A 143,494-nucleotide genomic window follows, 5' to 3' on the forward strand; every position below is an offset into this window, starting at 1 on the left:
CTTTTCCATTCAATTCAAATTCAGAATTACTTTATATAAATTGTAAACAAACTCAATCTTTGCAGAGCTGGAGGTAGACAGCGGATGCCTAGCTCGTTAGCAGCTAGTCTAACAGGAACTACCTAAAGCCGGGCAGACACTGTGCAATTATTGGCTCGTTTTGAACCGATTTTCCAGTCGTGCAACTATTTTTTTGGATCGAGCCCGATTTCGACCCAATCGTTGGTTGTGCCTCGTGCAGTATACGTGGGGTAACGACGAGAGATTAACACCTCAGGACGACAGAGTAACGCCTCACGACGACAGAGTAACACCTCACGACGACAGAGTAACACCTCACGACGAGAGAGTAACACCTCACGACGAGAGAGTAACACCTCACGACGAGAGAGTAACACCTCACGACTAGAGAGTAACACCTCACGACGAGAGAGTAACACCTCACGACGAGAGAGTAACACCTCACGACGAGAGATTAACACCTCACGACGAGAGAGTAACACCTCACGACGAGAGAGTAACGCCTCACGACGAGAGTAACGCCTCACGACGAGAGATTAACACCTCACAACGAGAGAGTAACGCCTCACGACGAGAGAGTAACACCTCACGACGAGAGAGTAACACCTCACGACGACAGAGTAACACCTCACGACGAGAGAGTAACGCCTCACGACGAGAGTAACGCCTCACGACGAGAGATTAACACCTCACAACGAGAGAGTAACGCCTCACGACGAGAGTAACGCCTCACGACGAGAGAGTAACACCTCACGACGAGAGATTAACACCTCACGACGAGAGATTAACACCTCACGACGAGAGATTAACACCTCACGACGAGAGAGTAACACCTCACGACGACAGAGTAACACCTCACGACGAGAGAGTAACGCCTCACGACGAGAGATTAACACCTCACGACGACAGAGTAACGCCTCACGACGAGAGATTAACACCTCACGACGACAGAGTAACACCTCACGACGAGAGATTAACACCTCACGACGACAGAGTAACACCTCACGACGAGAGATTAACACCTCACGACGAGAGATTAACACCTCACGACGAGAGATTAACACCTCACGACGAGAGATTAACACCTCACGACGACAGAGTAACACCTCACGACGAGAGAGTAACGCCTCACGACGACAGAGTAACACCTCACGACGAGAGATTAACACCTCACGACGAGAGATTAACACCTCACGACGACAGAGTAACACCTCACGACGAGAGAGTAACGCCTCACGACGACAGAGTAACACCTCACGACGACAGAGTAACACCTCACGACGAGAGAGTAACGCCTCACGACGAGAGAGTAACGCCTCACGACGAGAGAATAACGCCTCACGACGAGAGATTAACGCCTCACGACGACAGATTAACGCCTCACGACGACAGAGTAACGCCTCACGACGACAGAGTAACGCCTCACGACGACAGAGTAACGCCTCACGACGACAGAGTAACACCTCACGACGACAGAGTAACACCTCACGACGACAGAGTAACACCTCACGACGAGAGATTAACACCTCACGAGCTCCCGATCACAAATCGTGTGCTCGCAAGAAAATCAAACGTGTTTGAAATCCTGGTCGCTCCTCGTGAAGGAATCACAGTTGAAGCAGCTACGACCCGATTTGCCTCATCCTTTCACAGAGAGCATGAGCAATCTCTGATGTCATGTCAAAAACTATTTGTAGTTTAAAGTGTTGCAAATTCACATTACAAATCATGTTTTAATAGCAGAAAAAAAGACCGTATTTCCCACGTCTGCCCAGCCAATTCCTCGTCCAATCACGACGTTGTCTAATCTTTTTTCATTTATCGCCACACAGAATGGCACAAATTGCTAAAGGCTGATTTATGGTTCCGCGTTACACCAACGCAGAGCCTACGGCGTTGATTTAACGCGGAACCATAATTCAAGTTTAAGGCAGCGTGTTTGTTTTTGCTGAGCATCTTTGTTGTCTCCCACCTCGGGGTTCCTCCTCTTCCACTTCTTTTTGACGTTGCAGTTCCAGTAACAGAAGTCCGACGGGAGGATTATGATCGTATAGTGTGAGCAGACGGAGCATCAGAGCATCGGGACGTACAGTGTGAGAACATAAATCGTGGACTGTGAACTTTTGAACTCAGCGATCTAGTCGTGCAGTTTGAGATGGAGCTGAATCAAATGATTTAAAATATGGCACAGTGTATGCCCAGCATTAGTTGTTACCCGTTAGGCTGGGAACCGGCTACCTAGCCCGTTAGCTGTTGCCCTGGTAGCCACTACCTGGTCTAACTTTTAAATTATTTAGCTTGTTAGCTACTACTACTGCTACTACTACTACTACTGCTTTTATCCGAAGCGATTTACATCTGAGACACACGCCGTGGAGCAATTAGGGATAGGGTCTTACTCAGGGGCCCAAGGTGGTTTATCTCGGTTGCCATCCTGGGGCTTGAACCTGGTCCTCCAGAGCCAAACACACCTCTGTAGCCACCAGGCTAGTAGCAGATACCCAGCTTGTAGCTGCTCAGCTATCTGGTCTAACTTATAAACTGGCAATAGCTTGTTATCTGTTAGCCTGGGAACTAGTGATGCACTGAATGTTCGGTAACCAAAATTGTTCGGCCGGAAATAGCAAAAAAACACTTTTGGTGTTCGGGGGAATAAGTGGAAAAAAACGAACAATTAATAACGGCGGACAGCGTGGAGTGAGGGTGAGCGGTGTTAAATGCAGCAAACATGTCAGCATGTCAGATCATTACTGGGATGTGGGGGAAAAGCAGAGGACACGAGAAATGATCCAGGCTGAGTTGGATTTGGGAAAGCCACTTGGTGATGGAGACGTCACGGAACGCACAGCGCAGGAGAAAAGGGCCCATACTACCGATGCGGTGTCTCACTGTCTGATATGACGAGATCCTCCAAGAAAATAACCCAGATTTTTACAATTATTATACAAGGCTTCAAATTGCGGAGATCAGCCCCACCGCAACCCGATTAACTGGATTTGAACAGGAGAAAATGAAAAAAGGATTATTAGAAAAAAATACAATAAGTACAGTAAGACAAATTGTGAGTGGCAGGTATTTCACTGCACATTTATTTGATTTATGCAATGGTGAAAAAATTGTCAAAATAAATGAAAAATTGCGAAGAACCATTGTTCGGTGGTATACGGTATTCGGTGTTATTTATTTATTTATTTTCGGTTTTGGCCACAAATTTTTCATTTCGGTGCATCGCTACTGGGAACAGCTTCTTAGTTCGTTGGCCTCTAGCCTTTTCAGCAGCTTCCTAGTCTAACGTGTACACCGTGTCAGTCCTGTGAGCTGCTGGACCTGCTGGAAGTAGCTGGAACTGCAGGGTCGTCCAGCTGAGCCTTCCTGGGCTACGGTGGCCCAGAGGGCTCAGAGGCATTTTTGTCATCAGTTATGAAATGGTCATATATATTTCAAACTGGATTGCAAATTAGTTAATACATAAATAAAAAGTGGTTTCAAATTGTTTTCTGATTGAATATTTAAAAAGTAATGTCCATTGAATCCGGGACACTTTTGGGCGTTCGCACGAGACAAGAAGGGGAAACAATCGTCATCGATCAGAACAACGGTCTGGCCAATCAAAGACGCTGAGGCTCTGACTGAAATTAAACAAGATTTTAGACACTGTGTGTCTTGTAAAATTAGATATTTCATGGGTGTTAAGCACGGGTGAACTAAAATGGGCTCAATAGCTCCACATGCTCCACGTTTCAGCCACGATACGCTTTCACCTACATGAATGAAATGTATGTGACGGATGGATTAGACTCATATCTGGGGAGTCGGGACCTGCGGTAAAAAGTAATAACTGCGTTGGATGTCATTGATTTTCTATACCCGCTTAGTCCCATACGGGGTCACGGGGGTCTGCTGGAGCCTGTCTGTCCCCGCTGATTACAGAGCAAAGGCAGGGGTTCACCCGGACATGTCCCAGTCCATCACAGGACACATGTACAAATAAACCACACAGACTCATAAATCAACACCTACGGGGAAGTTAGGATCATAAATCAACCTAACAGACATGTTTAGACTGTGGCTCAGGCAGGGCCGGCCCAAGCCTCCATGGGCCCTCAGCAAAATGTGATTTTGGGGCCTTCTATTACTGCCAATAATACTGATTATTGATCATTCACACACCCACTATAAACTTATTTAATGTTCTTCCCTGTCGTTACAAATACACTTGTAAAACTAGATGTAAAAACTTTTTGTTGTAGTTAGATTGTAATCCACAGGGATTAAGACCATGGAAGCTACAACAGATTAACAAACTTGCAGAAAAATCTTTCAATTAATATTTTGCAAAGTCAGCAACTACTGGCCACACAGAGAAGCAACAGGTCAAAGTCAGAGAGCTGCACAGTTGCAGCAGAGTTGTTTCATCATCCTATTGTCAGCCTGGCAGGTTTTTACCCATCTATGGTTTTTAATCTGAAATGGAGCAAATTCAGCTACAAGAGCGACCTGGGGTTGATTTACACTCAATATTTAAAGTGTTATAGTGATAAAGTAGTATAGTGTATAGTAAGTGTGATACTGAGTGTCATCTACAGTGTAGGCTTACTAAAAGAAACTAAATAATCAGATAATTTATAAACCATTTACTGTAAACACATTATCTACTTTATTTTTGGTTTTAAATAAACTGCAACAGCAATGAGCAACAACAATTTGAAGTGGAACCACAACAATTAAGTGCAACGACAAAGTACTACTAAAACTATAATTGTGTTTGTGTACAATAACATACATTTGATAATGTATGAATCATCACTCACACAAACTAAACTAATTTTAATTGGTCCTTGGGGGCCCCCTAGTGGTCACGGGGCCCTAAGCAGCCTCTTAGTCGGTTTATGCCATGGGCCGGCTCTGGCCCAGGACTCCACCCAGGAGCCTTCTTGCTGTGATAGAATATTATATTACATTTTTAGTCATGGTCCACCACATATAGCATATAAACATATTGATTATTGAACATTAAGCTTCACACGGAGATGTATGAAACAAGAGGTCGATCAGCAGAAGATGGTGACACACGGCTGCATCACTAGTTAGAAACTTCTCATCTTTCATCCAGCTCAAAGCTGAGCTGGATGAGGGGTTTCAATGAAAGCTTTGGTCACGTGTCCTGTCAAGTTCATTTTAGAGTTATTGGAGGTCCACAGGTTATTTTGGTGAAGTCTAACAGTACATAAGACTTACAAAAAAAGTTTATTGGACCCATGCTCCAACTCACACAGGAAGTGTGCTGTTTTAAATAGAATATCATATTTTTCCTGTATGTTGCTCATTTCCATGCCACGTACTTTAACCAACTACTTCTAGAAATTTGACCAGATTAACTCAGATTTTATTTTGTACAATCTAGAAAAAGGGCAGGCACTAAATTGAGAAGTTTAGAGTGTTTTAGCAGAGGGTGTGACCGTAGTGACGCGGCAAAGTTTGATGTCATTCCTAACGCTCGTCGAAAAAGAGAAATTGGCTGTAGCTGGGCTATCCGTTGTTTAGTCGGGCCACATTTAAAGGACACCTGATACGTATGCATAATGTCGTGAGTGTTTGGGCATTTTGGGACTGAAAAACTGAACTGAAAAAGGTGATTTATTTAGGAGAATAATAATAGTGATAAACATTACACCCTTGGTGCTCGGGGGATAATCAGCAAACAGCAGTGCTGTTTGGGCCCTGGCAGCCCCAGCAGGCACACCTTCCACACTCTTCCGTACTGACACATAAGTCTCAGTAAAGAAGTCCTACGCCAACGCCATGACAGCCGTGGCCTTTAATGTACATTTACCAATATTTCTGTGAGACCTCATTGGGTTATGAAGTACTTCCTGACAATACCTGCCATTCCTCGGATCCTTCTGAGGGGCAAAGCCCAACCAAACCTTGGCCTGCCTTCTTGCTTTCTCCACATGGTGGCACTGTGAGTATGAGACATTATGAGCACAAGGATCTGTTCAGGGCGGGGGTCTGACTACACACAGGAATCAGAGGTTTTTTTATTTATTCTTTATTTTATTTCATTCATTAAAAGAAAAACAAAACAGTTCAATATAATTACAACAAATCTCTTTCATTGAATGAAAAGGAACAGAAAGAAGACTAAGCTTATTTTATCTGTCCCTTTTTCCTAAGAAAGCGAATTTTAATTCATGTAATAATAAAAAAAACAAATTACGCAATTTAAAAAAAAAACACTTTCCAATAAACGTAAAAAAAAAAAACAAAAAAAAAACAAAGTTATAAAATAACCCAAAATAGCTGTCGTCCAACACATAGTCATATTCTTTTTTGATTCAAAGAAAAGAAATATGACAATGGTGCTAAAAAGAGAGAGAGAAAATAAAGAAAACCGACCTAACTTAACAATTATCATGATATTTCTTCATCAAACTGGCTTTTGTTATTCTTTTAAATGTAATGTTTGATTTGCATTCTTTGGCTTCTGTATCCAGATTGTTCCATAAACTGATACCTTTTACAGAAACACAACGTTCCATTAATTTTGTCCTGAATTTAGTTTTTTTTAAAGATCTCTGTTACTTTTAAGTTATACTTATTTTCTCGTTTTTCACATTTTTTCTGTATATTGATTGGCAGAATTCTGTGGTCCACTAATTCAAGAAATTTCAACAGTTTTAACTGAAGGAATAATGGATTTTAAGGATGACTATATTGTTTTCTACTAATTATTCTTATGGCTTTTTTTTGTAAAATGAAAATAGACTGAGTATATTTTTGCAAGCATTCCCCCATACTTCAATGCAATAGGTCAGATATGGCACACTCATAGTGTTATATAAAATATAAGATGCCTTGTTATCCAGTGAATCATTTAAGGAGAGTACGCTGGAGCAAACACAATTTTCATGGCGAAGCATCAAAACTCACTGCGCTGCCAGCACTGCCACTTTGATGCAGAGTCATCATTTTTGCTTCATCAATCATTAGCTCCTCACAGGGATTAGAGACATTTCAGATATGGTGAGGAAGTACTTAGATTGATAATGTCTCAGAAATAATCAGGAAGTGTCCACTGAGGGGCACGGCTGTCATGCACGTTGGCATAGGACCCAGCAATGCCTGCAGCTGTAATCTAGAAAATGCAATTTTATTTATTTTTTTAAACTTTGTTTATTAAGATTTTCAATTTTTCAGAAAGACAGGTACAAAAAGACAAGGACAAAAACAAGATTATTGTCATCATCTCTAGGTAGAGGCAGAACTTACATGAACTACAATATAAAACATGGTATGTACAATAAAGGAAGTGATGCCTCAGCAAAATGTAAAGTCAGAGCACAGAGTATGATAACAACAACAAAACCAACAAGAAAAAGAAAAGACAATACTAATGACAAGTAGGCACCGTCACACATGAGGCATGGAGATCAGAAGAAATGAAGCATGGTGGTTTTCTAAATTGGTAGGCAGGATTCAATGATTGTGGGACTGCAGACAATTGGATATTATCTTTAATGTGTTTCAGGAAAGGGTTCCACAATTTAGAAAAGGTTTTAGCAGAGCCTCTCATGGAATGCTTTATTTTCTCTGGTTTCAAAAAAAAAAGTAAATCCCTTATCCAGTGAGTAAAGGATGGTGGGTGTGGCTCCTCCCATTTGAATAAAATGAATCGCCTGGCGAGCAGAGTGGCGAAAGCGACGCAGTCAGCTTCTGCCTTTGAAAGTACAACTGTATCTGGGGGAACTCCCAAGATGGCTATAGGTGGGCTGATTGTTTATTAACAATCAGAAATTGTTCTAAAAATAAGAGACCAAAATTCGTCAAGTTCAACACATGACCAGAACATGTGTGCATGAGTGGCAGACTAGGAAAATGCAATTTTGAAAATGCAGCAGGAAAAGGAAAACGGAATTTCCTGAACACAATCAGAACCAGGTCTATGTGCTGAGTGTGGAGACGCATACAAGGAATTCAGTTGTTGTCTCTCTAGTAAACAAGATGTAATAAATATTCAATTAAAAGAAAAAAAATAAGAAAAAAATACTAAAAAATTCACAAATATACTTATATATACCATGATGGTGTACAATAATGCGATAATTGTGATGAAGTCAGCTGTTGATGGTCTCAGGGGCGCCAGTCTGAGCTCTGCATCAGATGTCGTTTCAGCAACAACAACTGAAACGAGGATGTTTGACAGACCTGATCAGGATTTGTGTGAGATAACACCACAGACGATGGTAATCTAAACCAAGCAACACAGGAGTGGTCTGAGCTGAGCGGAGGGGGCGTGTCCGGTTCTTTTTATACCATCTGTGGTCAGCACACCTGTGAAGCTGGGGTGTCACCACTCTGCACCAGTTTGGTTAGAAACCCCAGAATGCTCCAGAAACATCAGGTGTTCCACTTTCAATCACCAACATGTAGCTGACAAGGAGAGGGTATTGGTCCTAGTTCTGGTCTGACTTCAGGAACATTATCCCCACAAACATCAGATCTGGTGTGATCTGATGTACCTGGACATGAAGCCAGAGGAGACCAGGGAGCAGCTGGACTGCAGTCACGTCTTAGACCTGGACCACGGCTGAGTCCTGATACTAAACTCACACCAACACCAGGTTGGTGTCTGTGGATCTCTATGATCGTCTGTGTGGAGCCCTGAGAGGACCATCTTGTAAACTAAGCTTTACAATGAAACTAAGCAGAAATCAATTGAATTGATTTCATAATAATGTTTGTACTTTAAACAGATATTGAGTGTACCTGTCTCTGGCTGTCCTGCAGATGTTCTGGGTTTGTGAAAACAATCAGATTTGAGACATTTCTCACTTAAAATGGATGTGATTTAAACATGTGCGTGCATGAGTGTGTGTGAGTGCATGAGTGTGTGTGCGTGCATGAGTGTGTGTGAGTGCATGAGTGTGTGTGCGTGCATGAGTGTGTGTGCGTGCATGAGTGTGTGTGCGTGCATGAGTGTGTGAGTGCATGTGTATGAAGAGCAGAGACGGTGAAGGAGGACGATGCAGCTGACGTGGTTGTAAACAGGAAGCACTGATGCTGCGGTGGAGGTGAACCTGAAAGATCAGGGGTTGTTAAATATTAGGATGTTTGAATCATCTAGTATTGTAGATGAAGTGTTGATGTGCGCTGTACTTCAAAAGAAACTAACAATTGAATCATTCTGTGATAATTTCTAGACAAAAAGCAAAAACAAATAAAAATTAAAGCTGCAAGCAGCGATGAATTGCCCTCGCGCGGGCAATTTGCGCAAATTAAGGTCATGGACTCAAAACTAAGTCCGATGACACCACCCACGACTCTTTTTGTCAAACCATTCAAAAGTTATGGCCAAAAATAGGAACTATGAAATATCGACCAATCAGAAGAAGGGACGGGGCTAATTTGCACCACTGAAGGTCAAGTACTCAAAAACGAGTCAAATGACACCACCCACGACTCTCTATGTCAAACCATTCAAAAGTTATAACAGAAAATAGGGACAACCAATCAGAAAAATGGGCGCGGCCAATTCCGGCCAATGAAGCTCAAGGAATCAATACGGAGTCTGATGACACCACCCACGACTCTCTATGTCAAAACATTCAAATGTTATAGCAGGAAATAGGGACAACCAATCAGAATAAGCGGCGGGGCTAATTTGCACCAATTATGGTCAAGTACTCAATACCGAGTCCGATGACACCACCCACATGTCTTTATCACAACCCGTTCAAAAGTTATGGCAGAGAAAAGTATTCTAGGGGGCGCTGTTGAGCCGTTAGGCCACGCCCATTAATGCAAGCAATGAAATATCAAATTTATCCCCAAGCCTGGCTTGCATGCAAAATTTGGTGACTTTTGGAGAACTATCAAATATGGACCAATCAGATGAAGGGTGGGCACGCTTATTGGCGTCTGGCGTCGCCGCGGTAACGCTTTTGACTGAGAAAAGTAATGCGTGTTGTCGCAGGATGAAGACGCACATTTTGATGTATAACACATCTGGTTGCACGTTATGGCTCGGGCCGTATTAACTGCCGAAGGAATGGCATAAATTGCACCAAAATTACACGATTAGTTGAAAATGGTCGACTTCCTGTTGGGTTTCGGCCATGGCACCAAGAGACTTTTCTTTAAGTTGTGACATGATACAGGTGTGTACCGATTTTCGTGCATGTACGTCAAACCGTATCGTGGGGCTTGAGGCACAAAGTTTTCTAGTGGGCGCTGTTGAGCCATTAGGCCACGCCCATTAATGCAAACCATTAAATATCAAATTTATCACCAGGCCTGACTTGGTGCAAAATTTGGTGACTTTTGGGGCACGTTTAGGGGGAAAAAAGGCCCTCCTTTCGTCAGAAGAATAAAAAGAAAGAAAGAAAGAAAGAAAGAAAGAAAGAAAGAAAGAAAGAAAGAAAGAAAGAAAGAAAGAAAGAAAGAAAGAAAGAAAGAAAGAAAGAAAGAAAGAAAGAAAGAAAGAAAGAAAGAAAGAAAGAAAGAAAGAAAGAGAAAGAATTCCTACAGATACAATAGGGCCTTCGCACTGTAAGTGCTCGGGCCCTAATAAAATTGTGTTAGATGTGAGAGCATGCAAATTGTGAGTGTAGGCATGAATTTACTTCCCTAACACTCCAAGATACCCTGTACCCTTTCCAGGTGTGGAGCTGATTTCCACTTCCTGGGAAAGAAAATCTCTCTCTCTTTGTTTCTGATACTGGTAAAAGTTTACAGGAACTGATTCCAGTTTCAGAGAGGAGCTTCAACAAACTCAGAGTCGAGTATCAGACCATCGTCCCAAACTTTATGGGTCTGACTGATTTGACCTAAAGGGTGTCCAGATCTGGTCCCGGGGATGGAGCAGTGGCAAGTAGTTTGCGTGCTTTAACAACAGCTCAAGTCACAGATGTCTCAGTTTGTCAGACTTTGGTTTAACCTATATATATATATATATATATATATATATAATATATATATATATATATATATATATATATATATATATATATATATATATATATATATATATATATATATATATATATAATGTATGTATACAGTATAGCTGGTTTCTAACTTCAGGAAGTCCCAGATTGTCTCAGATCTGAAATCACCAAAACCACCTGCTGCTCCAACAGGAAACAGGAAGTAAGTCATCATGATCACTTCATAAATTGCAAGAACAGACGATCAGATCAGGAGATCAGGAGGAGAGCCAGAACCATCAGTTCCGGTGAGTTCATTCAACATTTTTACATCTTAGAAACACATCACACACCTAAATACTGACAGCATTTTAACACACATGAGAGGCAGGAACTAGGAAACTAGGACTCACATGTGCTCTTCACACCTTTGTACAGTCTGCATTTCTGAGTTTTCTATAGATTATACCACTCACCTCTTACACCTGTTCCTCTAAAGGTCCTACCGGACCATGTATGGCCATTTGAATCACGTACATCCAACATCTGTACAAGGGTCCATCTCAGATGGAAATTGGCTGAAAAAATGGTGTCCCTCTGGTTCTTTGTTGTTCCCATGAAAAGTAGTCTCAGTGCTTCAGATACATAGTTGATGAATGGACTCAAGATGGGTGTCTTATTTGGATTACAGTTGGAGCAACCACATAAGAGAACCCAAATGGGCCATTCACTTGGAACCATCATGGAACCATCATGGAACCATCATGGAACCATCATGGGACATTCATGGAACCAATCCAAAAAACCTGTAGTTAGTGTTAGTAAACCTGTAGTTAGTGTTAGTAAACCTCTAGTTAGTGTTAGTAAACCTGTAGTTAGTGTTAGTAAACCTCTAGTTAGTGTAACTCTAGTGTGTTAGGGCCAGTAGTAACAGCTGCAGCTACAGAATTCAATTCAATTCAATTCAATTCAATTCAATTGTATTTATATAGTGTCTATTACAACAGAAGTTGTCTCTAGGATCTTTCAAGAGACCCAGAACAGGACCCTGAGCAATTATTACATAAACATCGGCAGGTAAAAACTCCTAGTGGGAGAAAAACCTTAAACCAAACTGTGGCAAGAAAAACTCCCCTTTAGGAGGAAAGAAACCTGGACCAGGACCTGGATCATAAGGGGGGACCCTCCTGCTGGAGACCAGACTGACTAGACTAGAACAAGGCTATAATAGTTAGTCTCAAACAGAGCTTCATCCTAGATATGCTGCGATAGAGCTATGCTGCAGGGGGGACCAACATGATCCACTAACCCCTTCTTTTCACACTTCCTTCTCTCCTCTTCTTTTTGCTTTCTTCAGATCAATCCTCAGTTATTAATAATAAGTATCTCATCACCATCATTGTTGTCTCTTGTTGTTTCTTCCCCCCTTATGATCCAGGTCCTGGTCCAGGTTTCTTCCTCTTAAAGGGGAGTTTTCCTTGCCACAGTTTGGCTTAAGGTTTTTCTCCCACTAGGGGAGTTTTTACCTGCCATTGTTTATGTTATGTTTATGTAATAATTGCTCAGGGTTTATGTTCTGGTGTCTGGAAAGATCCTAGAGACAACTTCTGTTGTAATACAAGTGAATTGAATTGAAATTGAATTATTAGTTTTGTAATTTCTAAATTACTTCAGTGACCTTTGAAGGTCTTTCTCTCTTTGATGGAACCAACACACGTTTGATGACAAACATCACAGGTGATCTTTTCTGGTCCAGTGTCTCAGTGATGATGGGGTGATGAAGATCAGTTCATGTTATAATCAGTTATTGTGAAGACGTAAGGAACTGTCATTGCAGAAAATCTGATTTCTCATTTGTTGAACTTTAAGAATGTTTGTAACTCAGAAGCAACAATGTGTTAAAAAAAAAATAATTGTGTTTGTATGTTGGTTTATTTCCCAGCTCTCTGGATTGAAGCAGACATTCAGAATTCAGCTTATTTAATCATGATGAGCTCCAATCATGTTCAAATGCCACTCCAGGAGGGTCAGCAGCTACTGCAGCTGCTCTCAGGGATGTCCGAGGTGGAGCTGTGGAGGGTCCACTGGTGTCTCAGTCAGAACCTCATCCAGGAGGCTCCTCCAATCCCTCCCCACTGGCTGTGGGCCGCTGACGCCTGCAGCACGGCTAAGACCATGATGAGGTGCTACGAGGAGGAGGGGCTGCTGACGGTGCTGGCTAAAGTCCTGGCCCTGCTGGGCTCCAAGGATGCAGTCGGCCCTGTCTACCACTCCACCAGTCCACCCAGACCCAGAACAACTTCCAAACTGGAGCTGGACTTTGTAAGAAGTCACCGGAGGAGGCTGATCAGCATGGTCCAAAACCCCAACGCCATCCTGCAGGCTCTTGAGGACCATCAGATCCTGACTCCAGCAAACAGGGAGGCAGTCAGCATCTATGCACTCCTAAAGGACAAGAACCGGGCTCTGGTGGACCTAGTTCTGCACAAGGGGCCAGAGGCCCAGGAGGCTTTTTGCCAGGCTCTCGGCCAATCAGAGCAGTTCCTGCTCCAGGAACTGGCAGATGAACCAATTAGCAAGGTTGGTAGTCTCAGGTCTGAAAACTCAAGCTTCATGAATCCACTGGAGCAAAGTATAATGTAGCGACATTAGCATTAGCACAAGACGAGCTGTGATCAAGTTCTCCAACCCTCCATGGACGCTTTTTTAACCTAGGGTTAAAACATTTGTTAAAACAAGTGTCCTTGAGCATAGACATGTTTAGACCAAGGAAGCCCATCTCTATCTTTATAAGGGGTTCAGATTTGGCGCTTTTACACTAGTACCTACTCAGCCCGACTCGACTCGCCCTCATTTCTTTTCAACACCCAGATCAGAAGTAGGAGGTTGGAGAAGCTGCTGGGACGTATTTGATTGTTTGATCTAAAGGGAGAAGACAACAACACTAAAGATGTAGAACCTGGAGGAGATGATAGATGTGCTGCTGGGTCTGTGGCTTGTGTTTGATATCAAGTTAAAATGAGAGTGAGAGAAGCTTCCAGCTGCAACGCTTTTTTTAAAAATGTTTGTTTGTCTCTGCTGCTGAAAAGTCAGCTGGAGCCGTGAGCAGCTACGAAGAGACAGAGCTCCTGGTAGATCTGGTCATTCCTTATCTCCGTCTAGATCTTTTTAATTCTCTCCTCAGCACCAGGTTTATGAACATCTGACCCTCAGAGTTGGATCAGAAACAGACTTTTGCGGCCATTGCTGGTGGAATAAAATGAACAAGAATCCGTCAGAGTCTCTTTCTCTGATTTCCTCCTCCTGACTCAGACGTCTGACTCCAACCCCCCGACCAATCGGTGGCCTGTAGTGTGATGATGTCAGATACAGCCGACTCAGCAGCTTAGAACCTCAGCAGAATAGATACAGAAAAGTATCTAATTGGCACGTTAGACCCCTAATGGGAAAAAACCAAACCGAGTGGAGGAGAGCCGGGCTGAGTAGGTACTAGTGGAAAAGCGCCAATAGAAGCAATAATGCAGCAGGTATCTTAGAATTAGAACAGTGAATTTCTGACCAAATTATCTGACCAAAACTATCAGTGCTTAGACAACAATCCTGACCACTATCATCAGAGTTACATCATTACATAAAGGCCACGGTGTTATCAGCTGTTCTGTTTTTATTTCCTAGAATTCCCCAGACACGTCAGACTTCCTGTTGGAGTATCTGTCCTCGGACGAGCTCCAATGTGTCCAGTGGTTAGCCAAAGATCACATGACTGCAGAAAGCCCCTCCCTCATTGGTTTAAACGCACCGGGGCATGGGGACCAGCTCGGACCCCAGCAGGCCCAAAACGTTGCCAAGGACATTGTCCTGAAAATTGTCCCTTCACTATGTACGTCCATGCCACCTAGGCTAAGCTCAATGTTTCAGTCAATTTCAGCTTTATATTCAGCTGATAATATGATGTCATCCTGTTCCAGGTGCATTTCTGCAGGAAGAGGAAGGGATATCACAGAGTTATTGTGACTTCAAAGTGAATACGATGACATCACTGGTAAGAATGGGTCTGCAGGTACCGTATGTTCACAAGAACAATCAGCGGGTGGTGACCAAAGAGGAGAATCTTCAAATGGAGGCCTTTATTCAAGATTGCTGGACATTTCTGTCAACCGTCTTTGACGTTCTTGTTCTAAAATAAGGTCTTATCTAAGATAAATATATCTACAAGGACATGTGTTACCCAGAATGAGTATGTCTAGAATGATATGTCTGATCTAACATGAGTATTTCTATGTAGAATGACGTTTTACCCAGTACTGGAGTTGAGGGGAGATTAGGGGGATGGCATCCCCCCTGAAATAAAAACGGTCCAAATCCTCCCCCCTGTAAAACTGCCATCCCTCCTTTCCATCCCTTATGTCATTTCATCAATGAATGTGGTTTTACTGCTATTTCAACATTTAGAGTCATCACCAGAAAAATAACTTATTTGACAATTTTCACTTGTTTCAAGTAAATTTTCACTTAAACAAGTAGAAAAATCTGCCAGTGGGACAAGATTTATCTTCTTATTACAAGGAAAATAATCTTGTTCCACTGGCAGATTTTTCTACTTATTTCAAGTGAAAATCTACTAGAAACAGGTGAAAATTGTTGTTTTTTCCAGTGATGAGTCTTGTTTTAAGTGTAATGAGATTTTTTTTACTAAAATGAGACATTTTAACTAGAAATAAGACAAATATTCTTGTTAAGATTGTGAGTTTTTGCAGTGATCCATGTTGCTTATCCTGTGAAGGACAGAGTCATATTGATAAGTTCAGAAAAGTGTTTTTTATTGTTGTGTTTTGATGTATTTGATGTAAGCCCAGTGGATATTTAAAGCTTACAGAAGGCTGCATTTAACTGCTGCTATGTCATTCCTGCAGTATTTCTGCAGCTGTTTTGGTCACTGCTATTATTTGTAATATATTATATTATTGCAAGAATAAGTATATCTAGAATAGCATGTCTCATGTAGAACAAGTATGTCTCATTTTAGATCAGACGTATTTTAGAGCAGGAACCTCAGAAACAGACCTCAGTAAAAGGTTTACCGTAAGTTCACAAGGGAAAGTCCTGATACTCCAAACTCCTGAAGGACTTTCCACAGGGGACCAGTCAGAGATTACATGTGGACCCGGTAGGCTCTGGTTTCAGAAATGACCGCCACTCCAGAAGTCCATACTGTTTGAGAGGTGTGTCAACTATAGACACCCGCACACATTCACATCCTGGAGGAAGTTAGACCTCTCCCGTCATCAGTGGACCCAGGACTCCCTGGTCCACATCCAGAATACAATAACCCCACTGAGATATGAGTTACTGATATTTTACCTGTCTGCTTTGTTTAGGCTGAGAGCACACCTGAAGTCCAGAGCTACGACGGCATGTTCAGGTAACATCCAGCCCTGCATGCTTGTTCTCGTTGTTGGTTCTCTTTAAAGGTCCATATTCTGTGTTCATCTCCGATCACATCGATCAGCACAACTCCACAGTGTTTTCCTTCAACCGTGACTCTGAAACTCTCTGGGTCAGTTAGATCCTGCAGCCTCTATTTCCTGTGTGCTCCTCCCTGGTAACTCTAGTGCGGGGGTCAGCAACCCGCGGCTCTAGAGCCGCATGCTCTTTTTTTCTTCCTTTTTCTTTTCTTTTTAATCTCGAAATTTGGACTTTTTTCTCAACATTTCGACTTTTTTCTCGGGATTGTACTTCAACATTAATCTCGCCATTTTTACTTTTTTCTCGAAATCTGGACTTTTTTCTCGACATTTTTCTCAACATTTCGACTTTTTTCTCAACATTTTGACTTTTTTCTCTAAATTGTACTTCAACATTAATCTCGACATTTGGACTTTTTTCTCGAAATTTTGACTTTTTTCTCGAAATTTTGAATTTTTTCTCGACATTTCCACTTTTTTCTCAACATTTTGACTTTTTTCTCGAAATTGTACTTCAACATTAATCTCGACATTTTGACTTTTTTCTCGAAATTTGGTCTTTTTTCTCAACATTTCAACTTTTTTCTCGAAATTTGGACTTTTTTCTCAACATTTCGACTTTTTTCTCAACATTTCGACTTTTTTCTCAACATTTCGACTTTTTTCTCAACATTTTGACTTTTTTCTCTAAATTGTACTTCAACATTAATCTCGACATTTGGACTTTTTTCTCGGGATTGTACTTCAACATTAATCTCGCCATTTTTACTTTTTTCTCGAAATCTGGACTTTTTTCTCGACATTTTTCTCAACATTTCGACTTTTTTCTCAACATTTTGACTTTTTTCTCTAAATTGTACTTCAACATTAATCTCGACATTTGGACTTTTTTCTCGAAATTTTGACTTTTTTCTCGAAATTTTGAATTTTTTCTCGACATTTCCACTTTTTTCTCAACATTTTGACTTTTTTCTCGAAATTGTACTTCAACATTAATCTCGACATTTTGACTTTTTTCTTGAAATTTGGACTTTTTTCTCAACATTTCGACTTTTTTCTCGACATTTCGCCTTTCGCCATTTGCCTTCATTCTAAGGCTTATACAAGACTTTTCATTTTTTGCGGCTCCAAACATATTTGTTTTTTGTGTTTTCGGTCCAATATGGCTCTTTCAACATTGTGGGTTGCCGACCCCTGGTCTAGAGTCATTGATTAGCTTCCAAACAATCAGACACGATTATGTCGTCATGGTTTGGTTTGTTTTAACTGAATCTGGAGTAAGGAGGACTGGAGTTTAGAGGACCCATCAACCAATGGAATGAATGCCTTGATCAGGACCTGGATCTTAAGGGGGGACCCTCCTGCCGGAGACCAGCCGGGTAGAGCAGAAAAAGGGGGATCAGACAGGGAGAATGAAGAACAGAGAGAGGAGAGACACAGATAACCTGTCAAAGGAACAAAAGACAAGATATCTTGTGGTCATTATCTGTAGGCTGGAGAACTAGGAGTTTCATCTCTACAGGTGTAGACAGCAGACACTGAGGTGGACAGAGGGGGGGCAGCGGGTCAGGATGTCAGTAGGTATCTATATAGACCGACGGAGGTAAACAAAAGCATAATATTTAATGTTAACAGTCTTGTCTTTGCTGTTCCAGGTTGCAGTGCCAACAGTCCGGAGAGGTCCTCTGCAGTCTGACTGGTCTGATGTTGGAGGGTTGTGGTGACGTGGTCTACGAGGTGGTTCCCTGGGACGTGGACTACCTGTCCAGCAGAGGCCTGAGGCCCGCTGGACATCTGTTCAGGTTCATCCTGCTCTCAGGAAGCTTCCAGAGACTCCACCTGCCGCACTGCCAGCTCATCTCAGGTCAGTGGTGGTCGGCCGTGCTGAAAAGGAACCGGGTCAGAGGTTCACCTCCACCGCGGTGCCGGGGCTTCCTGTTTACAACCACGTCAGCTGCACCGTCCTCCTGCACCGTCTCTGCTCTTCACACTCATGCACTCACACACACTCATGCACTCACACACACTCATGCATGCACACACACTCATGCACTCACACACACTCATGCACACACATACACACTCATGCACTCACACACACTCATGCATGCACACACACTCATGCACGCACACACACTCATGCACGCACACACACTCATGCACTCACACACACTCATGCACGCACACACACTCATGCACGCACACACACTCATGCACGCACACACACTCATGCACTCACACACACTCATGCACTCACACACACTCATGCACTCACACACACTCATGCATGCACATGTTTAAATCACATCCATTTTAAGCGAGAAATGTCTCAAATCTGATTGTCTTCACAAACCCAGAACATCTGCAGAGACAGGTACAACATGATTATGAAATCAATTAAATCAATTCAATTGATTTCTGCTTAGTTTATTTGTAAAGCTTAGTTTACAAGAACGTCCTCTCAGGGCTCCACACAGACGATCATAGAGATCCACAGACACCAACCTGGGTGTTGGTGTGAGTTCAGTGTCAGGACTCAGCCCTGGTCCAGGTCTAAGACGTGACTGCAGTCCAGCTGCTCCCTGGTCTCCTCTGGCTTCATGTCCAGGTACATCAGATACACCAGATCTGATGTTTGTGGGGATAATGTTCCTGAACTCAGATCAGAACTAGGACAAAAACCTGCTCCTTGTCAGCTACATGTTGGTGATTGACTGAAAGTGGAACGCCTGATGTTTCTGGAGCATTCTGGGGTTTCTAACCAAACTGGTGCAGAGTGTTAACTTTTTTTTGGTTCATAACTCCTGCATCTTCCTGTAGTTTCTTGCGTTTACATCCAAAAAGACCTCAAAAGTGACAACACCTTTTTTTACTTTACATGTGTATGGTGGGTTAGCGCCAAGATTAGCAGATAACTCTGTTATAGTTGGTCATTTGTAATGGAACACTGATACTTAAGTTTCACTCAAGCATTTTCCCATCTGGGACTTCCTTGGTCACTAATCACTGGTTCACCTTCAGCCTTTTAGGGCCAGAGGGAGAGAGTGCTCCTACTCCCTCTGTCTCTCCCTCTTCCTCCTCAGTGAGTGAAATTTTTAGTTATTCCTCTGCCTCCTTTAGTGAGTGGTGAATGTGTAAAGGGCAGTGCAGTTTATTTACAGACTTGGAGGCGAAGTTCAGTAAGTTAAAGGGCCAGTACCTCTAATGGCGATTTTCCACTAGTACGTACTCAGCCCGACTCGACTCGCCTCTGTTTTGCAATTTCCCACCAGGGGTCTAACGTGCCGAGTAGATACTTTTCTGTATCTATTCTGCTGAGGTTCTAAGCTGCTGAGTCGGCTGTATCTGACATCATCACACTACAGGCCACTGATTGGTCGGGGGGTTGGAGTCAGACGTCTGAGTCAGGAGGAGGAAATCAGAGAAAGAGACTCTGACTGATTCTGGTTCATTTTATTCAACCAGCAACGGCAGCAAAAGTCTGTTTCATGATCCAACTCTGAGGGTCAGATGTTCATAAACCTGGTGCTGAGGAGAGAATTAAAAAGATCTAGACGGAGATAAGGAAAGACCAGATCTACCAGGAGATCTGTCTCTTCATAGCTGCTCACGGCTCCAGCTGACTTTTCAGCAGCGGAGAGACAAACATTAAAAAAAAAAAAGCGTCACCGCTTGAAGCTTCTCTCTCTCATTTTTCAACTTGGTATCAAACACAAGCCACAGATCCAGCAGCACATCTATCATCTCCTCCAGGTTCTACATCTTTAGTGTTGTCTTCTTCATTTAGATACACAATCAAATACGTCACTGCAGCTTCTCCAACCTCCTACTTCTGCTCCAGGTGCTGGATTGTTATGGAAAAAGAAACCAGGCCAAGTTGAGTCGAGCCGAGCTGAGATGAGTAGAGCCGAGTAGGTACTAGTGGAAAAGTGCCATAACAGGACCATAGTCTGGTAGATGCAGAAAAACCGACCGTGTTCATTGGAGACTATTTTGAGACATGTGAGGCCGTCTCTACAACCATAGTTACTCCAGGAGCCTGAGCAGCGACATCGAAGTACATTTTGGAGCTATTTGAAGTTATTGTACATGTTCCTGCGAATGACACCCGCCATAGTTTTCTCGGGTCACCTTCCCATTCTCACCTGTGATGATGTGTTTAATCGAATGTCATCGCTTCGTCACTGGTTGCTCGGTGGTTTTCAGGAAACAACATGGCTTTTATTGAAAATTGGATGATGTTTTGTGGAAAACCCGGTCTGATTAGAAAAAAATGGCATTCATCCCACCCGGGATGGTGCAGCTCTTATTTCTAGAATGTTATTATTAGACACTGTGGAGAGGTTTGATGTCCCAGATGATTGTAGAGATGTGGGTTCATGCAAATACAGCTGATTATCAAGGCTACCATTAAATGTTGTATCAACTATCTGTGGATGTCCAGGAGGTGACTGGACTTCAGCTGCTTTCTGATTGCTGATCAATAGTATGCGCTGGAGCCTTTCAACATGATTTTATCCTTCTCACAGGTCGACACTCTGTGGCTGTAGCTCACATCACAGGGGACAGTGTGACGCTCGTCCCACCTGTTCAGGTGACAGACAGTCATGTGACTGTCCACATCCCGGGTTTCTCCTGCTTCGGTCTGTTGACGTCCACGCAATCCGATGAACCAATCGAAGGCCTCGTTCTGCTTTTCTCCTGCCCCACCACTTCCTCCATCTTTGTGCTGCTGCTGCCCAGGAACGTCTGCCTCACACAGGTAAACAAGCAACGTCCCAGAGGTTAAATGGAGGTTCTGTATTTGTCCTGCCTTTGGGGTGTATTTAAAAAAAAATAGTACAATATCTAATTTCATTGTTTTGCAGATGAACTTCAGACCTATCTGCTAATAGAAGTAGATAGTCATGTTTACATTCAGGCCCGATAAACTGTCTCAGTAATGTGCAGCCATGGATGGAGACACATTTCTTGAGTCTCAACAAAGATAACGCAGAAATTATTGTATTCAGAAAGCCAAACCTCTGGATGGGCATGACAGTGTTTTTGGCTGGTTGGATTCTTATTGGGCCTCAGTTGTTGATATGTTTGATGGACATTTAATAATAATAATAATAATAATAATAATAATAATAATAATAATAATAATAATAATAATAATAATAATAATAATAATAATAATAATAATAATAATAATAATATGTTTTATTTATAACACGTTATATTTGAAACAAATCTCAAAGTGCTACAATAAAAACAAGTTAAAAAAAGCAGCAAAAATAAAATGGACTAAAATTGCAAGAAAAAAAGAAAGTCAGAACATGTTCACCCATGCACAGCAAAAATATTAAAAATACATAGTTCGTACTGAGGTTAGACAAAGCCTTGGTGAACAAAAAAGTCTTGAGTCCCCTTTTGAAGGCATCAGGTGCTCTCAGGTGGGCGGGAGGGGGGGGCATTCCACAGTTGAGGGGCAGCTGAGCAGAAAGCTCGGTCACCCGTGGTCTGAAGGTTAGTCTTTTTGCTTTTGAGCAGGTTTTGATTTCCAGAGTGGAGGGAGTGGGTGGCGGTTGGGGTGTGATGAGTTCTTTGAGATATGATGGGGCGTTGCTGTGAATGCACTGATGAGTTAGAAGGCAGAGCTTGTATTAAGTCCTGGAGGAGATGGGGAGCAGGTGTAAAGTGTGGCGTAGGGTGTAATGTGATCATATTTCCGCACTCTCATCAGGATTTAAATATAAAACAAAAAGAGATGATGGAGCATTTTCAGGCTTAAAAACAGTTTTCCTCTTCATATCAGAGCTGCTAACCCCCAAAGCATTTTTTAACTCTGGAAAACATGTTTTTTATACCTTTTAGTACTGACTGAGTGTATGTGTTGTGATTATTAGGGTCCGAGTACTGAGGTTGTGAGGACCCTATTGTATCTGTAGTGTTTTTTATTATTATTATTATTATTATTATTATTATTATTATTATTATTATTATTATTATTATTATTATTATTATTATTATTGTCTGTCTGTCTGTGTGTGTGTGTGTGTGTGTGTGTGTGTGTGTGTGTGTGTGTGTGTGTGTGTGTGTGTGTGTGTGTGTGTGTGTGTGTGTGTGTGTGTGTGTGTCTAAAAGTGCTAAACATTGTGCAAGCTGCACTCCTCAACTACAGAAAGCAGATAATATACACAAAAACACATCCTTGTTTCCCTGTTATAGGAACATTCAAATTGGTCAAAATAACCCACAAAATCTTCTGAAAAATAATTGGATTGAAACATGAAGATGCTTTCAGACTTTGATATGGGAAGATACGTATATTGATATTGATCAGATATGATCTGATTGTTACCTGTGTGTCTCCTGTCGTACAGGTGAGGAAGGAGTTGAGACGACGAACCAAAGTGGAGTACGTGGAGGTCATACCTGACTGTGAACTCATCCCAAACCAGACGTACAAACTGACGGGACAACCGGCCACCGTCATCCAACCAGCGGTCTGTTCATCTCTGCTCTTTTATTTTCCACTTGTAAATCTCACTCTTCCATCTTTTCATCACCACTCAGGAACAGGGGGGTGCCATGTGTCGGTTGGGTCATATAGGCCCGGTTTCACAGACAAGGCTTAAGCCTAGTCTCAGACTAAAATGCTGTTTGAGCTGGCTTAACTTTAAGTCACTTGCACAGACATATCTCAAAATAGTCATAGATTTAGTCTGTTCTGGATTAAACAAAGCCAATTGCAAGAGGGTGGATTAAAGCTACTCTAGGACTAAATTGAAGTTTATATTAATCCTGCAAAGAGGCAGGTTTAACTTCAGCTTAGTCCTGTTTGTGAAAGGGAGCACAGATGATTTGGGAGCATGGAGTATTTGGAATATCTAAATGAAGACCAATATTCGCTACAGAGACCAGCCAGACAAATACTTGTGGATAGGAGTAATCCATTGAATCAGTTTGATGAAATAACTTTCCGAGACCGCTTTCGTATGTACAAAGAAGATGTACTGGAGATAATTACTTTGCTTGAGCCTAGACTTTCCTCCATGTCTCAAAGAGGAAGGCCTGTACCCAGTTCTCTCAAAGTTCTGATCACTTTGAGATTCTTGGCATCTGGAACCTTTCATCGTGAAACTGGTGATTTGTGTGGTGTCAGTGAAGCAACAGTGTGTAAAATAGTTCACAATGTCTGCAGTGCCATTTGTGAACTGAGAAATCTGTACATTAAGTTCCCTGATGCTGCTGAGCAAGCCAACTATAAATTGTGATTCTACGAATATGGGAACTTCCCAGGAGTGATTGGCTGTATTGATGGATGTCATGTTGAAATCAAGTGTCCATCAACTCCTGATGCTGAGGAGTAAAGGAAACGTAAGAACTGGTTTTCCATCAATGTTCAGGCTGTATGCACTCCCAATTTAGAGTTTTCAAACATTGTTGCCCGTTGGAAGGGAGCAACACAAGACTCAAGGATTTTTCACAACTCTTCATTGTGTGCTCAGTTTGAGAGAGGGCAACATAGTGGAATACTACTTGGTGACAGTGCATATGCGCAGAGTTCCTATTTATTCACACCTTGGCCACATCCCACAACAACTGAGCAGCAAAGATATAACAGAGCTCATATTCGCACTAGAGGGATGGTCAAGCGTATGTTTGGAGTGTGGAAAAATCTATTCCGGGGTTTATGCAATACACTTCGTTTTGAGCCAAGAAGATGCTGCAAGGTGATCATTGCTACATCTGTTCTGCACAACTACCTGAAGATGCACAACTAACTAAAGCAGTATAATTGTCCTGACCCTCCAATGGAAGACCAGAATGATTCAGATGTGCCCATTCCAGTCCAACGAGGACTTGCACTCAGAGCTGCTTTCACATTGCAGTGCAATATTGCAGTGCAATATTGCAGTGCAATAGTGTGCTGAAAAATGAAATGAGAAACTCAACCAAGGCTGTCCTAAAATTTAGGTTGTGGTGACTACAATACTCACACTCTTGTCAAGTGTATTTCATTACATTACATAGCTATCTCATGCATCTTTCTTTGAACAACTCTCTCTTCTAATTTCATATCCAATTCGACCTGTAGAATTCTCATTTTCATGTCATGCTTTTCTTTCAGATATTTCATTTTCTGCTCATGAACTTCTAAGGCTAACTTTTCATGCATTGACATCCTTTTTGGTCTCTGCTGGAAGGTGGTCGCAGCATCTTTTCTCTGGGATGCCATGCCAGATGTGGAGGGTGCACAGTCACTGTGCACTGGCTTTTCCACCAGGGTTAGAACCATTTCCTCTGGGAAAAGAACACTGTTAGATACAAAAGTGTGGTTACATTTTCATTTGCATTGAATTCACTGCAAATGGCAGCCCAAGCATTGTTCTTCTTATGTTCAACCGCAGCACTATGCCCTTTACTTTCAATAACAGCATGATTTCCCAAAATGTGTTTAAGTAGAGTTTTTTTTCATACATAGTATAGTTCTTTGAGCGTGTTCTTTTAGCTTCAACCATGTTTGGTGTCAAAATTCCCTCCAGCAAAACTGTCCTCAATTCCGTTCCAGGTTTTTATGAACACCATTAGGCTAACAGACTGTGCTCCCACTTAGGCTAATGAGGCGTTCTCATTTAAGCTTACTCCAGGACTCCACAGTCTGGGACTAACTAAGACAAATATAAGCCACGCTCATGCAAGCCACTTAAATGACCTAGCCTTACTAGTCTGACTTAGGCCTACTCCTGGCTTGATATAAGCCTTGTCTGTGAAACCGGGCCATAGTACATATAGTATATGTGGGTGGGTGTTAAAGGTGCTTATTTCCAGGCATGTGAACGTCTGCCACCTGACAGTACACTCTCTGTACCTGCCTGTACGTCTGCGTTACGCTCACAGTAACGCTGGTTCATCTCACTAACTGTGCAGGGTTTATCTGGTCACGTCCATGTACATCCATGTGTCTCCTCTGGGTCATAAGTGATGAGAGACCGTCTTTGGCATAGATTTAGGTGTCCTGTTATTCACTTGTGGTCTCCACTGCCCCTTTACCACGGGGTGAATACCTCTTCTCCGTAAAGCATTTGAACAGCCTGTTTAACGTTGCTCTTTGCATGTCCTACTGGACCTTTTCTCACCTACTTCCACTAGGGATTATTGAATGAATATACAAGAATACGTTGTCTAAAAGCACTGGGCTCCTGTTTACACACAACATCATCACCCAGCTGACTCAGCGGATTGCAAACATGGACTGAATTCCGGAAAGTGTGCAGAAGCTGAAGAAAAGTGGTTCCAGAATGAAACCCTGGGAGACTGCATATGTCATGGTGATGAGCGCCGATATCATTTGAACCAGCTAAAGGCTGAGTTACGCTTCTGCGTCAAAACGACGCCATGCCTACGGTGTAGGGTACGCGCCGACACGTACCACACGCCGTCACTGACGCCGTCACTGACGCCGTCACTGACGCTGTCACTGACGCTGTCACTGACGCCGTCACTGACCTGCACCTCCCAAAAATTGTAACTACGCGTCGAGGCGACGCAGACCAAACGCAGACGGAGAGGGCTTTGATTGGTTTGTTTGGTAGCAACGCATTTCCGGTTTCCGGTTTGAAGCAGTCGTGAACTTTCAGCGCTCTTTTCTTCGTGTATGTGTGATTTTTTTTTTTTTTTTTTTGCACAATAGTTGTCCTTATCTCTTTGATTCACTGTGACCGGAAAAAGTTGGATAAACCATTCAGGAAAAGATCGTGAATTAGCGGTCACGGGGGGTACTGCACCCCGGAGAAATGGAGTGACGGAGAAGTCTGAAGGTTCACGATGGCGTCACGGTGACGGCGTGTGCACAGCATCGTTTTGACGCAGAACCATAATTCAGGCTTAAGACTCATTCATGTAGTGGCTGGTCTGGAGGATTTTGTGATTCCCCAGTATCAAACACAACTGGACCCAGAACCAGTAGCACCTAAACCACTAAAGCTCCTTGTTCTTCTGTTTCCAGACTTCAAAGTTCATCAACTTCGCAGACTACAACAACTTCCTGCCATCGTTCCAGATTCAGCTGCCGGCCGAGGTCACCATGGTGAAACTACAGCTCTGGAGACATGTGACTCCCCCCCGTCTGATCGGCTGGCTGTTCGGCCCTGTAGATAATGAGGTTTGGACCCAAGTCGTCCTTTTGAATGGTGAGTCGGAGACACAACTCAAAAACATGAAAGCATTTCATTTTGAGAACGGAGAAGGGCACGGGTCTGAAGTGTACTAGGCTGTTTGATGATGATTTCAGAGAAAGGGGGATGACGTGAGATGAGTTGAAGATGTTGGTGAAGACCTCAGAGAGCTCATTGCAGCATGTAATGAGTGCTTTCTCAGGTTCTCCATCAGGGCTGCAGCCTTACTGGGAATCACTGCTTTGGGAAGCCGGCTCACTTCAAGCTGTTGAACAGTCTGAGCAGGAAAAAGAATACTGGTGACGGCAGTAGAGGAGCTCTTGGTCTCCAAACAGGCAAAGTAGTTATAAACTCTTCTGCCAGCAGGGCTCCATTTGTTGTTACTGTCTTTACAGTTAGTGAGATGTTGTAACCAGTACTCGAGTTGTAAAAATAAAATCAGGGGGGATGGTGGATTTTATCATATGGGGACAGATAATTTGTGCTGATTACAAATAATATAATATATTACAAATAATAGCAGTGACCAAAACACCTGCAGAAATACTGCAGGAATGACATAGCAGCAGTTAAATGCAGCCTTCTGTAAGCTTTAAATATCCACTGGACTTACATCAAATACATCAAAACACAACAATAATAAACAGTTTTCTGAACTTATCAATATGACTCTGTCCTTCACAGGATAAGTAAAATGGATCACTGCAAAAACTCAGTCTTATTTCTAGTTAAAATGTCTTATTTTAGTAAAAAAATCTCATTACACTTAAAACAAGACTCATCACTGGAAAAAACAACAATTTTCACCTGTTTCAAGTAGATTTTCACTTGAAATAAGTAGAAAAATCTGCCAGTGGAACAAGATTTTTTTGCTTGTAATAAGAAGATAAATCTTGTCCCACTGGCAGATTTTTCTACTTACTTCAAGTGAAAATTTACTTGAAACAGGTGAAAATTGTCAAATAAGTTATTTTTCTGGTGATGACTCTAAATGTTGAAATAGCAGTAAAACCACATTCATTGATGAAATGACATAAGGGATGGAAAGGAGGGATGGCAGTTTTACAGGGGGGATGATTTGGACCGTTTTTATTTCAGGGGGGGATGATTTGGACCGTTTATATTTCAGGGGGGATGCCATCCCCCCTCAACTCCACTGGTTGTAACTGGGGATCGGTGGCCCGTGTGGGTCTTTCCATTACCTGGTGCTCAGTCTCACTCTGCAGCCCACTTCTGTTTTCTCTCAAACAGGAGATGCAGTTGCAGATATTCACCAGCAGCTTCACAGCTCTGGTGTGGATAGGTTGAAGCAGCAGGGAGCCACAGAGGATCATTTCAGGACTCTTCCCAGTAGCAGTCTGCTGGGAACCAGAGTATATCATGCTGCGATGCAGTAAAGCCTGGGTCTCACAGGGAGCAGAACAGCTGTTGAACAGCAGCGCCGCACCACCCACCATCAGTCGCCACTTTTCTAATGATTGTTTTTCCAAAGGCGGTAGAAGTATCCCTGAAGTGACCTTCAGCTCTGCTCTGCTTGAAATACACATCCGATTTGTTTTAGTGCTGCCCCGCTGCTAGACCACATCAATCTAATGTCAGCAGATGGGGCTGGAAAAAAGTTAGACCTGAAAATCGGGTAGATAATCTGATGAATATTTAAAATAAAGGAGTGGCTGTGACTCGTACATCAGTCTGACCTGTGGAGGCTGTAGGTTAGCAATTCAGAGGTTTTAGAAGACATTTGAAGCAGACACAAGGAGAGGTTCAGTTTAGGATTGAAAACCCCATTTTAGGCAGGAAGCAGTTGGGTTTGGGCTTTAACGGGTCTAATGTCCCTCTGAGCAAACGTGGGACCCAGCAGAGCTCTGCTAGTCCTGGTGTAGGCTCCACTATTCCAGTTTAACTTCCACTAGTCCTGGTGTAGGTTCTGTTATTCCTTAGTTAGACCTTTTGTAGGCTCCGCGCCGAGCCTACAAATACAATTATGACATTTCCTGCAGCTGAAGTAATCAGAATTAAAGCTGCAAGCAGCGATGAACGGGCCCTCGCGTGTGCAATTCTCACCAATAAAGGTCAACTACTCAAAACCAAGTCCGATGACACCACCCAGGACTCTTTATGTCAAACCATTCAAAGGTTATGGCAGAAAGTAGGAACTATCAAATATGGACCAATCACATGAAGGGGTGGGTGCGCTTTTTGGCGTCTAGCATCGCCACGGTAACGCTTTTGACAAAAAAATCACTGGGTTTGTATGTGTATATGTATGTATGTGTATGCATATGTATGCGTATATATATGTATATATATTAAATATAGTAATAATGCACATATATATACTTTTGGTTTCTACCGTCATGGTATCAATCATTAATATGTATGCAGACAAGGGGGGGGGAAAAAAAAATCTAATTTTTTGCCAGGCCTGGCTTGCGTGCAAAATTTGTCCATTATTTTCATTTTATGAAGTATTATCCTCTGCACAATCATCTCCAAAGGCTTCACAACAGAAGTCTGGTTTATTGCAATGGCAATGAACCAACGCTCTTATCTGGACTGTGATTGGCCAAAAGACTGGCGTGAGTGTGGTGCGTTCCACCAAGGATGTGTTATTGCAAACACGCTCTTAGGATTCACACAATTCACATGAATTCACATGAACTTTGATTCAAACCACTAATTTCACTGAAAAGCAGCTATTTTGAAGGTTATGCATATTTCTGCACCTTCAAACTGTGTCTTTACACAGTTTGAAGGTGTGTTTTCTTCCCCTCCTCTTTCCCAGTGTCATCCTTTCTCAGCTAATGTTAAAGGCGGCGCCTAAGCGCAGCGGCCTCTGCACCTGTTTGACCATGTCCTATGCTGTCATTTGTTGTGTCTCTATTTTGTTCTCTTGGACGGGCTGTAATGGAACAAATGTTGCTGTGTCGGGCCGCTGACTCAGTGACAGTAAAATGAATCTGAATCTGAATCTGATACAAAGTATTTATGGTCTGTCCGACCCAGGTTCTGTCTGTGCAGGGTCTACTTCAGAGTGTGAGACGAAGGATGTGACTTTGCAGCTTTTCCAGATCCTGAACCGTCTCACTTCAGACGAGCTGAAGGACTTCCAGCACTTCCTGACTGTTCAAACCAACCCCATCCCTGTGGGCCACTTGGAGTCCGCGAGCAGAACCAGAACCGTGACCCTGATGGTCCAGCAGTACCACGCCGAGGGGGCCCGGGTTCTCACTGAGGAAATCCTGAGGAAGATGAACCAGAATCAGCTGGCCGATGACCTGTCCAGGACCTGATCAGTCTGCTCATTTCAACTTTTTACTATAACTTTTACATATAAAATATATATACATATAGATATATATATACAAACCTTTATAACTTTTTACTTTTTGTTACAGACTGAAATTATATATACGAAGTAAATTGAAGTAATGTTTAATAAATCCACGTTTTTATTGTGTAAATAAAAATAAAAGAAGTTAAGACTCTTATCTCTGTATTTTATGACTTGTTTTTAATGAGGCCTGTTTAAGGTTCCTGCTCTAGAATGACGTGTCTGAGCTCAAATGAGTTTATCTAAAGGAGCTTGAGGCTCCTTTTAAGAAATGAGACTCTCTAGCGCCACCCTTCACCACGACGGCCGTCGGGGGTACTGCAGCCAACAGTGAAGCCGGCACGGGAGAATGAGGAGAACGTGCATGCAGCGTCATGTGACGTCACATCCGCAGCCCAGCGCGGGAAATTCCGGCCCGGAATTGCAGCACATTTTGCAGCACACAGCCTGTTCAAGGCAAAGGAGAGATACGCTAGAGGACTCATTCTTTTTGGTTTGGAACGCTTCATCTGACATTATTACTAGAAAACTTGAAGCATTTACGAATTATTTTCATAAATCCTGCCTCAATCCTGCCTCAAGCTCCTTTAAACAACCAGCAGGTGTATGTCAATAAATCTGGTATGAAAATAAGGCAGAAGAGCACAGGAAGCAGTTCTCTTTGTTCTGGTGCATCGTCCCCACTGGGTACTGAAAACCTGAATGCTCGAGTCTAGAGCTCTATCCTAGAACACTGCACCATTTGGGAACAAAGTGGTTGGTACTGTAATCGTACATCTAGAAGGCTGTAGATGATGGACGGAAAATGTCACCATTTGCTGGACTGAGATTAATTTTCCTGTTTTCTGTCTTTTTCAAGAGTTTTCAGATGGACTTTCTGTATTGAATAATACTTGTATTTCCAAAAGGAAATGATGTTGCAGTGTAAATTGTTACTCTAGTCATGGCTGCAGCTATAGGACAAGACTATAGCACAGCTTCATCATATTCATGCTGCTGTAGACCTACAGTACGCTGGAGGGGGCGCCAACATAACCTGCTGCATGGCACCCTCACCCTTTCTCTCTCCTCTTCTTCTCCCCTCTTCCTTCATTTTAATCCACATTAATCCACATTAACACAATAACACGTTATTAATTGGAAGCCTCTCAACCCCGAACTGTCCTTCCTCAGTCTGGTTCTTCCAGAGGTTTCTCCCCTCTTAAAGGGGAGTTTTTTAATTGCCATGGTTTCTTTAATAATTGCTCGGGTGCCATGTTCAATGTCTCTGGCCTGCAAAAACAGAGCTGCATATCTATGATGAAGCTCTGTTTCAGACGAGCTGCTCTAGTCTGGTCTATGATTACTGGCCCTAACACACTAGAGTTTATACTAACTAGAGTTTTACTAAACATTAACTAGAGACTTTACTAAACACTAAATAGAGGCTTTACTAAACAGAAAGGTTTTGTTTAGTTTTAAAGGTGGAGGTGGTGTCAGCCTCCTTAACCCAGATTGGAAGTTGGTTCCAAAGTAACGGTTCCTGATAGCAGAAGACCGTCCTCCAGATCTACATTTGCATATTCTTCCCAAAGGAATTGATTTACGTACCAAAATATTTCAGATATGTGCCAGTGTTCTGCCAATCCTTGCTACCTGCCGAGAAATGCTACTTTGTGGTTATGCACATGCGCACAGTCGATTTTCCAAGTTTGATTGCTACGACCATCATTTCTTGCACAATGTAAAATGGATAATATGGGATGTTGAGTATTTGATCCTTCAAAATACACTACCCATGACATGAATTATATTACACATTGTGAACATTATATGATAAAGAGGGGAAATAAAAACAATTCTATTGCTTTATTTGATATTCATTCAGTCATTGGCCTTTATTTAACCAGGCAGGTCATTAAGAACATTCTTATTTACAATGACGGCCACTTGGGGGGAAAGGAAGTGGGCTAGGGAGTAAAACAGAGTAGAATTGTAGCTCTACAGAGGTAGAAAACCATAAGGTAGCATTTTTTGGCAAAGCAGCAGAAATTGGCAGAACACTGGTAATCCTGCTTTCAGCTGGTGATGTCAAATCCAGCTCCTTTAATGAATCCAAGTTCAAGTTGGATCACTCACTACTTGGAGTCTGATTCCATGAGTCTTTACAAATCAGCGCTGTATAAATGATCTAATAGAAACCTGAAACACCACCGTCTCTCTGACTACAAAGAAACATGTCTGATCGTTTATCTGGAGCAGAGAACGAGGAATGGCTGTTTTACCAAACGTGTTTATACAAAAGGATCCATGGGGTTTCATTACATTACATTTGGTAGATGCTTTCATCCAAAGCAACTCATAACAGAGGAATACAACAAGCCAGTCTGCTCTCGTGAAGAGTGCAGTGCTTGTGTAAGGTGTAAACCTTTACAACTGAGTTCATACAGGCAGATCAGGCCCCAGGATCACCTTTTGGCAAGTGGCTGAGACTTGTGTTTTATTGAAACAGCCACAGGTAAACAGTAAAGATCAATGAACAGAGGCGTGATGTGTGCCATTCTGGGTTGATTAAAAGTGCAGATGTGTTGCTGCATGCTGGACCTTTTGTAGTGGTTTGATAGGATAGGTAGGGTAGAGGACATTGCATTGATGGAGGAGGGCGATAACTGTGGCCTGTACCAGGAGTTGAGTTTCATATTGAATCAAGTATGCTCTTATTTTTTAAATTTTGGTAGAGAGCAAAGTGGCATGACCGGGACACAGAGAAAATATGGTCAGAGAACTGGGAATCAAACATCTTGTAACCTTAGATGAAAAGAAATTCATTTTAACGTCCTCTGTATGTTGAAGACATACAGAGGCGAAATACTGTTCCTCCTCGTCCCTCTGTGCTATAACATAAGACACATAATATATACAACACATATAACATAAGATACAACATATACATCACATTAACAACATTAACATACACAAAATAAACAAACTACTTAAAATACAAAACTACTTTAGCAAAGTATGGCTGATAAATATTTAAATAAATTACCTATAAAAGGTAAACTGCAGATGAAAAACAGAATAAAAATATTTTTGAAACTCAAACTAATGATGCAAAAGTATGGCTATGGGAGTGTAAGTAATATTTATGTTGATATGGAGGCTGAACGAATGATGGGCAACCAGGACTTGAGTCTTAGACGGGTTAAGTTGAAGGTAGTGATCCTCCATTCATGCAGACAGGTCAGAGAGGCTGAGATTCGTACACAGGTTGTGGGGTCATCAGGTGGGAATGCCAGGTAGAGTTGTGTATCATCTGCATAGCAGTGAAATGAGAAGCCGTGTGAAGGAATAATCTGGCCCAGAGAAGTGGTGTATAGACCCTTTTTCTGTTTGTAAACAATGATGACGTAGAACGTATGTGCGCGCATTTTGGCCACGGAAGTATTGCGGAGATAAACAGCGTGTCAAGCTCTGCAAGGGGATTATCAACTAAAGATCACGAATCCTACCTTAACAAGTTGACTTTGACAAATGGTGTCCGACTTCCAGATCCGTGTTCTATTAATGAGTGGGTTGAAGACGTTAGCAAGTGGCCAAATGGGTTGTCGTCCCGGGGCGGTCCCTCCCCTTCACCGCGGAGCTGCAGAGCCTCCAACCCGGACTGAGAGGGTCATGAGCGGCCAGCGGATCCCCGAGCTCCCGGAGCGGCTCCCGGAGGTTCTGGAGCGGCCCCGGAGGGTCTGGAGCGGCTCCGGCCGGCCCTGGAGAGCCTGCGGCGGCGGGCGGAGCGGGTGTGCGGGATCCCCCCCAGGTCCGGGGACCCCGCCGGTTTCTCCGACCGCTTCCTCCTCAAGTTCCTGCGGGCCAGAGACGTCGATGTCCCGCTGTATCTGAAGGTACGAGCCGCCGCAGGAGCACCGGTTGCTCTGAAATGATCGTGATCCTGTCGGAATCCTATACAACTTTAGTCCGTCGGTGGAATAACGATTCGTACAACCGTATACACAACAACCAGACATGTTGATGCTGGGAACAGTTTGTTAAATGCTTGCTAACCAGTTGCTACCTCGTCTTTCAGTCAGAACTGCTGGAGAACAAAGCCACTTCTGTTGCCAACATGCGCGCAACATTATGTGACGTAGACTGAAAAAGGGTCTGTATGGCAAAGAGAAAGGCCCAAGTACAGAGGCTTGGGGGACTCCCATGGAGAGGGGATGTAGTGGAGATATTTTCCCCTGCCGTGGTCCTTAAAGGAACACCCGGTAGGAGAGGAACAGAACCAAGTATATATTGATCCTAAAATACTCCCAAATTTGTGAATATAGATAGAAGTATGTTGTGGTTAACTGTATTGAAAGCAGCACATAGGTCAAGAAAGATAAGCACCGAGGATTGAACTGGTGCTCTCGCTAATCTTCTGCCACAAGCCTAAGAGTAGCAATCTTAACATCACGACACACTGATGTTAATGAAAGACAATTCAAAATGAAATATGAGAATTTGACAATTGTGTCAGGAAACATGAAAAACAAAGGGACAGTTAAATAAATGGGAATTAATCAATTGATAAAATAAAGGAGAGTTTTCAGAATAAGTGTGAGATTGCTTTGGTAGAGCAAGGATCTGATCAGTTAGACCCGAGACCATGGACCTGGATGAGTCCATGGAACCAGATGAGTCTGTGGACCCAAAACGTATATGGACCCCGGTGAATCTACAGATCCAAGTGAGTCTGTGGGCCCGGACCATGGATCTATAATATTAACTGGATGGGACATCGAAAATGGCCGCCCATTCATTTCAATGCAATTTGCTCAGCCAGCGCATACACCGAAATGAGTTCCTGACTTCCGGGTTTACTTCCGCGTTAAGGGGCCCATAGAGCATGCGCAGTTGAGTCACCTCCCATGATGCTCTGGGGCCTCCCATCATGCCCCGGGGCAACATCAATGGCACCGACACGGCCGTGACGTCACGCCCAGAAAGAGACTTTTCTTTGACTTTTCTGGCCGTTATTAAACATTTTTGACAGATATAAAGTCCATGACTTAAAAATATAGAATACAAAGATTAGTAATAGCCGGTGATTACAGCTGGAGGTGTCCTGTGAACAGTTTTAGAGGCTTCTCTTTTACTATTGTGGTCTATGGGAAAAAAGCTTTCTGGGCCACATGGGATTTTTGGTTGCAGTACCGCGACTGGACACTGGGAAAAATCGGCGCGCCTTCTGAGTGCGAGATTGGGGGGCTGGCCCGGACAGGTTCTGGACCCTGAGCCTATGGACCTAACAAACTCATGGACCCAGGTGAGCCTGGGCACCTAATGACTCCACTGGCCCAGATGAGCCTGTGGATTTGGATAAGTTTGGAAAATTAAGCAAGTCTGTGGCTCCTGCTTCCAACATGTATGAGTCATTCCTGCAGTAACATCACTTTTATCAGTCATAGTTGTGAAACACCTTCTGTTGTGGTCTCAAGCATGATTTAGCTCGTTGAATTATGGAAAATGCAACCTTGTGGCAGATTTAGAGAAAGTGTATTTTCTGTACTAGTAACTAGCAGGCTTATGCCAATTAAACTAGAGAATAAGTTATTCTTTCATGCCAGCAGCAAACTGGTATTAGCAACGTCAACATAATTAGCATCAGCAATAAACCAACTCATCCATAAAAGATCTGAAGACCAGATGAAATGATGCTGAAATGACTCTGAAATGACTTTGATAGCACAGCTAACATGCTAACATGCTAACAGCTGGAACAGAAAGGTGTTTGTCGTTATTGTACAGAATTGATGGGAGGCTGTAAATCAATCAAAAACTTAGGGCTTGGTTCTATGTTTTACATCTGTTATGTTCCCTCTGTTTTGCATTTTCTCTTGTATTCCTTATGTGCAGCTGTTGATAAGCATTTTGTAGCTTTTAACCTGTGAGAAGTAAAATATAGATAAACTCAACTTTTGGAAATGGTGTTCAATGATCACATTCCCCTGATCAGGGGACAAAATCCCTGCAGTTCTTGCCTCCTTTCACTTCACGTAAACACAGTTTCAGTTAAAGGACCTTGTCTATAAATGTGTGACTAATACCAGAGATGTGACATGAACCTGGACGGTGTGTCAGATTTGCTGCTGCTGTAAAGGGGCATATTTCAGGAACGGCGGGCTAATCAGCCAACACAATCATCAGACATTTCACAAATCCACATTAATTCAAGAATGCTGAGAATCAGAATGAAGATAAAAATATATGTTTGCAATAGATAGTTGTCCTTAATCTGGCTTCTGTCTGAGCCAAATTGCGACTGCAACTATTTCAATAATGATTCTATTGATTAAAAATGGTTGAGTTAGTCATCTGCTGGCATGCTTGTTAGGAACAGAATGACCAGTTTGGGGTTAGTTAATAAACAATCTTTATTTCCCCTAAAAGTTATCAAGACTTGTGTAAAAAAAAGGGAAAGAATAAACCATAAGTCATATAAATCAAATTTAGAACGTTTTCATGAGGGAAGGCTCTTTATCTAGCTTTATTAATGGAACTGGAAGTTTTACAACATTCATTTGTAATTTGGAATGATGTGAAAAATAGTAATTTTTATTGATAGTATTATGGGGCTGGACCTCCAGTTTTTGTCCAAGCAGGTTCTGATGAGGTCATTGGTGGCTGAACTGGCTACATCCAATGAGAGAGCATCACCTTCTCTGATTGGCCAGCCGGACCTTGGACAGGACTTTGTGTTGCAGGGGGGCCGTCATAGTGGTCACATTCTTGGTGTTGGGAGGGAGGGGTGTTGCTGGTGAGACGGTGCGTAAAGGGGCGGGCGGGACAGTCATAGTTATAGATTTGTCCAGGCTGTTCTGGATCTCAGCTCTCCTGGCCAAAGCTCCCCTCAGTTTGTCCCTCATCTCTTCGATCTGTTCCTGCAGCTCCTGGAGTTCTCCGGGCCAGGGTGGGGCCGCGGCAGCAGGGGGGGGGGCAGGTACGGCAGGGTGCGTAGTTTCAGCAGCAGGGGAGCAGACGGAGGAGGACGACGAGGAAGGGAGGCGTGACAGAAGACCAGATAACAAGTTTGCAGGTCCTCCATTCTCGCAGAGGTTGTTGTCACGTTCCGTCCTCACATTAGCTGCCCCTCCGTCCCCAGCCTTAGCCCCATTCTCCTCAGCATCACACACCGTGATGCGAGCGAGCAGTCGGCGGGTGTTGAGGGTCTCCAGTTGGAAGTGCACTCGTTTGAAGTCTTTGCCATCTGCAGAGGTCTTATTGCCGTCATTGTTTCTCCTGTCTGAAGATCCAGAGCCCAGGGCCTCCAGGGGCCCCTGGGGGTCCAGAGGGACCTGGGTCTTCTCCAGGTTACAGCTGAATGAGAACAAGTGAACAAGAGGGCGGGTCAGTTTGAAACACAATACAAAAGGGGAAAGACATTATCGGTGCTTACAAAAACCACTTAACGCTGCACATGAATGTCTAGATTCTGTCAACAGTTTGGAGTTCAACGTCCTACAGTGAGACGGATGATTCACAATTGAACAACATCCAAGACAGTTGTGTGACAGGAACTAACTAACTAACAACAGAGTGGAAGCCCTAGCGCAGGGGTCGGCAACCCAAAATGTTGAAAGATCCATATTGGACCAAAAACACAAAAAACAAATATGTCTGGAGCCGCAAAAAATGAAAAGTCTTGTATCAGCCTTAGAATGAAGGCAACACATGCTGCATGTTTCTATATTAGTTAGAACTGAGGGAAGTTTTTTTTTTCATTATGGACTTTGAGAAAAAAGTCGAAATGTCGAGAAAAAAGTCAAATGTTGAGAAAAAAGTTGAAATGTGGAGAAAAAAGTCGAAATGTCAAGAAAAAAGTCAAAATTTCGAGAAAAAGTTGAAATGTTGAGAAAAGGAAAAAAAGAAGAAAAAAGGAAAAAAGAAGAAAAAAAAGAAAAAAAGGAAGAAAAAAAGGAAAAAAAAAAAGGAAAAAAAAGAGGAAATAAAAGGTCAAACATTTTTGAAAAAGCTCCAGGAGCCACTAGGGCGGCGCTAAAGAGCCGCATGCGGTTCTAGAGCTGCGGGTTGCCGACCCCTGCTCTAGCAGCTTTACCAGATGATCAGAAACCCAGGAGGTCTATTTCAGAGTCTACAGGCCTATGGTTCACAAAACTGCATCTGTACAAACCAGATTAAATCTGGACCAATGTCCTATGGACAGATGAGACCAAAGTAGAGTTGTTTTGTCTGAAAAGAACCATTGGGGGCCGCTCAGTGGTGCAGTGGGTTAAGCAAGTGGCTCACGTTTTGAACATCTGAAATTCTTTTTGTGTATGCAAGAATTTCACGCAAGGATTCAAGTTGAAATCCACGCACTCTTTGTACATGAGGCCCATGGTGCGCAAAACACTGACTCCAGTTATTTTCAGTTGAGTTAACTAGTCTATGGGTTCACTAACCTTTTCATCCAGAGCTGTGAATAGATAATAGATTATCAGATTGAGTAAAATGAATATATGGAGTGATCCTTGGTTCAGCCTCAGTCCCTGTAGTTAAAACACAGCCTGATGTGGCACTACTAACCTCTTCTGCTTCTTCACATCTTCACACGTCATGTTCAGAGCTCGGTGGATTTTCTGTTGAGCACACAGACCAGATTCAGTTCTCTGAGGAACGAGGACGACAATACCTGAAAACTCCCAAACTCACCTGTGAGGTGTGCAGCCAGTACTTCAGCTTTTGTCGGCGGCGGATGTGTGGCAAAACGAGTCGGTAAAAACCATGTTCACCTGCTAGAGTCAGAAGAGCTCCACCCACACCGAAGCACAACAATATGAAAAGTCCTGAGAAGTGGTGGACGCCCATCTGGAGAGTCTGACAGAGAATGAAAGATGAGCATCTCCGAGGTCAGAGGAAGCTGAATCTGGACCATTATCTGTGGTGGTCCTCTGGAAAACTGCACTCTCCAACACAATCCAGTCCCACTTTAGGTATAATGCACTTTAAAACAACCACATTGGACCAAAAACCATATCAGATAATAAAAGGCTCAATAAAAATGCATAAAATCAAATATTAAAGGAGCTTGAGGCAGGATTGAGGCAGGATTTATGAAAAAAATTCGTATACGTCTAGCGTATCTCTCTGTTGCCTTGAACAGGCTGTGTGCTGCAAAATGTGCTGGAATTCCGGGCCGGAATTTCCCGCGCTGTCCTGCGGATGTGACGTCACATGACGCTGCATGCACGTTCTCCCCGTTCTCCCGTGCCGGCTTCGCTGTTGGCTGCAGTACCCCCAACGGCCATCATGGTGAAGGGTGGCGCTAGAGAGCATACCTGCCAACATTGGGCTGTGAAAAAGAGGGAGATTTTCTGGGGTAGTGGTTGGAATGCTCCACTCACAACATCCCCGCCCTGATATAAACAAGACGACTTTTAATGAGCTTTAAATCCATAGCTACAATGAAATGTGCTAAAATGTACCTCCCAAAATGATTCTACAGCCTTCTTGGAGCCAAATAAGTTTAGTATTAATAACAATAAAATACAATATTTGTAGAATTTTCCAGGTTCCCTTTGTCACCCAAGGACCTGTTGTAATTGTAGGTGTCAGACTTTGCAGCTTCAATCACTTTCTTGGAGGGTACACACTTGTGACCAGGGCTGGTATGGTTAATCTTGCAAGAAAGTAGTGCTCAGAGTAGAATTATCCATACTCATTGTGTTTTCTGTGAGGATCTTTGTCACCATGCTGAATGAGCTCTCTGAGCTTCATTGCTGTGAGGGATGCAGAGCTTTGCCTTCATCAGTGATGCCAGATTTGTAAAGCTCTCCTCTTTCCCTAGAAGAACCCAGAACCTTCAACTCTATCTTCCTGTGGGAGATCCTTGCTTGCTATGACTTGATACTCCACCAACTCTTCCCTCAGCTTTTTTTCAAAGCATTTCTCAAACAAAACAAATTTTCAAATTTTCAAATAACAAAATAACATATTTTAACCACGACACGTGAAACACCATTGACTCATTTCACTTTAAAATCGGGAGATAAGCGGGAGAAATTACAAATCGGGAGCAGGGCGGGAGAAATGGTTGAAAATCGGGAGACTCCCGCTTAAATCGGGAGTGTTGGCAGGTATGCTAGAGAGTCTCATTTCTTAAAAGGAGCCTCATGCTCCTTTAAGGAATATAAAAAGATACAATAAAAATAAAACAAAACAAAGAGTCAACAATGTGTCAAAGATTAAGGAGAAGAGATGGTTTTTACAAAAAGACTTAACAGCCAGCAGCCTGTCTCAGTCGCAGCACTTTTCCTTTCTGTCAGGTAGAGGCGTGTATTTTAAAACTGCGGCAGCATCTGGGTTTCAACTTTCCCAGTTTGATGTAATGCATCAGTTTAAGAAAGGTACATGTTAAACAAACTTCCTACAGAAGGTGCTTGCTCTACTGTACTTGCAGTAGCCACAGAGTGAGAGGAATATTCGTGCAATATATTTTGGTTCTGTCTTGTATAGTGGGGCAAAAAAGTATTTAGTCAGACACCAGTTGTGAAAGTTCTCCCACTTAAAAAGATAAGAGAGGATGGGGGGTCACATGATGCACCGAGGAGGATAGACGCACTGCTTTTGGTCTCCTCGCTGGATTTAACAATATCTCTGGTTTTTCCCGATGCCCAAACTGTGGTTAAACTATAATTAAATCAACATAGACGTGGAACATGTCGTTGGAAAACTTTTTCACTATGCCCAAAAAAAGAGAAAATTGGACAAATTGACAACTGGGAGACATTCTGGGGAAAGCCCGGTCTGATTAGAAGGGACGGCATTCATCCCACCCGGGATGGTGCAGCTCTTATGTCTAGAAATCTGGCCAATGTTATTAGACACTCCCCCTGACAATGCAGGGTCCAGGCCAGGATGCAGAGCTGTAGTTTAACAGGGCTGGAGGCGAGGCTTAGTCAGTTAGAGGTGCCTAGCAAAATAGAAGTGGTTGCAGTTCCCCGCCCTCCAAAAGTTCACCAGGTGCAGCGTTATAGAGGCGTTAACCAAGATAACCTTGTAAAAATTAAAACCAATGTACATTTGGTACCAATTACAGACCTAAAAATTAGATGCGGACTACTAAATATACGATCATTAAGCTCTAAGTCTCTGTTAGTAAATGATATAATTACAGAGAGCAGGAGTGATATTTTCTGCTTAACAGAAACATGGTTACAGGAGGAAGAGTATGTTAGTTTGAATGAATCAACTCCGCCCGGCTACTTTAATCATCACATTCCTAGAAGCACGGGCCGAGGCGGAGGAGTCGCAGCAATTTATAACTCCGGTCTCGAAACAAAAATTGAACCTAAGTGCAACTATAATACATTTGAAAGCCTCATGCTTGGTCTGAAATTTCCGAGCCGGAAATCAGAGAAGCCAGTTGTGTTAGTGGTAGTGTACCGGCCCCCTGCTGGTGCGTATCTGGAGTTTTTGTCTGAATTTTCAGATTTCCTTTCTGGATTATTGATCAGCACAGATAAATTCATCATAGTGGGTGATTTTAACATTCATATGGATGTTGAAAGCGATAATCTTAAATTAGCCTTCGATTCTCTTCTAGAATCAATGGGTATCTCACAAAAAGTGGATAAACCGACGCACTGTTTTAATCATACTCTCGATCTCGTTCTCACCTACGGTGTTGAAACTGATGGTCTGTTGGTGTCACCTGTAAACTCCCTTTTATCCGACCATTACTTAATAACGTTTGAATTTAATTTTGTTGATGTTGAAGTGCAAAATAGGAGGTATTATTTTAGCAGATGTTTGTCTGATGAAGTTATTGTTAAATTTAGGGAGGCCATTGCTTATCTTACGACAGTGCGAAATAGTGATGTAGTCGAGGCCAGTGACCTGGGTTCTACCTCTGCAGATGTTGATTTCCTTGCTAGTAACACTGCTGATTTGTTGCATTCAGCTTTAGATGAAGTTGCTCCTTTGAAAAGGAGGGTTTCTAGCCACAGGAGCTTAACTCCCTGGTATAATTCAGATATCCGCATGTTGAAACAAAACGTGCGTAAAATGGAAAGGAAGTGGTACTCTTGTAGGTCTGTAGACTCTCATCGTGAATGGAAAGATATTCTAATAGTATATAAAAAAGCCATTCGCAAAGCCAGAACAGCTTATTATTCAACGTTGATAGAGGATAACAAAAGTAACCCACGTTTTCTGTTCAGCACTGTAGCCAGGCTGACAAAGAGTCACAACTCTGTTGAGCCGTGCATTCCTGCAGCTCTCAGTAGTGAGGACTTTATGGGCTTCTTCAACAGTAAAATCGCGAGAATTAGAGAAGAAATCAACCAGCCGGTTGTAGGTGTTTCTTCAGCTTTAGCCCCTCCCTAGGCTCTGACTTGTCTCTAGACTGTTTTGATCCTATAGACCTCCCTGAGCTGACTTCACTCGTTAATAGAGCTAAGTCAACCACATGTATGTTAGACCCCATCCCGACTCGACTATTCAAACATATTTTTTCTCTTATTGGTACGACAATACTGGACCAAATTAACTTATCCCTAAGTTTAGGATATGTACCACAGGTTTTCAAAGTCGCAGTAATTAAACCTTTACTTAAAAAACCTTCTCTTGACCCAGACACCTTAGCTAATTATAGACCAATTTCCAACCTTCCATTTGTGTCTAAAATTCTGGAAAAGGCAGTTTCAAGCCAGTTATGTGACTATTTGTATAGAAATGATCTGTTTGAAGTCTTTCAGTCAGGGTTCAGAATGCATCATAGCACAGAGACAGCACTTGTTCGAGTCACGAATGACCTCCTTATGGCCTCAGATAAGGGATTAGTGTCCATACTGGTTCTACTGGACCTCAGTGCTGCTTTTGACACTGTTGATCATGGCATTTTACTGCACAGGTTAGAGCACGTTGTTGGGATTAAAGGGACAGCTCTATGTTGGTTTAAATCATACCTATCTGACAGGTTCCAGTTTGTTCATGTACATGAGGTTTCTTCAGAACAGTCAAGGGTCTGTTATGGTGTTCCGCAGGGTTCAGTGCTAGGGCCAATCTTGTTCAGTTTATACATGCAGCCGTTGGGAAGTATAATCCAGAATCACGGCATACAATTTCATTGTTATGCTGATGATACGCAGCTCTATTTGTCTATGAAGCCGGATGAAACAGAACCGTTAGTTAAACTTCAGGCATGTCTTAGGGACATCAAGGACTGGATGTCCAGAAATTTCCTGCTTCTAAATTCAGATAAAACAGAGGTTATCATTCTTGGTCCAGAGCATCTTAGGAAGGGATTAGATGGTGTTGCGATGGCTTCCAGTGCAACTGTGAGAAATCTTGGTGTTATTTTCGATCAGGATTTGTCGTTTAAACCATATGTCAATCAGGTTTGTAAAATAGCCTTTTTCCATCTCCGTAATATTGCAAAGATTAGGAAAATCCTCTCACAGAGTGATGCAGAAAAACTAGTTCATGCGTTTGTATCTTCTAGACTAGATTACTGTAATGTGTTGTTAGCAGGATGTCCAAGTAATTTGCTGAATAGGCTCCAGCTGATCCAAAATGCAGCAGCACGAGTACTGACAGGAATTAGCAGGAGAGACCACGTCTCTCCAGTGTTAGCGTCGCTCCATTGGTTACCCGTAAAATTCAGAATCCAATTTAAAATTTTATTACTTGCGTATAAAGCCCAAAACGGCTTAGCTCCGCATTATTTGCAAGACCTGATAGTGCCTTATGTTCCTGTCAGAGCTCTCCGTTCTCAGAGTGCAGGTTTACTCGTAGTTCCTAGAGTATCTAAATGTAGATTTGGAGGGCGGGCGTTCTGCTATCAGGCGCCACTACTATGGAACCAACTTCCAATCTGGGTTAAGGGGGCTGACACCACCTCCACCTTTAAAACTAAACTTAAAACATTTCTGTTTAGTAAAGCCTATAGTTAGTGTTTAGTAAACCTCTAGCTGGTGTTGGTAAATCTCTAGGTAGTGTAAACTTTAGTGTGTCAGAGTCGCTCCTGTGGTTTCTTGTGCTGGCCCCCCCTTCTCCTCCCTTTTCTCTCTTTTGTCCATGTTGCAGCATCCTTTGCCGGACACCGGAACCTGCAGTGTGGGAGTGAGGGGGGCAGGGTAACGGCCCCTTTTGGGCGGGGGAGAATGTTCGTCCCTCAAGACTCCTCTCCCTGGCCCTGCCCCTTCTCAACCTTTCCCCGACCCTGCACCCCAACCTGGGACTTGATGATTGGGCCGGAGCTTCGGGAGCTGCGTGCTGGCCTGCGGTCCCCACCCCTGGTCATCCCGTTGCTGGCCCCCCCTTCTCCTCCCTTTTCTCTCTTTTGTCCTGCAGGTGGCCGTGGGTGGCTTGTAGCTTGCATTACGGAGCACAAGTCTTTTCCTGACCCTGCACCCCAACCTGGGACTTGCTGATTGGGCCGGAGCTTCGGGAGCTGTGTGCTGGCCTGCGGTCCCCACCCCCGGTCATCCCGTTGCTGCTTCCACCTGCCTGCTGTGCTGTTGCCGTCCCTGACCCACCAGTCTGGCCCTCGGCAGGAGGGTCCCCCCTGATGAGCCTGGTCCTGCTCAAGGTTTCTTCCCTCCTAAAGGGGAGTTTTTCCTTGCCACTGTTTGGCTTAAGGTTTTTCTCCCACTAGGGGAGTTTTTACCTGCCATTGTTTATGTAATAACTGCTCGGGGGTCATGTTCTGGGTATGGGTCTCTGTAAAGCGTCTAGAGACAACTCTGTTGTATTAGACGCTATATAAATAAAATTGAATTGAATTGAATTGAATTGAATTGAATTGAAATTGAATTGAATTGAAAAAAGAACATCAGGTCGATGGCTAGCAAAGCGGTAGCTAGACCAGGCGATGAGGAGAAGTCATGTGACCCATTGGTTTCTGAAGACCGGTTTTGAAGCCGGTTTTCCTTCGTACGAGGGACAGCCATGTTGCTGAGCAAGCCGACGGGAACACGCCCACTGTATGTGTATCAAAGTTAGCTTTGTTCCCAGCTCCTTCAGCTGAACCCCGCCAAAATATCTGTAAAGGTGCCATCAGATGTTTATGGCGGGATATACAGTACCCTTTATCATGTTAACTCGACAGCAAAATTAAAAATGACCATCGCGTTTATACAAACGGGTGGTTGCTTCGCGAAGGTTGGTAGCATGATGATTACGGATGAGGAAGTAAGAATGGCTAGCATTTGGCTAACCCGACTGCTAATCAGTCAAATTATAAATAAATATATTGCTTGATATAAACTCTTCTGGCATCTATACGAAAATGCTTTTTTGAACCAGACTGTATGTTTATTTCTGCGATAAACTTGGACATTTGAACATGGAGGTTGATGGACATTGGCCTCCCTTTTGAAGCTCGTCTTTAGAGGCCAGTTAAGGAACTGCAACGAATCTTAGTTCTGCATGAGCTTCAATGTCTAAGTAAGATGGTCTTTACCAGAGTAGGTCTTCAAACGAGGAGGACGACACACGAGGAGGACGACACACGAGGAGGACGACACACGAGGGCTGTCACCTCCACTGACACTCCACCAGTGTTAGTTCTATGATATACATGCACTCCATCCCCAACTGAGTGTGCCCTTTAACAGTTACCAACACAAGAGAATATGTTTGGGGGACGGGCCATGTCTTGTTTTTGTGTGTCTGTGTTTGTGTGTGTGTTGATGTATGTGTTTGCTCGTGGTTCTGTGTGTGTTGGTGTGTGTGTTTGTTTGGGGGTCTGAGTGTGTGTCTGGCAGTGAGCAACAGCTGGCTGTGTTTTAAAAGTCCCTTGAGTAGTCCCTGCATTAGAAAGGAGCTATATAGGAGGATACATACATATAGTCTGTACCACTGCAGCGATATTCCCCAATACCCACTGCTCCAAACAAGGAAGTGAAATTACATAATTCACTGTGTCAAATTCAGCAGTAAAACTGAAAGCACAAGAATAACACCAAGGTCAGTAGCTGGAAATATTGTAATTAAATACTCTTAAAAGAGCTGATTCAGTGCTGTGTAAGGTTTTAAAACCTGGCTGGAAAACCTCCAGGATATTATGCTTATCTTTAAAGGCCATTCATTTACTTTAGCCAATTTTCTTTTTAAGGATCTTTGAAAGAAAAGGTAGTTTGGTGATAGAGTTTCCCCATTGAGGGAGTAATAAAGGACTATCTCATCTTATCTTAGACCTGTAACTAGCACAAACGGTGTCATGAAGAGTGGGTCCTGTAATTGGGGGTGGGGTACTGTAGGTAACACATTTTTGAGGGCTGCCCCTGAAGACAGACTTCCGATTACCACTTTATTGAGTTACTGGGTGGATTGGAGGTGTAAGGTTTAGGGTGAGAGAGGGCCAGAATGATCTCTCAGGAGGTATGTTGGTGTAGGAAAACTGTCCCTGCTGGGGTCTCCCAAGGTAATCAGGTCCTGGGGGGTGGGCTAGATTAAGGGCATTGCAATGGAGCAGATCATCATCATCATAAAGTCATAAAGTCCAAAGGTCAGAACCCTGTGATACACAATAACCAACTCTGGTGGATGAGGAAGACCCCCCCCCCCCCCCCCCAGGAAATAATTCAGACTCAAACCAGGCTAATGTGGCTCTTTTTCCCAGCGACACATTCAAGTCTTGTTTTAAGAACATATCAAGAATGAAAGCAATTCTAGAAATATGAATATTCCGTATTAAAGGACAAACCCTGGTCATGGGCGTATACTATAGACATGTTCCTCTGCTAAGACTAACCTCTGTGACGGCGTAAACTCGGTTTCCACATGGAACCACCTTGTACCACTTGTCATGCAGAAGGTCCATGAATCCATCTGACTTGTATCTGCTGATGATCTCCGACATGTTGGAGTTCAGAGGAGAGTTCTGAGGTAGGCCAATACCGTAACCTGTGGACCAGACAGAACCAGGAAAATTAAGATACACAAAGAGTAAATGATGTGACCATCATGGACCAGGAGGTAGAAAATCGGTAAGACTGAAGAGAAAAGGACATTGAAGAAGATGAAGAGTGGAAAAACAGTTGTAAAAGACAGAAAAAGAGTATTAAAGATGCAATATTTGCTTTGAGGATGTTGATACAGAAGTACAGAGAAGGTCACAGGAAGCTGCATTGTGACCAGGTAGATGTTAAGAAAGCATAAGACGGAGTACCAAGAAAGGAGCAATGGTATTGTATCAGGAAGTCTGTAGTGGCAGAGTATGGCAGAGAAGTATGTTAGATGGTGCTGGACATGAATGGGAGCTGTAAGACAGTGGTGAGGTGTTATGTATGTGTGAGAGAAGAGTTCCAGATGGAGGTGCATTGAGGCAACAGGGAGCAGAGATAAAGGAGGTGGAGGATTTAAGGTACTTGGGATCAACAGTCCAGAGCAAAAGAGAGAGTGGAACAGAGGTGAAGAAGAGGTTGGAACAAGTGCAGAAAAGTGTCAGAGTTGATGTTTCATAAAAGTACCAGCAAAAATGAAAAGTAAGGTGTACAAGTCGGTGGTGAGACTAGTGATGTCTGGTTTAGAGGCCGTGGTACTGAGGAAAAGACAGGGGGCAGAGTTGGAAATAGCAGAGGTTAAAATGTTGAGGCTCTCTGGGAGTGCTGAGGATGGAAAAGATCAGGAATGAGGACATCACAGGGACAACATGTGTTGGATGTTTTGGAGATGAAGCCAGAGACGCCAGACTGAGATGGTTTGGACGTGTACAGGAGGGACAGTGAACATATCAGTAGAGGATGATGAGCTTAGAACTGCCAGGAGGGAGAGAGGAAATGTAAATGTACTTTATTTATATAGCCCTTTACAGCCACCTCTAGGTGAGCCAAAGTGCTTTACAGAAAAAAAAATACATAAATACATCATACAATCATAAGACAGAGCAAAAATATGAATAGAATAAAAGAAAAAGAGTAAAGACCAGAGAGGAGATTCATGGATGTAGTGAAAGAAGACATTAGTCTGGTATGAGAGAAGAGGATGGAGAGGATAGAGGTGATGGATGATTCACTGTGCTGACCCCTGAAGGGTACAGCCGAGAGGAAAAGAAGAAGAAATACCACACAAAACTGGCTTATTCAGATTCTGACCATAACCTATGCAACAGACAGAACCGGTTTAGGCCAATACAGTAATGTGTGGATCAGACAGAACCTTAGTTCTAAGCCCAACTAGGGACAGGAGTTGCAAATTAGCAAATGCTATAAACTCTATGTGCAGAACATCAGTTGCTGTCATTGTACTGAAACTATGTTTAAACTGCATTGTCCCTATCAACTAAACCAATAAATAAATAAATAGTTTTCTTATGGCTTTTTTTTTCTTTTTGTTTCATTGCTCTGCAGAGTGTGACTGTTCAGGTGGTCAGCTTCGCTGCTTTTATATTAAAAAAAATAGCTTTTTGTAAAGACTGTCTGATTATGGGTTTGCTGCCTGAGTGGTTTGTTTCTTTGTTTATGTGCTTTAAATAGGGTTTCATTCAACAGGATTTATTTGTTTATCTTGACTTGAGTTGCAGCACTGTTGGATAATTTTCTAAATATATCACAAGAATCCTCGCAGGAAAAAAGGTTAAGACCTAAAAAATCAACTGTAATACCTGCTACTCTTTTGTTAAGTTGTTTCATTTTCAATTCTATCAACTTTGAATTGACTAGGACTCTGGAAATACAGTACTGAGTTACCTTCAATGGCAAACGGCTTCCCAACAGTCGCAAGCTTACAGTCGGCGTCGATGGAGACTTCGTAATCCAGGAGCGCTTTATCCATGATGAAGGCATCCAGCTCAGAAGGATCCATCCTGAAAAACACATTGACCTCTGAGTCTCACTGCATCCATCTCCTGCCCAGTTCCACATGTAAACACCTCCCAGCTCCACCTCGGTGAAGACTCCAGTCTCCAGGGGAAGCAGAAGAACAGGCAGGAGAGCAGGCAGGAGAGCAGGCAGGAGAGCAGGCAGGAGAACAGGCAGGAGAGCAGGCAGGAGAACAGGCAGGAGAACAGGCAGGAGAGCAGGCAGGAGAGCAGGCAGGAGAGCAGGCAGGAGAACAGGCAGGAGAGCAGGCAGGAGAACAGGCAGGAGAACAGGCAGGAGAACAGGCAGGAGAACAGGCAGGAGAACAGGCAGCAGAGCAGGCAGGAGAACAGGCAGGAGAACAGGCAGGAGAGCAGGCAGGAGAACAGGCAGGAGAACAGGCAGCAGAGCAGGCAGGAGAACAGGCAGGAGAACAGGCAGCAGAGCAGGCAGGAGAACAGGCAGGAGAACAGGCAGGAGAGCAGGCAGGAGAACAGGCAGGAGAACAGGCAGGAGAACAGGCAGGAGAACAGGCAGGAGAGCAGGCAGGAGAACAGGCAGGAGAGCAGGCAGGAGAACAGGCAGGAGAACAGGCAGGAGAGCAGGCAGGAGAGCAGGCAGGAGAGCAGGCAGGAGAGCAGGCAGGAGAATGGTGGGGTGCAACACAAGAACGTGTAACGCAGCCATGACTGAGAAGAACAACAAACAAACTGGGGAGACAAAACTCAGATGAACTGAGACACACAGATGGAGACAATTAAAATACAGACAGATCACCACAGGAAGTTACATACTAAATTCAAAATACAGCAGGAACGCAAGCTCAACAGGGTTCAGAATGCATCATAGCACAGAGACAGCACTGGTTAGAGTCCTGAATGACCTCCTTATGGCCTCAGATAAGGGATTAGTGTCCATACTGGTTCTACTGGACCTCAGATAAGGGATTAGTGTCCATACTGGTTCTACTGGACCTCAGATAAGGGATTAGTGTCCATACTGGTTCTTCAGAACAGTCAAGGGTCTGCTATGGTGTTCCGCAGGGTTCAGTGCTAGGGCCAATCTTGTTCAGTTTATACCTGCAGTCCTTGGGAAGTATAATCCAGAATCACGGCATACATGTACGTTTTCATTGCTATGCTGATGATACGCAGCTCTATTTGTCTATGAAGATGAAACAGAACCGTTAGCTAAACTTCAGGCATGTCTTAAGGCCAGGACACACCAAGCCGATTATCGGCCGTCAGATTCCGTCAGGCAGTCGAACGAGGTCGGTGACTCGAGTCAGGTTGATGTCCCGTGCAGTTGTCTGTCAATGTCGGCATTGGCGTTCATTTTGGCCCATTCGAGATGTAGAATCGTCCACTAGCCGTCGGCCTCTATGACCAATCGGTGGATTGCTGGCGCTTGACTAGCGAATCAGAATTAACCGGCAATGACGATGGTAAACATACTAGCTAAACAGCGACGGCAAAAACACTGTTACACTACATCATGGCCTCGGTTTGGATTTGGATTGTGTTTGACTGTATTATATTTTCATTATTAGCATCGTATGTTCGATCCTTTCCGCTCTGTTAGGAACTCTAGACTAGAGCGATCCGTCATTTTTGGTTGTTCTTCTTTTCTGGGCGACATCACAGATCAGTGCCGCCTGCAGTTATGGGGATGTGTTATGGCTTGCGCACGCGCAAAACGTACGCTCTAGTGGGGTTGGTGTGTTCCAGAGTATTTTTTTGACCAACTGCAGGAGACGAGAGACGACTTTCAGTCCAACTACTTTTCTGCCGACAGTTGTTATATATTAGTTATTAGAGTTATTATTTTTGGTCCCAAACACCTTAGGAAGGGATTAGATGGTGTTGCGATGGATTCCAGTACAACTGTGAGAAACCTTGGTGTTATTTTCAAATCAGGATGTGTCATATAAACAGCATATTAATCAGGCTTGTAAGACAGCGCTTTTCTATCTCTTTTTTTTTTTTTTTTATTGATCTTTTTATAAGAAACAACATACACTTAAAACATGGAAACATGTAGTCAAACAGACGCATTATACATTGTCTCCTTTTTTTTTTTTTTTTTTTAAACACACAAAACCTAACAAAGGAACAGAGTCTCTGTAGCGTTAAAAAATAAATAAACAGATGAGCAAGAAATGAAACTGGAAATAAATAAAACATTAAAAAAAAAAAAAAATTAAGGAGATGAAAAGAAAATTAAGGGAGGGGGGGGGTCAGTCGGTGGGTAGAGTCTTCAACGCGGTAAAGTGGTCTATGAACGATTGCCATTTGCGAATGAATTTAGCTGAGTTGCCTTTTACAGAGTATCTCACCTTCTCCAATTTAAGAAAAAACATAACATCACTAAGCCAAATAGAAATAGACGGGGACCTGGGGGATTTCCATAAAAGTAAGATACGACGTCTTGCTAAAAGGGATGTGAAAGCCAATACTTCTGACTGTGTGTGGCTGATATGTGAGGAGTCAACAGAGAGTCCGAATATTGCTAAGAGAGGGGCCATAACAACTTTTTTACCCAGAACTTTAGACATGATCACAGAATATTCACTCCAAAATTTCTGTAACCTAGGACAGGAGAAAAACATATGACTTAAATTGCAGGGAGAACCCTGGCATCTGTCGCATAAGTCTGCAACATTCGGATATATTTCCGATAATCGGGATTTTGATAGGTGGGCTCTATGCAGCACCTTAAATTGAATAAGTTCTAGTCTAGCGCAAGGCGTGCTAGATCGTATGCTACGGATAGCTTTATCCCACAGCTCCCCTGTGAAGTCAAGGCCCAACTCTCGTCCCCAACCCTCCCGAGCTTTATCTACAGAATGATCATCAAATGTCATACACAGTGCATATATCTTAGATATCAGAGACTTTTGACTGAGTTTCATAGTTAGAAGATCATCCCACGGTTGGTTCGCAGGAAGGGAAGGGAAGCATGGAAACAAAGCAGAGGCGCAGTGTCGAAGCTGGAAGTAGCGAAACAAATGGGAGGCAGGCAAATTGAACTTTGACCTCAGATCTGAGAATGTGGAAAAGATACCATCCTTATATAGATCCCTGAAGTGCTTAATGCCCCGGTTGTACCAAATCATAAAAGTGGTGTCTATTAGTGATGGAGGGAACAGATGATTCTTAGTAACAGGTGTATAGATGGATGGAGAAGCAAATTTAAAGTGGCGCCTAAACTGTGACCAAATCTTAAGGGAGGAAAGCACCACAGGGCTATTTGTAAACTTAGAGGGATTCAATGGTAAAGAGGAGGAGAGTAGGGCCGTTACAGAGGATGAAGAGAGTGACTGAGCCTCCAATCTGCACCATAATAACTCAGGAGACTGAAGCCAATAAATTAGTTTGTGAATATGCGCTGACCAATAGTAAAGCATAAAGTTTGGTAGTGCTAGACCCCCATTAAATTTAAATTTTTGGAGAAGCGAATATCTCACTCTGGGTGTCTTACCGGCCCATAAAAAGTTGGAAACAATTTGGTCAAGTGATTTAAAAAAAGATTTTGGTAGAAATAAAGGAGTGCATTGGAACAAAAAAAGAAATTTAGGCAATACAGTCATTTTCACTGTGTTAATTCTTCCTATCAGCGACAGTGGTAGGGAGTTCCACCTCTGTAAGTCCGCCTTCACTTGAGTTACCAGTGAGGAAAAATTAGCGGTGAAAAGAGAGGGCAGAGTGCGGGTCACATTAATCCCTAAGTATCTAAAGCCCGACGGGCTGAGTTTAAAGGGGATATCAGATTGTTTGAGTTGTAGAGCAGAGGAGTTTATGGGGAAGCATTCACACTTGTTAAGATTGACCTTATAGCCGGAGAAGGATCCATAATTCTTCAACAGAGATAATATTGGTGCAATGCTGGTTAAAGGGTCAGATACATATAAAAGGAGGTCGTCTGCATAAAGTGACAATTTGAGTTCCACATTGGACCTAGAGACTCCGCGAAATAGAGGAAGAGTTCTTAGAGCAATTGAAAGTGGTTCGACGGATAGAGCGAATAGCAAAGGGGAGAGAGGGCAGCCCTGTCTCGTGCCACGTGATAATGTAAAATAAGTGGAGTAGTTGTCATTGGTGTGAATGCTGGCCTGAGGGGAAGTGTAAAGAAGTCTAATCCACGATATAAACCTGTGTCCAAATCCGAATTTATGAAGTGTTGCAAAAAGATAGTTAAATTCGACACGATCAAACGCTTTTTCAGCATCAATTGCGATAACAACTTCAGGGAGTGGAGAAGAATCTTTAGAGAGAATCACATTAAGAAGTGTACGAACATTATAAAAGAGCTGGCGTCCCTTGATGAAACCATTCTGCTCCTCAGATATGATGCTAGGAAGGATCTTATCAAGACGAATTGCTAGTGCTTTGGCTAAAATTTTGACATCCACATTCAGTAAAGACAAGGGCCTGTAAGAAGTGCATGATTCAGGGTCCTTGTCCTTCTTCAAAAGGAGGGCAATGGACGCCTGCATTAAAGAGGGAGGCAATGAGCCATGATCAAGGGACTCATTGTACATTGAAAGTAAAAGGGGGGCTAATTTGTCTTTGAATTTTTTGAAAAACTCAGCTCCGAACCCATCGGGACCAGGGGCCTTGTTGCTTTGCGTAGCTTCAATGGCGGCAGCAATTTCTTGCAAGCTGAAAGGAGCATCGAGGCCATTAGCCACATCCAAATTAATAGTAGGGACAGTGATATTATCAAGAAAGGAGGTCATTTCTGCTGTGTCAAGTGGAGATTCTGACTCATAGAGAGAGGAGTAGTATGACTTAAAAATTGTGTTGATGGCAATTGGATCGGTGGTAAGTGTGCCATTAGAATCTCTAATGCTGGGAATCAGTCTCGACGTTGCTTGCCTTTTTAATTGGTGAGCCAATAACCTGCTTGGTTTATCGCCGTGTTCATAATAGTTGGCATGAGCGCGTAATAGGAGCCGTTCAGAATCGGCTGTCGCTATAAGATCGAATTTTGACTGCAAATCAAGCCGTTGTTTCAGTAAACTCGGACTTGGGTTAACTGAGTTTAGTCTGTCTGTGTCCTGAATTTTAGATGTGAGCTCCTGTAATTTAGCCCTGCGGATTTTACTGGCGTATGCTGAATAAGAGATAATCTGTCCTCGCAAATATGCTTTGAGTGATTCCCATACTAGCGAAAAACTGGTAGAGTCTGTTTTGTTTAATGCAATGAAATCATCTATTGAAGCAGATATAGAAACATTAAATGCATCGTCGGATAAAAGCAATGGATTAAACCTCCAGGGAGAAGAAAAACGGGGGCGCTCAGACCATGTTATATTCAAAGTTAGAGGGGCGTGATCCGAAATAACAATTGGGTGGTATACGACAGAAGTAACTTTGGGGAGAAGAGAGCCATCAACAAAAAAATAGTCAATACGTGAATATGACTGATGTACTTGAGAAAAAAAAGAGAATTCCTTATCTCCAGGATGTGAGAACCTCCACGGATCAACAAGCCCGTTCTTGACTGTAAAATCGGTAATAGATTTTGACATAGAGGATTGAGTCAAAGTACGAGGATTCGAACGGTCCAAAGAAGGATTAATAACACAATTCAGATCACCGCCCAGTATTGTAATATGCGTATTTAAGAAAGGGAGGTTGCCAAACAGCCTATCCGTAAAATTGGGGTCATCAAAATTAGGGGCATATATATTCACCAACAATACAGGGTTACAGTATAGAGTGCCCGCAACAATAAGATATCTACCATTCTTATCAGATATTGTCCTGGAGACGGAGAAATTGACTCTTTTGTTGATCAAAATTGCTACTCCTCTAGACCTAGAATCAAAATTTGAATGAAAAATATCACCCACCCAAGCTCGTTTGAGTCTGAAATGATCTTTATTTCGCAAATGAGTTTCCTGAAGGAAAGCTATGTCAGTGTCCAAGCGTTTCAAATGTGAAAAAATCTTTGATCGCTTAATTGGATTATTCACACCTTTAACATTCCAGCTAGTGAATGTAATGTTTGATCCAGTATCAGGCTTGTGCAGATTACGATCGCTCATAGGCATTCTCTGAGAGAAAATAAGACCGACTCACCCACCACCAGAGGAGATATAAGGAAAAAAGGTAAAAGGGAAAACCAAAACAAACAAAACTCAGGAGTATATACATACCTACAGAGACAAAAAGCCAACATCCCATAACCCCCGCCCACCCACCCAACGCACATTAGATGATCCCATCCCCAAACGATGGAAACAGCCGTGCTGGCTTCAAAGGAAGCCATTCTCGAAAGGAGATGCTTTCGACTGTAAAGCTAGATACAAAAACGAAAACAAAATTAGCTCCTGCAGAGTTAAAACCTTAAAAAAAAATATATATATAAAATAAAATATGAGGCATATGAAACCAACAATCTGAGCCATTCTGACGAACGCTGTCTTGTCAGGGTAACAACAAACGTTAATTAAATTAAGGAGATCTTTGGCCTATAGAACAATGATATATACATATATGTACTCGCACACCCACACAGACGCGCACACACATGCACACAATTTAAGCAAAGACAGGGGTGTGTGCATATTTTCTAATCAAGGCATCATACCAGAGAAATGATTAGGCCTTCAATTTTAAACGGTGTTGTTCCCATTGATAGTTAGAAGAGAGAGAGAAAAAAAAAAAAAAAAAAAAAAAAAAAAAAAAAATTAATAAATAAAAAAAAAAAAAAAAAAAAAAAAAATTACGACATAAAGTCCCATTTTCTGAATTGACTCAGTCACTCAACCCGGGCCAGAGTCCCGCATGGAGGCATATGAAACCAACAATCTGAGCCATTCTGACGATCGCTGTCTTGTCAGGGTAACAACAAACGTTAATTAAAATTAAGGAGATCTTTGGCCTATAGAACAATGATATATACATATATGTACTCGCACACCCACACAGACACGCACACACATGCACACAATTTAAGCAAAGACAGGGGTGTGTGCATATTTTCTAATCAAGGCATCATACCAGAGAAATGATTAGGCCTTCAATTTTAAACGGTGTTGTTCCCATTGATAGTTAGAAGAAAAAAAAAAAAAAAAAAAAATTAATTAAAAAAAAAAAAAAAAAAAAAAAAATTAAAAAATTAAAAAATTAAAAAAATTAAAAAAAATTACGACATAAAGTCCCATTTTCTGAATTGACTCAGTCACTCACCCCGGGCCAGAGTCCCGCATGGACAGCAAGCTGGATAAATCGTCCCAGAAAATTAGCTGGTAGTCACTTTTTTTATTTTCCTGATGAATGCCAGGGCTTCATCTGGCGACGTGAAGTCACGCTGCTGGCCATCATGGGTTACACGCAGCCGGGCTGGATACAGCAATCCATACCGGACTCCTTCAATCTCCCGCAGCTGACGGCGCACGTCATTAAAGGCAGCGCGCGCCCGCGCTGTCTTGGCTGTGTGGTCCGGGAACACGGAGATGCTCATACCCCGGACTTTTATCCGCTGCCGCTCTCTCGCCTTTCTCAGGATGTCAGCGCAGTCGGTGTAATAATGGAGCCTTGCCACTATTGCGCGGGGCCGCTCCCCGGTCTTCGGTCTCGGCATGAGGGTGCGGTGGGCTCGGTCCACCACCGGCTCTGCGTCGAGGGAGAAGGCTTCCGCCAGGAGCCTGGAAACGCCGGCTGCAGATGAAGAGTCAGGATCCTCCTCCGGGACGCCAATAATCCGCAGGTTCTGCTGACGGGACCTTGACTCCAAATCCTCGCATCTGTCCTCCAGCCTCACATATTCTTTCGACAAGTGATCAACTTTTTTCTGGAGAGCAACGATGTCATCTGAGCAGCTTGAGAGCGAGAGCTCCATCCCAGCGACCGTGGCTGCGAGACCCGCGACGTCCGCCTTCATGGAGGAAATACTGCCAGAAAGATCAGCTTTAAGGGAAAGCAGCTCGGACTTAATGGACGTTAAATTCTCGTTCAGTGCTTGCTGAAGCTCTGACCTAAATACAGCCGCAACATCATTGCGAAGAGCGGAGAGAAGTTCGGTTTTAAGCCGGCTGAACTCCGCAGCTGGAACCTGCGCAGCGCAGGTGCTCTCCGGAGGAGGGGAATCACCGCGGGGCGAGGAGACGGCATGAGCAGCAGGCCGCGGGTTAGCTGGAGGGTTATTCCCCGCTTTGACGGACTTTGGAGGCATTTCCGTGGTAAGTCGTCGAAGTAACCGTGTTGAAAATAGGTTAGTTAAAACCAAAGCCGTGGGAGTGATACAAAAAGTGCCAATAAATGCTGAATTAAAATTAACTCTGCAGGAGCTCCGCTAATTACGTCTCACCCCATGTAAAGCTAAGCCGGAAGCCTTCGCTTTTCTATCTCTGTAATATCACAAAGATGAATGAATCAGTCTATCATCTAAAGTTGTAAATTCTCATGAAGGGATCTTACCTTCATGGAAAAGCACACATAAAAGAACAACTTAGTTGTGAACTTTAATTAACAGCTGCAATAACAGTAAAGTCAAGGTCAAGGTCTGGGTCTCTGGAAAGCTCCTAAAGACAAATCCTGTTGTAATGGACGCTATAGAAAAAAAAAAAGAACTAATATTGAACTAATATCTTTCTATCAGAAAATTTGTGACATCAACCAAAATGATCTTCACATCTCATAGTTCTGGCAGGAGTGTGGTCCGGGTGAGCCAAGGCTTAGAACTCTGCTGGCAGAGATGAAACCCAGACGCGTCTCCAGGAGTGTCCCCAGGGACGGCGTCTCTCTGGCAGAGGCTGGTTGAATGCAGACAGACAGATGGCTCAGGTTGAAGACAGACAGACAGATGGCTCAGGTTGAAGACAGACAGACGGATGGCTCAGGTTGAAGACTGACAGACAGGTGGCTCAGTACCAGGACTCAGAGCCCATGATCTTCAGGAGACTTCAGAGGGAATCTTCCCTCCGTCTTGAGAGGTTTACAGTAGGCCTTGGTTCATCAAGCAGCCAATGAATAATAAAAATGCTCAAGAAAAATCAATGATGATAATCTTGCTGTGCGTAAGATGATAGTAATTATAGTAAAACAGTGAAATACTGAATTTAAGTGAAGCTGCAAACTTAAGTCCAATCTTAAAGCAGTTTTCTGTTCCTTTTGAAGAATGTGTGTCTGCAAGTATGTGACCGAGTTTTACAGTCCTTAGTCCTTTTACTCCGGGGTTGCCACGGCAACTGCCGTACATTTAAACTCCTCTTGGTTGCATGCATCCTGTTAGTTGGCTGGCTCGATCTAAAAAACAGAATTGTCTGACCGAGTCAAAATATATATCTTTTATTTATTATTGTTTATTAAAATTCATAGAGAAAAGTATACTGAAGCTTTCCAGACCCCATGTATGCTATAATATGTATCGTTACATCCCCACACCAACCTAAAAAGACATTCAAATAAACTCTCAGACCTACACGTATCCCGCACACACAACACACTCCTCTCCTCCTTCAACACAATCCACTACACATTCATTTACATACTGTACAACTCGTCTTTTTTTTCTAGCCAGCTCTTTCGTGTCTCACAATCAGTGATTTTAGTCCTCTTTGACAGAACCAGGGTTTTAGGGGTTAATAAAATGTAACAGACAATATGGCTGGTGAAGGACACACACCAATAGCCAGAACCACAAAATAACATAACCATATATTATATCTTATATTATTATATTCAATTCAATTCAATTTTATTCATATAGCGTCTATTACAACAGACGTTGTCTCTAGGATCTTTCCAGAGACCAGAACATAAACCCCCGAGCAATTATTACATAAACAGTGGCAGGTAAAAACTCCCCTAGTGGGAGAAAAGCCTTAAGCCAAACAGTGGCAAGAAAAACTCCCCTTTAGGAGGAACGAAACCTGGACCAGGACCTGGATCATAATGGGGGACAATAAACAATAAACAGCAACAATAAAACTCTACAATTAATCTGTGAAGAGACTTAAATCATTAGTAAAATAATTCATTTTCCCTTTGGAGATTAATAAATTCAGAGAACCAGAACCAGGACCAGAATATGAACACATTCAGAGAGCCAGAACAAAAGAGATTCAAAACAGGACCCGGGCCAAGGTGTCATGTGTGGTCTTACTTGAGGGCGGCGATCCCTTCAGGGGTGGTCGGGACATTGAAGCGCCTGGTGTAGTCATGCATCTCTGGAAAACTCTTCTTCATGTAGTCCTCAGCGCTGCTCTCTCTCACCGTCCCAAAACGAAATCCCCGCCATGGATGCTGCAGCTGGACGCAGCAACAAAAATACAGGAAGCGTGAGGAGAATGAGAGGGCGCTGTCTTCATGGGGGGTTGGGAAGACCTGGGTGCTCACATATAAAACTGTGTGTAAGATGTTCACTAAAAGTTTGAATCCAAAAATGATCTTATTTATAAAACTGTGCATATGCACATCAGCAAGCAGTTTCTCTTTATCAATCATAGTTGGTTTGCACAGGTGGATTCGGTGCATATCCCGCCCTCAACACCCCCTCATTTTTCTGCAAATGGTCAATGCAAAGCACCTCACGAATGCTTTCTGCTTATCCACCATCCTGCAGATTAATGGTATTTTATACTACATCATGGCAACATCATTTCACTGATACTGAAGTAAACATGCTTGAGGGAAAATGGAGACCAGGAAAACATTATATTTGGTGTTCACAGTAGTGGCATCTCGAATAAAAGAAAAGCAAGTGAGGAGGATTGGATGTAGTGAGTGAGTGTGGGCCACATTAGACTGCAGCACTTCTGCACTCTGTGGGTATATTAATGGGGTGAGGACCCCGCTTTTGAAGGCGGAGCCGATGTTATAACAAGAGTAAATAAGGCTTGTGTTAGATGGTGATGTTTTTCTTGTACTTAAGAAGAAGCTTTATTCTCATTGTACAGTATACAACAAAGTTTTTCTTCGGCAGCATCCTCCAGGGACAGCAGCTACATTCACAGTCGGAATCCCAAACAGCAAAAAATAAAGTGCAATGAAATTATTTCCATAAGGACTGGTGTTATGAGTCCTGTAGCAGTCTCTTCACGGATGTGGGGAAGAAGCTGTTCTTCAGCCGGCCGGTGCAGAACTCAGAACTCTGAGTCTACCAGAGGGGAGGCTGGAGAATAGAGAGTGTCCTGGATGAGCGGGGTCATCTCAGATCTTTTTGGCCCTTCAGAGGAGACGGTTGGAATGGATCTCCTCCAGACGTGGGAGCGGGGAGCCAACGATCCACTGAGCAGTCTTGATGACCCGCTGTAGTTGTTTCTTCTCAGACGCAGTGCAGCTGGCAGACCACACCGTGCATCCGTAGGTCAGGACACTCTCTATTGTGCAGCAGTAGAAGTTCTTGAGCAGAGGTGGAGGGAGTTTGGAGGGAGTTTGTTCCTCCTCAGCGTTCGTACTTACCAAGGAGCCATCACTAGCAGGGTCAGAAGTTAGGGGTCAGGGGTCAGGGTTAGGGTCAGTGTCACCTACAGTCTGTTCCTACACTACTGTGAGTCAGGATGAAGGAGTCGTGTGGAACAACCAAAGTTAGAAAGAACCATGTTTGAGTAACAAATGAACTCTACATTCATCATATGCAAATTTTTACGGTTCACACAGAAAAAATCATTTTCATTAGGAAGCCCTTATGGCAACATGAGTAGAGGGAATTGCACCAATTACAAATTGGCTTTCATTGCTTTATTGTGCTCAGGGACAGCTGTGATATCCCACACCTAAGGATAGCATTTATTTCAAACCCAAAAGGGTGTTAGACAATTTCACATTATATACCGGTAGTTAATCATAGAAGACACTGTTGGCCAGTTCCCACTGGAAATAGCCTTTTTTGCCAGAAACCCGAGAGTGGTCAACACCTGTAAGTGGACTGGACTTCAAACTGGATCCAGTTCAGCACTTAGACCCCAGAGCACTTCTCCAGGGAATCTAAATCTGCATATTATCCAGCACTCATCATGAGCCAGGAAATCTTCCTGATCCATCCTGATCCTGCCATACATACAGTATAAATTATAATCCTCGAGGAGTGCCAGCAGATCCATTATGCACAACATCCTGGACTCTTTATCATTCTGCTCATAATCTCAGCGTCTGACACACTCCAGAATCTAAAATGTTTGAATTTTATCTCCTCATCAAACATCATTAACTTATTTATTCAAACAGTCAAAGGAAGGAAGTGTGAACTCCCAGCAGCCCTTGTGTCTACAAACGCTCCCAGACCGGTTTCAGCCTCCACTCTATGAGACCGGTTCTCCTTAGCAGAATTCTTAGGCTGTACTCCAAGCTTCAGACCACCGGTAGGTGTTTTAGTTTAGGTTTTAAAGATAATTGTAATTTTTGGGGGGGTCTTGATGCTCTTTCAAAAAGGTGATGAGACCCACCCAGCAGGCTGCCAGATGTAACTGCAGACGTACAGTTGACAGTCCAGATCTCTCCAGCTGACAGATACCGCAGAGCTCCACTCCTCTTCATCTCCTCTTCATCTCCTCTTCATCTCACCCCCCATCCCCCCTCCTCTCAGTGTTTGCCTGCGATTCATTCAAACCCCATAAACCAAGCAGACACAATTGTCACGGGTAGAACTTATTACCCTCCTTTTGTTCTTAGGCTGAATTACTGAAATAATCTTCTTCCCACTAAATATACTTCTGTTCCATCTTCAGATTCACCCGCAGTCCTCCCTTCCACTGTTTCTGTATGCTATTGCAGGCAACTTCACACACTCACTTATAGGAAACGCAAACAATTGTCTAACCTTATCATTTTAAAACTTCTTAATTAATTTGATCATCGACAGCGTTTTCTTCTCAGTGAGAATGAAAGTTCATCTCATTCCATGTAATGTGCGCCTCACAATCCATCCCTCATTGATGTGCGTTCACATCTTCATGTAAGACAAACAGAGGAAACTGACCAGTTAACTAAGTTGGCTTTAAGGTCTAAACTATGGTTTTCTTTTGTCGTTGCGGTGTAAATCATGAGCGTTCAAACCTGAAGAAAAGGAGATATAGAAGAACATATTTCAGTGTATAAAAGCGAGTTTCATTACTGTAGAGTTGGGGACTCCAACTAAAACAATTTGCATGGCGGTACGCACAAATCCACACAAAGTTGATCTGTGAACATCCTGTCTTGTGTGTGGAAAATTGTGTAAGCAAGTTTTTTGCGCAACACACTTTTTATACATGAGGCCCCAGATCTACAACACCGGACAAGACCCCGGCTACAACCGACACCGGGTCTACCTCATCAGACAAGACTTCAGCTGCAAAAGAAACCAGGTCTACCCCACCAGCAGCCAGCACTTAATAGCGGGACACTGACTCGTACCCAGTGTTATACTGGTGGCAATTGATAAATTGGTTAATCCTTTGTTTCCTCCTTTCTTGCTGTGCTCCAGTTATGAACCTATAGAGGGAATGCGCATGACGTCACGAATGTGACTTTAAGCAGGTTACGCCCACTGAGTGTCAGAAAGACTGAGTGTCAGAAAGACTGAGTTGCAGCGTAAACTTTCAGTTTGAGCAACTGGAAAACATCTAAAATGGGAAAGAGCTGTTGTGCGATCGACTGTACTTATAGATTTAGCAAGAAATCTGAGTTATCGTTTTACAGACTGCCCAAAAATAAGCTTAAGAGAGACAAATGGATCGCTGCAATTCACTGTTAATATCAAAGTCCCTCTGACGTCATGTCCGTCGGCACGTGAGGAATGTGAGGAATGTTTGGAATGTTTGAGGGCTGAGGACGTCGAAAACTTGAAAACTCCAAGTAAAATATGGTTAAAAATAGTTGTGTAGCCTAAATCTTGATGGACATAACTGATTTTTGATAAAACTGTGGAGATTGAGCCTGGACCGGAGCAGTGCGTTTTTGGGAGTTTAATGACTACGAGAAGGAAAAGAGGAGGAAAGCAGACGCCAATCCCCGAACCACCTGTTAACAATCCACCTGTCTTATCTGTGGCACGCGTGGATCTACAGGTAAAAGAGATGGATAGAGAGGAAATGTCCACTTTGATCCGCTTGATCATACGGGAGGAGCTGAAATCACATATGGATGAACTGCAGCCGCAACTCGCCTCCATAAAGCGCGATGTTAAGGTTTGTGCAGAAAAAGTGACCGGTATGGAGGTGGCACTGTCGAATCAGTCTGATCAGATAAACATGCTGGAGAAGGACTGTGGCACGCTCCAGAATATGTGCAGCATACTTCAGAAAGAAAATAAAGAGCTGAGAGAGAAAACTGACAGATTGGAAAGTTACAGCCGGAGATTTAATTTAAGAGTCTTTGGGCTTGACAAGGGAGTAGAAGGGGATAATGCAACTGAATATATGACTGTGCTGCTGAAGGAGGTTTTCAAGGGACAGAAGAAGCTTCCCTGCCAACCTGAAGTAGAAATTGCGCACAGAGTTGCGGGAAAAGGCCCTGGTCCAAGGCCGATGATCGTTAGACTGCAACATTTCATGGCGAAGGAGGCTATTTTGAAAATAGCAAAGCAGGAGAAAGTCTTGGAGTACAAAGATATGAAACTGAAAATATTCCCCGACTTTACAACAGAAACAGCCCGGAGGAGAGCGCTGTACAGCAACATCAGGGGCAAGTTATTCCGGGCTGGTATTCAAAGTGGTCTGATCCATCCTGCCACCCTCATAATAACCTTCAATGGAGAGAAGAAGATGTTTCGGAATGCTACTGAGGCTGAGAAATTCTACGATGAAAAAATCTATCCATCTGACAGTGGATGATGACGCGAGGACTAAAATCGGAGAGAGAGCGCAGGATGGCTGTGAGTAATTGGGGATAAAGACGAACAATGACTTACTGCACTATAGATAATGGTCTGGAACTTGATTATGGATAACGGGAATGAACTTTGGACTTAAAAAGGAGTTAAGAAGTTAAGTTTGAGGACACACGATCCGTTGGCCTGTGTGCAGCAGGTCTAATAAATGAAAGTTATGCATTGAATAGATGAACGCATTAAACATTTGGGAATAAAAAAAAAAAAAAAAAAAAATATATATATATATATATATATATATATATATATATATATATATTTTTGAAGTGATGTATAGGTGATAAGATAGTTACTATAATTTGTGTTAATGTGTGAATTAAAACTATGAGTTCAGTGGAGAGATTTGAGTCCAGGAGTATTTGAATTTTGACGGAGGAAGTTAGCAAATAATTGCTTGTTTTAAGTTAATTTGAGATTAAAATGGGAATTATATTAATCCATCTTCTCGTTTTTGACTGAGAATGAGTTTTTTTTTTTTTTTTTTCGTGGTAAAGTAAATAGATAAAATGGATAATTAACCGAGTTAATTTAAATATGCTAATAATGGAGTTTGACTTATTTTTATGGGATGACGAGTGATAGAATTGCGGTGGCAATACTAAGTGTTACTAAATTTGTGTGTTTATGTGTTTGTACTAGTCATAGAGTTAAGTGTTTTTCGTGTGGCTCCTGTCGTGAATCTAAGAGTATAAAATTGAATGAAATGTTTGATGTTACATAAATTACCAAAGAAAGGCTTGAAAATGGCCCATATAAATATATGTAGTATTAGGAACAAATTAAATGAAGTGGGAGACATATTAATGTTGAATAATTTGCATATTTTAGCGGTGTCAGAGACACATTTAGACTCTACTTTTGAGGACACATCCGTAATGGTAGATGGGTTTAATATTTATAGAAAAGATAGAAATGCTTATGGAGGTGGAGTCTGTATTTATGTGCAGAGCCATCTGCCTGCTAAAATAAGGAATGATTTAATGCAATCAGACATTGAAGTTATTTGGTTGCAAGTGCATTTAAAACATCTCAAACCTATACTTATTGGATGTGGTTACAGACCACCCAGTGCTAACCAGGAATATTTAGATAAATTGTGTGATATGTTAGATTCTGTTTGTAGTACTAATGATGAAATCTATTTTATGGCCGATATGAATGTAGACTGGAGGTCTTTGTCGTGTCCAATGAGAAGGAAATTAATAGATACATGTGCAGCTTCTGGATTATTTCAAGCAATGGATAAACCAACAAGAATTAGTTTTGATAAGAATGGCAAGCAAGTGGCAACATGTATTGATCATCTCTATTTGAACACTCCAGACGTATGCTCGAAAGCTATATCGATGCCTATAGGATGCACTGATCATAATTTAATCGCAATTGTTAGGAAAACAAAAGTACCAAAGGAAGGTTTTAAGATAATTAAAAAGAGATCATTTAAAAATTTTGATCAAGAAAAATATGTGAGAGATATTGCAAATGCTAGGTTAACGGATATTCTGCTGCTTGATGATCCTGAGGCTGCCTTTCAGGTTTTTGATGAAACTTTAACGAATGTTATAGATAAGCACGCACCTGTGAGAAAATCAACAGTTAGAGCCATCAACTCTCCATGGTTGGACAAAGAATTGAAAGAATACATGATTGAAAGAGATCAGGCAAAACAGATAGCTTTATCATCGTGTATTAAGTCAGATTGGCAAGTTTATTGTAAATTAAGAAATTTTGTTACTAAACTAAATAAGAGAAAGAAAAAAAAGTACTATGGTAATATTATTCATGAAATTAAACACGATAGTAAAAGATTATGGAGCACCTTAAGTTATTTAATTAAAGGCAATGCTAAGTATACACCATCTTATTTAGAAATTGGAGGGGAGTTTTTCACTAAACCAAAAGACATTGCAAATCATTTAAATAATTATTTTATAAGTAAAATAGAGAAACTTAAGAGAACTGTACAGCATAATAACACTGACCTAGCGGTTAGATTAGTAAATCAGATAATGGAGCATAAAGATTGTACTTTTAATTTTAAAAATGTTACTGCTTCAAAAGTTGAGTTAATGTTAATGAGTTGCAAAAATAAACCACCTGGAGTTGATTTTCTTGATGTAAGACTTCTCAAGCCTATTGTTTCTATTGTTGCTCCAGTGATTACACATATAATTAATTTATGTTTTACAAAAAATAAATGGCCACAGGGATGGAAAATTGCAAAAATTATACCTATACCAAAAAATAAAAAGTTGCAGTTTTCTGAGTCTAACAGTAGACCAATAAGTTTATTACCTATTTTGAGTAAAATAATGGAGAGAATTGTGTTTGAACAAATTCAGTTTTATTTTTCAAAGAATAATTTATTTACTGATTTCCAGCACGCATACAGAGAAAAATACTCTACAGCAACAGCCTTAACTCAGATGGTGGACGACTGGTATAATAATCTCAAACAAAAGAAAATTATTGGAGCTATTTTTCTTGATTTTTCTGCAGCGTTTGATATATTGGATCATGAGTTAATATTAGAAAAACTAAAGCGTTATGGTTTTTCTTCTTCTGCATTGTTAACAATTAATAGTTATTTGAGCGAGAGACAGCAATTTGTTTATTTTAATGGAAGTGAATCAAATACAATGTATGTTAAACATGGAGTACCTCAAGGAAGTTGCCTTGGGCCTCTTTTATTTTCTATTTTTACTAATGATTTCCCCTTGGTATTAAATAAAGCACACATGGCATTGTATGCAGATGATAGTACAATTTATTTATCAGAAGAAACAATTAGTGATTTAAATACAAATTTAAGAGAGGAAATTAAATTAGTTATGGATTGGATTAATAGCAATAAACTTATTTTGAATGTGTCGAAGACCACTGGGATGATTGTTGGAACAAACCACACATTGCGTTCGAATCCAAGGCTTGATCTTACCATTAATAATGAAACAATCAAACAAGTTAATGAAGTTAAACTGTTGGGGATTATTATTGATAATACATTAACATGGGACAAACACATACAGAGAATAGTAACAAAAATTGGAAATATTTTATCAATGATCAGGAGATGCAAAAATTATCTTACGCCACAAACCACTAATCAAGTAATTCAAGCCTTGGTTTTGTCACATCTGAATTATTGTACTGTTGTCTGGTCAAACACATCATTGGGAAATATAAGAAAGCTGCAACTGGCTCAGAATAAAGCAGCACGTGTTGCTCTTTCATGTGGAAGAAGGACAAATGTTGCTAAAATGCATGACAGTCTCTGCTGGCTAGATATAAGAAATAGATTTATGTACTTGTTGATGGTTTTTATAAGAAATGTTATTATTTCAAAAATGCCAAGACTTTTGTATGGAAAATTAACCTTCAGTTCAGAAACTCATAATTATTCAACAAGACATGCTGCTAGAGGTTGCTTTACCTTACCGAAATCGAACACATCTGCTGGCACAGTGATATACAGAGCAATGAGGGAGTGGAATTTACTTCCTGATTATATAACGCAACAGAAAAATGTGCTAAGTTTTAAAATGAAATTAAAAGATTATTATTCAACACAAAATTTTAAGAATTAATATTTAATAACTAATTAATTAAATAATTAAATATTTAACTCATATTGTTGGGTCATGGCATCTTTGTAATGTAACAAAGTATTCGTGATGATTCAATGTAGGAGCTTGTCTTGTCTTGTATGTTTTCTTGTTTATATGTTTTGTATGTGTGAATTTTTGTGTTTTTGTATATATTTGTGAATTAGTATTTCTTCTGTTTGGTTTGTATTGTGTGTACACTGTATTGTCACCTACGAGTGTATGACGACCCCAGGAAGAATAGCTGCTGCTTTTTGCAAAAGCTAATGGGGATCGTAATAAAACAAACAAACAAACAAACAGAAACAACTGGATTCCAGGCACCGAAACGTGGATTTGTGGTTCCCATTTTGTATCAGGTAATGTTGGATTTTTGGGTAGCTAACGTTAAACGGTCAAATCATAAAGTTCGGTGTACTAATCTCTTTAATTTCGTGGTACGAGTTGTCTTTCTTCATTCTACAGTATAGCTACCCATGGAAACAGGCATTGTGGCATAGAATTGTCAAATTGGTTCAATTCTTTTTTATTTTTTTAATTTATATTTTTATCCCGGTTTTTTCCCCATTTTTATCACCCAGTGCTCCTACCTAACAGTCCTGGGCATTGCCATCCTCTACCAACCCCGGAGTTCCTGCACTGAGCTCAGGTCTCCTCCTTAACCTGAGGAGTCGCATCTTTTCACCAGACAGGGTGGGGTTTCTCCGGCCAGACGTAGCGTGTGGAAGGATCACGTTATTCCGGCCGGATCCTCCCCACCCCATCTGTTCCCCGGTTGGCCAGAGAGGGCAGTAGAGCCAGAGTTGCATGTTTTTGTGAGGGTAGCTCCCATTAGCTACCCAGGGGAACACGGGGAGAACATGCAAACTCCACACAGAAAGATCCTTTCGCCAACCCCAGCCATGGTGAGGGTGCTGAAGTCATGGGGGAACTAACACGCACTTCAGCGCCCACAGCGTCCCCGGCGGAAATCGAACCCAGGACCTTCTTGCTGTGAGACGGCTGCACTACCAGCTGCGCCACCGTGCCCCCTCAAATTGGTTCAATTCACTGTACGAATTTTTACAGATTACGTTTCTAATACTGTATTTGACCCGGTCTTTGTACATTTTGAAAATATAGAAATGTAATTCTTGCCATTGTAAGAGTGAGATGTACCTGCTGCCCTTACTGTTTAACAACTTGTGCTTTTTATTATATTACCTCTTTTCTTATGATTTTATTTCATTTTATTTGTTATTTACTGTTTAATTGTGTCTTGCCTCTTTTAATGTTGATGTAAAGCACTTTGAATTACCTTGTGTTGAATTGTGCTAAACAAATAAACTTGCCTTGCCTTACTAAAATGAAGCAATACTGCAAAAGTGACCTTCCTCGTGTCTTTGTGGGGAACAGAAAGGAAAACTTCAAATTGGTGCAGAAGACTTGAGGTGGCGGTGCAGACTGCTTCAAATTTTGATTATGACAGTTTGGCTAAGCTGCTGCTCAATGGACTGGGTGTTGCTGCTTGTAGTTACTGGGATATGCTACAATGCTACTGTGGAGGAGAAACTGTATCTCTTTGCGTTTCAATGTTATATCAGTGCACGTCTCCGCTTGCCTGGATAGCTTTTAGCAGTGTTTGCTGCTGAAACAAGTCCCCTTGTGGATGAAGCTTTTCCTTCATGTGGGAAAAATGCCCGTAACAGAGAAAAAACACTGGTTGAGGTCTGGGGGAAAATGTTATAAAGTACAAGTCATTTCCTGCATTCTGGTGCATTTTAAAAGGTTTTTAGATACCTACTTTTACCTGTATTAAAAACTGTTACAGAAACAGAATCAGCATCATTAGCACTGATATGTTATAATTGATACTGAAAATAATTTGACACAAATGTATTTAAAATAAATGTTGACTTCAAGCATGTTCTACATGATGCCTTTAAAACTGCAATGGCTTTCATGGAGACTATAAACTGATGACATTGCACTGAGTAAATGTTATTTGTGTGTACATTTTGGATTTGCAGTTTGAAAGTCATTGCGTCTAGTATTAATCTGCATCACATTTGAGTGATAACTACCCAGCATCCTTCAGTAACATGACTCCCTTCACTGTCCCTGCATGCTGAGCTGCCTCTGACTCTCAGCATCAACCGCCTTTCAGAGCTGGGCATGGATCAATCCCTGCAACTCAAATAAATGAGCTGTAAAACTTTACAAGAATAGCATGAAATAACATCAATAATGACATGTTTGGTGTAGTTTCATTAGGGGTTGTGGTCACCTTGAATATTATCATCAGAGTTTTAAAATTAAAGTTATTGGATGACTAAAAATTGTAACTTACTTTTCACAGGACGTTTTAAAGACTCCTTACATCTTTGTGTCTTGGGAGGAAACAAATTTTCCAAACAATCAATCGTCAGCCAAAGGCGAGAAATAAAGAAGAGCGGAGCTGTGTCTGTGCCTGCGTTGTTGTTTACCAACAACCCGGAGATAAGACTTAACACCGACTGTTTCCAGTGTCAGCCTATTATCAGTGTCCTGCTTTGAGTCTGGAACCATAAACACTGGGAGTTTTCTCATTTCTTCTGATGCTCAGCAGATACACAGCCCCATCTTCATCTCCTACTAGTCTGTTATAAGACAGGTGGACCAGGTCACTCCATTTATTGAGCCAAAGGAAATTTTCTTCTGTTTTTCTCAATCTTAATCTCTTCTGCAGTGGTTGAAGCTGAACTCCATTTATCTTACTGATGATCATCAAAACTGAAGATGAAGCTGTCAGTTTTTTTAGGACTACCATGTAAGTCCTGGTGGTGAATATTGTTTTTCCCCTCTGTCATTTTATTATTGATCTGTATCTTCAACCTCCATGACCTACATGTGTTTCTGTTCAGTATCGACATGGACGAGCAGTGGGAAAGGCTGTGGAGATGAGGATTGTTTTAGTTTTTCAGTTAAGGTAAGTTGCAAATATCATTGACACAGAAATATTTTGAATGGTAGTTCCAGTCCAGAAATACACATCAGTGATTAGATTTCCATTCATCTGGACAAGGAAAGAAGTTCTAATAGCAGCATACTGATTTTTGTTAATAATTATCTTAATTCAGGCAAGTCCAGTGAGGAACCCGATTGCATCTTGACTTGAGTCAAAGATATTTTCAGTCATTTCTGGGGAGAAGTTCAAGGACTGTTTGTGGGAACTGATGTCATAATAAAGCTGAAATAAACACAAGAAACCTGTGAGCCAAAGATGGATTAGTGCTCAGTAAAAGACATTGCCACAACTTGACCATAAGCCGGTGGGTTGGTGGGAACCTCCTTTCACCAGTGTTCTGTGTAGTTAAGGCTAAGGCTAAGCAGGATCTCTGGTGTCACAGAGTCACCTTCCTAATGCCAGCTCTCACTTCTCTGCACCAACACAACTTCCAACACAGCTACTACAACCAAGCTATTCTTTTCACCCTATCTTTGCCTCCATTGGGTAATATTATTAGTCGACATGCCATACATTTCCATTGCTATGCTAGATGCAGATATTCACAGTACCTGTGTGGCCCGTCAACTTCTCCACCCTGCCAGCCTTATAAGAGGAGAGGCTGCTGCTGGGCTGGAGCTGAAGCACGTGTGTTGGTGATCTTGCTAAATAAAAAGGGTTCTGCACAAAACTCCGTGTCCTCTCTATCCTGTCGGTCGGGCCCCCGTAGCACTCGCCCTGCTACAATTATGGAGTGACGTGCGTCCGACTCCGCGACACTAGGTGGCGCCACACGCACTTTCACGTTGGCATTTTTCCGGTACAATTAGTAAACAAGCGCGAAGGAGGACAACAACTTGTGAAAAAATGGACGCTAACGATGCAGCAGCTCCGTAAACGTCTTACATACTAAGCTGATCATGTTGCAGGTAAGATGCACACAAAGTCTCCCTCTTCTTCTTCTGTTACCGTGTTATTGTGATGCTGTGACTGTTGTAATTCCTGCTCTTGCGGCTCGTCACTTCCTGAAGGGGAAGTCCCGGGCAAGTTACTAGCTCGGCTAAGCGTGGGAACTTGCCGGAATAACTCAGATTAGGATGTATTATCTGGCACTAAAAGCTCGATCTCAAGAGCTTCAGTTTGGTTCGACTACAGCCGGTCTAAGGTGTATACACGGCTTTTAAAACTTCAATATCAGTCGGATTAAGGCAACAATTTGACTTTCTGTTAGTGCATGTAAACGTACTGACTGTTGCTGTTATTAATCTGTGTCCCTTCATCCCAGCAGCTGTTCCTGAACTGTCATCGTTGCTGTTCTCTCCTCTTTCCTGTCCTTTCACCCTCCAACCAGTCAGGCAGGAGGATGTCCTTCCTGAGTCTGTTTCTTCCTGTTCAAGGGGAGGTTTTTCTTTCCACAGTTACCTGGTGCTTGTGTATGGCTATAAGAAAATGTAAGATACAATCTATAAGTAAAAAATAATTATTACTATTTTGATTTTGCAATAAAAATAATAATTCTGAATGAATTGAACTGTACTGTTGAGGGGCCTTCAGATGACATTTGTCAGGATTAGGTGCTATTTAAATAAAGCTGAATTGAACTATCCAGTACCTCAACTTTCAAAACACCCAGGCTTCGCTCATGGACGCTTCACGGTCGTGACAATAGCCAATACTATCTTTCCTGAAGCCAAGCACAATCAGACAAACTCATCAGCAAGGTCTCTGACTAATAGGCCGCCCCCACTCCCTTAAATAACTCTCCCTTACTCACTCCATCATCTTTATTGAGGAAGGAAGAAAGATTACCAATACCAACTCTTATTTCTATTTTGACTTCCAGCTGGCATCATTTCCCCTAGTCTAAATCACTGACTACATTTAGCTGCCTTATCTGACATTTCTTCACTGTCTCCTTCAAACCCGCCCCGTCACTCCCCGTTCCCCCAATAATATGACTACTGATCTAGCTACATTTGTAATTTGTAATGTATTTATTTCAAAACAGGGACAGTGCACAATAAGACATTAATCTTGTACAAGAGAACATGCATTGTGCCAGGTTGTAGCAGCTTGCTATTTTCCACCTGTAGTCCGTGGGCAGGTTGATGGAATACTACGTAAAAAGTAGTATAGAAAAAGAAAAAATAAGTAAAAGAGCAGAACAAAGCAAAGAGACAATAGATAAAATAGATAAATAGAAACATGGAAGCAGATTCAACAGAGCATGGGATCTGTCAGATGTTGGCACCTAAGATTTAAAGCTAGGCTGCCCCGCAACACACACACACACACACACACACTTCATAAATGTACACACACATACATACATACATCCCACTTCTACTGGACGAACCCTAACTTTCCATCCTCGCTGCTCAGCTTCTGCTTTTAGTTCTGCGTATCTAAGCCTTTTCCTTTCACAGTCGCCCTCCACAGAGTCTTCCAGGAAACTGTCAGCTAAATAAAGTAAAATATCTGCTGAATAACTACCCGTAAAACTATGTTAGGGCTTAAAGTACTGCAAACTATTTCCTGAGGAACAACCAGCTTTCCATCTAAATCTACTTTAGTTTCGCTAACAACTTCTACACAACCAAACTCTTGCATATGCTGACTTGTCACCTCTGTATTTCTCCCTCTCACGCACAAATTGGATTATTCTCTGTTTCTGAACACCTCCTGAATTTTGCCTACATCTGTTTTCAACACCTGCACCTAAGCTAAACTTTTTGGGTTGTACTTTATGTATTTTTTTCAGCTGCATAAACCATTGGCTGATGACACAGAGCTGTAGATAAACCAATCTGGTTTATGGGATGTTCGCTTAAAATGGGCAGCGCCTCTAACTCAAAGTATGCTGTGTTTACAGAAGGATGAGAGGAAGTTCATCACCTTCGGGTATGCTCTCTGCAGATCTACTATATGTTCATCGGGATTAACCTGATGATCAGTCTTTTCAGGAAGAAAGAATGAGGACTAGAAAGACTTTCCCTGAGGAAGTGCAAGGTCTGGGGTTTGTGGCCTCAACACAGCCATCAACCACCTATGAATGTGTGAGAAGTCATGTCTCATGTACTCAAAGGGAAGTAATGAGGCGGTCATTGATTTTGCTTGGTACACACACACACACACACACACACACACACACACACACACACACACACACACACACACACACACACACACACACACACACACACACACACACACACACACACACACACACACACACACACACACACATTTTCTGGTTATCCGGGGTCAGGTCAGAGGGGCAGTAGCCTTGGCAGGGAAGCCCAGAATTTCCTCTCCCTGGCCACTTTGTCCAGCTCATCTGGATGGATCCCAAGTCGTTCACAGGCCAGCGGAGGCTGAGAAAACATAATCCCTCCAGCAGGTCCTCGGTCTTCTCTGGGTTCTACCCTCTGTAATTGGCAGAGGTGTTAAGTAACAAAGTACAAATACTTTGTTACCTTACTTAAGTAGAAATTTTGGTTATCTATACTTCACTGGAGTAATTATTTTTCAGACGACTTTTTACTTTTACTCCTTACATTTTAAAAACAGCCTCGTTACTCTATTTCATTTCGGCCTTTAAAAAAAACTATCCAGTTAAATTGCTCCATCCGGATAGAGTGAATTTGGTTGTGGTTGTTTCAGATGTTCTTGTCCAGTTTTGTTCTTACATCCGTTCCCTCAGATTCCTGCAACTAAACTTGGATGTACATTCCAATAAAGGTTAGGATAAATGATAACATGCCTCTGAAGTTTGACTTTTTGCACCATTACAACACTTATAGGCAACTAGTCATCATATCTGCTGCTCTCTGAAACACATGTTAATGCTCAATAGTACACATATATGGTTCTTTAATATATTTGCATTATACTAAGATACATTCATTTTCAATGGCTTTTGTCCTTAATGGCTTTTTCCCCCTTACATTACTTTTATTTTTATACTTTAAGTAGCTTTGAAAGCAGTACTTTTATACTTTTACTTGAGTAAAAAACTTGAGTTGATACTTCAACTTCTACAGGAGTATTTTTAAACTCTAGTATCTATACTTCTACCTGAGTAATGAATGTGAATACTTTTGACACCTCTGTAATCGGAAAACCTCTCCAGAGAGGTGGTGGCATCCTCACCAGATGCCTGAGCCACCTTACCTGGCTCCTCTGCATGTGAAGGAGCGGTGACTACATTAAGCTCCTCCTGGATGACTGAACCTCTCCTCATATCTCTAACAGAGAGCCCAGAGATGCTGTGGAGGAAACTCATTTCAGCCGCTTGCAATCTCGTTCTTTCTGTGTTTACCCACAACTCATGAGCATAGGTGAGGGTAGGAACGTACACTGACTGGTAAATCAAGAGCTTTTCCCTCTCAGCTGTTTCTTTAACCACCACAGAACAATGCACCGTCTGCATCACTGCGGACGCCACACCAATCCGCCTGTCAATCTCCTGCTCCATTCTTTCTTCTTTTGTGAACAACAATTCAAGATACTTGAACTCCTCCACTTGGGGCAGGAACTGATCTCAGACCCAGAGAGGCCACTCCATCCTTTTCTGGATAAGAACCATTTGGAAGTGCTGATTCTCATCCTGGCTGCTTCACATCTGAGTGTGAACTGCTGCAGTTATAATTGCAGGTCATGGCCTGATGAAGACACAGAATCAGATCATCTGCAAAAATCAGAGACCCAATTCTAAGGTCATCAAAGCAGACCTCCTCCGCTCCTCGGCTGCATCTAGACATTCTGTCTATAAGTACTGAGCAAAATCAGTGACAAAGGGCAGCCTCTGCGATTCCAATCCTCAGTGGAAACCAGTCTGACATACTGGTGGCAATGTGGACCAAGCTCCGACACCGAATGTACACACCTCCCACGCCCGAGTTATGGATTATTGACACTTCTATGGAATCTTCACAGCCAATAGAATCAACAACAGTTCACAAGTCCATGCTACTTTAGGAATTACATGAAAACAAGAAAACATTGGACATTTACAAAAGAAAGTCCTCCATAGTTGGCTTTTGAAACCATTTCAAAAATGATTCTGATGTTTCCCAGAGATTTGTGATCCAATTCATTTAGTGGAATTTTCCACGGAATCTGATTTATGATAGTCCAACACAAAAGGTATAACTAAACAAAACATACATAGAAGACAGTTAAGTTGTTTTTATGTTATTTGTGTCAGAGTGTTCTTCTTGGCTTTAAAGGTATTGTGACATAATTTTTAACATGCTTTTAACACTATTAAAAGTCTTGGGCAACATCCCTCAAATGTGTCTAAAAGAGTGTAACAAGAAAAACTTCACTCTAGTAATCTTTTCCTGGCTTTTTATTACAGTGTTTTTTTGCGCCGTGAAAAATGCTTCCTTTCCCCCCTTTCCTGTCAATCATTGCTCCGCTCCTCCTCCAAACCTCCTCCTCCTCCAGCCATAGGCGCCGGAACCGTGGGTGCTTCGGGGCCCGAGCACCCACGGAGATGGCCGAGCACCCACGGGGAGAGCCGAGTAGGGGAGCCCCCATGTCAACAATCACTGATTGGCTAAAGCGGTTTTCAAATAAAGGGCGCACAGCCGCCGCCGGCTTTCCCATTCAAGTGTATGTACTGCCGCTGCGCAAGAGCGCAGGGTCTGAGTGACGCAGAGCCTGCGCGCATACACCTGTGTACACATTTGTTGCAAGTTGCTTGGCGACTGAAAAAAAGTTTTTCCGGTCTGGCGCCGTTTTCCCACTCATTTGGACGTACAGCTCGGTTTGCAAAATGCATGTGTCCCTGATTCAAAGAAAAGCCCTGGCTTTAGTTCTTCTTCTGAGGAGGAGGAGACGAGCAGCAGCAGCAAGGAGGGGATGGGTCCATGAAATCCTCATGAAGACAGGATTTGGGGGAATAAAGGCTCGTTCGGGAGCTCCATGATGGCCAGGTCAGGCTGAATCATATTTTATTAAAAAACCTTTCTGAACTATGTTGTTTTTTTTAGCTCATGTCAGTCATTTTAGCGGACCTGTAGTGCTTCAGTTTGCAAAAGTATTGACACGTGGTCTTTTCATAACCATATATTGATCAATGATTCAATTGATCCCCAGATGAAGCATGGAAATGCTATATTTTATTTTAAATTAACATTTTATTGTTAAAAGAGCAAAAGTATATCACATTTCTACCACTTTTAAACACACCAGGTGTGTCCAAATTCTGGGAGATTTCTCTCCACTTTTGTCCCTTTTTATTGATGTCCCGATAGTCCTGCAGTCTCATCCCACAGCTCCTCACAGACTCACAGCCAAGATTATTCTTTCTTCCATGTTGATCGTCTCTGATCTACAAGCTGCAACTTTTTTTTCTCCATCCACCTTCTCTCCTATTGGACACCGCCCAGATGCCGTCACAGGGCGCACGGTGAAATTAAAAAAAAATTAAATTCTACTGTTGTAGATTAGAAACGATCAAGATGGAAGAAAGAATGATCTTGGTTATGAACTATAGAAAAATAGCCTCCTTTTTCCTCAGATGAACACCCGAATTTGTTTAGAATTTGATTATTATTTGTGTGTGTCTGTGTGTGTGTGCGTGCGGCGTTCATGTCCGTTACCGCTGTTAAATCTACGTTGCTGAATTGCTACACTACACTACATGACATTCAGCACCCACCAGCAAAAACATAATTCGGCGCCTATGCCTCCAGCCATACGCTCACAGCGGCGTCGGAGCGACAGGCGAAGCATGCACGGAAAAGCAGGAGGGCGAACCACAGCAAACAATCATAAAAATAAAGGCATGCAAGCAGCACTGTCCCCTTATCTTAAGTCCAGTCAGTGGCCGCGGGTCTTCTTAGCAGTTTTCCTCCGGTGATTAGAACAAAAGAGGCTCTAAACACTAAACAGCTCCGTGTTAAGCCTGATTTATGGTTCCGCGTTAAATCGACGCAGAGCCTACGCCGTAGGGTTCAGCGTATGGTGCGCGTCGCCGCGTAACCCTACGCCGTAGGATCTGCGTCGGTGTAACGCGGAACCATAAATCAGCCTTTATGGTGCGCTGGAGAGGAGAGGAGACAGGGAGCTGGGTGGAGGGGGCGGTGATTTAGCGGATCGTTACGTAACGATCCGCCACCAAACCACATGCGCCGTTTTTGCATAGTTATGCGGAAAATCCCAGAAAGCACACAATACACTGAATGTTAAAAGTTCGTTGTTTTTTGGGTGTAATTGATGTCAAGACACCCAACAAAACACAAAAAATCAAGAAAAATGTGTTTTTCATGTCACAATCCCTTTAAACCGCTAACCGGCTAGTGTGTCTAGCATGTAGCAGTTGATTCACTAGAGAAAAGTCTCTTTTTATGATGTGATCTCTTAAAGGAGCATGAGGCAGGATAGAGGCAGGATTTATGAAAAAAATTCGTATACGTTTTAAGTTTTCTAGTAATAATGTCAGATGAAGCGTTCCAAACCAAAAAGAATGATTCCTCTAGTGTATCTCTCCGTTGCCTTGAACAGGCTGTGTGCTGCAAAATGTGCTGCAATTGTGGGCCCGAATTTCCCGCGCTGTCCTGCGGATGTGACGTCATGAACGTTCTCCCCGTTCTCCCGTGCCGGCTTCGCTGTTGGCTGCAGTACCCCCGACGGCCGTTGTGGCGAAGGGTGGCGCTATTGAGTCTCATTTCTTAAAAGGAGCCTCAAGCTCCTTTAACTGTTTGGTATTGGAATTATTTTTGTATTGGTGAAAAGGGTCTTTACAAGATAAACCCTACGCTCCTTCCTGTTTGTTGTGTATACTCCATGTCTATATTATATCATGATTAAAATGGCTTGAATGAATTTAAATATTTATTTGTTTATTCTCGTATTATTTTCACTATTGCTGTTACTGTTTTTGTTATTAGGGCCTGAGCTATAAACAGAAAATGCCCTATTGTATCTGAAGGCCTGACGTGCGCAGGTGAAGGCCCGGTCAACACCGCTCGCAACTCTAACTATTATTATTATTATCACCATTACTTTATATTCTTCTTAGTGTTGCTGTTATTATGATATGTGTGTAGGTATCTATATATGTTGTCTGTTACCTTTAATTGATAAGAAATTGGGCATGAAGTACCATCTGTCCCAGTCAAGAGGTAAAAGTCTCAACTGCAGAAGAAACTGAACTAGCAGAAGCATAAAATCAGTCAACATTGTCTCACCTTGGTGTCGTGGATCCCTGATAACTCCTCAAACGTCTTCTCGCCCACCATCACAGCTGCAAGGTTGGCAGTGTAGCTGGACAGCACCAAGAGGCAAAAGATGGCCCACAGGTTCATCACGAAGCGGCCAGTCCAGCACTTCGGTGTCTTGGAGGAGACGGTGCGTCCAAACAGGATTGCATAGCACAGGTTGAGAGCTGACGAGTATGAAAACACCCTCACTCTGTTCCGACCGTGAGGCGTCATACCGAATGGACTCTTCCACTCGTAAAGGGTCAGAAAGAGTGCTGTGATGTGTAGTGCCAGGAAGATGCCCACCCACATGGACCAGTGCAGGGGCCACATGAAGGCCCCAATGGGGGCTGCTGTGTCCTTACTACGCACTAGGATGCCCAGACTAGTGGAGAAGAAAGGTGAGGTGAAGTCAATCACTCGGCTGCGGGCAGAGTTGATGCTGAATGAGGTAATGGCCATGTCTGCCAGACCACTCAGGAGATCCCCCACCAGCCCCGTCCAGCGGCCCCCCTTCGACGTGCCATACTTTCCATCTCCAACGATGTAAAGGTCGAACTTGAAGCCGAGGTCCTCGGCCAGCTTCTCCAGCAGGTCGATGCAGTATCCATAGCAACATTTCCTGTTCTCCAGAGGCAGGGAACTGCTGTTCTTCCCTGCCACCTCCCTGAAGTACCGCTCCAGAGTCTCTGAGTTGTTGGTTCCAGCGTCCAGGCACAACTGTCCGGCGGGGCAGATGCCGTCGACATCCACATCCCGTGTGAACACGAAGGGATGTTCCACCAGGGTCACCACTCTGACCCGACTTCCTGCAACCGGCAAACCCACCCTCCAGCGTCCCTTGACCCTTCTGCTCATATCGTCCATCCTTTGCCGGAGCTTTGGTCCGTGCCACACCCCCTGGTCCTCCACCTGCAGCTGACCCCCTTCCCAACTGCCAACCGTCACCCAGGTGGGCTGACCCAGTGCATCCCGCCGCAAGCTCCAGATGTGGAACCGCTGCCAGGTCACGACCCAAGACCAGTTTTGGTGGACCCGGACGGGGCCCGTGAGTCCAGAGAAAGACACATTGAACAGAAACCTGCAGGAGAATAAAAACAGCTGGTAAGATAGGGATTGAGGCCTCTGCACAGGTGGGCACCTTGTAATTTACCTCAGGCCACCTTTCTAATAAGGGTTCTAAAATCATTTGCAGACTTTTCAGAGTGACAGTGAGAAAGAGTGAGAGAGTATTTACAAGTGGAAACTATTCAAGCCAGCTGTCAATCTTCTATGAGTGGACATTTCAACAGATTCAACTCAAGATCAGACCAAAAGGTAAATCTCAGAGCTTGTAGGAGTCACTAAGCATGTTTCCAGGAGAAACCCTCTTCCATCTAAAAGGAGCATGGGGGCACAAGTAAGGTTCACAAAACTGAACAAAACATCTGGAAAAACATCTGGAACAATGTCCTATATGGACAGATGAGACCAAAGACGAGTTGTTTGGTTGTCTCCAAACATTGTTCTGGACCTCTTCTCTGTGTGTTTCTATCCACTTGGCTTCTCATCTTTTCTCTTTTCTATTCTTTAATAGATTCATTCAACCAAAAAACACACCTCACTCTCTCTCTCTCTCTCTCACACACACACACACACACACACACACACACACACACACACACACACACACACACACACACACACACACACACACACACACACACACACACACACACACACACTGCGTCTATGCCAAGCATTTGTCCAAATGTTCACATTTGCACAGCTACAAGAATCAGAAAATAAGATCCAAACATTATGAACTTGATTAAGCTCCTAAGTATTAAATATTATATTACTAAAATGCAGGCTGACATATGCCTTTTTCAAGGAACACATACTTCTAAATAAGACCTCCAAAAATGATTGACTCCACAAGACATTTTAATACAGTTCTCAATCCTGTCCTGGATAAATGAAATAACCGCAGTAAAACGTACTGTATAACTACCAATCTTCAGTTTATGGCAGATTGTGGTCTTGTGGGCTGTTGGAGACAAAACCCCCTAAAGACAAAGAATTCTCTTATTTTTCACAAGTTCATCAATCCTCCCCACGCATCGACTATCACTTTATTAGTAATTCCATTATCTCACTGTCAAGCGCTGGGACACTACAGGAACACTGCCTGTCCATGCCTGCTGGTGTGACAAGTGGCGTATCCATGGCAGTTTTGGCCTCACTTCTGCTGGCCTCTACTCCACTACTGTCAGGCAGTATTGTGGTAGGTAGGTGACAGTGGTATCATATTGCATCACTTCCAGTTATCCTGGCATGTGTGTTGTAGCTTTTATCTCTCCTGCTTGCATCACTAATTAACATTACATTTATTTGTTTAGCCATACATTTCCCAGTGTGAAATCTAGATCACACTTTTTACTACTGCTGCATCCATTGGTGGAGTTGTTGGTGTCGTGGCATTTCTTTATTCCTGTTATTCTGTCTATGTTTTAAGTTTACTGCTAACCATTGGCTCTAGCTGCCTCCCCTCCTCTCCTGTCTTCATGATCAGTTACTCCCCTGCCTCCTTTAGTGATAGTGGTACCTGTAAAAAGTGTAGTCTTTTTTTGGAGGCAAAGTTGTCAGAGTTGAAAGCTTGGCTCAGCTGTGGAATATCAACGCACAGTTAGCCAGGCCCCATCAGTCGGTGCAGAACCGCATACGTAGCAGATTCTGTCAGCGGCCCCTTTGCAGAGAGCCTGGATCTCAGGCCATCTGTCTCCACCGCCAGGAAGTGGAGGGAAAGTCCCAAAGCCCACTCTCTGGTTCACCACCAACCTGTCCACTCTTCTAATAGATTTCCCCACTTAGCAACACAGCCAATGAGAAAAAAACCTTGATAACTGCCAACTCCATAGTCAGAAAACGGGGGCATTAGAGACTCCAGCAACCGTTGACAAATGTAATCCAGGGTCCAGAGTGGAAGACATCAAAGCAAATTTAACTGCTGGCTAAGGATAAATGTAAATACGGTCGCATTGTTATTCATGCCAGTAGTAATGACTCCTGGTTAGGCCGATCGGAGGTCACTAAAATAACACAATGTGGGGCTGGTCATGATATGTTTAGCTGTGTGTCATCCTTCAACCGCTGGCTGTTCAGCAGAATACATGGCATACGTAAATAATGGGCAGTCCTTCTGGGGAAAACCTGGCATGATTAGGAGAGACAGCATCCACCCCACTTTGGCCGGAGCAGCTCTTTTATCTAGGAACAATGCCAAGTTTATTAGTTATCCTAAAACCTGACAATCCAGGGTTGAGACCAGGACACAGAGACGTTGTCTTACACACTTCTCTGCAGCCTCCTACCTGCTGATCATATTATTGATTTATTTTGTCTTACAGCAGGAGGATCACAGTAGCATCAATGAATCTAGTCCTCCTTACCATTTAAATGATCACATTCCCCATACCACAGGCTGAGCAGGAGGAGTGTGATCTAAACAGTATGCTTTTGATCAATGCCGTAGATGGTCAGATGTTCCGTGACAAGAACATCACCCCCTGGCTCTTCTTACAGCGTACAACCCACGCCAACATAGTTCATAACTCATAATGTAATCCTTTTGATCTATAGCACTGCACCTTGGTTTCAAAGGGAAACTCTATCCTTTCTCTTTTTACCTTTGTCTTACTCTGTAAAAAATGTGCATGTCCTTTTTTTGTACGTGGTATGTGTTTGTTTGACTGTTCTGTTTCATTTCTTCTCTTCTCTATGTGTTTCTATCCACTTGGCTTCTCATCTTTTCTCTTTTCTATTCTTTCATAGATTTATTCAATGAAAAAACACACCTCACTCTCTCTCTCTCTCTCTCTCTCTCACACACACACACACACACACACACACACACACACACACACACACACACACACACACACACACACACACACACACACACACACACACACACGCAGATTCTAAGGCTTTTAGATACGTCTCCAAGATTCACACAAGAATCAGAAAATAAGATCCAAACATTATGAACTCAATTAAGCTCCTAAATTTGAACATCTGAGGAATTAATTCACATGTAAAAAAGATAAATAAATAAAATATTTCATTATATTAATAAACTGCAGGCCGATATATGTCTTTTACAAGAAACACATACTTCTAAATCAGACCTCCAAAAATGATTGACTCCACAGTTTAGTCACATAATTACTGCTGATTTAATTAAAGGCAGAGAGAAGTAGCAATTATAAATCTCAAAAATGCCTCATTAATCCATAATGGTACAATCACAGATCCTGAGGGGCGATTCATCCAAAGACAATACCCTAGCCAGTAATTATGGACCAAAATACAATGATTCTTCTTTTTTTCATACTTTATTTTTTACAGCTATTTCTAACCCTTTTGACTCCCTAATGATTACAGGTGGAGATTTTAATACAGTTTTCAATCTGGATAAATCTAATAACTGCAGTAAAACAAACCAATCTTCAGAAGCTATTAAACAATTTATGGCAGATTGTGGTCTTGGGGGCTGTTAAAGTCTAAAACGCCATAAAGACAAAGAATTATCTTATTTTTCACAAGTTCATCAATCCACGACTCGACTATTACCTTATTAGTAATTCTATTATCTCAAAAGTGATTGAAATTATAATAGATCCTATTATTAGTGATCATCCAGCAATCACTCTGACCTTGAATAAAGATAAATCTGTAAAAATGAGCAACAGGTGGATTTAATACATCTTACTTAATGATCCTGACTTTAATGATTATGTTAAGAGAAACTGGACATCCCTCCTTGAAATAAAGGATTCACCAGACATAACTCCATCACTCCTTTGGGAAACAGGCAAAGCTATGCTAAGAAGACAGATCATTTCATATTCCTCCCATAAGAAAAGGAAGGAGCAACAGGAGGAAACAAGCCTTGAAAAGAAGATTAAAGAATTACAAACTATGAATGAAAATAACCCCTCAAACACCTCAAATTCAGTGTGGTCAACAAAACTATAAACTACAGTTGAATAAATACCTAAACAAAAAGACTAGATTTCTCATCAAAAGACTTAGACATGAACATTTTGACTTCAACAATAAATCTGGTAAGTATTTGGCCAATCAGATTTAGAGAAATAAGGAAAAATACCAGTTGTTAACTCAACAGGAGACATTGTTCAAGAACCCAAAGAAATCATGTATGTATTCATTTACAAATTTCTAAACAATATCAACTTACCTCACCTTACAGAAGACCAAGAAAAAAACTTCATAAGCTGCCAACTCTAACAGCTTCATTAAACACACCAACTTATGCCTAATACCAAATCACCAGGTCCAGACGGCTTCCCCACAGAATTTTATAAGCATTTTTGGAATATCCTAACACCCATATTTAAAAGACTCGCAGCAAAAAGGAGAAGTCTAAGCTCCCTGCAGAAATGAACACAGCTATGATTTCTTTAATATTAAAACCTGGATTTTACTCTTTCCAGCAGGCCATTTAATTTAATTCACTATTCATTGCAAAGAAACACTCCAACAGCCACATATTCATTGGATGCTGAAAAAGTATTTGATAAAGTTAATTTGGACTTTGTATTTTGAACATTTAAAAAATGGGATGAACATTCTTCACACATCACCGATGGCAACAGTCACCACAAACTATTAATATCACAGTATTTCACTTTACACAGGGATAAAAGACAAAGATGTCCACTTTCCCCATTTTAATTCACCATCTTTATAGAACCACTAGCAGCCATACAAAAAAATAGTATCATTTTAGGAATCAAGACTGGAGACCCATAAAATCAGTTTATATGCTGATGATATCCTCCTGTACTTACAAACTCCATCAACATCACTTCTCCAAACCATCAACCTTAATAATTCTTTCTCTGATATCTCAGATTACACTATTAACTGTTCTAAGTCCACCATACTACCTCTGAACTCTAGCAGTTGAGATGTAGCAACTAACGTTGCCCCCCGCTCACCCAATACAGGCAATATAAACAATCTGGGAATTAATGTTTCTCTTAAACTGTCAGAGTTAATTAGTCTTAACTAAAACCCCTTTTAAAGATAATAGAAGGAAACCTCAAATGCTGGATAAATTTACCAATAAACCTTCTTGCCAGAATTACCACAATAAAAACGACCATACTTCATCTTTCACATGACGTAAGGGGAGTTTAACTGTGATTAAAAGGTCGGTTACGGTTCTGGAGCAGATGGATACAGTTTGGATTATGAGAACTTTATCAGCCTGTGTAACTCAAACCCCAGAAGACTTATTTTATGTATTCTGGCCCGCCTGTAAGGAAGTACCGACCTTCAACGATTTTTCTGCCATTTCATTTCATTTTAGTGGCTGTTATTTCAGGTTTGTGTGTACTGAACTGTCCAAAGTGATAGACCGCAGCAGACCAACTCTGTCTCCAGTATACAGAGGTGTTGTTTTGTGCTATTAGCTCCAGAGAACCAGAGAAAAACATGTCTCTCGTCAAATAGCATCAAAACAATAAAGCTTCATCAAGCAGACATAAGCCTGATCTCACTAATTTTCCCTCCCTCCTTTTCCCCTTTGGATGATAACTGAAATGTAATAGAGGTCACATTGTGCAGTATTGGTCTCTATTGTATATCCTTTCATGGTAATTTACAGCGGTCCAACAGATTTCCATAAAACTTTTACACCCTCTTCTCAGCTTTCAAAACTAGGAAAGCACTAGAAAAGCCCAGGCCTCATCTATAAAGCTTGCTTGCGGAGAAAAAGCGCCTGAAAGTTGCGGAAGCCACCTTCTACGCAAAGCCTCGGATCTAAAAAAAAAAAAACTAACTGAAAAATCTGCTTATCTTTTTGGCAACTAGGACCCTCCCGTAAGAATTTACTTAAGACACAGGGAACTGGCAACGCAGGCTGTGAGGTGGTGAAATGAAGCCAGATTCATGTCATACTCCTAATAATGTCATCACATATCACAACATATATCAGACTTATAATAAAATAGTGCTAAATGCTGATAACGGAGCAGGCGGCGGGGGGGGGGGGGGGGAGGGGGGGTTTGAATGCCGCTCCGAGCCCACTACTCCACGCCGAAGAGGAAAAAAGAAAGTGTTCTGATTAAAAGTTGGACTATATAACAATTGCGTTCATAAGGATAAAGTTTTAATAAAAATAAAAATTAAAGAAATAGTCCCTTCTCCCCGTGTGTGTCTGCCTGTCATGCACGGGTACGTGCGCACATGTTGTTTACTTTTAAACCGGAATTATGGTTCTGCGTCACACCAACGCAGAGCCTACGCCGTAGGGCCCGGCGTAGGGTGCGCGTCGCCGCGTACTCTACGCCGTGGGCTCTGCGTTGGTGTGACGCAGAACCATAAATCAGCCTAGAGCAGCTCTGAGGGGAGACGGGAGGGAGGAGGGGGAGCGGGGCTGCCGGGCCCTTCGCACAGGGTGTGATTTGCAGTTAATGGCTGATCCTACCGTTAGTTTTTAAACTATAAAAAGTGGGGGGGACAAAAACATGATTTTGAAAAGACGGGGGGACATGCCCCCCCCTGTTGCGCCGGGGAACTCACGGCGTTTAGCGCAGCAACGGCGTGCTGCACTCACTCGCTTTATTTTATACTATTTATTTTTCTACTTTTACTGTGACCACAAAATAATGGGTGCTGCTTCCTGTCTGCTGCCTGTGCGCGGGGCGGCGGTGCTGGTTTTGGAGGGGTGGGCAACCTGCGCTTGGGAACAGTGAATGTTATTGCTATTGTCTTCATAAACATGCAGTGGGTGTAAAAGTCCATTATGTCTGAGGAAAATGCTTTTGGCAGCTTGAGGGGAAGCTGGCGTAGCCTTCTGAAAAGGAATGACTGTGATATCAAACTGGTGAAACTACGATGCTGACTTGTTGTGCCACATAATCTGTGTGAAAGTCATGGAGAGGCGTCTGAAACGCCACGGGACATACCACAGCAGCTGGAGCCTGCGGTGAGCCGGTCCGGCTGTAGAGGAGGAAGCAGACATCTACAAAATACTCTGATGCAGCACTTGTGGAATAATTCATATTCTGTTTATTTCTTGGCCAGGTCCATAAACATCTACCTATAGTGTGATCTTCAACATAAACGCTAAAAGAGAGGTCTCCTCTTTTGTTTATACGTTTTATTTGTCAAGGTTACAAAGATTCAGTGACAAATTAAGTGCCAACAAATCTGAACAGCAGTTGAAATAATAATCCTTTTGTGGTGCAGAATATCTTGGTATACTGGTGTCATCACTAAAGTTTGCAGTCCTCTCCCCTGGAACCTTCAAGAATACAGTCTTTGAGTGATGAATTCACCAAGTAAGAAAATAACTTTTTTAGTTGCATTTTCTTAAAAAATATTACTGCACAAAAATGCAACAAATAAATATTTGATTCCTACTTCTGAATGTTTCCCTCCACAATTTCGCCCCCCAGCACACTGAAGACTGACTAGTTGACAGCAGCATTCTAGTTGAAAAACCCCTTTAGACTCCTGTCTGACCTCATCTGCACCTCAGACCTCGACGCCTAACGAAGCATCTGTTGAATAACATCTACTACCTCAGATGTGAGGTCAGTCAGTACTCTGATCTGGACTGTGACCTGGACTGGCTGGAACTGGTGGAATCTGGACCTGGTTTTGTTTACACGAAAGTGTCAGTAACAGAAACTGAAACACTGACGAAGGGTGCTTTCACACCTGTCCCGTTTGGAGCAGTTGTTTCAAAACAGGGAGCGTTTCCCCCTAAAGATCGCTTCGTTTGGTATATGTGAACACAGCAATCGCGCTCTGATGCGGCACAAAACAAGCGAGCCGAGATCTCCTAGGAGAGGTGGTCTCGGCTCGCTTCCATTCCAGACCTGGAGCGGTTCATTGCAGTGAGAACATAATCTACTCAGTACACAGAAACACACAGAAACAAACTAGCCACACTCGCTTACGATGCTCCATAGTTGTTGTTTTTCCCGGGGTACGGAAGAGGAAACTCCTTCTGCATTCATTTCTGACCAATGAGAGAACAGTTGGTTCATGGCATTTGTTAACAGCTTTGAACCGCTACAGACGCTTGCCTTGTGAACACAAACGCCACAAATGAAAAAACGAAACAACTGTATGGATTTAGCCCCTGAATCAGAACAAAACAAACGGGCCACAGGTCTGAAAACACCCTAAGCAAAGCGCAGAAGGAGCAGTTACCTGGACAGGTAGCGTCCTGATGATGGCTCTGTGGGTCTGTTTGGTTTGTCGTAGCAGTTCACCGTCTTCTGGATCAAAGCCAGGTCCGGCTTCACCATGGTTGCCGCAGCGATGGCCCTGGTGATGAGTTGTAGGGCATCTCTAATGTAGAAGTCCAGAGGTTTCCGCTGCACCTCCCCGAAGGCCAGCAGGCCAAGCGGAAGCCCGAAGATGTGCAGCAGGTCGGGGCAGAGCGGCTGGCCCAGCACCCACTGCACCGTAGGGGATGTCAGGCCCAGGTCATGGGCGCTGCGCAGCACCGTAGCGGCGCACTGCGGGTCCTCCCCAAACAGAAGCACCGCTGCCGGTGGGGGCCGGTTCTGTTTGAAGTATCGGGACAGGAAGTCATGGATCTGCGTGTCATCATGGGCCAACTGCGTCAAGTCCAGTAGAGCCCGCAGGTGCCAGGAGGCTCCACTCACACTGTCCAGGAGTTGCAGCAGACCGTGGGCCTCCTCCCAGCCCGGACACAGAACCGCAGTGACCTCCCTCCAACCGGACCGTTGCAGAACCGCCAAGAGCAGGTTGGACACGGCCGACTCAGGAACCCCCGTTACCATCTGCAGGTGAAACTGACTCTAAAAAGAAACAGCAGAACCAAGAAGGAGCCACCAGGAAGAGTTAAAACATGGACAATCTCCAATCTACACCAACAAATGTACCAATCAATCACAGTGTTTGATCCTGACTGTCTGGAGGACCGTCTAGAAACGAGCACGGTCTCTACAAATGCTTCCTGTTTGGGAGAACACTTAAGGCTGAATTATGCTTCTGCGTCAAAATGGCGCCGTGTCTACGGCGTGTGGTTTGGATCGACGCAGAGGACACGCCGTCACCTGCGGCGTCTCTGACGCGCACCTCCTGAAAATTGTAACTACGCGTCGAGGAGACGCAGACCACACGCAGACCGAGAGGGCTGTGATTGGTTCGTTTGAAAGCGAAGCATTTCCGGTTTCCGGTTTGAAGCAGTAGTGAACTTCCAGGGCTCTTTTCTTCGTTTATATGTGATTTTTTTTGTTTTTGTTTTTTGCACAATAGTTGTCCTTATCTCTTTGATTTACTGTGACCGGAAAAAGTCGGATAAACCATTCAGAAAAAGATCTCTAACTAGTGGCCGCGGGGGCTACTGCACCGCGACCAAATGGAGAGACGGAGAAGTCCGAAGGGTTCAGCACGGCGTCACGGCTGCGGCGTGTGCTCTGCGTTGGTGTGACGCAGAAGCATATTTCAGCCTTTAGAGTACGGAAGAGTATTAGGGCCATCCTGGAGAAAAAATATTTGAGAAGGGAAGATTTTTCTTTATTGTGCAAAAAGTGAAAATGTCGAGAATAATGTTGAAATACAATTTCAAGAATAAAGTCGAAATTTCGCCTTTTTTCTCAACATTTCAACTTTATTCACAAAATTTAGACTTTTTTCTCATTATTTCGACTTTTTTCTCGACATATCATCTTTTTTCTCGAAGTGCATATCCATCCATCCATTATCTATACCCGCTTTATCCTTTGCAGGGTCACAGGGGTCTGCTGGAGCTTATCCCAGCTATTTTCAGGTGAGAGGCAGGGGTTCACCCTGGACAGGTCACCAGTCCATCGCAGGGCCACATATAAAGACAAACAACCATTCACACTCACACTCACACCTACGGGCAATTTAGAATTACCAATTAACCTAATATGCATGTTTTTGGACTGTATGAGGAAGCCGGAGTACCCGGAGAGAACCCACGCAAGCACGGGGAGAACATGCAAACTCCACACAGAAAGACCCTGCTGGGCCTGGGAGTCGAACCGGGGACCTAAAGTGGCCCGGAAGTGCATAATGAAAAAAAAATCTTCCTCTTCTAAAATATTATTTTTATTTTTTCTCCTGCCTGGCCCTAATACTCTTCTGTAGTTTGAGTACACACCCATTCATCTTTGTCTTACGTAGTCCTTTTTTTTAAAGAATGTATGTTGTTTATGGCTTTTTTAAACAACTTTTCAATTATACCTTAATAGTTAGTATACACACACACACACACACACACACACACACACACACACACACACACACCCACATATATATGCATTTCATTCTTGCGGAAGATTTTAGGTTTTTTTGTGCATAGGTGTGTGTGAGTGTGTGGGTCATTCATCAGGCCTCTTTGACACTCGGATCTGACATATTTTATCCACAGATGAAACCCTGATTCTGACAAAGAGGACTAAGATCAGCAATAGTGAGAAACAGAACAGAAGAGGACAGATGAAGAGACAAGACAGTGATGGGTTCGGTGTGTGCAGTATTGTGACTGTGTGGTGTGTTGTGATTTATGCAAATTAATGTATGGTGAATTTTGTTGGAAAAAAAGAATAGTTATTCATAAGACAAACAGATATATACAGACAGAAGAGGACAAAGCAAAATACATCTCCCGCGGTAAAAGATGTGGGCAAGACAGGGAGGGCGGAGATGATAGTGAGTTTCAGGAAGTGTCCAGGAAAGTTAAGGTTAAGGTTAGATGGGATTTCCATAACAATTTTGGTGTCCATTATGGGACAACCTTGTGCCTCCTTCTGCTTGATGGGTCCTTCCAGATTAAGTGATGGAGGTGCAGAATCTATTTGTATTTCTGGCACTTTAAGTTCTATGATCATACTAAAAAGAAAAAAAACTCAAAAAGACATCCGCTATGACCTATGAACTGTCTTCAGCCAACTTCCTCGTACATTTGGCCAGCCACGTCTGAGGGATTGTGGGAGGCCAGGATGGCCCCAGAGGAGGAGGGGATCCCGAACTTGAGGATGACTCTAGAATGTCTGTTGAGTTTCGTGAGGAATTAACTCCTTTGTTGGACATGCTGTGTCAGAATCATAAAACTAAGTTCCTTGAGAAAAATTATTTATTATTTGTTATTGTTTTGTAGAAGTTTCAGTTGTCTCTCTTCACAATCACAATTTGTTCATTTACAAAGCTGATGGAAACATTATCCCCCTTGGGGATGATTTTCCTTTATTTTATGAAATAATTGTATTTAATTGCTGGTTCTGGTAACTAACCCCAAAGGCAAAGAGACCCAAGGCAATAAAATGTCATGGGAAGATGTGTGAGAAGTCTGAACGTAAATGGACCAATGACTGTGAAACCAGTTCGATCTTCCAGTCTGTCATGTTCGTGCTTGAAGGATGAGGCTGTGTTGTTAACAATTAACTTGGTTAATTAACAGCTCTGATGTAGAATGATTTCATGTTGCTGCAGTCTAGTCCACATCCAGTTTTAATCTAGAAGGGTTTTATGCTACTGTGTTCTGGTCCCTGTCCAGATTTGATGTACAGCAATTTCATCCTACTGTATTGTGGTCCAAATCCAGATCTGATCTAGTATGATTGGGTCTGGTGACAGATACATCAGTATTACTGAAGACGGATTCAAAGCTCCTTGATGGTCATTAAAAGTCTATGTGACGAGAGGGGTTTTAACTGGTTTTTAGTTGGTCTGTTTGTCTCTGTTGGTTCTGCAAGGATGTGGTGGAGACAACTGGGACCTGAGACCACCCTTCTAGACTGGTGATGATCCGGCCTAAAATGAAGAACTGATGACCACAGCAACACAACGCATGTTGTTTGTACCACTCTAGACAAACAATACATTCTGTAGATAAAGCTGTTGGTCTTCAACTGTAAGAGTTACTTTCATATTTTTTTATGTTTTCATTCAAAACCCACAGTGCACTGCTCACCTCTCTCTGGAAGGCTTTTAGCTCAAACACCTGTAGTCCACCTGTGGCTGGGTTGAATCGGGGTTGTGGAGCATTCACACCTCAAATGGACCAGATTAGCTGTACCGAGACAATCTCTTCAGAGGTCTTGGTGTGATGGATGGATGGATGGATGGATGGTGGATGGATGGATGGATGGATGGATGGTGGATGGATGGATGGATGGATGGATGGATGGATGGATGGATGGATGGATGGATGGATGGATGGTGGATGGATGGATGGATGGATGGATGGATGGATGGATGGATGGATGGATGGATGGATGGATGGATGGATGGGTGGATGGATGGACGGATGGATGAACTGGTGAGTCGTCCTGGTCTGTGATTGGACGGTTCCGTCAGGTGCAAACCCCTCCCCCTCCCCGTCTCTCACACTCACGCAGATGTTGAACAGTTGATGAAGAAATCTGCTCCCTTTGATCCTCTTCCTCATCACCCCCCCCAAATCATGACTACAACAGCAATTCTTTTCCCTTTGGGGATGAATAATGAAATCAGATTTATGGTGAACTAGTTTTCTTCCAGTTTCATCACTTCTTTGAATCTGTTGTTTTCTGCAGCAGTTTAGTGGTTCTCAGACGTGTTGCTGCTTTTCAGGAGTGTGAGGAGACGATGTGAATCCTTCACAAACATGTTCACAGCCTCTTTGATCAGGAAGGATCCCCCAGCTGTCACTCTGATGTCGCCCCCTCCCCGTCTCCTCGTGCTACCTTTACCCGTCTGACTTGTTTTTCTGGGCAGAAGCTGCACATTGTTTCAGAGGAACTGGACAGGCTTCCTTTGATGTGGCCCAGCGTTTTCGGAGGATTTTCTTGGGAATCTCTTTTGCTCCTACTACACAGAGGTCTGTTGTAAATGAGTGGAGCCAACAGACCTGGAAGCTGACCTGCAGGTAAGAGGGATTAGACCAGCTCAGAGAGTCAGGAAGACGACCAGCATCATGGTCTAACAAGTACAGGTCCCACCAGACTTCTGCTTGGAAATGTATTTAGCCGACGCTCGGTTAACTCAAGCTACCTACTCCCAGAACCTTCCAGCCCAACCCAGAACCAGCAAACATGTCAACACCACAACCCTTCTCTTTACCATATGAATGATTGTTCTGGGGGGGATGGGGCCGGGTCCGGGGATCGGGCCTCCCCTGGCCGGGGGGTGCGCGGGCGGGCGGGGCGGCGGGGTGGCACCATTCCCAGGTGTCTATGTCTTATGTTGTCAGTATGAATGGGGGGATGTTGGACCGGTTCCCCCTCCGTCTGGGGGCTCCGGCGGCGCTGGGGGCGCCCGTGGAGGTACGGTGGGGCCCTGGCCCGGCTCGGAGGGCCGGCCCCCGTCAATTGGATGGCCGGCGGGGGAGCGTGGGCGTCTTTTCAGGGCCGGCTCTGCTGGTCCTGCCTCCTGGCTTCGGCATCTGCTCCCCCTCCTTTCCCCCCCTTACACGATGCATACGCACATAGGAGAAGGGGTGGGGGGTCCGGGTCGTGGGGGGCATTGTCCCGCGTGGCCCGGCACTCCCCGTCTCACGGTTTAAAAAAAAAAAAAACAAGAATGATTGCTCTGTAGGGTCTTTATTCACAGCTCAAAGGTCAGTGCAACGACAGCTAGGTATTAGCCATACCAGCCACCAAACAAAGACCAAGACCCTAATTATATAAACATTTATTGCTTTATATCATTGAACCTGGTACAAAACTGTAAATGTGTTTGTTTCAGACACAAAGCTGGACATTTTAACATGGAGGTCAATGGAGATGAAATCACTGTTGGATCCAGACTAGTGGTCAGTAGAGGAACTGCAGGTCTGGATCTGGACCCTAGTGGTCTGTAGAGGAACTGCAGGTCTGGATCAGACCCTGGTGGTCAGTAGAGGACCTGCAGGTCTGATCCAGACCCTGGTGGTCAGTAGAGGAACTGCAGGTCTGGATCAGACCCTGGTGGTCAGTAGAGGAACTGCAGGTCTGGATCAGACCCTGGTGGTCAGTAGAGGAACTGCAGGTCTGGATCAGACCCTGGTGGTCAGTAGAGGAACTGCAGGTCTGGATCCAGACTCTAGTGGTCAATAGAAGAACTGCAAGAACATTTCAGAACTTCACTAATAAGTTCTTCACTAAGAACTCAGGTTCCTAAACTGGAACACAGAACACTCTCTCACACACACAAACACCTGTCACCCTCAGGTCAAGCTGGGTCCAGCAGAACCACGGATGTCGACCCCTACCTGTGTTTGCAGCGGCTCCTCGTGCTCGATGATGCTGAGGACCGGGACCTCCAGGGCCGAGGCCAGCAGGTCCAGCTGCAGCAGTTCTTCCCGGCTCCGCGGGAACGCCAGCACGGCCGACACCATCTGGACCAGCACCCGCTCACACACGCACCGGACCAGGGAGTCCGGGTCTGTGGCGGCCAGCTGCCGGGTCACCAGCTCCAGGCTCAGGTTGTAGGGCAGGAAGTTCACCTTGTCCCAGGCCTGGCTCTGGTCCCGGTCCTGGTCCTGGTCCTGGTCCCAATCCAAGCCTGGATCCCAGTCCTGGTCCTGGTGTGGACCCTGGTCCTGATCCCTGTCCGGTCCCTGTTCCTGGCCTTTGTACTGGTCCCAGTGTTGGTCCCAGTCCTGGTCCCGGTCCCGCTCCCGGTCCTGGTTCAGCGTGGCTCTGATGCGGTCCAGTGCCACCTGCACATGTGTGCGTGTCTCCCGCTGCGCCGGCAGCAGGACTCCCACGCGCACCGCGTGTCCGGTCTGAGCCAGGAGGAGACACGGCTCGGGGTGGGGGCGGCACGGGGGGGGCGAGGAGGAGCAGCAGGAGAACCCAGGAGGAGGAGGAGGAGGAGGAGGTGAGAAACATCCTGCTGCATGTTCAGCATCTCCGCTGCCTCCTCAGTTGTGCCGCTCCGCCAGAGAGGAGAGACGGGAAAGAGGGGGGGAATCCTGACATCAGGAAAGACGGAGGAGAGGGGGGACAGGTGGAGAAAGAGGAGGGCGAAGAAGAAAAACTAGGTCAGGGGGAGGAAAGACACAACAAAGGAGTGGAAGAGAGGAGGACAAGGTGACAGAGGAGGTGAAGGGATTAACGGGAGAGAGGAGGAGGAGGAGGAGGAGGAGGAGGAGGAGGAGGAGGAGGAGGAGGAGGCTGCAGCCGGCTGAAGCACATCTGACAGCAATGACTCTGGAGATACTTCACCCCTCCCACCACATGGTTCATTCCCGTTACACCCCCGACTTCACCCATTTCTGACAAAGTTCTCGTCCACAACCATCGCTGACCCCCAGGACCAGCGGAGCCGGGTCAAACACCCACCTGGAGCCCGTCTGGACCAGACCGGGGCGGGGTTCACATGTGGGAGTCATCGGGGGGCAGGGCTGAGGGCGGAGCCTGGACACCAGACTATAAATAACATTAAGAGTTGACTGACATGACAGACTGTTGGGATTAGAGCCGGAGCAGGTCCGGCGGCTGCCGCCGTCTGGGTCCAGACTGCGCCGAGGAGACGCTGCCGATGCTCCAGTTCTGCTGAGATTTCAGAGAACCCGGCTCGGTCTCATCTGAGCCTCGATTCGTCACCCTCCAACATCAGAGAGCTGTTACGTAACACGCACAAACACACACACACACACACACACACACACACACACACACACACACACGTGTGCACGCACACACACACACACACAGTAACCGCAGAAGTGAAACATGAATGAAGTGTTTGATCCTCGGCTGCAGAACAAACACATGTTATGTCTCATGTTTGGAGCTGTGTCTTTATTCCAGATGTTGTGGTGTGATGCTGTGACTAAACCCGTCACAGCTTGATCAGCATACGGGGCCAAAGCAGGGCTCCATGTCCTGCTCAAGGGTACATCAAGGAGGGGGGGGTTCCACTTACCTACCGCCGGCTCCGCCCTCAGAACCATGCCCTTATCCACACCCATGTTCCAGTGTTGCCAACTTAGCGACTTTGTCGCTAGATTTAGCGACTTTTCAGACCCCTATAGCGACTTGTTTTCAAAAAAGCGACTAGCGACAAATCTAGCGACTTTTTCTGGTGTTATTGGACACATATCTGGTGGGCAGAGCAGAGCAGAGAGGAGACCCTCACCACTCCATGTCCAGACTGCAAATGAAATGCGCTTGCGCAAAGCCGCCGCTGGCTTGCAGAGCGGGATGTAAACGTAAACGTTTCTTTTTTCTGTTGGGTCACTTTGCCGGTCCCAAGCCCGGATAAAGGAGGAGGGTTGGTTGTAGAGCTAGCAATTTCCCCCTACATAACAATCTTTTGATTAAATTTGCTGTTATAACATTTAACAATACAGGACAAAACTGATGTGTGTAATGTGGATCTAGACAAAGCATTAAAATCATTAAATGTTGTTATTGTTGAAATTATTTTTGTACATTTGTAGTTCTAAACATATTTAGGGTGTTTTTTACTCACTTTTGTCTCTCCCATGACGTTATTCCTCTCTCCTACAGCGTCCATTACAGTTATATGCAAATTGCCAATTATGCAAATTAGGCGATTACGTCATTTAGCGACTTCTAGCGACTTTTGGGACAGCCAATAGCTACTTTCCTTACTGAGGAGTTGGCAACACTGCCATGTTCATCTCTCATTTGGGAAGGAAAGACCTGCGTTCTTGAGTTCAGGTGAGGACAAATCCACTTCTCAGGTGACCTGCTTAGATTCATGTCATCCTGCTACAGACCTGTGTCGATCAATCAGAACCCACTTGGACTGGGGCCAGGGTGGCGCCGCTGGTAGTGCAGCCGTCTCACAGCATGAAGATCCTGGGTTCAATTCCCGTTGTGGCTGTGGGCGCTGAAGTGCGTGTTAGTTCCCCCATGACTTAAGTTGGTGAAAGGGCCTTTCTGTGTGGAGTTTGCATGTTCTCCCCGTGTTCCCTTGGGTAGCTAATGTGCAAAAACATGCAACAGTCCTGGGCTCTACTGCCCCCTCTGGCCAACCGGGGAACAGATGGGGTGGGGAGGATCTGGCCGGAATAACGTGATCCTTCCACGCGCTACGTCCGGCCAGAGAAACCCCACCCTGTCTGGTGAAAAGAAGCGGCTGCTCACTCCTCAAGTTAAGGAGGAGACCTTTCAAATGTCTTTTTATTAATGAAAAGTCAAGAATAAAACATTAACTTTACAGGAGGAAGATTTTTTTTCCCCCTTATCAGTCCCCACCCAGACCACAACACACTTTGTTGCCCAAACATGGACAAACACCAGCTGACCATAAGAAATAAACACAGCATTATGAATATATAAGAATCAAGCAGTTACAGACAATTGAATGAGTTAGAAAATAAATAAATAAATAAGTTGATTTAAATAAACAAGTACATTAGAAAATAAATTATATAAATATATATATATATAAATAATACATTATATAAATAAAAAATATATATATAAAGAAAGAAAACGGGGTGAGGGTGGGGTGAAAAATCAAGTCAAAATATGCCAAAAATAGGTGCCACAATCCATAAAATGTATTCTCTGATCCTCGGATAGTATATCTAATCTTCTCCAAATTCATGCATAACATTATTTCTGAGTGTGAGACAGGAAGGAGGTGCAGACTCCTTCCATTTAAGTGTGATAAGTAAGGAGGAGACCTGAGCTCAGTGCAGGACCTCCCGGGGTTGGTGGAGGGTGCAATTCCCAGGACTACTGGGTAATAAAATGGGGGAACAAAATCAGGATAAAAAAAAATAAAGAACCCACCTGGACCAGTTCTGAACCTGTTTCAACCAGTATTCTCCATTTTGGACCTAATATACAATTATTTTGGACCTGTTGTTGACCTGTTTGGACCCAACATGAACTGGATTTGGAGCATTTATGAACCCGTTTGGACCCGTTACGGTGCTTTTGCATCTTATATAAAGCCATTTTGGACTGGCACCAGATTGAACTTTGGTATAGGCATGCACAGGGGCGTAGCACCACATTTTTGGCCCTGTACACTCTGAATGTGAGTGGGCCCGTATCCATGCCAGTGCATGAGACGCAGGAGCAAAAATAAAGAGAAAAGAAAAAAAAAAAGGGGGGTGTTTATCTTTTTTTACAAAAAGCATAAATAGGGTTTTAAGCTATAATCAGATCAGAACATTGACTGGTTCCTTCATTCACCACCTGAATTTATCCCTCTCTCTCTCTGGCTCTCTCTATGACAAAAATCCTAATCACAGTTGTTTTTGATGGATATTGAGATTAGTTAAACATGATTATTCATTGGCTTTGGTAACATCAAGAAATTATTGAGCATTGACAATAGCTTTTAAGCACAGCCGTGCAGTGTTAAAGCTTTTAACCAGATAAAAATAATAAATTGCTATTAATATCTTACGAGTGTGCCCTTGAGCCCACTCTGATATTGTTCGGCTATTTACATGTTGGTTTATGCAGCAGAAATATTGCAAGGTGGATCATTTATTTAAAATCAGACCTATTTTCCGAGGCTTGAGAGTTGTTTGGAGCATAAAAATGTGATTATGTAGCCTTGTAGCGCGGGTGCTGCTGGGTAATGTCATGTACTGCGTCGCTTTATTGCTTCACGCTTTAAGCCCCATGGACACGCGTGTTGCTTTGATCACCTCTCAGCCTCAAGGGTTGTCTCAGTTTCACTTTCAGCTCTGCTGTGTTAGTACACAATAACACACACACACTGAACCAAAAGGCTTAAAACTAAAGGTAATCAACTCACCTGTCACCTGTTGCTGTCAGGCGGATTAAAGGGGGGGAGAGGCTCCCGGACTGTCCAATATGTTGGGAGGACTGTGACATAAAGTTCATTCTCTCAGCTGATGTTATCAATATATTTGGAATAAATTATGACATTAATTGGAGGGTCCAATTCATTCAAAATAAAAACTACGGAAGCGTAGTGCTGCCCCCCCAGAAGAAGAAAAAAATATCAGTATCACGTTATAACATGAAAAGTTTATTGTTAGAACACAACATTTCACATAACGTGATATTTTTCACGTTATTACAATATACAAACTTATCACGTTATTAATAGTATAGTGTTCTAATAATAAATTATCACGTTATAATGTGAAAAGTTTGTATATTGTAATAACGTGAAAGTTATAACATGATAAATAGTATATTGTTCTAACAATAAATTATCACGTTATAACGTGAAAAGTTTATATATTGTAATAACGTGAAAAATATCACGTTATAACGTGAAATGTTTATTGTTCTAACAATAAACTTTTCACATTATAATTTATTGTTCCAACAATAAACTTTTCACGTTATAATGTATTGTTCCAACAATAAACTTTTCACGTTATAACGTGATACTGATATTTTTTCCTTTTTCTAGGGTGGCAGCATTACACTTCCCTAAGAAATATCACCAAAAAAAAAAAACAAAAGCTTGTTCCCTGGATGGTCAGGTCTACTTCCCCCCCACTACCATGTCCATGCAAGTGAGGTCAATGTAAGGGATTTTGATTATATACAGAGAATGGATGGTTGAGTTAAGACTAGTTAAGACACTGTGGATACAGAGTTCAGAGTCTATAGACATGAAGTCACTGAAACAAACTGAGACAGGAATATATTCAAAAACAAGGCTTTTATTTTGAAAAAAACAAGTGTGTGGATGTGTTTATGTGGGTTTGGTGAGTAGCTGGGTGGAAAATTCGTACAAATCTTTGTTAACTTTCTTCAGATTCTGAACTTCTTCTTCAAGCTCCGCAATGCGAACCTTTGTGTTTTCACCGTCTCCGAGCACCGACTGGAACACAAGAAACAACAAACATCAGTGACATGGATGCATCGCTCCCTATTCCCACGGACGCAGCAAAGCAGCTCCACAGCCAGCATTTCTCTGTGGTCCCAATGAGTCTAAAGTCCAGGGGGGGTTGTGGGAAACTTAACCCCTCCTGAGCTCGTGCGGTTCGTAACATTGGAACCAACATGGATCCGAGGTTCTTTCCAGTCTCAAGCCCAGTCTGCAGCCCGGTAGGCCACTTTTGACGCTTTTCCACTAGAACCTACTCAGCCCGACTCGGCTCCACTCGGTTTGGTTCTTTCCCACTAGGGGTCTAACGTGCCGAGTAGATACTTTTCTGTATCTATTCTGCCGAGGTTCTAAGCTGCTGAGTCGGCTGTATCTGACATCATCACACTACAGGCCACCGATTGGTCGGGGGGTTGGAGTCAGACGTCTGAGTCAGGAGGAGGAAATCAGAGAAAGAGACTCTGACGGATTCTTGTTCATTTTATTCAACCAGCAACGGCAGCAAAAGTCTGTTTCATGATCCAACTCTGAGGGTCAGATGTTCATAAACCTGGTGCTGAGGAGAGAATTAAAAAGGGATCTAGACGGGCGATAAGGAACGACCAGATCTACCAGGAAATCTGTCTCTTCATAGCTGCTCACGGCTCCAGCTGACTTTTCAGCAGCACAGAGACAAACTAAAAAAAATTAAAAAGCGTTGCTGCTTGAAGATTCTCTCTCTCTCATTTTTTAACTTGATATCTAACACAAGCCACAGATCCAGCAGCACATCTATCATCTCCTCCAGGTTCTACATCTTTAGTGTTGTTGTCTTTTTCGTTTAGATACACAATCAAATACGTCACAGCAGCTTCTCCAACCTCCTACTTCTCCAGGTGCTGAATTGTAGTGGAAAAGAAACCAGGCCCAGTTGAGATGAGTAGAGCCGTTAAGGTTCTAGTGGAAAAGCACCATTTTAGCCCAGATGAACCACATGGACCTGCTGGCTGGATAGTTCATCTTTTCTATAGGAATATCATAATCTTCAATTTAGTGATTAAATAAGAATTAGAACAATTATTCTTATTTTAAGCAGCCCAGCTTAAGTGATGGCTCTTTCAGATTCTATTGTAGTTTCTGTCCCCCACGCTGGAATAAGCAGGACCCGCTTGTCTTTGTTGTGATGTATTGCAAAGTTCCCCAAACGGCCTGATCTCACGTCCTGTTGAAATGCGTCCGACCTGACGGGTGAAACCCCGGCCCCTCTCACCTTGTCGCTCACAGCGGTCATCAGGCTGTAGAGCTTCTCCGCTTTCTGCAGGTACGTGTCGTGCTCCACCTGCAGAACACCACGACACCACGTACAACATCAGCAGCCAAAAGGAAACCAGTCATTGCTTAAATTTCACAATTACGGAAGAGCATTACGGTCAGGCAGGAGAAAAATAAAAATTATATTTTAGAGGAGGAAGAATCTTTTTCATTATGCACTTGGAGAAAAAAGTCAAAACGTCGAGAAAAAAATAGAAATGTCGAGAATAATGTTGAAGTAGAATTTTGAGAAAAGTCAAAATGTTGAGAAAAAAGTCGAAAAGAATAAAGTCGAAATTTCGTGAATAAAGTTGAAATTTGGAGAATAAAGTTGAAATACAATTTGGTGAATAAAGTGGAAATGTCTCCTCTGGCCCATCAATTCCAGTTAGGAGAGCGACTGACTGATGCAGCAGCAGCCGTAACTAACTAACTAACTAACAGAAACGTATCCTTAACGTTACACTCCAAGGATGTAAGTTAGTTAGCACAACTCAAAACTCACCTTTTCACCCAGGCCTTTCCCTATTAAGTGGTTCCCTCCCCTGTTGTTTTGTCCCGGTTGTGTTTCTGTTTTGTTGTTCTTTCTCAGGTGTTCTACCTGTAAAGCGACCTTGGGTTCCTTGAAAGGCGCTATATAAGTGCAAGAATTATTATTATTAATATCATTATTTAGTTACGGCTGCTGCTGCAGAGCCGTCAGTCGCTCTCCTAACTGGATTTGATGGGCCAGAGGAGACATTTACACTTTATTCACAAAATTTCCACTTTATTCTTGAAATTGTATTTCAAGATTATTCTCAACTTTTCGACTTTTTTCTTGACACAATAAATAAAAATCTTTCCCTCTCAAATATTTTTTCTCCTGCATGGCCCTAAAACTCATCCGTACGCAATAAAAGCTTTTCAGTCAGTTTTCCGCTGAGGTGAACACATTTCCAGGTGTTTTTATTAGTGGAAGTGAACCTGACGACTCCTGAGGGGCGGGGCTTCAGCTGCAGACTCACCTGTGAGCAACGCGCAGGGCGGACGCAGACCTCGCCCGCCTCGCCGCCGTCGCCGTCGGAGGTGTGCAGGTGCCGGCTGAAGCGTGGCAGCGGGATGGCGGGCCGGCTGTCGGGCAGGAACATGTTTGCTGGAGCCGGCATGATGACCGCGTTTGTAACCGGACCTGAACACAGACAAGATATTTAAAAACGAATTAAAGCTGCAAGCAGCGATGGACGGGCCCTTGCGCGTGCAATTTTCATCAATAAAAGTCTCAAAACCAAGTCCGATGACACCAACCACGAGTCTTTATGTCAAACCATTGAAAAGTTATGGCAGAAAGTAGGAACTATCAAATATGGACCAATCAGATGAAGGGGGGGCACGCTTTTTAGCGTCTATCATCGCTACAGTAACGCTTTTGAATGAGAAAAGTAATGCGCATGGTCGCAGGATGGAGACGCACATTTTGATGTATAACACACCTGGGTGCATGTTACGGTTCGGGCGAAGAAGCGGCCGAAGAAATGATGTGCCGAAATTGAACGATTAATTCAAAATGGCCGACTTCCTGTTGGGTTTCGGCCATGGCGCCAAGAGACTTTTCTTTAAGTTGCGACATGATACAGGTGTGTACTGATTTTCGTGCATGTACGTCAAACCGTATTGTGGGGCTTGAGGCACAAAGTTTTCTAGGGGGCGCTGTTGAGCCATTAGGCCACGCCCATTAATGTAAACCATTAAATATCAAATTTTTCGCCAGGCCTGCCTTGCATGCAAAATTTGGTGACTTTTGGGGCACGATTAGGGGGGCAAAAAGGGCCTCCTTTCGAGAGAAGAAAAAAAAATTCCTTCAGATACAATAGAGCCTTCGCACTGTCAGTGCTCGGGTCCTAATAAGAGAACCTTCAAATCGATCCTAACGGTTTCGGGCCTTTTTATCCGTCTGATCTGCTTTTACCCTATAAACCCCGGCGGACCCTGAGTTCCTCCGGCACCGGCCTTTTAATCATTCCCAAAGTTAGAACCGTAACCATGAGGCATCATTTCATTATTACGGCCCACGTCTGTGGAACAGCCTGCCGGAGAACTCAGGCTCAAGACTCACCTTTTTAATTTGGCTTTTAGCCGATTCCTTTTAGTGTTTCTCGTATACCCTTGTTTTAACTAGCTGTTCTTGTTGTTTTAACCCAGGTTTTTAATAGGTTTTATGTGTTTTAACATTTTATGTAAAGCACTTTGTGTTGCATTTTATACATACATGAAAAGCACTATACAAATAAAGTTTGATGAAGTTATGGGGCTGCGACTCTGTTGCCATGGAAATAGCGGCTGAGCCTCCTCGCCTGTTTATTCCTCCACAAACGTCTTTGTTCCAGTTCACCAGTAAGCTGTTCTGCTTTTATTCTCAATGAATCAGCAGCCGAGCTGAAGTTCTGCCAACATGACATCCAATCATAGCGGGGGGACCTGAGGGAGAGGATTTACTGCCTGCAGCCACCTCCTCCCACCTTCCACAGGAGGGACTTCATTCTGTCGGCCGTCGGGGGGTTTCTCTAATTAATTTTCTTTGGATTAGCACAAGGAGCTCGAAAGACGACTTTTCTCAGGAAAAGAAGATGTTTGGGGGAATGAAGGGAGACGAGTCACAGCGACGCATCCAGACCTCTGACTAGGCCTGTGTTGAAGAAAAAAAATTTTAAAAATAAAAATAAAATCAATTTTCGATTCTAAATCGATTCTCATATTAATTCCTAAAAATCGATTTGTATGTCTAAAGATACTTTTTTTTTCTTCATCATTACATTACAACTTTTGGTATTTTTTTTTGTTTATGCCCAAAAAAGGAATGTTTTGTTGGACACGAGAATAACTAGTGCCATGTTTTTGCCTTTAAACATGTTTAAAAATATGAAAACATTAAAGTTTTCAGTTATAATTGCATAAATTGTCTATATTTCATTACTTTATATACTGTCTTTGGGTCACATTTGCATAAAATGCTACAAACCAAATTGACCCACGATGTTTCTGAAAGCAGTTCTATCAGCATTCTGGGAGCTGATTGGTCCTTACAGCATCATTAGCTGTCAATACTTGCTGTTGGATCTCAATAAAATACTAGTATTAATATGTTGCAGAACTACAGCCATTTAATTCATGCAACATCTGAAAAAACAGTTTTAATAACACTAACCCAAATCTGACCTGATTCTGGACTCTGTTGCTGTGAATCCCAGCAGTATGATAACACTCAGGTGCACAATCTGAGAGAAAGGGGACGGAGGACAAAGTCCAAGTCCCCTGTAAGATTCTGAATGACTCGTTGTTTAATTATCAGTTATAAAGAAGACAAAAACTGAGCTATTACTTGCCATCGGCCTCAAGTTCTCTTGAATGTCTTTAACTCTCAGTAATACTCCCAGTATTACTTCTTCACGAGGCCTATTTTTTTCCTACCACCTGTCAGAAGTGACTTACCCAAAATAAAACTATATTCACATGTGCAAAAACAGATGTTTTAACAGAGGAATGTCCTGGCAGAACCCATACATGTGCCGGATGTGCCAAACACCAGGATCCAGGATCCCTCCCTTCTTTTCACCCCTCCTTCTCTCCTCTTTCCTTTCTTCAGATCCCTCAGTTATTAATTAGAAGTATCTCATCACCATCATTGTTCTCCATTGTTCTTGTAGTTTGTTGTGCTGGTCTGCCCCCTCTTTTTCCACCCGTCTATATAAATGTCCCTGTTGTATATCCACTGACACACTCCCCCTTCACCAGTTTATATAGTATTCTCTGCAGGGCACCAACCAACCATGTATCCGTTACATGTTCAGTCAGTTCAGTTCAAAAACACTTGCTTTATGCCTGAAGGGAAATTAATTAAAAACATAAAACTCTTAGTTCCCCTGATAACAGATAATGACTACTAATATATTTTGTATAATGTAATATTGACGGTATTTGTCTCCTCTCTCTGTTCTTCCTCCCCCCCGCTGGTCTTCAGCAGGAGGTTCCTCCTCTTATGATCCAGGTCCTGCTCAAGGTGTCGTCCTTGTTTCTTTAATAGTTGCTCGGTGCTCATGTTTAAGGTATCTCAAAAGTGTCTAAAGACTATCTGTATTGTAACAGACAAGATGTACATACAACTGAATAGAACTGAAGTACTCTATGTATTTCATTTCTTTATCCTACATCGTCCTAATTTCTTTCACTTTATTTCTATATGTCACTATATCACCATGTGTCGTTCTCCAGGGTGTCAGTCAGTGTAACACGCCTCTCCCACATCCGTCACAGCTGGATTACGTGGCCATCCGACAGAGGTCCGGCCAAAAACTTCCTTCCTGCTCTTGGCACGAGTTGGACTGGTGGTACTCTCATTTATCACGGATATTGATCACTGCCGCCTCCAGCTGCTGAATTACACTAATGCTCCAAACCAGGTCCAAACGTGGGCCAGTGCCAGGTAATCAGGCTGAGTGTGTCGGACGGCTGCCAGAGAACTGCAGCTGGTCTGAATGTTTAACCAGAACCTGAACCTTTCACCTGGGGCTGAACAACTGACCAGGGGCCTCATTTATAAAGCTTCTACGCAAAGGTTGGGATTTAAAAAACAAAAAAACTAACGGGAAAATGTGTGTATCTTTAAGCAAACTGTGATCCTAGTGCACGAATATTTTGAAGATATGGGGAACTGGCGACGCAGGCGGTGAGGTGGTGAAATGAAGCCAGATTCATGTCATACTTTTAATAATGTCATCACATATCAGACTTATAATATAATAGCGCTGAACGCTGATCGTGTCCCTCTGTGTGTGAAGCACAGCGTCAGTCAGGACTCTGGTGCTGCTGCTGCTGCTGCTTCAGCCGTGGTGCAGGACACGCCAGGCCGGTGTTGTGCCAAAGATTGATTGCCTGCCAGAATCTGATTTCTCCCCTGAAAATTTGTTTACCTTGCAAAAATTGATTGAAGGCCAAATACAGTTAATGAAAAGTTGTTTCTGCCTAAATATGACTTGATCTCATTCTTGAGCTTCATAATCGGAAAGATCTGTTCGTGGCACTCACAGCGTTTACAGCAGCAACGACGTGTTGCCACTCACTCGCTTTATTTGTGTTAGTGATGCCACTACTGTGACCACCAAATAATGTGTTTTTCCTCCTGCCTCCACCTCATCCACAACATCTCCATCTCAGTCTCCGTGAAATTTAGTGGCACAGTGGCTCGACACATCCGTCTCATTCATCCTGACGCAGCAGAAACAGGCTGCAGGTGGCGCTGTGCATGCTCAGCAGGCTCATTTATATGCAAATACAGTCATCAAGTAGTTTGCATTGACCATTCATGGTAAAAAGTGGGTGTGTAGAGGGCGGGATATGAGGCGAATTCACGTGCGCAACCTTCTAGGTGGACTGTGATTTATAAATAGGACAGTGCGTGCAGATGTGCGTGCACACGGTTTTATAAATCCGGATTTTTTTGTGCGCACGCCATTTTCGGCTTTTGAGCGCACGTACACTTTTAGTATGAATCCTAGGCACTCTTTTATGAATGAGGCCCCAGAACAACTAACCACAACCTGAACCATTCACCTGTAGCTGAACGACTGACCAGAACGGTGCCGCTTCACAGCGGCTGGTGCTGCGCTGTTGTTGTGGTCACGTTCAGAGTCCTGTGCAGTTCAAAATTCAGCCGCAGCGACAGGAGAGCCACGTGGAGGCGTCTGCATGTTCTTGGGTCCTAGCTGGCCCACTGAGCTGGTACCGAGCTGGTACCGAGCTGTCCTGAGCGAGAAAAAACCCCACACTGAACTACAGACACCTTTCATCTTCTAAGGGAGCTCGGGAATATTGTCATCTGTTAACTTTACATACTCCCCAGTGGAGCAGCTGCTTAAACTGCAAACGGTCTCCATGACAACGCACAGCCCGAGCCCCCGTGGTCATAGCGGGTGATTATAGATCATATAAACTTCAACGGTCCCTCCCTGGACTCCAGCACGATGTTAAGTGTGATACTCAAGATAAATGTCACGGGAGCAAAGAATACGCCCCATCCCGTTAACTGCAATTTAAAAGAGAAGCAAAGTCATATATCCTCAGTATTTGGAGTATAGTATGGCAAATTATATTCAAAATCATGTCATGAGACCAGATCCTTGAGGCTGAAGTGAGTTTGGAGCCGACTCCAGTTGTTGGAAGCAGCATCTTTAAAGAAGCCAAGCAAAGACTACAACCTCCAGAGCCTCTTCCTGGATGTAAATCTACACAGAGGGTGGAGGAACAGCAGAACAGCTGGTCTATGGGGGGACAGAGCAGAACAGCTGGTCTATGGGGGGACAGAGCAGACCATGTGACCCCAGCGTACGAACCTTTGCGATTAGGGATGAACCTCAGACTAGAGCCCAGCGCAGGACTGTTCTCTTCATTCTGCCCCCGCTGGATTTCTGACCGTTACCGCCCTCACCGTGTGTGTTAAAATCCCCCCCGCTCCCGCAGTGTTTATATCCACCCCTGCCCTCATCCGCAAAACTCTGAGAATTAATGCCCGCACAATAATAGAGATGCATGGATTTTGTGTCTTCTCCCGTCCCACAAGAGAAATGTGCTGCACAAATATATCTGATTTAGTTAGTTTAGTTAGTTAGATGCAAATTCATCATTGTCATCTCACAATTTCGCCTTCCGCGCAGCATCAATTATGTGATTGTGGTTACAGCAACGAGAGTAGCTGTGAGTGGCTCAAATAACACTCATAAATAACAAAAAATAAACAAAGTTAACAAATGAAATAAATTCATTTAACAAATGAATCATTTTTACATTGCTGTGGAGGAAGAGAATGTTGCTGACCGACTGCTGGTTCCAATCCCTCGTCTCTCTTCCAAGATGCTCCACAGACACTAAACACAGTTTCTCCAAATATCTGACTTGCTTTGTCTTTGTTTTGTAAAGAACTTGTTTGAGGTTTATTTTTCACGTCATTGATTTCCATCTTGTCGCTAGGCTACATCTGTTATGGGTGGTATTAGAGTACCACCTATTGGATGTTCAGCGCAACTGCACTTTATGTCACGCACCTGCTTTGCACTGGCGTCTCGTTGATTGTACTGTGATCTGAGCCGACGCAGTAAAACTGTCACAGATTATCAAACTACTAAGTGTGCAGTTTCATCTTTGATCACACCATACACTCAAACATGGTGTCAGAAGTGGGCGTGCTTCGGTATTAACGAAGCCGGCAAGTGAGTTTAGTCAGCGCGTTTGACTGAGAATGTCTGATACACCGGAGCAGCACCAGGAAATAGCCATGGCCGCGAACATACCACCGCCGGCTCCGATGAAACTCAGTGGTAATCTGAGTGCGAATTGGGACATTTTCCGAGCGGAATATGAGGATTATGCTTTGGCAACGGGGCTGGTGAGTAAACCCAAAGAGGTCCAGGCTGCGACATTGAGGAGTATTATGGGAGCAGAGTGTCGGCATGTTTACAAACACAACCTGATGCTGACTGACGCGCAGCGGGCGGATGCGTCTGTCATCCTGAACTCGCTGGAGCAGTACTTTACACCGGCAAAGAATGTGATCTATGAACGCTACGTATTCGGCTGCTGTAAACAAGAGGAAGGTGAGGCAATAGACTGTTTTGTGACTCGACTCAGAGAGAAAGCTGCTACCTGTGATTACGGTGCCTTAAGAGATGAGTTGATCAGAGACAAAATAGTGATCGGCATTTCTAATGAGAGCACACGCAGACGGCTGCTGAGGGAGAAGGATTTGACGCTCTCCAGCGCTATTGAAGCATGTCGAGCAGCTGAGCTGAGCGATTTGCAGCTGAGATCTATGGAGCAGGAGAGGTCTCACATGGACAGTGTCAACGCCATAGGAAAACCTCCGTTTAAAAGACAATCCAGCATGGCAGAGAGAATGAGCGCCCAGCCCAGATCACAGGCTCAGAGTTTCTCCACATGTAAGTACTGTGGCACATCACATGGGTGGGGAAAAGAACACTGCCCGGCGTATGGAAAAAATTGTAATGCGTGTGGCACAGCTAATCACTTCGCCAGAGTTTGCAACAAAACCAAGAGAAAGGAAGGGAAACTACACATAGCTGAGGAACTGAACTTTGACAAAGAAAGCACAGTGATGGAAACAAATGATGTGTATGCTGTGGAGAGTATTGGAGCTGTGAGGACAAGAGGCAAAAAATGGTTTGTCAATCTTCGGCTAAATGGAATATTACAGAAATGCCAGATTGATTCGGGAGCCACGTGCAACGTCATGAGTCTCAGAGATAAAAAGAGACTGGCTCCAAGAGAAAAGCTGAAGCAGAGCAACACCACCCTTAAGCTGTATTCAGACCACGGGCTGCCATCACTAGGGGTTTTAACCATGGACTGTGGGGTGCGGGGCCACAAATACAAACTGGAGTTTGAGGTTGTTAACGCACGGCAGTTGCCATTGCTGTCAGGCTCGATGTCAGAGGAGATGGGGCTTATACACTTCACTATTCCAGAGGAGCTCAGAGTGGAGGAGCTCAACACAGTTAATCACAGCCTCACCAAGCCTCTCTCCAGGAATGCAGTCATCTCAGCATATCATGATGTTTTCACAGGTCCGGTGGAGGCACTCCCTGGAGAAGTCCACTTTGAGCTGGATCCAGCGATTCAGCCAGTGCAGTGTGCGCCACGCAATGTCCCGGTGGCCATGAAGGACGCTGTGAAGGCCCAGCTGGACAGGTACGAAGCAGAGGGCCATATCACGTCTGTCAGCGAGCCCACAGACTGGATCAGCAACATGGTCATTGTCAGAAGACCGGAAAAGCTGCGCATATGTTTACAGCCGCACCACCTCAACCGTGCACTCAAACGATCGCACTACATCATGCCCACATTAGAGGATGTGCTTTACAAGCTACCTAAAGCTAAAGTTTTCACATTGGTTGACGCAAGAGATGCTTTTCTGCAGTGTAAGCTGGACGAAGTCAGTAGCTTCATGACCACATTCTGGACACCCTGGGGTCGGAAAAGATGGTTGAAACTTCCATTTGGAGTAACAGTGGCTCCAGAGGTTTACCAGAGGAGGCAGCATGAGCTGTTGGCAGGCCTCGAAGGAGTGGAGCCCATAGCAGACGACATCCTCGTTGTGGGCTGTGGTGACAGCGACGAAGAGGCAGGCAAAGACCATGATGCAAAGCTGATAGCTCTTCTAGACCGCTGTCGTCAAGTCAAGCTGCGGCTTAGTGTCAGGAAGCTTCAGTTCAAAGTGTCTGAAGTGCGCTTCCACGGCCACATATTGTCGGCGGTGGGTCTCAAGGCCGACCCAGAGAAAGTCAGGGCTGTTTTGGATATGCCAGCCCCAACGGATGTAAAGAGCGTGCAGAGACTCATTGGATTCGTCACTTACCTGGCCAAGTTTCTTCCGCAGCTATCAGAGGTATGTGAACCTCTGAGGAGACTCACTGACAAGGACACCGTGTGGCATTGGCTGTCAAAACATGACTCAGCTGTCAAAGAAATAAAGCGACTTGTAACGATGACACCGGTGTTGCGATACTATGATGTCACAAAACCCGTCACAGTGCAGAGTGACTCCAGCCAGCATGGCCTGGGCTGCTGTCTGATGCAGGAGGGACAGCCCATTGCATTCGCTTCACGGGCACTTACGCCCACTGAACAGAACTATGCACAAATAGAGAAGGAGTGTCTCAGCATTGTGTTTGCCTGCCAGCGCTTTCATCATTATCTTTATGGTCGAGATATGATCACAGCGGAGACAGACCACAAGCCCCTTATACCGATCTTCAGTAAGCCCCTTCTGAATGCCCCTAAGCGCTTGCAGAGCATGCTACTTGCGCTCCAAAGCTACAACTTGCAAGTTATCTACAAACCAGGACCGGAGATGTTCGTGAGTGACACTCTGAGCAGGGCTGTTGCACCCAGCTCGCACCCCAGCTCTAGGCATGCCAAGCACACAGTATGCAGTATGGTGGATGAGCAGCGTGCAATTGAGCACATAAATATGGCTGACTATATCAACGTCACTGATAAAAGACTATTGCAGATACAGCAACACACAGATAATGATGCACAGCTGCAAGCCGTGAAGGTTATCATCCTTAATGGCTGGCCAGCCGTTAAAGGCGAAACTGAGCAGGCCGTGAGAGAGTACTGGTTTATCAAAGAGGAGTTAAGTGTTCAAAATGGGGTATTGTTCAGAGGTCAGAGAGTTGTGATCCCCAAGTCACTGAGAGCTGAAATGCTTGCCAGAATACACTGCAGTCACATCGGAGGCGACGCCTGCTACAGACAAGCACGGGAGACCTTATACTGGCCTGGAATGCAGGGTGACATTAAGGACTTTGTCAGTAAGTGCACAACATGCAACGAGTACGCTGTAGAGCAGCAGAAAGAGACTATGCTGAGCCATGAACTGCCTACACGCCCCTGGCAGATCGTGAGTCTAGATCTGTTTCAACATAGTGGGAAAGATTTTCTGATGGTGGTCGATCATTACTCAGACTACTGGGAAATTGATGTTCTGCCAGACCTCAGTGCAGAGACAACGATAAAGCGATGCAAGGCTCAGTTTGCTCGGTATGGTCAACCTGACAGAGTCATCACTGACAACGGGCCCCAGTTTGCTAGTACTCATTTCCGCCAGTTTTCTGGGGAGTGGGAGTTCGAGCATGTTACGTCCTCACCGAGGCATCCCAAGGCCAACGGAAAGGCAGAGGCAGCTGTTAAAATTGCTAAGAATCTATGCAAGAAAGCCCTTCGGGAAGGCAAGGATGCCTGGAAAGCAATACTACAGTGGCGAAATACCCCTACAGAGGGAATGGACAGCAGTCCGGCCCAGCGTCTGATGGCACGGCGTCTGAAGTCTGCTCTGCCAGTGGCTCCTGCCCTGCTCGAACCGCAGGTCATTATGGGTGTAGTTGACAAATTGCGCCACAGGAAACAAGTCTCCAAGCTCATATATGACAGGACTGCAAAGGACTTACCTGAACTCTCAGTGGGTGAAGCGGTTCGGATGAAACCACTTCCTGGTGACAGGACCGGCATTTGGCGGCGGGGAGTGTGCCTGCGGAAAGTCGCTCCACGGTCTTATCTGGTGGAGGTCGAGGGCGCTCTCTATCGCCGCAACCGTGTCGACCTACGTATGGCAGAGCCGATGCCATCACAGCACCCCGTAACTGACCCAGAGGAGCCTGTGTCTGGAGGTGATGAGGTTCAAGCACCAGGTGAAATGACTGAGGGTCAGAGGGCATGTATGTTTTCTCCCCCCTCTGCTCAGGGCAGGTTTCCCGGCAGTGCGTGTGCATCGGGCTCTCTACAGACCTCGGAAACAGCAGATGTCCCTCCACTATCGTCATCAACTCATTCCCCGGCTCGGTCACGTTATGGCCGCCTGATTCGGCCTCCCGACAGACTGAACCTGTAGGTTCGTATGGACAGTAACATCTGGGGGGGGGAATAGAATAATAATATAATAAGGGGAACTGTTTATTGTTACAGCGGAAAGTTAATTATCTGTCGGGTTCTTTAATAAGGGTATAAAATAATTTTGAGTTATGGTTTACTTAAAGAAAAGAGAGATGTTATGGGTGGTATTAGAGTACCACCTATTGGATGTTCAGCGCAACTGCACTTTATGTCACGCACCTGCTTTGCACTGGCGTCTCGTTGATTGTACTGTGATCTGAGCCGACGCAGTAAAACTGTCACAGATTATCAAACTACTAAGTGTGCAGTTTCATCTTTGATCACACCATACACTCAAACAACATCCCGGTTCCGCAGTGTTTTTTTTGTTCAGCAGGCGACCCAGCAGAGGCGCGAGGGGGGGGGGGGGGGGGGGGGGACTTTTTCCCGAAGATTGTGCCTGAGGAAACACCAAACCTGGGCGGGCAGTCACCGCTCTGTGGGTGGGAATACCGTGGCCGGAGGGTCGGGACAGACGGACACTAAAACGTCTGTGACATCCCTGGATGGGGGATTTCTGGGCAGATTGTGTGAGACGAGCATTAAACTCTACTCTGCCATCATTCACTCTGTTCTCTGCACGTCCATCACTGTCTGGTTTGGATCGACCACCAAACTAGACAGAACAGACTGCAACGGACAATCAGGACTGCAGAGAGGATAGTTGGGACTAACCTCCCATCTATCCAGGACCTGGACCGGTCCAGGACCAGGAAACGGGCAGGTAGCATCTCTGCAGACCCCTCACACCCAGGACACAGTCTGTCTGAACTCCTCCCCTCTGGACGGCTCTACAGAGCTCTGTACATCAAAACCTCCAGACACAGAGACAGTTTCTTCCCCCAAGCTGTTGCTCTGGTGAACTCTCATCACTCATAGAGTCTCGAGTAATCAATCACTGTGCAACAATAATAATAATAATAATAACCACTAGGAATGGGTGATATTTTACCGTTCACGATATACCGTCCCAAAAATTCCCCACGGTAAGAATTTGTCATCTCACGGTAAAAATGATAAATTCCCATTGATGACGTTTTTGTGTAAAGCTGATTTATGGTTCTGTGTTAAATCCACGCACAACGTGAAAGAAAGGAATCCCATTGATGATGTGTTTGTGTAAAAAACATGGCGGATCTGAGTCATTCCAGTTTTGCAGTACAGGGGGACTCATTTAATCGTTTTTTATTAATTCAATTTAATTGGTGTAGTTTAGTAGTATTCAGTATTCTTTTAGAGCAGTGTTTTGGGGGCTCCAAAGACTGAATGTGGTGATAGATTTATAGTTACAAAGGTGGAGTTGAATTGGTATTTTTTTTATCGTCATCGGGATGAATGCCAGAAATTATCGTGATAAATTTTTTAGTCCATACCGCCCATCCCTAATAACCACAATCATATGCTGTAACAATGCACCTTTCAATAACCATGTCTACCTCATACTGCTGCACCTTTCACCTTTCATGTCTGGTTTAACCTGACTTGGCCTTGATTCTGATTAAAGAGTAAGCACTGAAAAGTGAAATTGATCATCCGATCCACACTGATCCTTGCAGGAGGAGGTGCAGAGCTGCCAGGTCAACGTTAAAGAAGAACGTCCTGTTTGGATGTTGTTTCAGGTGATTCAGATTGTTGCTGTGTTTAGCTGATGCAGGGTTGGTAACTCTGCTGCTGGCTTCACTTCCTGGGGCGGTGACGACTGGTGAGGACGCGGTGGTTGCTGGCTGCTGGCTGAGCTGCCTGTCAATAAAGCACGTGACGAGCCCTCTGATGCAGCTGAGGCATCTTCATGAGCTGGAACTAGCTCTACAGATTGTGTCTGCGTTAGGAATCCCAGACTATCCTGTCCTTCTGAAAAACGGTGGTCTAAAAGGACGGTTGAACCGGTGGTCGGAGCTGGTTGAAATGGATGCATCAGACTTGTCATGGAAGTGAAATTAAACAATAAAGACAAAAGGATTGTGATGCTTTGGTGGGTGTTTGTCTGATGAGGAACTGTTGGAACTACAGACGGAGAGGTCATTTCAGCTTTTGTTGGTTATTCTGTCACCTGCTTGCTGTTTTATTTCAGTTCGGTTATTTGGGACCGCCTACTGGGGGTTAGCAGTCAGACTGACCTGGAACTGAGTAAAGACCTCAGCTTTTGCAGCTTTTGGAGCTTTTAACAAGAAAATATATGATTGACATGACAGTGTTCAGGCCCATTTATGCTTGAAGCAGAAAGACGAACACGCAGATGGACGGATCCCCGTTTACGCACATCATTTGCTCCGTTTTCAGGGCTGTTGCGGATCCATAGCTTGACACAGCAAACAGAGATACCACCAGGGACCACGGGGGGGCAGGGTTGAGCAGACTGGTTTTAAATTCACCAAGCATGATAAAAGCTGTTGTAACGCACCAAACCAATGCGCAAAACATCTGCTTTAATCTTGTAAAAGGCCACTTGCACGTGAACTAAACACAATCTCAACACCAAGCTCACTGAGCTGGAACATGACAACTTTCACTTCTATTTTTTTCATTTTACACAACGGCCACGGTTACATGATGCTTTTTAATTCGTAATTAATTATTCCGAATTAAATAATTCAGAATTAAACCATTTTCATTTGAGTTTACATGGAAATTGTAATTCCGAATTGAGGTTTACATGGAAAACACGTTTGATCAGCTTTATCCAATTCCTCTTAAGGTCTGAGGGTTGGGAAGGTTCTGATTGGATAGGGGGGCGGACCGGAAGTTACGGCTACTGGAAGAAAAACAAACTTAGCCGCTACAACTTTGAAAAGCTCACATTTTTTATGTTTCCTGCCATCTGTTCTTTTAATTATTTCTATTTATTAAATAAATGGTCTCTGCTCTTGACCAGCGTTTACTGCGTGCTGCCATCTTGAAACTTTGTTTGGAAAACCAGCCCAGCGTGGAATATAAGATCATGGAGACAGACGGGCGAGGGAACGAGCAGAAAGAAAGACCGGAATTCATTTAAAGAGGAATGAGTGTATACATGATCGCGGAATTTTATTCGGATTTAAAAATCGGAATAAACCAGACACTTACTTCGGAATTAAGTTTAATTCGGAATGGCCATTTTCATTCGGAATTAGGTGTTTACATGGTAAATTTTACTCATTTTAAAATTGGATTTAATTTTAATTCTGAATTAAAGAGGAATTAAACTTCCCTTGTAAACGCACTGAGTATGTGATGTAAATGATCTTAATCATCCGCTAGCCTGATCTGACATGACCTGTAGAGTCCAGTCCCAGAAGGCCTTGAGACGTAGCAGTGACGTCAGCGGGGGAGGAGCTTACCTTTGTGTGCCAGGCAGCGGATGCTCTGTTTACTCTGGATGTCCCAGAGGCGAACCGTCTCGTCGTGCGACCCCGAGAGGAGGAGAGTCCCGTCCATCGACACCGAGAGACACGTCACCAGGGTCCTGAGGAGAAGGCTGATCAGCACGGTTCCACGGAAATAAATGATCTCAGTATAACGACACCACAGGCAAAGCCTGAAGCCACATTTATAGAGTCCAGTCTTTCAGTCTGGGAGAAGGTCCTGCACCTTTCCCCTCAGTCCGGGTCCCTGGTTCTGATCCGATGGATCTGGAGCTCTAGGACCACTCCACTGTGAAAGTCAACCATAAAAAAATAAACCCCTGCTGTTGTAGGGCTACATCATGTTAGCCTGCACTACCATAGTAGACGACAGACGGCTTTACGAGCTGAGATACTTGAACAAATACTTCAGTCTCCCTGTTTAAAGCCACACTAAACTCTGACTTGTTTGTCCAAGAATCCTGGCTCATGTCTCTCCTCGTCATCACAACGCTTGCAGCTCCCTCTGTGTAAGCTGGTATGTAAACCAACATCTCTGCCAGTGAGGGTCCATCTGATGGATAAAACTGCTACTGATTTTAGGTTGTTAATGTGCTGTATTTGGAAAATAACAGACCACATTTATTGAAATGTTTCTTTTGTTTTGCAAATACATATACTGTGCATCTCCAGGTAGCATTGATCAATCCTGACTACAATCTGCCGCCCTATTTCAGTGCCTGTAAGAGATCATAGAAAAGACCCTCCGTAGCCTGTGTGCCGATGCCCGGCCGTGTACGACGCCTGTTGCAGTCACTCCTGCTCGTTCTCTTGTATCTTTATAATTTCCTGGTACTTTACCTTTTCCCTTCGTCTAACTTCTGTAAGCGTTGCCCAGCCCAGCCATGTTGGTTGATAGAGATTAAGGGTGCTTTCAGACCTGTGGCCCGTTTGTTTTGTTCCGATTAAGGGACTAAATACATACAGTTGTTTCACTTTTCGTTTGTGGTGTTTGTGTTCACAAGGCAACCGTCTGTAGCGGTTCAAAGCTGTTAACAAATGCCATGAGAGAACCAAATATTCTCTCATTGGTCAGAAATGAACGCGGAAGGAGTTTCCTCTTCCGTACCCCGGGAAAAACAACAACTATGGAGCATCGTAAGCGAGTGTGGCTAGTTTGTTTCTGTGTGTTTCTGTGTGCTGTGTCGATGATGTTCTCACTGCAAACGAACCGCTCCAGGTCTGGAATGGAATCGGGCCGAGACCACCTCTCCTAGGAGATCACTTGTTTTGTCCCACATCCGAGCGCGATTGCTGTGTTCACATATACCAAACGAATCGATCTTTAGGGGGAAACGCTCCCTGTTTCAGAACAACTGCTCCAAACGGGACAGGTGTGAAAGCACCCTCAGTCATTCTAGTAGTTTCAGAAGTGTACTGTCTGTTTTGACCAGACACGCAGCGTCTATTGTTGACTCCAGGGATCAGCTGGTGGTGCTGAAGAAGGACAGACGAGCTGATATCCCTGCAGGAATCTGGAGGAAAACAACGAGGAGGGAAGAGAGCTGAGTGCAGACAGCTGGGGTTTATGGAGAAGAGGAGACATAAGCCGTGTCTCCTCGCGCTCGTCATGGGAAACATGGAGGAGGTAACAAGGCTAGCAAGAAATCGGCCAGAACGCGAGAGTGCAGCATCACGTGAGACACACTTAATCGACACGTCTCCGTTCGGGCGGATCGGGATCGCAAACCCTGGTCATCCCATCCTTAAAGACCCCACCTGCCTCAAACCTCCACCGTCTGGTGCCCTGCCTGTCCCTCCTCACAGCTTTCCTTTTTGTTAATGTTCCTATATTTTCTCTCTTCACTATTTTTTGTTATTTCTATTTTACGAGTTGGAACAACTGCACAAAACCTCATTTCCCCCACGGATAAATGAATACTGTGATCCTGATAAAAGCCCTCCTGTAAACTGGTTAACAGTAAATTGACCTCTCAAGTGTAAAACCCCACCCGTGGACTCACCTGTGTCCTTTGAACACCTGGTTTCCTTCACTCTCAGACTGGAAGGATTTGTCCCGGCTGAGATTCTGCAGAACAAATATAAACATTTGAAAAGGTTCATCTTTTATTTAACATATAACAACATAAGGTACTATCAGCTCCTGGAGAAACAAGGAGTTTGGCTGTTTAGGACTTTATACACAAGTAACAGAGAGACGCTTGCTGATTCCTGCAGAATCTTCTTGCAGAATCATATATATGACAAATCCTGGTCGATAACAACACCGAGGTTTCTCACAGTTGCACTGGAAGCCATCGCAACACCATCTAATCCCTTCCTAAGATATTTGGGACCAAAAATAATAGCCGCTGTTTTATCAGAATTTAAATGCAAAATTGTCCGGACATCCAGTCCTTGATGTCCCTAAGACTTGCCTGAAGTTTAGTTAATGGTTCTGTTTCATCTTCATAGACAAATATAGCTGTGTATCATCAGCATAGTTATGAACATTGATGGTGGTATCGTGGTTCTGAATGATACATAAAAAACTGAACAAGATTGGCCCTAGCACTGAACCCTGCGGAACACCATAGCAGACCCTTGACTGTTCTGAAGAAACCTCATGTACATGAACAAAATGGAATCTGTCAGATATGATTTAAACTAGTGATGCACCGAAATGAAAATTTGTGGCTGAAACCGAAACCGAAAATAATAATAAACACTTGGCCGAATACCGAACAATACCGAACATGGTTCTTCGCAGTTTTTCATTTATTTTGCCAATGTTTTCACCATTGCATAAATCAAATAAATTTGATTTAGGCATGCTTTTCAAAGACAAAAATCTTTTACAAAATTACAAGGTAGAAAACATTTGTTGAACATAAAAAACTGAACATTTTTTAATTTCCCAGCATTTCTTAAATATTCCAGCAGACATTATACCAGCAAAGAACAATAACTTAAAATAAATAAATTAGCTAAATACATTTTTTGGCCATCTTTGAGCTTACGTTAGGCTTAACTGACTGAACATTGTAACATAGGCCTTAAAACAATAAAAATGCATTAAAGCGCTCAGGGTTTTTTATCATTTCAAATGATAAATCAAACTTGTAGCTGAAAGACTTTGCAGATGTGCCCCCTCTAGATATTTGAGCAGAACATTCATTGCAAACAGCCATTCTTGTTTTATTCTTTGCCACTCTAAAATACTTCCACACTGCTGACATGTTTGCACCGCACCACTCACTCCACGCTCTTCGCTGTTTGATTTCGTCATCTAAACGCACCTGTAATAGATTGATTTATGTTGTTTTGGTTCCACCTGCTGGTGAATGTTAGGTAAAATTCTTATGTGGTTAGGTTTTGGTTGGCCAACTATTTATGTGGTGCGCAACAGTTACGGAGCGGCCAGTCTATTTCCTTATATTACAACGCCGTTATTAATTGTTCAGTTTTTTTCCCACTTATTCCACCGAACACCGAAAGTCTTTTTTTGCCATTTTCGGCCGAACAATTTTGGTTACCGAACAATCGGTGCATCACTAATTTAAACCAACGTAGAGCTGTCCCTTTAATCCCAACAACATGCTCTAACCTGTGCAGTAAAATGCTGATCTACAGTGTCAAAAGCAATGTAAGGACAGAGGATATAAGGATGACTGATGTAAAGGTTTCTCACCTGGCTGCACAAAGACACTTGAAAGATATTTCCATCACTTCCTCCACAGAACAGGAAGAACTCGCAGGGATCACAGGTGACGGACATGATCTCCACATCAAAGAGGATGGACAGCAGCAGTTCCCCTGACGACAGCTCCCACACCTGTACAGGTACATGACACACACCTGCTGAGAGTGGACGCAACACTGATAACATGCTTCCCTGAACATTAACCAGCAGGACGACTTCAACAGAGGTTCTCACAGTTGGTCTGTGGTCACAGGCGTGAAAATCATCACACATGCATGTTACACGGGTGTCAATCTTCACACACGTCTCAACTGCCTCACCTTGACCGTCTGGTCCAGTGATGCGGTGACGATTCGGGCCTGAGGTCCCATCATGCCACAGTGTAGGTCTGTGATTGGGAGGGAATGACGAGATAGGACATGACGGGGCTCAGGGGAGTGGTTTAAATCCAGCTGGACAACGCTGAGAGACAGAGGACACAGGTTTTATCATCATGATGGTGAATTAACTAGCATATCTTAGATTTAATCTGCATACTAGGTGCAAGGTGTCCTCCAGGTGTGTTACCTGCTCAGACTCCACACCAGCGCCAGGTTGTCCTTTCCTCCAGAAACAAAATGGCTGCTCTCGTCCGTGAACTTCATACAGGTGACGTCCTGATAGTGTCGACTGAGCACAGCTACCAGCCTGCCCGAGCTCACCTGTACCCATCACAGGAGACCCTTTAAAAACACTCATTCATCCCAGCCTGCCAACTGAGGTATGTTACCATGGAAACCAAAGGATCAATAACCAAACCTGCAAAAACAAAGGTGTAAAGAAGAAAAAGCAGATGCGTACCTCCCACAGGTAAACTGCTTCTGACACTCCAGCTGCCAGGAAGGATCCATCAGGTGAAGCAGTCAGACAGGTGACGACACCCGGACAAACTATCTTCTGTTGCAGCTGGTCCTGAGAACACAAAGCAGTCACATGACCCTCACATCTGTCAGAGGTCACCCGCTCCGGAGCTTTTTCAGGAAACTTTATTTTAAAATGTAACCATTTCATAGTAAAACCAGAGCTGGGTAGAGTAGCCAAAAATTGTACTCAAGTAAAAGTACTGTTACTTCAGAATAATATGACTCAAGTAGAAGTAAAAAGTAGTCATCCAAATAATTACTTGAGTAAAAGTAAAAAAGTACTTGGTGAAAAAACTACTCAAGTACTGAGTAACTGTTGAGTAATGTTTGGTTTATTTTTTAACACACCCATTCAAACAGACAAAAGTACAAAATAATCATCTCCAGGCAAATTAAATTGATAAAATAATAAAATAAATTAAAATGAATAAAAAAAACTGAAATTAAAATAAGCTTAAAGTAAATTCAAGTACTTTAATAAATAATAAATAAAATAACAGAATAAAGAAATAAATTAAGCACAAATTGCACAAAATTTCAACCCTTTGTACTTTTCTTTTTTAACCAGGCAGAACTAGAACAAGCCCATGAATTCAGAGAAACTGTGTGTGTGTGTGTGTTTGAGTCTGTGTAAATGTGATCACCCAGTGATGTCATGAGATTGACGCGTACGTGGATAAAAGAAAAGTAACAGCTCAACGTAGCCTAATGTAGCGGAGTAAGAGTAACAGTTTCTCCTTCACAAATCTACTCAAGTAAAAGTAAAAAGTATAGTGATTCAAAACTACTCCTAAAAGTACAAAATTTCCCCAAACTTACTCAAGTAAATGTAACGGAGTAAATGTAACTTGTTACTACCCACCTTTGAGTAAAACTAACTACTAACCTAACAAACTAAGGACTAAACACCCATGTGGGAGGAGCTACACCTACGTAACACCTGGAAGTAATGATGTCTTCATCCATCTGTCAAAGCTCTCCCACATGATCAGAGCAAGTATCACACTGACAGTGCATTCACACCAATGGACCAGTTCGTTTCCTCTGATGTTTGGTTCACTTTAAATGGACCAGTTTGTTTCCTCTGATGTTTGGTTCACTTTAAATGGACCAGTTTGTTTCCTCTGATGTTTGGTTCGCTTTAAATGGACCAGTTTGTTTCCTCTGATGTTTGGTTCACTTTAAATGGACCAGTTTGTTTCCTCTGATGTTTGGTTCACTTTAAATGAACCAGTTTGTTTCCTCTGATGTTTGGTTCACTTTAAATGGACCAGTTTGTTTCCTCTGATGTTTGGTTCACTTTAATCCAATTAATTTGTTTCATCTGTTTGGTTTGCTTTAAATTGACTAGTACGTTTCCTCTAATTGCTTCACTTTAAATGGACCAGTTTGTTTCCTCAAATTTTTGGTTCACTTTAAATGAACCAGTTTGTTTCGCCTGATGTTTGGTTCGCTCTAAAGGGCTTAGAACTTGTTTTCTTGAAAATCTGCTTTATTTGGGGAGATGTGGATGCACAACTGAGCTCTGATGCAGATCACAGAAGCGGACTCTGGTCTGCCTTGAGACCTAGTTCTCAGTCCACTATGGGCCGCATCATGGCTCAACAAAACCTAAACAAACTCATGTGTGGCACAACCGCCAGGTGAGATGTCTGGCGCTCAGACAGGTCTGACAGAACCTTGGTCAGACAAAAATGTATTCAAATCACTGGTAAACCAGGAGGTTTACAGCTGAACCCCCCCAGGACCCGGCGGGCTGGTCCTCGGGTGGTTCTGGGTGGTTTTGTGTCGCTGGTAGCGGGTTCTGCTGGTGTTCTGGTCCTCCTACCTTCCTCTGCAGCTCCCACACGTTGATGAAGTTCTTGCCCAGCTGCGCGGACAGCAGGAACTCCCCCCGCAGCACGGCCAGGCTGCGGGCCGCGCTGCTGCCGCCGCGGTACGACAGCAGGCTGGAGCCGCTCAGCGGGTCGAACACCGTCACGTTCCACAGCTGCGAGCCGGAGTCCGAGCTCAGCACCACCTCGAGCGGAGCCGCCATGCTGGATACACCGCACAACAAAACCACCGGGACCACGTCACTTCCGCTGCTGGCCCCGGGGCTTCTGGGAAATGTAGGAAACGCTTCTGACCATAGACATGTATACATACCGTAGACATGTCTATGTATACATGTCTATGTATACATCATGTATACATAGACATGTATACATAGACATATGAATGAATGAATGAATGAATGAATGAATGAATGAATGAATGAATGAATGAATGAATGAATGAATGAAAACTTTATTCCGAACATGGGAAAACATAAAAAATACAATAAGTCAAAATAGTCAAAACATATATATATATATATATATATATATATATATATATATATATATATTGTGTGTTTTGCAAAATAGCCTACCTCTCATACTCACATGCCAGAATATTCTATTACTGTTTAACCTACTATGAATATTAAAATACGCCAAATCATGTGTCATGCCTAGATGCATGACGTTTGCAGAACCCCCTCCCCCTCTATGCTTTAACTTCAACTGGACTTGTACCGTCTAGAACCGGTTGAGAAAGCGAATGGTAATCGTTACTAATCTATGTTAAATCAATTTGTACCATGCTTTACTTCACCATTTTAATTGCAGATTTTATTTATTGTTCTTCTTTCTTACTTTTTTGTTTAAATTTTAAATCATGCTTTTTATTTATGTTTTAATGTCTTTGTAAAGCACTTTGAATTAGAATTAGAATTTGAATTGTCTTTATTGTCATTGTACCAGTACAGCGGAATTGGCAGTACAAACCCATAAAGTGCAGAATAACAAACCCTTTAACCCTCTGAATCCCCTTGTTGTTAAAATAGTGCTCTAGAAATAAACTTGCCTTGCCTTATCTATATACCTGTTTTAAAATCGCTGCATTGGCTCCCCGTCCGTTTCAGGATTGATTTTAAGGTTCTTTTACTGGTTTTTAAGTGTCTTAACGGTCTTGGGCCATCTTATTTATCTGATCTGCTTTTACCGTATCAACCCTCACGGACCCTGAGGTCCTCTGGCACCGGCCTTTTAACCATTCCCCGAACCGCGACCAAAACCCACGGTGAGGCTGCATTCAGCCACTATGGCCCTTCTTTATGGAACAGCCTGCCACAGAACCTCAGGGCCGCAGAGAACGTTGATATTTTTAAAAGGAGGCTCAAGACACACCTTTTTAGTTTGGCTTTTACCTGATCTCATTTACCTAGTCTTTTTAGCTATGTATTGTGTCTACTTCTTTAGCTCTTTTATTATCTTTAAAACTTTAATCCATTTTAGTGACTTTTTACTTTATGTTATTTATTATTCATCTTAAGTTTTATATAGATTTCTCTAAAATTTTAAACTTTTAGGCATTTTTTACTTTCTTTTCATCTTTTAGTTTTTGGCTCCAGTGTTTCCTCAGGGGGGTCGTCCACACTGGGAGGTGTGCCTGCTCTGCCCATGGGGGTGTCGTCATGGGGGTCCCTCAGGCCTGGGTAGCTGGGGGAGGGACTCCACCTTCTGTGTGGGGTCTGCCCCGGTCTGTCCGGGTTGGGGGGGTCTCTGTGGGGATGCTTCTGGTGGTCGTGGTCGGTGATGCCTCTCAGTGTGGACGGCCACCCATAGGTAGTGTTTTCCTCACCTGGATCGTTAGTGCTAAGCCATGTCACCAGTCCACTTATTGTGTGTGTGTGTGTGTGTGTGTGTGTGTGTGTGTGTGTGTGTGTGTGTGTGTGTGTGTGTGTGTGTGTGTGTGTGTGTGTGTGTGTGTGTGTGTGTGTGTGTGTGTGTGTGTGTGTGGGCGTGTGAATGTGTGCACATGTGTATGAGTGTGAGTGAGTGTGTGTGTACGCGTGGGGGGTGGGGTCGTATGGAATGTTTTAAATTGTGTTTTTTATTGTTATTTTATTCTGCATGTAAAGCACCATGTGTTGCATTTTATATTGTATGATTTGGTGCTATACAAATAAATAAAGTTTAAGTTTAAGTTTATATGAATGTAGTCTATATGAACGTATGGTTAGGGTTAGATGGATCATTTGAATGTATATTAATTCATCCATCCATTTACTATACCTGTTTAATCCTGTACAGGGTCACGAGGGGTTGCTGAAGCTTACCCAAGCTCATTACACGCGACGCAAAAGGTAGGGGTTGTATATTAAGCTCTACCGTAATTTCCCATAATAATCCATAAAGTGTCACAAAAATAGAAAATGACAACACAGATGATGTTGATGACAAACAGTGATAACAAATGAGATTATGAAAGCACATAATGAAAGATAATCCATCTATCTTTCCAGGTAATTTGAAGATTCTCTGTGAGGAATTCTTGGAAATTTAGGATGAGACAACTTCTATTCTCCTGTTGCTTTTTTCTTCTTCCTCCTCATTTCCATCAACCTGATGACTGATTGGCTGCCTGTACTCTACCCTCATCACTTGAACCTTTACTCCAAACCTAACTCCTAAGCCTTGGGTATACTTCTATGTAATTCACCGCCACCGTGGTGTTCATACTTCTGCGTTATGGTTTGCATCACTCCGTGATCGCAGGACCAGAGGCCAGTGTAGCTCCCATCAAAGACTGCTGGTCCCAACGAGGACTACAGGTGTCATCAAAGATTACTGGTCCCAAGTGGGGATACTGGTCCCACCAAACACTATTGGTCTCGACAAGGGCTACTGGTTCCATCAAAGACTATTGATCTCAACAAGGGCTACAAGTCCCATCAAAGACAATTGGTACCAACGAAGACTACAGGTCTCATCAAAGATTACTGCTCCTAAGTGGGGATACTGTTCCCATCAAAGACTGCTGGTCTTAACAAGGGCTACTGGTTCCATCAAAGACTACTGGCCCCAACGAGAGCTACTGGTCCCATCAAAGACTATTGATCTCAACAAGGGCTACTGGTTCCACCAAAAACTGCTGGTCTCGACAACAAGGCCGCCTTAATGCACGGGCTTACCTGGGCTGAAGCCCAGGGGCCCGCCAACTTCAGGGGCCTGTCATTTTGGGGTCATGATGAGATGAAAAAGTCATATTGTTTTGTAACTTGTCAGGTTTCCTGTCAATCACTCTATACGCACGTTACGGGCTGCTGATTGATCCAAATTACGAGTGACCCACAAGGGCCCCACGGCCTGTGGGCGGGCCTTAGGCCATGGGTGACCAATCAGAGGGTGTTGGGGTGCGTCCCGCTATGATTGATTGACAGTTGCAATAATGTTATATGTTAATATATATGTTGTTATATATAGCCTATGTTATATGTTTCTTTACAGTCTATGGTTAAACCTGAACATGGAACTTTATTTGCATCACACAGACCTTACTATGCAGGTTTAGTTCAACATTATTTCTGTGTCCAGTCCAGCTCTCAGTTCAGCAGCAGTCTGTATTTTACAGTTCTGCTAAAAAGTGGAAGTGATCCCATACAGCTTTACTGTGTGTTAATTATATTATATGTAAACTTTCACACATCTTGGTTTGCTGTGTGTGGTTGTTATAAAAAGTGTATTTTGTGTTTATACTCAAGTGGGCTCAGTGATACGTTAATCAAAATATGATTTTTTTATAATAAGACTATGTAAGTCGAGGGGCTGGGGGGCCTACAAAACCTCTTAGCCCCAGGGCCTAACATTAGGTTAAGGCGGCTCTGCTCGACAAGGGCTACTGGTCCCATCAAAGACTACTTTTTCCAAGTAGGGCTACTCAATTTCACTCATTTTATTTATTTGGTAAGGGACAATGTACATCAATCAGCATTTAAAAAAAAATGTAGATGCACCCAGATTGCAGCCATAGGCTGGTTTACATCGGTAGTCCCCCTGCCAGATGTAATCAGCAAAACTGGTCCCATCAAAAACAACTGGTCCCAATGAGGGCCACTAGTTCCATTAAAGACTACTGGTAGCAGCAAGGACTATTGGTTCCTTCAAAGACTACACAGATCTACTGGTCCCCTAAGGTTTAGCAGTCCCCTCAGGTGTACTGGTCCTCTGAGGTGTACTGGTCAGTATAAACCAGAAATAGTCTTCATGAGGTAATACAAACACGTACCCACTTATACCCTGCTGTGTGCTGATGTAAACAGTCTGGTCCATCAGATTAATTAGTCCCGACAAGCTGCTCCGGTTAATCCTCCTTCCCCTGTCACACTGACCAACCAGAACTGCTGACATCATCCTCTGACCTCCCCCACCTTGATGACTGTGTTTTCTTTCTGTTTCAGCTCACTTGTGGGGACAATGGTGTGAGGAGGAAGTTCATATGAAGAGTCGTCGTTTTCCTCTGCGAGGAGACCACAGCCTGCTGACCCCCGACACACACCCTCAGTAAGTGTCAGTTACACTTACTCATTTAGATAACCCTTGTGTGTAGCGGTAACTAACTAACAGCGTAATGGTCGTTAACCCTTGTGTGTAGGGGTAACTAACTAACCACATAATGATAATTAACCCTCGTGTGTAGGGGTAACTAACTAACCCCATAATGGTAATTAACCCTCGTGTGTAAGGGTAACTAACTAACCCCATAATGGTAATTAACCCTCGTGTGTAGGGCTAACTAACTGAACACCTAACCCCAACTACCCAGACTAACCCTTGTGTGTAGGATTGGTAGTACCATTAGGCAAATGTAGAAGCCTTATATATCAGGTTAAAATTACTGGCTGCAGATCCAGAAAGCACTTTGTAGACAAGCATTACTAATTGTACAACAACTGCTATTAATACTACTACAACAATTACTACTATTACTATCATTAATACCACAATTACTACTGCTTTTGCTACTACTAATCTTTTGAATACCACTGCTAATACTACTATTTGTAGAACTACTGCTACCACTACTCCTTCTACTACTGCTGCTACTACTATATTATGGAATGCTATTTCATTCTAAATTAAATAAATACTTACATTTTTAAATATCTAATTAAATAGATAAATATGACATTGAATTAATATGAAATACATCATAAATTAATAAATATTAAATTAAATAAATGTATCGGTTTTCTCTTTTCTTTACTTTCCTGTCAACTCCTGAGGATCTGCTGAAGTTCACGACTGGCCACGCCCACATAGAAAACCACACCCCTTCATTTGAATATAAGAATATGAAATTAAATAAAACTGCCAATGCAAAATTAAAGCATCATGAAGTGTAATACATAAATGTGGCATTACAAAATAAACGTGTCATAAAATAGAAAATATACCAATATGAAATAATTTTGTATTTATTTCATTTTCATATTAATTTATTTCATTTAAATATGATTAATTCCAGGTGTATTTTGTAACATTTCATTGTTATATTTATTTAATTGAATATTTAATCATTTAATTATGTATTTATTTAATTTTGAATGAAACAGCGTACCATAATGTTGTAGTTGCAGTAGCAGGAGTAAACTCAGTGCGTTTACATGCAGCAATTCAATCGGGTTGCAGATCGGGTTAGACATCGTTCAGACTTTTAAACTGCATGTAAACACCTCAACCTGATCTAGTTGGGACCTATGTGGGACTGACTAACCGGATTCATTAACCAGGTTGGAGCACCTAGATCAGGGGTTCCCAACCTTTTTTGTGCCGAGGACCAACAGAAGTATAAACAAAAAGCTCAGGGACCGGTTGACAATTTATGTCAGTTTTAATAAACATTTTAGAAAAAAACTATGCATTTTAAAAGTTAGCTGATGTTGTGGCCTTTAAAACTTGCTTCTGCAAATCTAACTCACGTTTTTTACTTTCGAAAAAATCCACTGGTTTGTCTTTGAGAGAAGGATGTTTTGTATTTAAGTGTCTTTGAAGCTTGGATTGCTTCATTGCTTCGTTGCCGAGCGTTTCTCCACATAAAATACATAGTGGGTTTGGCGCCTCCAAATCGCCAATTGCAACAAATCCGTATTTTATATACATAATGTCGTACTTGCGATTAAAGCTTTTGCTTTTCTTTTTGGTAGGATTTTCCACTTGTTCATCACTATTTCTTTTACTCGAACAACCAGTAAAGAAACGGCTCATGGAGGTTTGCTGAGGTCCGCTCATCTCTGCAGCTGACTGAACCTAACCTGCATACAGCACCTGTGCATTGCGCTGTTCAGTCCGGTCTGGTACCAGAACTTATTGTCCGCCAAGCCATGACAGGGCTGCCACTCAAAGAAACACATTTCGATTTATACAAGTTTTGGATGAAATTATATGACAAAAAAATGCTTCAGGTGAAGAATATGGTGTAAAAGTTAACTTATTTCAATAATTCAACTAGAATATGGTGTAAAAGTTAACTTATTTCAATAATTCAACTAGAATATGGTGTAAAAGTTAATTTATTTCAATAATTCAACTAGAATATGGTGTAAAAGTTAACTTATTTCAATAATTCAACTAGAATATGGTGTAAAAGTTAATTTATTTCAACAATTCAACTAGAATATGGTGTAAAAGTTAACTTATTTCAATAATTCAACTAGAATATGGTGTAAAAGTTAATCTATTTCAATAATTCAACTAGAATTTGGTGTAAAAGTTAATTTATTTCAATAATTCAACTAGAATATGGTGTAAAAGTTAATCTATTTCAATAATTCAACTATAATTTGGTGTAAAAGTTAATCTATTTCAATAATTCAACTTAAAAGGTGAAACTAATATATTACCTAGTCTTATTACAGTGAGCTGGAGTGAGATGCCTCACTCCATTGGGAAAAAAACGTTTTTTTGTCGACAACGTCGACGAATCATTGCAGCCCTAATTATGATCGGAACCCAAGCCATTTCACGGCCCAGTAGTAAAGGCTCTGCGGCCCGGTACCGGTCTGGGGACCGGGGGTTGGGAATCAGGGACCTAGATAACCCAGTCGCAATCGGGTCATTAACGCCATGTATACGGGGACATGGATATTACAGTCTGCGCATGCTCGAGAATTTCCCCCGGGTGGGGTTTTCCCCCGGGGGAGGGGATTCACCCGGAAGTGAAAGGAGACGACGCAACGCTGCTCAGTACTAGCACCCTTGGGTGTCGTCTGACTACTTCAGGGGTGTCGTCAAAAAATTACCTATCTGACATTTCATATATAAATACTGTATTTTCGCGACCATACGGGCGCCGTGTGAAAAGGCATAGCCTCAGTCTTGTGTCATTTCTGTATTTAAAACACACACACGGCGCACCGACCGAAAAGGCACACACACAAGAACACACACACACACACACAAGCACACAAGTGTGCATATTTAAAAATACAGCGGGAGCAAAATTTTGTTTGATTGTAGGCTACTTTATTTCAGTTTTTACATTAATCAACCCCATTAAGTCTCATCCTCTGTTTCTACATTAAAGAGCTCCGCATAATCAGCTGTGCCAGTCCAAAATTCCTCACTGTCAGAGTCACGTTCCGTGCCGTGCGGCGCCTCGGAAATGCACGCTTTTGCAAAAGCTCGCAAAATAATCCCAGCAGACACGTTAGCCCACGCATCAACAATCCATCTGCAAACTGTGGCAGAACTTGGTCGGCGCTGCCTTCCATTCCTGGAGAAACTCTTCTCCCTCAGTCATCCATCGCTCACACGCCGCTGCAGCCTTAAGGCTGATTTATGGTTCTGCATTAACCAACGCAGAGCCTACGCCGTAGGTTACGGCGTAGGCTCTGCGTCGATTTAACGCGGAGCCATAAATCAGGCTTCACTTTCAACGGCTGGTGTGAAAAGCTGGAAAAGCCGGCTGGAAAAGTCTCTTTAGGCAGTCTTTCTTTTAAAAATCACTATAGTTTCAGTCCTCATCCTGATCTAGTCCTTATCAAATCCTCATCCTGATTCAGTCCTAATCAAATCCTCATCCTGATCTAGTCCATATCAAATCCTCATCCTGATCTAGTCCTAATCCAGTCCTCATCCTGATTCAGTCCTGATCCTGATCTAGTCCTTATCAAATCCTCATCCTCATCTAGTCCTGATCCAGTCCTCATCCTCATCTAGTCCTAATCCAGTCCTCATCCTCATCTAGTCCTAATCCAGTCCTCATCCTCATCTAGTCCTAATCCAGTCCTCATCCTCATCTAGTCCTAATCCAGTCCTCATCCTCATCTAGTCCTGATCCAGTCCTCATCCTCATCTAGTCCTGATCCAGTCCTCATCCTCATCTAGTCCTTATCAAATCCTCATCCTGATTCAGTCCTGATCCTGATCTAGTCCTTATCAAATCCTCATCCTCATCTAGTCCTAATCCAGTCCTCATCCTCATCTAGTCCTGATCCAGTCCTCATTCAGCCATGAATTGATCCAGTCAAGAACCAGACCTGATTTCATTCTGACCTATTTCTTATTCTAATCCAGATCCAGTCTTCACCCGATCCTGATCCAGCCCTGGGATTAATCTGACTTGGAACCAGACCTGATTGTTTTTGATTGATCTAGTCTTGATCCACATGTATGATTGTGATCTTGTCCAGATTTGGTTTTTATTCAAGGATGATCCAGTTCCTGATCCAGCCCCCAATCCAGCCTTGATCCAGTCCTGATTCAGACTTTATCCCAGGATTGATCCAGTCCTGATTCAGACTTTATCCCAGGATTGATCCAGTCCTGATTCAGACTTTATCCCAGGATTGATCCAGTCCTGAGCATTGCTGAGCCTAAACGTATTCTGACCCCGGGTTATGCGTAGGCGTAGGCTCTGCGTCGATTTAACGCGGAGCCATAAATCAGGCTTCACTTTCAACGGCTGGTGTGAAAAGCTGGAAAAGCCGGCTGGAAAAGTCTCTTTAGGCAGTCTTTCTTTTAAAAATCACTATAGTTTCAGTCCTCATCCTGATCTAGTCCTTATCAAATCCTCATCCTGATTCAGTCCTAATCAAATCCTCATCCTGATCTAGTCCATATCAAATCCTCATCCTGATCTAGTCCTAATCCAGTCCTCATCCTGATTCAGTCCTGATCCTGATCTAGTCCTTATCAAATCCTCATCCTCATCTAGTCCTGATCCAGTCCTCATCCTCATCTAGTCCTAATCCAGTCCTCATCCTCATCTAGTCCTAATCCAGTCCTCATCCTCATCTAGTCCTAATCCAGTCCTCATCCTCATCTAGTCCTAATCCAGTCCTCATCCTCATCTAGTCCTGATCCAGTCCTCATCCTCATCTAGTCCTGATCCAGTCCTCATCCTCATCTAGTCCTTATCAAATCCTCATCCTGATTCAGTCCTGATCCTGATCTAGTCCTTATCAAATCCTCATCCTCATCTAGTCCTAATCCAGTCCTCATCCTCATCTAGTCCTGATCCAGTCCTCATTCAGCCATGAATTGATCCAGTCAAGAACCAGACCTGATTTCATTCTGACCTATTTCTTATTCTAATCCAGATCCAGTCTTCACCCGATCCTGATCCAGCCCTGGGATTAATCTGACTTGGAACCAGACCTGATTGTTTTTGATTGATCTAGTCTTGATCCACATGTATGATTGTGATCTTGTCCAGATTTGGTTTTTATTCAAGGATGATCCAGTTCCTGATCCAGCCCCCAATCCAGCCTTGATCCAGTCCTGATTCAGACTTTATCCCAGGATTGATCCAGTCCTGATTCAGACTTTATCCCAGGATTGATCCAGTCCTGATTCAGACTTTATCCCAGGATTGATCCAGTCCTGAGCATTGCTGAGCCTAAACGTATTCTGACCCCGGGTTATGCGGTCTGTTTCAGGTCTGGGGTCAGGCCAGGACAGGAGGTGAGGTCGACCAGGGTGGTTTTGGTTTCGGGACACCTAAGTGACTCCCCGATCTGTGGATTTGCTGCAGCGCCACCACAGCGACGGACATCGGCCTCTCCCACTCGTCGTTTGCGGTTTGAGGATGAGACGGAGACGGAGGCGGAGACTCGTTACCTGGAGCGACAGCAGCAGACGAGGCGAGCAGGGCAGCGGCCCCCGAGGGCCCTGGTGTCCAAACAACACCATAATCCCCACCAGAACTTCCACAGTACGGCAGGGCTGGGGCGGAGAGAGGTGGAGCCGGCCATAAGGACGGTGGGGCACAGTGAGCACTATGGGACGGTGATGGGGGTCAATATGGACCTGGACAGAGGGCGGAGCCCGAACCGGCCCCGCCTGAACATGCACACTGAACTGCTTAGAGACACCTACATCGGCTGTGTCTCCCCTGCCGACTCCTGCCAGGGACGGGCTGGACCTCCCTCTCCCCCCTACATGCAGGAGAGACGGAGAGTCGTCCCACAACCTCCCCCCACCAGTGACCTGCCAATCAACCCCTACTCTTCTGTATCCTCCAACGCCCCCGCACGCTCCTCCTTTCTGCATCGTACTGCTGTGACATCATCACTGCAGTCCCAGTGTGGGAGGACCGGTGACAGTCAGGGAGGGAAAGACCTGACCCAAAAACAGGACAGGAACGGGACAACCCAACACGGGCCAGGCCTGAAGGACAGATGTCCCGTTGTGAAAGACAGATGTTCAGACACCACCAGCAAGAACTCCTCCTCCTCAGGTAAGGCAAGGCAAGTTTATTTATGCAGCACAATTCAACAACAAGGTGATTAAAGGTGCTTTTCAGAGACATTAAAACATCATCACATAGCAGAAAAAAGCATGATTTAAAGCAAATGGATGAAATCAGTACCATTGCAGATATAGAGCTTTATTCAGATGCAGCTGAGAACAGGCAAGTCTTCAACCTGGACTTAAATAAGTGTTTAAATGAGTGTTTCAGCTGATCTGAGGCTTTCTGGGAGTTTGTTCCAGACATGTGGAGCATAGAAGCTGAACCAGCTTCTCTGTGTCTGGTTCTGACTCTGCACTGCAAAAACTCTAAATCTTACCAGGAATATTTGTCTTATTTCTAGTTAAAATGTCTCATTTTTAGTCAAAAAATCTCATTAAACTTAAAACAAGAGTCATTACCAGAAAAATAACTTATTTGACAATTTTCACCTGTTTCAAGTAAATTTTCACTTGAAATAAGTAGAAAAATGGTTCCACTGGCAGATTTTTCTACTTATTTTAAGTGAAAATCTACTTGAAACAGTTGAAAATTGTTGTTTTTTCCAGTGATGAGTCTTGTTTTAAGTGTAATGAGATTTTTTTGACTAAAAATGAGACATTTTAACTAGAAATAAGACAAATATTCTTGTTAAGATTTTGAGTTTTTGCAGTGTAGGACCTGATAAAAAACCAGACCCTGATGACCTGAGGGGTCTGAAGGTTCATACTGGGTCAGGAGGTCCATGATGTGTTCTGGTCCTGGACCATTCAGATCTTTATAGAGCAGCATCAGAACTTGGAAGTGTATTCTCTGATGGACAGACAGTGTAAAGAGCTCAGAGCTGGACTGATGTGGTCCAGGACTGGAGCAGCAGAGTTCTGGATGAGCTGCAGTTGTCTAACTAACTTTTTAAGGTTGATGTAAAGATGCTGTTACAATAATCAAGCTACTAAAGATGAATTCCTGAACTAGTTTTTCCAGGTCCTGCTGAGACATCAGATATTTTAACCTTGATATAATCTTAAGGTGATAGTAGGCTGACTTTGTTATTGCCTTAATGTGTTTTTCCAAATGTAGGTCTGAGTCCATCACTGCATCCAGATTTCTGTCCTCGTTGGTGGTTTTTAGGTGTATAGATTGAAACTCTGTGGTGACCTGTGATCGTTTCTCTTTGGCTCCAAAGACATTTACCTCAGTTTTATTTTTGTTTCGCTGGAGAAAGTTGTGGCACATCAAGTCATTAATCTCCTCGATACATTTACCAAGAGCCTGTACAGGAGGCTCTGTCTCCTGGTGACGTTGTAATATTTTTCTGCGTGTTATCTGCATAGCTATGGTGGTTTATTTTGTTGTTTTCTTTATAATCTGTGCCAGTGGGAGCATGTAGATGTTAAACAGAAGAGGTCCCAGGATGGAACCTTGGGGAACTCCACATGTGATTCTTGTCTGTTCAGATGTAAAGTTACCTGTTGACAGTTGAAAGTACTTCCTACTCGCCAAGTATGTTTTGAACCAGTTTAGTACAGTTCCGGTAAGACCCTCCCACTTCTCCAGTTTGAGTAAAATATTGTGTTCAACTGTATCAACTGCAGCACTGACATGTTTCCACCATCTGTATTCAGACATATTTCATTAAACACTTTGGTCAGAGCATCTCAGTGCTGACTGGAAGACATTATAGTAGTTATTTTGAGTTAAAAGTAGTTAAGAAGTTGAAAAACAGCTTTTTCAGTTATCTTACTTAAAAATGGGAGAACTGAGATGGACCTGTAGTTGTCCATTTGTGTCTTGTCAAGATTGTCCTTTTACAGCTGAAGTTTAATTATAGCTGTTTTTAGTGGCTCTGGAAACACACCTGACATTAAGGACAAGTTCACCATCAGTAACAGGTCTGACTCCAACGTCTTTGAGACCTTTTTGAAAAGAACCTGTTGGCAGGACGTCTGCACAGCAAGAGGAGGAGTTCAGCTGATGAATGATGTCCTCCAGGTCGTGCTGTTAATGGTTTGAAACTGTGTCATGGTTTTCGGTGGACACGGTACACATGCTGAACCTGCTGCTGTTGGATTCTGTCTATGAAGAATCTGGCAAAGTCATTGCAGGCCACGGTGGAGTGACGTTGCTGCTGACACAGGAGGGTTTGTCAGCATGTAAACTGTAGAATATGAGGCCCCAGCATCATGACTGTCAGTGTCCAACTTTACAGCAGAAAAAAAACTATTAACAGTCTGGTACAACAACATTATTCTAACAAAACAAGGATGGATAGATGAATGTAAAATTAATATAAGATAGTTAGTTAGCAATAGTTATTGACTGGAATGCAGAAGGAAAACACATTTAAGAAATACAAAGGGAAGAGAGAGAAACCTGAGGTAAGAGAATTACAAGATCCAGATTAAGTTCGACAAATTTCATGTGATCAGGTTATTGATTGTATAACCTTTACAACCAGAATAATGAAGAAACCAAACTTCCAAACGTAACGTTGTCTCCTCTGGTTGACAGGTGAACACAAGGCCCCGCCCACTTCAGGCAGCAGTGATGGACAGGTCAAACAGCCACTGAGTGTGAAGCACCTCAGAGACAATACCTCAAATCCTGAAGAGTAAGTTTAACCCACTTTGGTCTCCATTCTGAACCAGGCTATTTTTTTCCTTTGTTTTTCAACTGTCCGTCTGGTCTGTGTTCGGCTCCTCTTTGTGGGCTGTGGTTCTTCACATCTGCTTGTCATCTGCCACAATCGATCGATCAATCAATCATTCCTTACTTAAACCCTGGTTTCTCACCTATTATGTGTTGGATCGTTCTGTCTCTCTGTTTCCTGGTGTGCTGCCACCGACCTGTAACAATTACTGACTTCTGGGTCTCGTGCTACCCGCTCTGGTTTTGTAGATTCAACAAACTGTTTAGCTGCGTTAAGTTCTAAGAAAAGTTGTTTCTAAAAATGATCTTGAGCTTAATATTCATGGTTTTGTGTCGTCTCGTTTGGACTACTGCAACAGTTTGTTTTCTTGTCTCAACAAGAAGAAACTGTCTCGTCTTCAGCAAATCCAAAACTCTGCAGCAAGCCTGCTGACCTGCTCTGATAGAAGGGCTTACATCACCCCAATTTAAAAAAACTCTTCACTGGTCCCCCTTAACTTCAAAATCTTGGTGCTGACATTCAGAGCTCTGCATTTTGAGGCCCATTCCTACATCCAGGACCTACTACACCCTACACTCCATCTCGGAGGCTGAGGTCATGTGACCAGAGACTGCTCATGGTCCCTCGTACCCGCTTTAAAGGAGCATGAGGCTCCTTTTAAGAAATGAGACTCTCTAGCGCCACCCTTCACCACGACGGCCGTCGGGGGTACTGCAGCCAACAGTGAAGCCGGCACGGGAGAACGGGGAGAACGCACATGCAGCGTCATGTGACGTCACATCCGCAGGACAGCGCGGGAAATTCGGGACCGAATTGCAGCACATTTTGCAGCACACAGCCTGTTCAAGGAGAGATACACTAGAGGATCATTCTTTTTGGTTTGGAACGCTTCATCTGACATTATTACTAGAAAACTTAAAACGTATATGAATTTTTTTCATAAATCCTGCCTCAATCCTGCCTCAAGCTCCTTTAAGATGAGCGGAGATTGCTCCTCCAGGCCGTAACACCGAGGCTTTTAAAACCCACCTGTTTCTCCAAGCTTTTAAACATCAGTAGTGAGAGGGTTGTTAAATGTCCATCATCTTGATTTTATGTACTTTTATTCTAGGAGGTTTTATCAGTATTGTCTTATTTTTGTTGTATTTTACATTTATTGTATTGCTTTTATTCTTTGTGAGGCATCTTGTGACAGTCCCTTGTCAGGGGAAGGTGCCATAGAAATAAACTTTACTTATTTACTTATATATTAATGTCTAGTGCCCTTTTTTAAAGTCAAACATTTTTATACTATGACAGCCTGACCTGACTTATTTTAAAAGATTAACTCACCAACATGAAACAAAAAAAAAACAAGACAGAGTCCAGACAGTGATGGGTCCGGTGTGTGCAGCATGGTGACATGTTACAAGAAGGAGAGTCATGCAACATAAGACATAAGATAAAGAGAAGGAAAAGAGCTCATTCTAGATGCAGCATGCGTGTGAGTCTGTAGGCATTTTCTTTTCTTTTTCTTTAAATGTCTAAGTCGGGGGTTGGGTTATGGTCATGTTTTCTGAACCCGTTTATTTTAAGAACTGGTCTAGAATTGTTTTTCATCCCATCTCTGAACCAGTTTTATGTGAAGAACTGGTCTAGGACGGGCTTTGTCATGTTTCTGAAACAGACTGATGAGAAGAAGTGGTCTAAGACAGGCTTGGCACCAATTCTGACACCAAAAATTGATCTGGGGTGGTTTTTCGCAGAGCTGTCAAGTAACAAAGTACAAATACTTTGTTACCTTACTTAAGTAGAAATTTTGGTTATCTATACTTCACAGGAGTAATTATTTTTCAGACGACTTTTTACTTTTACTCCTTACATTTTCACTCAATTATCTGTACTTTTTACTCCTTACATTTTAAAAACAGCCTCGTTACTCTATTTCATTTCGGCCTTTAATAAAAACTATCCAGTTAAATTGCTCCATCCGGATAGAGTGAATTTGGTTGTGGTTGTTTCAGATGTTCTTGTCCAGTTTTGTTCTTACATCCGTTCCCTCAGATTCCTGCAACTAAACTTGGATGTACATTCCAATAAAGGTAAGAATAAATGATAACATGCCTCTGAAGTTTGACTTTTTGCACCATTACAATACTAACAGGCAACTAGTCATCATATCTGCTGCTCTCTGAAACACATGTTAATGCTCAATAGTACACATATATGCTTCTTTAATATATTTGCATTATACTAAGATGCATTCATTTTCAATGGCTTTTTTCCTTAATGGCTTTTTTCCCCCTTACATTACTTTTACTTTTATACTTTAAGTAGTTTTGAAACCAGTACTTTTATACTTTTACTTGAGTAAAAAACTTGAGTTGATACTTCAACTTCTACAGGAGTATTTTTAAACTCTAGTATCTATACTTCTACCTGAGTAATGAATGTGAATACTGAAGACACCTCTGGTTTTTCGCTCATTTTTGAACCAGTTTAATGTGAATAACTGGATTTAGGATGGGTTTAGTCACATTTTTGGACCAGCTGGATCTGAATAATGAGTCCTAGATGGGTTCGGTCTCACTTTTATACCAGTTTGATGTAAAGAAGTGGCCTAGAACATGTTTAGTCTTGTTTCTGAACCGGTAAATGTGTAAAACTGGTCTAGCACAGGTTAGGTCTTGTCTCTGTACAAGATCCATGTGAACAACTTGTCTGAGATGGGTGTTATCTTGTTTGATGTGATGAACTGGTTTAGGATTGGTTTGGTCCCATTTCTGAACTGGTTTGATGTAAAGGACTGGTAAAGGTCTGCTCTGGTCCCTAGCTGATCTTTTTATTTCTCCTGCAGCTCTGGGAGCAGAGAACAACCCTCTCTTCTCTCGCTGCATCGTCTCTTCTCCACCGTCAAACTCAGCAGGGCCCGGAGCGGCAGCCTGGACAGACTCGCGTCAAAACCCCGTCCTCCAGAGGTCGACCACGCGCCCCTAAGTAGATGGAGATCTAACAGCCTGCTCAGGAAGTGAAGTCTCCAGCTGCCAGTCCCTCGCTGGTGAGCAGAGGTGGTAGTAACGAGTTACATTTACTCCGTTACATTTACTTGAGTAAGTTTTGTACTTTTAGGAGTAGTTTTGAATCACTGTACTTTTTTACTTTTACTTGAGTAGATTTGTGAAGAAGAAGCTGTTCCTCTTACTCCGCTACATTAGGCTACGTTGAGCTGTTACTTTTCTTTTATCCCTTTTATCCGCGTACGCTTCAATCTCATGACATCACTGGATGATTCTTTGGGAAAATGTTTGTTTTTGCATGTTTTGTCACATTTACACAGACTCAAACACACACAGAGTTTCTATGAGTTCATGTTTGTTCTAGTTCTGCCTGATTAAAAAAGAAAAGTACAAAGGCTTGACATTTTGTGCTACTGGTGCTTAATTAATTTTTTTATTCTGTTATTTTATTTATTTTTTATTTATTAAAGTACTTGAATTTACTTTAAGATTATTTTAATTTAAGCTATTTTTTATTTTGTATTCATTTTAATTTATTTTATTATTTTATGGTTTAATTTGCCTGAAGATGATTATTTTGTACTTTTGTCTGTTTGAATGGTTGTGTTAAAAAAATAAATCAGACGTTACTCAACAGTTACTCAGTACTTGAGTAGTTTTTTCACCAAGTACTTTTTTACTTTTACTCAAGTAATTATTTGGATGACTACTTTTTACTTCTACTTGAGTCATATTATTCTGAAGTAACAGTACTTTTACTTGAGTACAATTTTTGGCTCCTCTACCCAGCTCTGCTGGTGAGACACCTGGAACAGTCCATACTAGTTACTGTGATCATGTGACCAGATGATGATGTGACCTGTTTCCTGTCTGTCCACCAGGGGGCGCCTGTCTCCAAGATGAGGAAGTCACCAGTTTCAGCCAACCAATCAAAGCTCTCAGAGAGACGTCCTCACGTTGATCTACGATACTCAGGAGTTGATGCTCCACTCACTGACTGATGTCCAGGTCCCAGAGCATCATTCCTCCGCCCCCGTGCTCCACAGTGAGCAGGGCCGCTGCCGGCGGGTGAGGACGTCTGGAGCTTATAGCCTCAACCATCATGAGTTCAGAGATTATCACCACCTTTTTTGTACTAGTTTTCCAATTGTTTTTTTTGTTTTTATTCATTGTGTACTGTGTGAGCCCACATGCAGATCACTAACATTTTAAGATTCTTTCCAGATGCTCTTATCTTTTATTCAATAAAAAAGTTATCTAATGTAACATTTTGTGTTTTGGAATATGTCTGACAACACACATCGCTGTTTTTAAATGTTATTTAGAGTCCGATGTCATACCAATACTCTACACTCTATTGTAGTCTTTTCATCAAACAAGCCCCCCAGCCAAACACAAACCCTCGGTGCGTCCCAAATGCCATACTAAACAGTATATACTCAAAAAGTATACTAAAAAGTATACTTAAGTTCGGCAAGCTTTTGAGTAAATATCAGTAGTGTGCATTAATTCGGACGTACTACTCAGAGCCACACGTCACTTCCTGCCGTTGGGAGGGGGAGTTGTTACCATGGTAACAACTCCTGTCACAGCAGCAGTAGCAGCTGTTACCATGGTAACAGCAGCAGTAGCAGCACCGCTCCGCTCTTTCCCCTTTTTCCTGGCCCAAACAAGAGGATATTTCTCCTTTCTCTCATTCGTAAAATTTTCAAATACTTCAACCCACACAATAATGTGATAAATGATGAACTCATCTGGTTAATATCTAATGAAAACCAAAGCGAAATCACACCTAATTACCTACTTTTGAATTGTAGCATGATGGTGATGGTGATGCTGCTGCAGCTTTGCTTGGTACCGGTATCCTCCATTTTTGTTGGTTGCTAAGTATCTGCGCAGCACTTAGCAACCAAACATTGCTGCATTGCATTGTGGGAAGTTTCTGCTTAGCTAGTATCCATCAATCCACACTAATACATTTCTCCAGAATGAGTATGGATAGTACATACTATTGTGTACGTTCTAATGTTTTGGACGCACTAAAAATTCTCACATACTGTTTTTGCTATTCATTAGGGTGGAAGTAGTGGATTTCAGACGCAGCTCCTGCCTTAGCTGGAGAATTAGGAATAAGCCTCCATCGTGTTGACCTCTGACCTCAGATTCCCATGAAGTTGAGGTTCTTTCACACCTGACCTCTGACCTCAGAGTCCCATGAAGCTGAGGTTCTTTCACACCTCATTCCCATGTTCTTTTAAGGACTCATGCTGGGTCACATTAATACATCACTTCAAGTTGTATTTCAGTTGTCTAGTCAGCAGACAAAGTTGCAGGTCATCTGAAACCGGGGACGGTTCTCCGGGGGTTGGGCTGTGGGTCCGGGTCGGTTCTTCAGGGTCCAGCAGAACCCCGACAAGGAAGCTGCAGGTTCAATCTTTAATAAAAATGATTTTTGTTTGGAGACTGGAGTTTTGTCATGACTCCTCTTCAGTCCCTCCAACAATCTACTGCAGGTTGCAGTGTTTCTTCTGCCTGCAGGCGTGTGCACACGCACTTTCATTTTCACAACTTCCTCTTCCTCTGAGAGTTCCTGGAGACCACGCTGATCAATGATCCAGCAGGATCACCAACTGATAAATTACTGGAAGTCTTAGACACACTCTTCTTTCATTCAGGAGTTTATTGAAATGAAGATGAAGACACAAAAGTAAATAATATAAATACAGAAAAACACCTCACAATTCAGTAGTTCTATTTTTTCCTGTCTCCGCTGCCTTTTTATTTCTTTTCATCTGGAGGGGAGGAAGGTATAGGCGTTTTCTGTAAAGCTAAATACTGACTAGCAAAACCAGCGCTGTGGTGTTTTCAGTCGGAGTTCGTACATGTTTTCATTTATGACCTTTCATGGGCTGCAGATGTGACATGAAGAACCTTAAACGTGATGATTGCTGGCTGCTGAGCCGTTCTCCTGGTTCAAGAGCAGCTGGCCCTTCACTACGCTAAACGTCTGTCAGAGGCTTTTATTTTGGAGCAGCACAGGAAGCAGGGCTGGACTTTACAGTTATGATCAGTGCAGAAACTAGAGTACGTAAACAGTCTTTACTTAATATACACAAACAAAACGTGTAAAAAAAATAAAATAACTCAAACTTTTAGTGTTTTCACAAACCACATGAAGACCAACTAAAATTTAACTTAATCAGTTAAACCAGAACTAAAAAAAGTTAAAACAGAACTAAACCTGATAAAGCTGGAGTGTTCCTAAAGCCTTCGTATCCAACTACATTACCAGTGAACACGGTTGGAACCACCGTGGTTGGAACCAGACTGGTTGGAGCCAGACTGGTTGGAACCGCGCTGGGTGAACGGTGCAGCTAACGTTGGTGACCAATGTAGTGCAATCATCGTCCTAACGAACCAGCACTGCTGGAGCGACAGATCTGCCCCTACGGTCACACGCTTCACTCCTGGTGCCATCCATGTGGAAGACGGGGCTGCCGCGAGGTTGGGTCCGTGGACTTCGGCCATCCGTTTTTTGTTTTCAAATGGCAAAATAAAAATAGAGAAATAATCCAAAATAATACGTTCCCCATCTTTTGTTTTGATAATAAAAAACGGAAAACGGATCGTTATCCATTATCCGTTATCCGATTTCATTGATGTTTTGAAAATCGAAATTGGGAATTAAAACAGCGAGTGGAAAACTCTTTTCTCTATTTCCTATTCGTTTCCAAGGATACTGAAAACAAGGATTGGACAAATGGGGGGGATTGCACATGCGCAGTAATAAATGAAGAAAGTGTTTCTGGTTCTTTTGTTCATCAGATTGATAATTAACAGTTTTAGATTTTTTAATGTTGAAACAGAAAATAAATCAAATATGAAACCTGGGAGTGAAACATGAGTTTAATCTGTAATCTGTCTTCACTCCGTCAGGAAACTGCAGTGATGTTGACGGATAATATAATAATAATAATAATAATAATAATAATAATATATAATATAATAAAATATTATAATATAATAATATAATAATAATAATGGGTAACGATCCGTTTTCCATTATCAAAACAAAAGATGGGAAACGGATTATATCTCTATTTTTATTTTGTCATTTCAAAACAAAAAACGGATGGGCGCGAAGTGCACGGACCAGGTTGTAACGCAGCGGCACCGAAGTACCAGAACATCAGAACATAGAACCGTGAATAAAAGAGGAGTTTGGAGAAACCGGAGCAGGGTGACAACATTTGATGTTGCTGCTGTTCCTGGAAACGCATATCTGGTTAAAGGTAATTACATGTTAACGTGCATGTGATGTAGCTGTGAGTCATGTGCTCAGAATACTATATTAATATCTTCTATTAGAAAAAAAGAAATCGACGCGGGTCATCAACCATCCACCACGACAACGTACGTAGAGACCAGATCAGGAACCTGAAATGTTTTAGATTTAAACACATTTACAGACAATTGATTGTGTTTTTAACGTGATGTTTGTGTTTCATTTGTAAGACGTTGTTGTGGTGGCTGGTATGACTGTTATTATGAATAACTTAAAAAGTAAACGTATCGTCTCAACCGCTATGTTTAGTGTTTCAGTCAATTTCAAATTAAAAGTCTGGAAACTTCATCGTTCCAACTGCGGACGTTCAAACCGTTGCAATACAAACAAACGCAGGGGAAACCCAGTTCAGTGGAGTCCCCCACTGCAGCGACCCGGTTCAGTGGAGTCCCCCGCTGCAGCGACCCGGTTCAGTGGAGTCCCCCGCTGCAGCGACCCGGTTCAGTGGAGTCCCCCGCTGCAGCGACCCGGTTCAGTGGAGTCCCCCACTGCAGCGACCCGGTTCAGTGGAGTCCCCCGCTGCAGCGACCCGGTTCAGTGGAGTCCCCCGCTGCAGCGACCCGGTTCAGTGGAGTCCCCCGCTGCAGCGACCCGGTTCAGTGGAGTCCCCCGCTGCAGCGACCCGGTTCAGTGGAGTCCCCCGCTGCAGCGACCCGGTTCAGTGGAGTCCCCCACTGCAGCGACCCGGTTCAGTGGAGTCCCCCACTGCAGCGACCCGGTTCAGTGGAGTCCCCCGCTGCAGCGACCCGGTTCAGTGGAGTCCCCCACTGCAGCGACCCGGTTCAGTGGAGTCCCCCACTGCAGCGACCCGGTCCACCCGTGGAACCGGGTCATCCGAGGCCGCTGCGTTCCCAGTGAACTGAGCCGGAGGGTCCGGGTTGAGGCGGGAGGCGGACTGGGATTCCTGATTCAGTACCAGGTGATTCAGGGGCCGATCAGCTCCAGCAGAACGAGTGCTCAGAAAACAGTCGGCCTTCACATGTTTGCTGAATCAGAACTCCCATCGTTGTACGAGGACTAAACCCCCTGAACCCCAACTTAAACCTCAACTAAACCCATGTAGCCCAAACTAAAGTGGTTAAACTCCTATATGAACATGAGCTGAAGCTGAAGCTGAAGCTGACCCGTAAGCTCGTGTTTCAGGTAAACAGTCGACCGTTAACGACGCCCCGCCCCTGATGGAGGGGTGGCAGCAG

The 143,494-nt window shown here is 43.2% G+C and overlaps 4 protein-coding genes across 6 annotated transcripts; 2 read left to right on the top strand and 2 right to left on the bottom strand.

The window, feature by feature from the left end:
• Positions 1 to 11,165: 11,165 nt before the first annotated feature.
• LOC133457682 (uncharacterized) lies at positions 11,166 to 30,059 on the top strand. Its single transcript, XM_061736989.1, has 10 exons — positions 11,166 to 11,257; positions 12,892 to 13,529; positions 14,625 to 14,829; positions 14,918 to 14,991; positions 16,328 to 16,371; positions 18,070 to 18,278; positions 20,944 to 21,176; positions 22,783 to 22,905; positions 26,412 to 26,595; positions 29,587 to 30,059. The coding sequence occupies exons 2-10, from the start codon at positions 12,936 to 12,938 to the stop codon at positions 29,871 to 29,873; spliced, it is 1,953 nt and encodes a 650-aa protein (XP_061592973.1). The 5' UTR covers positions 11,166 to 11,257; positions 12,892 to 12,935; the 3' UTR covers positions 29,874 to 30,059.
• Positions 30,060 to 36,511: 6,452 nt separating this feature from the next.
• Positions 36,512 to 95,244, bottom strand: grin3bb (glutamate receptor, ionotropic, N-methyl-D-aspartate 3Bb). The gene is given in 12 exon segments (XM_061738944.1): positions 36,512 to 37,252; positions 38,462 to 38,514; positions 38,588 to 38,752; positions 46,635 to 46,786; positions 48,571 to 48,686; positions 58,798 to 58,943; positions 78,273 to 79,365; positions 87,519 to 88,135; positions 93,538 to 93,788; positions 93,927 to 94,098; positions 94,100 to 94,123; positions 95,203 to 95,244. Coding segments are annotated over 12 exon segments (3,495 nt in total). The 3' UTR covers positions 36,512 to 36,588.
• Positions 95,245 to 98,885: 3,641 nt separating this feature from the next.
• Positions 98,886 to 121,834, bottom strand: wdr18 (WD repeat domain 18). Its single transcript, XM_061736990.1, has 10 exons — positions 121,599 to 121,834; positions 119,709 to 119,819; positions 119,436 to 119,569; positions 119,189 to 119,330; positions 118,857 to 119,000; positions 117,190 to 117,254; positions 115,163 to 115,287; positions 101,375 to 101,538; positions 100,327 to 100,395; positions 98,886 to 99,071 (listed from the first exon to the last, which is right to left on the bottom strand). Exons 1-10 carry the CDS (start codon positions 121,806 to 121,808, stop codon positions 98,943 to 98,945), a joined length of 1,293 nt encoding a protein of 430 aa, XP_061592974.1. The 5' UTR covers positions 121,809 to 121,834; the 3' UTR covers positions 98,886 to 98,942.
• Positions 121,835 to 125,976: 4,142 nt separating this feature from the next.
• On the top strand, positions 125,977 to 139,172 carry LOC133457684 (uncharacterized). Of its 3 annotated transcripts, none has more exons than XR_009783895.1 (5): positions 125,977 to 126,138; positions 131,517 to 132,316; positions 134,819 to 134,918; positions 137,794 to 138,046; positions 138,835 to 139,172. XR_009783895.1 is itself a non-coding variant. In XM_061736992.1 (5 exons), the coding sequence occupies exons 1-4, from the start codon at positions 126,074 to 126,076 to the stop codon at positions 137,966 to 137,968; spliced, it is 1,140 nt and encodes a 379-aa protein (XP_061592976.1). In that variant the 5' UTR covers positions 125,977 to 126,073; the 3' UTR covers positions 137,969 to 138,004; positions 138,835 to 139,172. The 3 variants fall into 3 exon arrangements, 2 of the variants coding, with proteins under 2 accessions (XP_061592976.1, XP_061592975.1); XM_061736992.1 differs by having other exon boundaries at positions 137,794 to 138,004; XM_061736991.1 differs by having other exon boundaries at positions 137,794 to 137,994.
• Positions 139,173 to 143,494: the final 4,322 nt, after the last annotated feature.

This window comes from Cololabis saira, chromosome 13 (assembly GCF_033807715.1).
Source record: "Cololabis saira isolate AMF1-May2022 chromosome 13, fColSai1.1, whole genome shotgun sequence".
Lineage (NCBI taxonomy): Eukaryota > Metazoa > Chordata > Actinopteri > Beloniformes > Belonidae > Cololabis > Cololabis saira.

Excerpts from the sequence above, each read along its gene's own strand:
- LOC133457682 (XM_061736989.1), top strand. The coding sequence starts at position 12,936 with ATGATGAGCTCCAATCATGTTCAAATGCCACTCCAGGAGGGTCAGCAG. Across the intron at positions 13,530-14,624 it reads CAGATGAACCAATTAGCAAG|AATTCCCCAGACACGTCAGA; the intron begins GTTGGTAGTCTC and ends TTTATTTCCTAG. Across the intron at positions 21,177-22,782 it reads GGAACGTCTGCCTCACACAG|GTGAGGAAGGAGTTGAGACG; the intron begins GTAAACAAGCAA and ends CCTGTCGTACAG.
- wdr18 (XM_061736990.1), bottom strand. The coding sequence starts at position 121,808 with ATGGCGGCTCCGCTCGAGGTGGTGCTGAGCTCGGACTCCGGCTCGCAG. Across the intron at positions 119,820-121,598 it reads TGTGGGAGCTGCAGAGGAAG|GACCAGCTGCAACAGAAGAT; the intron begins GTAGGAGGACCA and ends TTGTGTTCTCAG. Across the intron at positions 119,331-119,435 it reads CTGGTGTGGAGTCTGAGCAG|CGTTGTCCAGCTGGATTTAA; the intron begins GTAACACACCTG and ends TCTGTCTCTCAG.
- LOC133457684 (XM_061736992.1), top strand. The coding sequence starts at position 126,074 with ATGAAGAGTCGTCGTTTTCCTCTGCGAGGAGACCACAGCCTGCTGACC. Across the intron at positions 126,139-131,516 it reads ACCCCCGACACACACCCTCA|GTCTGGGGTCAGGCCAGGAC; the intron begins GTAAGTGTCAGT and ends GGTCTGTTTCAG. Across the intron at positions 132,317-134,818 it reads CAAGAACTCCTCCTCCTCAG|GTGAACACAAGGCCCCGCCC; the intron begins GTAAGGCAAGGC and ends TCTGGTTGACAG.